The sequence below is a fragment of the Salvia miltiorrhiza genome, chromosome 3, assembly GCF_028751815.1.
Source record: "Salvia miltiorrhiza cultivar Shanhuang (shh) chromosome 3, IMPLAD_Smil_shh, whole genome shotgun sequence".
NCBI lineage: Eukaryota > Viridiplantae > Streptophyta > Magnoliopsida > Lamiales > Lamiaceae > Salvia > Salvia miltiorrhiza.
The window spans coordinates 1,755,911-1,900,089 of record NC_080389.1 but is presented as its reverse complement, the minus strand read 5'-3'; the positions used below and the strand labels follow the sequence as shown (position 1 = coordinate 1,900,089).

General features: G+C 37.2%; 9 protein-coding genes, 5 long non-coding RNA genes and 1 pseudogene across 19 annotated transcripts in view; 4 read left to right on the top strand and 11 right to left on the bottom strand.

The window, feature by feature from the left end:
* Nucleotides 1–134, bottom strand: part of LOC131015767 (disease resistance protein RPP13-like) — a 550-nt gene extending 416 nt beyond the window's left edge. The window contains exon 1 of the mRNA XM_057944193.1: nt 1–134. This exon is cut by the window's left edge and continues 232 nt beyond it. Coding sequence (XP_057800176.1) covers nt 1–134 — 134 coding nt within the window.
* A 12,981-nt stretch (nt 135–13,115) lies between these two features.
* Nucleotides 13,116–16,878, top strand: LOC131017017 (uncharacterized). 2 transcript variants are annotated; one of them, XR_009099326.1, is made up of 3 exons: nt 13,116–13,613; nt 15,944–16,007; nt 16,617–16,878. It is a non-coding gene; the product is annotated as an uncharacterized LOC131017017 (long non-coding RNA). The 2 variants fall into 2 exon arrangements; XR_009099327.1 differs by lacking the exon at nt 16,617–16,878 and adding an exon at nt 16,269–16,604.
* Nucleotides 16,879–19,677: 2,799 nt separating this feature from the next.
* On the top strand, nt 19,678–23,438 carry LOC131017026 (uncharacterized). 2 transcript variants are annotated; one of them, XR_009099338.1, is made up of 3 exons: nt 19,678–20,174; nt 22,504–22,567; nt 23,177–23,438. It is a non-coding gene; the product is annotated as an uncharacterized LOC131017026 (long non-coding RNA). The 2 variants fall into 2 exon arrangements; XR_009099339.1 differs by lacking the exon at nt 23,177–23,438 and adding an exon at nt 22,829–23,164.
* Nucleotides 23,439–27,833: 4,395 nt separating this feature from the next.
* Nucleotides 27,834–30,176, bottom strand: LOC131015766 (putative late blight resistance protein homolog R1A-10). Its single transcript, XM_057944191.1, has one exon. The coding sequence runs from the start codon at nt 30,174–30,176 to the stop codon at nt 27,834–27,836; it is 2,343 nt and encodes a 780-aa protein (XP_057800174.1).
* A 2,456-nt stretch (nt 30,177–32,632) lies between these two features.
* On the bottom strand, nt 32,633–35,191 carry LOC131015765 (putative late blight resistance protein homolog R1A-3). The gene is made up of 3 exons (XM_057944190.1): nt 34,756–35,191; nt 34,457–34,638; nt 32,633–33,097 (listed from the first exon to the last, which is right to left on the bottom strand). The coding sequence occupies exons 1-3, from the start codon at nt 35,189–35,191 to the stop codon at nt 32,633–32,635; spliced, it is 1,083 nt and encodes a 360-aa protein (XP_057800173.1).
* Nucleotides 35,192–59,497: 24,306 nt separating this feature from the next.
* Nucleotides 59,498–60,856, bottom strand: LOC131015763 (uncharacterized). Its single transcript, XM_057944189.1, has one exon. It carries the CDS (start codon nt 60,854–60,856, stop codon nt 59,498–59,500), a length of 1,359 nt encoding a protein of 452 aa, XP_057800172.1.
* A 4,431-nt stretch (nt 60,857–65,287) lies between these two features.
* On the bottom strand, nt 65,288–71,392 carry LOC131016855 (putative late blight resistance protein homolog R1B-14). Of its 3 annotated transcripts, none has more exons than XR_009099245.1 (5): nt 68,333–68,639; nt 67,812–67,905; nt 66,793–66,972; nt 65,935–66,046; nt 65,288–65,691 (listed from the first exon to the last, which is right to left on the bottom strand). XR_009099245.1 is itself a non-coding variant. In XM_057945636.1 (2 exons), exon 1 carries the CDS (start codon nt 71,349–71,351, stop codon nt 69,600–69,602), a length of 1,752 nt encoding a protein of 583 aa, XP_057801619.1. In that variant the 5' UTR covers nt 71,352–71,392; the 3' UTR covers nt 65,290–65,691; nt 69,525–69,599. The 3 variants fall into 3 exon arrangements, 1 of the variants encoding a protein (XP_057801619.1); XR_009099246.1 differs by having other exon boundaries at nt 66,793–66,960; XM_057945636.1 differs by lacking the exons at nt 65,935–66,046; nt 66,793–66,972; nt 67,812–67,905; nt 68,333–68,639 and adding an exon at nt 69,525–71,392 and having other exon boundaries at nt 65,290–65,691.
* Nucleotides 71,393–77,778: 6,386 nt separating this feature from the next.
* On the bottom strand, nt 77,779–79,611 carry LOC131017085 (uncharacterized). Its single transcript, XR_009099403.1, has 3 exons — nt 78,925–79,611; nt 78,348–78,477; nt 77,779–77,908 (listed from the first exon to the last, which is right to left on the bottom strand). It is a non-coding gene; the product is annotated as an uncharacterized LOC131017085 (long non-coding RNA).
* A 5,119-nt stretch (nt 79,612–84,730) lies between these two features.
* On the top strand, nt 84,731–87,052 carry LOC131016857 (laccase-15-like). The gene is made up of 6 exons (XM_057945637.1): nt 84,731–84,868; nt 84,958–85,109; nt 85,195–85,439; nt 85,523–85,651; nt 85,726–86,667; nt 86,756–87,052. The coding sequence occupies exons 1-6, from the start codon at nt 84,785–84,787 to the stop codon at nt 86,917–86,919; spliced, it is 1,716 nt and encodes a 571-aa protein (XP_057801620.1). The 5' UTR covers nt 84,731–84,784; the 3' UTR covers nt 86,920–87,052.
* A 4,521-nt stretch (nt 87,053–91,573) lies between these two features.
* Nucleotides 91,574–103,317, bottom strand: LOC131016829 (putative late blight resistance protein homolog R1B-23). The gene is made up of 3 exons (XM_057945590.1): nt 100,675–103,317; nt 99,726–99,834; nt 91,574–91,813 (listed from the first exon to the last, which is right to left on the bottom strand). The coding sequence occupies exon 1, from the start codon at nt 103,276–103,278 to the stop codon at nt 100,693–100,695; it is 2,586 nt and encodes an 861-aa protein (XP_057801573.1). The 5' UTR covers nt 103,279–103,317; the 3' UTR covers nt 91,574–91,813; nt 99,726–99,834; nt 100,675–100,692.
* LOC131016970 (uncharacterized) lies at nt 98,053–98,960 on the top strand. The gene is made up of 2 exons (XM_057945823.1): nt 98,053–98,132; nt 98,232–98,960. The coding sequence occupies exons 1-2, from the start codon at nt 98,103–98,105 to the stop codon at nt 98,664–98,666; spliced, it is 465 nt and encodes a 154-aa protein (XP_057801806.1). The 5' UTR covers nt 98,053–98,102; the 3' UTR covers nt 98,667–98,960.
* A 10,166-nt stretch (nt 103,318–113,483) lies between the features above and the next one.
* LOC131017113 (uncharacterized) lies at nt 113,484–115,103 on the bottom strand. Its single transcript, XR_009099431.1, has 3 exons — nt 114,214–115,103; nt 113,902–114,061; nt 113,484–113,823 (listed from the first exon to the last, which is right to left on the bottom strand). It is a non-coding gene; the product is annotated as an uncharacterized LOC131017113 (long non-coding RNA).
* A 6-nt stretch (nt 115,104–115,109) lies between these two features.
* Nucleotides 115,110–116,553, bottom strand: LOC131016890 (putative late blight resistance protein homolog R1A-4; annotated as a pseudogene).
* A 5,563-nt stretch (nt 116,554–122,116) lies between these two features.
* LOC131016845 (putative late blight resistance protein homolog R1A-10) lies at nt 122,117–126,333 on the bottom strand. 2 transcript variants are annotated; one of them, XM_057945616.1, is made up of 4 exons: nt 125,713–126,333; nt 123,387–125,619; nt 122,997–123,102; nt 122,117–122,345 (listed from the first exon to the last, which is right to left on the bottom strand). In XM_057945616.1, exons 1-2 carry the CDS (start codon nt 126,110–126,112, stop codon nt 123,806–123,808), a joined length of 2,214 nt encoding a protein of 737 aa, XP_057801599.1. In that variant the 5' UTR covers nt 126,113–126,333; the 3' UTR covers nt 122,117–122,345; nt 122,997–123,102; nt 123,387–123,805. The 2 variants fall into 2 exon arrangements, with proteins under 2 accessions (XP_057801599.1, XP_057801600.1); XM_057945617.1 differs by lacking the exon at nt 122,997–123,102.
* A 2,177-nt stretch (nt 126,334–128,510) lies between these two features.
* On the bottom strand, nt 128,511–129,434 carry LOC131017020 (uncharacterized). Its single transcript, XR_009099331.1, has 2 exons — nt 129,118–129,434; nt 128,511–128,735 (listed from the first exon to the last, which is right to left on the bottom strand). It is a non-coding gene; the product is annotated as an uncharacterized LOC131017020 (long non-coding RNA).
* Nucleotides 129,435–144,179: the final 14,745 nt, after the last annotated feature.

Sequence of the window (144,179 nt, the reverse complement as noted above, 5' to 3'; positions counted from 1 at the left end):
GAATAAACAGTTTTGGCAAGAGTGGTCTTACCTATCCCGCCCATTCCTGTGATCGGGATGCATTGGCGCTCGCGTTGGTCCGAAAAGAGCCTTTCCAAGATTCCATTCACGACACCCTCAGACCACACCACCATGCCACTACTATTTTTTCCCGTGGAAGAAAAAGCAGAGAAGAAGCTACGTGTCTTATCAGGAACGCTTCACACGAATTTGAAAGCTATCATTTCCATAATTCCGTCTTTTCTTTTCTATCTTCTCTGCCGAGAATAAAAGAACTGAAGTCCAGTTATCGACCTCAATCAGTTCAAGTGTTGGAATGTCTCCAATATTACTTGGAATCTCATGTAGACCACGACACTCACGAAGAAGCATTAGGCACTCGAGTCTTGGGAATTAGCATGAGCCTCAGCTCACGAAATTCTCCCTTAAATGTTTCCCAGAAACTGCCTTTGAAAGCATAGTTTCTTAGTTTAAGCACTTGAAGATTAGGTAATGAACCAATGATGGTCATATCACTCCAAGAAAGCCTCCAACCACTCAAGGTTAACTTTCTCAGTTGTAGAGGAAAGTTTAGACCGCCAAGTAACTTTCGGGTGTGTTTGCTTTTTATCCTTCCAAATGGAGGGATAACAAAAATTTATGCCTTTAAATGTTTGCTTTCTTATCCCACATTTTGCACAAACACCATTTTTCCTTCCTTATTTTCACTTCAAGGAGAGATAATATTATCACACCAAAATGGAGGGATAATATTCTTACCAATTTATCCCGTGGTCTAGATGCAAAACCTTCAACTCTCTTCAATCCCAGTTCATCAAGTTGTCTAGATGAAAAATCTCCATGCTTCTCCAATTTCAATTTCTCAAGTCGGCATAGTTGTTCAAGATTATTGAGGCAATGGCCTACATTTGCATCAAACATCTCCTTGGAGTAACATATTTCCAACTTTTTAATGTTTGGAATCATTTTCACCACTCTTTTGCTGCATATATACGAAGTTCATTGCTAGCGAAAGTTCCTGCAGGTTATAATCATGGTCTGGATGCAAAATGTCTTCTATGAGACATGGAACAAAATGTCTTCGCAGGATAGGAGTAGGTAAGACTGGTAAGTAATCCATAACAAGAAGAATTACCTTCTCTTTCGCAGCCTGCCTTATGCAAAATTCCCGCACAATATCATGAAGGCTACAACTCTTTATTTTCCCATCAAACTTCCTTGTGGTGATCAAAACTAGACTTCAATATACTTATTATTACAATATTACATATTATACTTAATTTTTATTTCAAAAAGTATAAATTAAAAAACTTTATATAACATAAATTTGATTTTTTTCAACCTATTATTAGCTAATAAAAGTGAAATTAACGGTAAGAACTAATTATTAGCAAAGAAATTTGAAATAATAGAAAACATATGCAAGAAAATATAAATGATTGAAAGTAGAACACCAAATATGGTACACTAGGATCTTAAATGCAGTAGTGGAACAGGTGATGTTCTCTCTACAAATTAAAAATTTTTCACTTGAGAAACAAAACGCAATCATTTATGCTTAATCAAATCAAACTATATGTAACTGAACATAATTGTCAAGAAATAGCATGCAATGAAATCACTCATGATCATGTCCTAACCAGGATTACACCACTTGGTTCCCGAACCTCCTGTCTTCCCCACTCGTGCTCAAGCATTTTAATCTTCGTCTTCTTCTTCTCTGGAGACCGTTGAATGCACTGCACGGGAGCTCCGATTCTTCTGGCAGCGGGGGACTTGACTCCTCTGAACTGGACTCGACTCCTCTGGAGTTGAACCCTCTGGTGCGTGACTTCTCTGACAGCACAACTTCTCTGGCCTCGTCCCCGCTGGAACCCGATCCCTCTGGCCTTGACTCCTCTGGCAGTTGAATCCGCTGGCACCAGGAGACTCGACTCCTCTGGCAGTGGGGACTCCTCTGCGCTGGACTCCTCAATTCCTCTGCTCTTTTTCACTTTTCTGCAACACACAAAGACAAGCAGCAAGTAAAAGAGAAACAAGGGAAAGTCAGAGGAAAGAAAAAGAGAAAAGTCAGAGAAGGGGAAAAGGTGTCCTTGGGACACAGGGGCTCAGATTTTCCCCTTTATATTCAACAACCCTTCCGGCAGCTGAATGATCAAGACCAGGGATGGACGATGGAGCAGCTTCTCAGATCTCAACAGAACCGCCAACAGCAGGAGCCAAGTTCAGAACTCCGACGGCTCAGATCTACTCAGGTAACCACCAATCAGGGCTCCGATGGTCAGGAAAGCCCGGTGATACCACCACCCACGCAGGGAATCCCGTATTATCAAGGAATCAACCACAAAGGAATAGCAGAGCCTTTCTATCCTCAATAATACGTTGTCCCAGTATGAGAGTGCATCAGGGATATAAGGGAAGTAACAGCAACGGTAAAGGTGGGGCGCCATTGAAGGCGGTGAAGGAACCAAGGTAAAAGGGCGGTGGAAGATGGGAAATTCGAGGAGTCTGAGAGAGATGAGAAAGGCGTGAGGGGTATATCCGGAATGGGGAGTGAGCTAGGGTTTGGGAATGGGCTGGATAAGTAGGTGGGCTCGGTTCTGGGCCCTGAAGTTGGCCCAGACCCAAAAAGAAAAGGAAGGAAGCAAGGGAATGAGAAATGGGCCAACCTCACATATCCACCTTTGGCACATTGATCATTCTGTCACCAGGAAAAGGTCGGCCATTGATTTGAAGTTATCATCATAGCCCCAATTTTTACTCTTATCTGCCACAAAGTCAAGACAAGAGAGGGTGAGAGAAATATCAAGAATATTTAACTCAGTCTCAAACCACAGAGACCAACCCAGGGAAATCACCAATTCTCAAACCAAAGAGGTCATCATTGAAGACTCAACAGACTCAGCAGGGCAAACACACAACACACAAGAAAAGAAAAAACACAGGACAAGACACAAGACAACAGAACAGAGCAGGACTCACAACAGACCAGACACACAGAGTAAAAGAAAACATGCAGAGCACGCAAACACAGGACAGAGCAGACTCAACTCATGCAACAAACAAGAAGACAACAAAAGGAAAGAAACAGAAACAAACAGCCACAAAGGCTGAACTTGTCACAAAAACACAGAGGAATCAACCAGGCCCAATGTTCAAAGTCCTTTTGCAAGATTCCAGCTTTGCAACTGGTAGGCACTTAGTGCCCATATCTGCAGGATTGAACTCAGAGGGAATTTTGTTCAGAATGACATCTCCTCTTTCTACAACATCTCTGATAAAATGATACTTGACCTCAATGTGTTTAGTTCTATCATGGAACACAGAATTTTTGCACAGTTGTATAGCAGACTGACTATCAGAGAAAAGCACAGGTTTATCATCAACAAAGTTAATATCAGAGAGCACTCCATTTAACCATATTGTTTCTTTCACAGCTTCAGTAGTAGCTATATATTCAGATTCAGTAGTAGATAAGGCCACAATGCCTTGTAACTGAGACTTCCAACTAATGCAAGCATCACACAAAGTAAACACATAAGAGGTAGAAGACTTCCTACTATCTCTGTCATTGGCATAATTGGAATCCACATAACCTACACACTTCACACCATTGTTAGACTTGGAGAAAAGCAGACCATGATTCATAGTAGATTTCAGATATCTAAATAGCCATTTCATAGCTTCCCAGTGAGGGAGACCAGGATTTGACATGTACCTGCTTAAACAAGAAACAACATATGCAATATCAGGCCTAGTGCTAATCATCAAGTACATAACAGAGCCTATAGCATTAGCATACGGGATATTTCTCATTTCTTCAAGATCAGTGCCAGAGGTGGGACATTGCTTCTTACTAAGCTCAAAATGGGATCCAAGAGGTACACTGACAGGATTGCAATTAAACATGTTGAACTTATGCAAGACTTGATTCACATACTCAGATTGATGCAACAAGAGGGTGCAGTTCTCCCTATCTCTTTCTATGCTCATGCCTAGGATTTTCTTGGCATCACCAAGGTCTTTCATGTCAAACATATCACAAAGGCATTTTTGAACATGCTGTATAGTTTTCAAACAGGGACCAAGAATAAGCATATCATCAACATACAAAAGCAAGAATACAGGAGACTTACCACCCAAGTGATACAAACAATGATCAAAACTGCTCCTAACAAAGTTCAAGCTTTTCATGCATTGATCAAATTTCAAGTTCCATTGCCTAGGTGACTGCTTTAGACCATATAAAGACTTTTTGAGGAGGCAAACGTGATCAGGAAAGTTTTTGTCCACAAAACCCTCGGTGTAACGCCCCGCATTTCCCTAGCTAAATTTAGAGTAAATTTTGAACTTATAAGTATGAGATGATTCACGCTGGAGAATAAAAAACGAGTTTATTTTAATTCCAACAAAAATGATTTACAAAAGCTTTTGTAAATTTAGTTATTAAATTTTTATGCATTGCATATTTATTTAATTTAGCATTCAAGCATTTTCACGAGCTTTTAATTAGCAAACCCTGAAGTATTATTACAGTCACGATATTTTATCCTGACGAGTTTTAATTGTCCAATCAACTAGTCGCCCTACCTATACTCCACCCTACATACTAGCCGCCCAACCTACATACTAGCCGCCCAGCCTAAAAAAAAAAAGGGCTGTCAAAATCCCCAACACACCTTACTGAAATCATCACACCATTTCAATTTGTCTTTCACCATTCAACAACTTCAAACTCCTTCCTCACACAAGGATTCAAGTGCAGAGCCACCAAACAAATCAAAGCAGCACACATTTCAGATCAAGCAACCAACCACTCCAGATTTCTTACGAAATTCCTAAAGGTGCCATTTTTATTTCAGCTGCCCAACAAAGAAAATACGCATACATACATACATCACTCATACTCATGTATCAATTGAATCAAAGTTTTCGAACAAATTCATCTGTACATGGGTTTCTGTTTTCAAAGAAAAGAAGAAAGATTTAATTTTGAAGCTTTGATTTTGTTTCCCTGCCTTCGATCTTGCTGTGTTGAGTCGAGTCAGGGGGGATAAGGGTTGACGGTGGTGCGACTGGTTGTTACCTTCGACGGCGACCCCGTCGTCTGTCGCCACTGTCACGGAGATAGAGAGAGAGTTGGGCCGGGGCTGGGTTTTGTCGAGGGCGGAACGGCGGCGGCAGTCTGCTCCATCAACTGCTGTCGGCCGGAGTGAGTAGAGAGTAGGGGGATGGGTGACTGGTCGGAGCTGGTTTAGCAGAGGGAGGCCAGAGCGCGGCGGCCCTGCCGCTGTCGCTCGGCCACGGACGGAGGGAGAGTGAGGGAGTCGCGGTCAGCGGCGGCCTTGCTGCTGCAGTCGCCGGGAGCGGACTGGAAGTGAGAACAGAGGGAGGCGGCGGCGGTACCTATCGTCGTTGCCAAGGAAGGAGGCCGGTCGACGGCTGCCTCGCCGGAGGGAGCTGCGGCGGCGGTAGTTGGCTGACTGATGGTTGAGAGAGAGAGCCGAGCAGTCGAGTCGAGTCGAGAGAGAGAAGTGACTGAGTATGATAGAGAGAGAGAGAGTGAGAAGGGAAGGGTGCTGCTGCGTGTGTGTGTGAGTGTGACCGAGAGAGAAAATAGGGAAGAAAGGGGGATGGGATGTTGGGCTTTAGGTTTGGGTTTGAGGGTGGGTTTGACTTGGGCCGATTTTAATTGAGTGTTGGGCCGAGTTTTTGTTTATTTTTGTTTCAGTTTGGGCCTTTACTTATTAAATCAATTGGGCCATTAATTTTCAATTGGGCTCAGTTTATTAAATAGAATGTTGGACCTTCAATTATTTAACATTGTAGGCTGCCTCCTATTAATTAAATTGGGCTTTCTTATTTTTAATTAATTGAACTATTATTAGTTTGATTAATTTATTTAAAGGATAATATTATATTATTATTATGTGCATATTTTAAGTAATTACTTATTATATGCTAAGCATGACATGAAATTGCATTATATTTTGCAATAAAAGTATTTATGATTTAATTGGTTTTAATTATAATTCCAATTATTAAAGAAAGACGAGTAAGAATATTGTTGGTGTTCTTAACTCAAGAGAAATGTTTTCAATTATTTATTCATTAAATTTTGAAAACCCGGCTAAGTGAATCATAGAATGTTAAGCACTTCACCATGACTTAAGATTAGAATCAAGGAGACCTATTAAGAATAGACTTCTTGTAGGCTTTATGGACCAAGGGGATTAGCGCTGCTTTCCCGAGACGAGTTGTGTGATTGAATCTTCAGGCTTTGCCTATCCAGGTGGGCTTACTTTCCAAATGTACAAAGTATGATTGAGTTATTAAGCTCTAAATGTTTCAATGAAATGCAAATTGTTTATTTAATGTAATGAAAACTGTTTATCCAATAAAATGTTTATGTGCACTCTGCTCTGTTTAAGGCTCGTACAGTTAATCAATTGAGGTTCTCTTATGACCTAATACGTTGTTTGAGAATTGTGTACACTTGTTAGTTGACTCGGTGGGTTGATCTCCATCGGGCTCTAACCAGAGGCGTTATAAGGGTGCTCGGCTGGATGTGTTCCGGAGCATGAGAAATATCAGGCCTGCCTGGGTAGCATCCCGAGGTCAAAGTAAACTTGTCTGGGTTACGCCCTCAGTTCAAGTAAGCGGGAGACAGAGATCCGTCGGTGGCAAAAGGTCCGGGATCACAGCGAGTAACAGAAAGGGAGTGTGACATGTGCGCACAAATGAAAGAAATTATTTTAACATGCTTAGAAGTCCTTTCAATTTAAAACCTTCTAAGTCATGTCACATATGATTGGATAAACTGTCCTTACGAAAATATGAAATGTTTATGAAAATGCATGCCCACTGAGTACATTAGTACTTAGCCCAAAAATACTTTCAAATGTTTTCAGGTTGGCTGGCTGGTGCTGACGGAACTGAGCTGAGGCTGGGGTTCAACTTCCTTTTAAGACTTCCGCTGTAGCAGTAGATAATATCTGGTCTTTTGTTTTCCCAACTTAAGATCTTCATGTTAAATTTCAAATGATATACCTGACCGAGCTTAGACTCTTCACTACTAAATTTATGCTAATGAATGTCGGTTGTCAGAAGCATGAAACAAAACTTGTGATCCAAAGGGGCATAACCCGACTTTCTATCATATTTCGGTCTTTAACAAGGATTTTCCCTTGTTTATTTTTATGAATTATTCACACCTCAATTATTTTTATTCATTCAAGAATTGGGGTGTGACACTCGGGCTGCTTCATGTAAATGTCATTTTCCAATTCACCATGCAAGAAGGCAGTGGTGACATCCATTTGTTTCAATTCCCAGTTGAAATGAGCATATAAAGCAAGCATAATTCGCACAGTAGTAAATTTCACAACAGGAGCAAATATTTCATTGTAGTCAATGCCTTCCTTTTGAGTGAAACCTTTAGCAACAAGTCTAGCCTTATATCTGACATTTTCCACCTCATTTTTAATCTTAAACAACCATTTGCACTCAACAATAGAACAGTCATCAGGTTTAGGGACCAGAATCCAAGTATTGTTGTTATGCAGAGAGTTCATTTCAGATTCCATAGCAGTCAACCATTTAGCAGATTCATCTGAGTTAACAGCTTCAGAATAAGAGCAAGGTTCAACATGATCCACATTGTTAAACACATTAAAGGCATACATAGACATGTTGTAATCATCAAACCTAGCAGGCTGCCTAACATGCCTTCTCTCTCTATCTCTTGTAAGTTGATAATCATTCAAATCATTATTCACAGGCACATCATTTAAAGCAGGCTCTTGCACATCATGTTCATTCACAATAGGTTCATGAATTTCTGGTTCTAGGGGAGGAGTAGGTTCAGGGTTTGGCTCGGGTTCCACCTCACAAGGAATCACAGGAGTATACATAAACTCATATCTAGAAGCATCATAAGCATTCAGGTTCTCCACCTCACTTGGAGCAGCAGAATGTGAGGAATTCAGCAAACAAGGAAAACTCAGCTCATTAAAAGAAACATCTCTGCTAATGCAAGTTTTGAACCCAGGTACAGACCTATCCCACAGTCTATATCCTTTAACCCCTTCAGGATACCCAAGAAAAATGCACTTCTTAGCTCTAGGCTCAAGTTTATCAGTATTCTGATGCACATAAGCAGCACAACCAAAGACTCTCAGGTTTTTCAAGCATACAGGTTTATTCCAGAAAACAGACTCAGGTAATTTACCAAGTAGAGGCACAGAAGGAGATCTGTTAATCAAGTAGACAGCAGTCATAAGGGCTTCACCCCAGAAATGCTTAGAGAGACCAGAAGCAACAAGGAGACTCCTAACTCTCTCAAGGAGGGTTCTATTCATTCTCTCAACAACTCCATTTTGCTGTGGAGTATATGGGATTGACTTATGCCTAATGATGCCTAACTCAGAACACCATCTATCCATGGATTGATTACAGAATTCAAGGCCATTATCAGTTCTAATGCATTTAATGCTTTTTCTAGTTTGGTTTTGAATCTGAACAGCCCACTTAGATAATTTATCAAACACATCAGATTTGTTTTTCATAAGAAACACCCAAGTTTTCCTAGAAAAATCATCTATCACAGATATGAAGTACATATTACCACCATGAGTGGGCACCTTTGCAGGGCCCCAGACATCAGCATGCAGATACTCAAGTATTTCAGTGATAACATGTTTTCTGGGATAGGGTACAGAAATGGGGAATGCAGACTTGTGATGCTTTCCTAGAATGCAAGGTTCACACAAAGTGATGTCAGAGATCTTGTCATCTTCAAAAGAACCAGCATTTTTCAAAATATTCATGCCTTTATTGCTTATATGACCTAGTCTAGCATGCCAAAGTGCAGACTTATCATCATGAACCACATTTGCAGCATGTAAGGGCACAGATTCAGCATGCACAGCATATAAATTCCCCTTCTTAAGTGCAGAAAAGTAATGTTCAGAATCCCTTTTAAACTGAAAACTCAAGTGATCAACAGATCCAGTTATCATGTTATCAGCAATTTGGGACACAGACAACAGACTGAACTTCAAATTTGGCACATATCTGACTTCAGTTAAAGTGAGGCATTTTCCATTTTCAAACTTTAAACATACATCACCCTTACCCATGATTTCACAATTCTGACCATCAGCCAATGCAACATGTCCTGACTTAACAGGTCGAAGATTATGAAACATATGCTCAAATGGAGTGACATGAAAAGTGCAGCCAGAATCAATGAGCCATTCACTGGAACTCATGTTTTTAGAAATAGCATTTGAGTAACTGATGAACTGGAAATCATAATCATGCATCATATAAACACAGTCATCCTCATACACATTATGAGCACTTTGATTAGGCTCTTCAGGGACAGGTTGCCTTTTCTGCCTAGGGAGTTTGCACCTATTGATAAAGTGACCAGGTTTTCCATAGTTCCAGCAGACCTTCCTAGGTTTTTGGTCAGAGTTTTGGTTCTGGTTTTGGCCACTATGCTCACCTTTCTGATGGTAAGGTCTCATGTCCTTAGGCTTATCAAAGTTCTGACCCCTATTGAAGTTCTGGGGTTGGTTCTTGTTCACATAGAGGATTTTACCATGCAGAGGCTTTGACTTTACCAATTTCAGTTCACTCTCTTTAGACTTAAGACCATTGGTGATCATTTCACAAGTGACTTTTGAACCACCATATTTCAGAGCAGACTTTACTTCAGAAAAAGACTCGGGTATGGAGTTTAAAAGAATTTGGGGAGCATATTTCTCAATGGAGTCATCTCCAGCAAGTTTTAAATCATGCAGCAGTTTGTTGAAAACATCCATGTTAGTATCAACATCCTTTGAAGAATCCATTTGAAAAGACATAAATTGATTTTGCAAAGACCAAGTTGACACTTCAGTAGGTGCAGCATATATAGCATTCAAGTCATCCCACAAATCTTTAGCACATTCATGATGAGACACCTTTCTAACCACAGAACTGCACAGGTTTAACAAAATAGTGGCCCTAGCACTATCATTCATTTCATGCAACCTAGCCTCAGTGACAGTCTCATCAATCTTAGTGGTTATTGCCCTTTTAACCTTTTCATTTACAAGAATGCATTCTATCTTGATTTTCCAGTCCTGAAAATCATCTCTGCCATTGAATGGCACTACATGCATGTTGTTCATGGTTATGCAGATGCAACAAGCAAGAAAACACAAAGAGCAAAGACACAGAGGAAGCACACGGCAAAGGGAGGTCAGAACTGACCTGGAGAAGATCCACCTAGAGTTAAAGAGCAGTGGAGAGCCCAGATCTCAGCACAGATTGATCTGTGGAGCAAGGTTTGCACTGGTCACCCTAGTGGTTCCAAGGGGACTAACTTAGTCCACAAAACTCTCAATCCAAGAGAGTTTTCAAGGCACACAGACCTTTTCAGAGAACTCAAAAAACAGAGTAAAAGTAACGCGAAAGCAAAACATAGGCAACCAAACTGGATAAATCCCTTTCTTCCTTGCTTTCCAGGTTACTCGCACGAGGAGACTCTTTTAAAGGAGAATCGAGACGAACTGGACCAACTACAAGGGAGATCTAACTTGGCTTGAAATGCCAAGGGATTATCGAGTTAAGATGTCAACAAGCGGAAGCAAACAAGACACTCAGAAACGCAAGATACCAAAAAGAGAAAACAAACGCAGCACCTTGACCAAACCTAAATCTAGGAGCTAAGGTTACAGCTGCTTTACCAGAGCCGGACTCTTCAGGAGGAAGAGCCGGACCTACCACAATCCTTGCTCGTCGGGAGCGAAATTGGCGCAGCCAAAGGGCGACGGGATGGGTAAGATGTGTTTGGAGGGTGCCCTGACCGTGGCTCTGATACCACTGTTGGGTATCTTCGCCTAGCCAGGATTACACCACTTGGTTCCCGAACCTCCTGTCTTCCCCACTCGTGCTCAAGCACTTTAATCTTCGTCTTCTTCTTCTCTGGAGACCGTTGAATGCACTGCACGGGAGCTCCGATTCTTCTGGCAGCGGGGGACTTGACTTCTCTGAACTGGACTCGACTCCTCTGGAGTTGAACCCTCTGGTGCGTGACTTCTCTGACAGCACAACTTCTCTGGCCTCGTCCCCGCTGGAACCCGATCCCTCTGGCCTTGACTCCTCTGGCAGTTGAATCCGCTGGCACCAGGAGACTCGACTCCTCTGGCAGTGGGGACTCCTCTGCGCTGGACTCCTCAATTCCTCTGCTCTTCTTCACTTTTCTGCAACACACAAAGACAAGCAGCAAGTAAAAGAGAAACAAGGGAAAGTCAGAGGAAAGAAAAAGAGAAAAGTTAGAGAAGGGGAAAAGGTGTCCTTGGGACACAGGGGCTCAGATTTTCCTCTTTATATTCAACAACCCTTCCGGCAGCTGAATGATCAAGACCAGGGATGGACGATGGAGCAGCTTCTCAGATCTCAACAGAACCGCCAACAGCAGGAGCCAAGTTCAGAACTCCGGCGGCTCAGATCTACTCAGGTAACCACCAATTAGGGCTCCGATGGTCAGGAAAGCCCGGTGATACCACCACCCACGCAGGGAATCCCGTATTATCAAGGAATCAACCACAAAGGAATAGCAGAGCCTTTCTATCCTCAATAATACGTTGTCCCAGTATGAGAGTGCATCAGGGATATAAGGGAAGTAACAGCAACGGTAAAGGTGGGGCGCCATTGAAGGCGGTGAAGGAACCAAGGTAAAAGGGCGGTGGAAGATGGGAAATTCGAGGAGTCTGAGAGAGATGAGAAATGCGTGAGGGGTATATCCGGAATGGGGAGTGAGCTAGGGTTTGGGAATGGGCTGGATAAGTAGGTGGGCTCGGTTCTGGGCCCTGAAGTTGGCCCAGACCCAAAAAGAAAAGGAAGGAAGCAAGGGAATGAGAAATGGGCCAACCTCACAAACGGTTTATATGTGCTAGAACTCCTTTAACATTTATTAGAACTCCTCTTGAATTAAAACTCTAAATATTCGAAGTTATCATGATGTTAAATTTCTAATCAACCATTAAACGAGACTTATGTATGCTAGAACTCCTCATCAATAATAATAATAAAATAATTATAACAAAATAAACCATATCTCACGTGGCATCGTATAATCACTCGATTCTAATTTTTCTTAATTCTCATTCATTCTTATTTTTTTCTATTTTTTTTTTATCAATTTTCATATCTATAGATTATTATGTATATAAAAATCATTATATTTCAATTTTCCTCAATTGTCATTTATTCTTATTTATTTATAAATCTGTAATCAATCTCTACATCTAAAAATTATTATATACACTTATTGATAAAAATCCTACACCATTAAATAATCATACAAACCTATAGATAAATTTTACAGCATGTTCGAATCTTTATGTTTGTTAAACATAAAATTAATTTATGAAATTCAAATCTAAAACATCACTATAAATTAGTATATAAGAATTCTATACGTATTTTATAATTTTAATTTTCAGATTTCTATTTTTATAAACTTCAAATGAATAAACGTATGATAGCAAAATTTAATAGATCTAAAAATTAGTATTAAATAATTATACAAACTTATAGATAAATCAAATACGATTAAATATTCATATAAACCTATAAATAAATCTTACATGATGAATTCAAAAAATGTGAACCTAAGATCTACGTTGTATGCATGGTTCGTTTAATCACCTGTTTTCAAGTACCAAAGCAAAGAGAACGAAAGTAGTTTTCTCTATGAGGTGGGCTTGGGTGAGGGCACCCGCATGGGATGCGGCCGGGTCGACCCGCGCTCCAACCCTGACCCGGATCCGCGCCCCTGACCCGCGCCCATTTGATCCGTCACCCCAAATGTCATACCCCGACTTTTAATCCCTGATTAAGGTCTTAATTATTAATAATTAGGGTTCGGCATCCATTAATAATAAAACTGGTTTGATTTATCTGATGTGATTTAATCATTATATATGTGTTTTAATGTGCTTAGTTAAAGAAATTTTTATAAATGCAGTGCATAAGTTTTAATCGGTGAGTTAAGTGTATTTATATGAGCAAGTTATTATGATTTTTATTTGAGGAATATTATAATTGAGTGAGTGCACTAATATTAGTGCTATATTTATTTTAATTTGGTCACATGAATAATTATGCTATGACATTTCATTAATTGTGACTAGTTTTCCATGATTTAATTTGTGTGGCTTAACACATGGTTTATTTTCCACCACACAATACTACACTCTCACTTGATTATTATAATCAATTAGACATGTGTGTTTTAATCAAGTGGCTTAGTGAATAAGCTTGAGCATTTACTTGTTGGCTAAGTTTGGAAGCAAGTGGAGGATTTTAAACAAAACACTTTCTCTTTCTTCTCACTTCCTCCCTAACTCACGGCCTCACCCTTTTCTCTCTCTAATCTTCCTTTCCTCCATTAATCCTCCATGATCGAAGAACACCAAGCTTTTTAGATCATCTCTACACCATAGATCTCCATCAAATTCAAGCTTTAAACATCTATAGCCTTGAATCAAGAGCATACTTGAAGGAGTTTCAAGATTTGAGCCAAAGGAGATTTTTGTTTATTTCCAAATCCTTGAGTAAGTGATGAATCCTCTTAGATCTAGGCTTATTTGTGTTATATATGTGTATTTTTTTGGATGATTGAAACAAGAAAACACCCCTCTCTTATTCTTTGTAATTTTCGAAAATTTGGGGTCTTTTACCTTCAATTTTTTTTATTTTCTTTTCTTAATTTGAGGTTATTTAAATACTATTGGGTTCCTAATTAGTCTTTTTCCTTGTGTAGAGAATAGATTTAAAAAGAGATATGAGAATTGAAATAGTTTAGTTTGAGTAAATTTGGGAAGTTTTGGATTTGAGGTTGATTGATGAATTGATGGATGATATATGCTATTGAGAGTGTTTATATGAGATTTGATGGATTGGATCGATGGTTGAAATTGATTAGTAATTTTTGATATGAGTTAGTTTGATGTAATTTGGGTAAAATTGATTCTATGGTTTAATTTACTAATTGATTGCTTATTTATGCTATTAAGTGTGCCAATTGGATTAATCTAAGGTTGGATTAATGATTTATGTATGTTTGTAGATTTTCAAAAAAGTTAGTTTGTTAAAAAATTGGGACTTTGTGATCTATGTGTTAATTGATTAAATTGGCTAAGTTTAATTGTTATTAAGCATGATAGAAATGATAATTAGGGATCAATTTGGTTAATTGTCAAGAATGCCTAAAATTGGTTAAGTTTAGTTTGCTAATAATTGGGAACTTTTGATTAATGAGATAAATACTTGAATTGATGATGTTTATATGTTAGTTAGACTACTAGCAAGGAGAAAGCATGATTAATTTGGTTAATGATATTGATTTGTGAGAATTTCTCGAGTTTAGTTTGCGTGCATACATGAGATCTTGTATATAAGATGAGTTATGAGTCGAGCATGTATATATATGGCTATTTGATGATAAATTGAGCTTGTATATGCGATATGAGACGAAAAGGACCAACTCCTAATGACTTATGTGTTGGCCGAATGTAAGGGGAAAAAGGGGAAGTCAATGTTTGAATTTTCTTGAGTTATATGATCATGTATTTATGTTATTGTGATTTATATGAGCTTAATTTGAATTTTTGAGAATTTTTCATCGAAGAAGTCCGGAATTTAGGTATATTTGCTTTATGCTCAAGTTTGGGAGTTAATTTGAGAACCTTTTTAAAGGCTACTGACCTACTGTTTTCGACGCGATTTTGATATCCAAAAGCCATGAACATTTTATGGTAAGTATATTTGAGAGTGTTGAGCACACTGGTAAAATTTCAAGCCATTCCAACTTCGTTTGATATTTCTTTAAAATATAAAACCTAAACTGCACTTTACTACCGAGAATTTCAGAGAACAGGGTAAAGAGTCATTATTTTAAGTAGCTTACTGTGTGATATAGCTTTCCAAATTTTTATGGTATTAACCTTATTGTGTTAGCTAGATATCCACCAAATTTAAGACCAATTTGACAACGTTTACTATTTTTCAAAAATCCAAGTTTTCGATTGCTCAAAACTGCCGAATATGGTAGATCGTGGTAAAAACGACATATATCCCAAACCACTTGGAGTTTTTGACTCTACTTTTTTTATATGAAACTAGACTCGAATATCTTTCTTTTGGTATGAGTCTCGAGTCCAGGAGATGTCGGAGTCAGAACAGGTTAATTTTTGAAGTTGAGTCAGTGTAAAAACAGAGCATGTTTTGATGGTGTTTGATTGTGATTCTTATGTGCCTTATATGTGATTGTGTTGCCTATGTGTTTGAATGAGATTAGACGAGCCTTATATGAGAGATAAATCGAGACTTAGTACCATGATTTTCTTGAAACCTATCCTTGAACTTAAGGATTTGAGATGAGTGGAGAGTTTATATAGAGTTGAGTAAGGAGATAGAATATGAGATAGAGCATGAGTTAAGGCTTTATGAGTATGGATTTTTAAAAGGATTAAAATGTTTTAAATCAATTCCATTTTAATGGAGTTTAAAATGCTTATTTAAGTCATTTATAAATGAATAATGGAATTTCGTATTTATTTACATGGAAATGAAATGTATAGAATGTTATAAGATGGTGAATGTTATAAGATGGTGCATGATTATTATCTCTTATGTGAACATGTGAATTTCTAAATGATATTAAGTTTAAGGATGTTGAATTCTTTTATTTTGTTTGTTATGTGGTTACGTGATATTATGTGGTTAGTCGATGTTATGTTGGTTTTTGATTGTTTTAATCGAAATGAATTATGGATGCTAGAGCCCTAAAACACTAAAAGATACCCTAGGCACGTAGAATTAGACTTTGTCTTGTGACATTTTTTTTTTTCTTCACGAACTTACCGACTCTTCATCAATAAAGGTCCGGGCGACAGGAAGTGAAGCCGAAGAAGAAGCGACTCCACGCTAGCTTAAGAACGTTTGAGGTGGGCATTATTTTATTATTACGTATATAGAGATCCCCTGCGTGAAGTAGGCCTCGTATGCGAATATATATGCATGATATGTTTTAACTGTTAATTTCAGTTTATTATTATGCCCAAATGATAAATGACTCTTATGAAATGAAAATGAAAATGTTTATGAAATGAAATGAAATGAAATGAAATGTTTATGAAATGATTGACTGCCAAAAATGTTTATGTTTTTATATGTATCCTATCTGTGTTGGTTCGCCAACTTTAAAGGAAATCCAATTGGGATCCTATGCTAGACAAAGGTCGCTAGCTAGGGTTAACGTGTACACTCATGGAGACCGCGAGTCGCTTGCGACCGGTCTTGGCGTCCGTGGTAAGGAGGCCTCCTTCCCGGCGCGTGACAGAAAGGAACAGATATGGATCATATGAAGGAAAATGGGTCGGCCGGCCAATCTTATGAAAATGAAAGAAATGTTTTAGTAAGCGCAGGACTTTCAAGAAAACCCCTGTGTGTTACTGTTATGGCAGTTCAATTTATATATGTATGCATGTTTGTTTTTCGGCTTATGCCACTGAGTATTTTTATACTCAGCCCTGCATGTATTTTTAAATGTGCAGGTTGAGCAGGCGATGGAATGGTTTGGTGTTGAGCGGGAATTCTTTTGAAGGATATGTAATGAAACCTTGAGTATGCATCTCCATATGCATAATTCACACGTTTTTCCGCTGCAAACACTCTGATATCGTTATCGTTCTGTTGAACTTAGTACTCTTTTGTTTTGAATGACTTTCTCTTGGGTCTAGTCGTATAATATGACCGTTTGTAAAATACCCAAGCAGTTGTATATATATATATTACTAGTTTGTTGATTAAATATTATCTCCTTGGAATTCGTGTCTAATTCCCTTATTTTCCGCTTCTTATATTACCCCAAGTCATAAACCCATTTAAACTGTCCTTGGGATAAGTGGGCTGTGACAGAATGGTATCAGAGCGGTTCGTTCGCTCTGGCCCTAGAAACCTTATTCTAAAGAGTCGAGTCTAGTTTGATTCTTTAGACTTACATGGGTTCATATGGCACCACTCAACACTCCATTGCATCGTGCTCAATCAAGGAAAGAAGGTAACTGCAGTTTCAACGTTTTAAAGATGTTAATGTTCTAAAATGCTTCATGAATATGTTTATGTGAAGAGCATGTTATGATGAAATGTTGAATGTTTTGCCTTTCATGGCATATTTTCGCAGTCTATGATGTTATGATCAGACGAATGATAGAAAAATTGACATATGTTTTCCCGGAGAACATAGATTGCTATAAGTTGCATGATCACAATTTCAAAAGAACATAGACTACTAGATTAGTAGGATATCTCTACAATCTAGATTCTTAAGGTGATAATGTAGAAGAATGAAAGAGAACTTAGAGCATTTCAGCTCCCTCAAGAAAACAATGATTCTTTTGAACTACAAAGAGGAATGAAAAGATATGTACGAGGTAAAGGAAAAACACAGAATGACGATACACGACGAATTCAGGGTAAACGTTGCATCAAAGGTTGAACCATAGTCTCTACGTTCAAATGTTCAAGTGCGATGGAATATCAAATCGACTTTTGCTACAGAATAGATTTTAAGAATAGTGTGTTTTGCCTGTGTACGTATGTCTGTGTGTATATGTCTTAAGAGAGGTTTGGGGTTTGAGATCAATAGGATAGGGAACCTTAAGATAAGTTTAGTTGTCATGATGAACTTATGCTTTGTTATGTATAGTATGTTCATGGCTCTTCAAGTTCGGGACGATGTTTCCCGTGTGACTGGGAGGTGATGATGTTGGACCTGGCCAGTCCACATGATCCAAATCTCAGTAGACGTCTTTTGGGTTGAAAACCCATGTGTTTCAACTTTCGGTTGAAAAGCCAGATGGGTTCATACTCGAGGTCATTTTGTTCGACCTAGTAGTTAATCATTTCATACCCTCTGGTCATTCTTTTGATTCTCTTGAACAATTTCTACAACACCTTGCTTGTTGATGTGATGATTTTGAGCCTTTCAACTTTCGAGTTGTTATAGTAGATTTCCTTGATCGATAAAACTAAGAAGTATTAGTATACTGACCTAGTATATTCCCCAAACTGTAGCTTTGTGTAGTTGACTAGTATGACCCTTATAGATTATTCTCGTTACCGTTGTACTACGCATCAGAAATTACCGATGATCGTCGTTGTCTTTGAAGCACAGGATGCCTCCCAGAAGAGCCCCAAGAAACAACATGGGCGCAGCAAATGAACCCCCACGAAGGGTTGAAGAACTTTTTCTTAAACAGAGCCCGCCAACATTCAACGGGATCGGCAATCCGACTGATGCCGAAATCTGGATTAGAGCGATGGAAAGGATTTTCGACTTTCTTCACTGTACTAATCAAGAGCGACTCTCTTGTGTTGCATTCCAACTAACTGGGTCGGCAGATTTTTGGTGGGAAACCAAGAAGAGGGCAATGACCCCTGAACAATTGGAAAACCTGACTTGGGAAGACTTCAAGACGGAGATCTACGATAAATACATCCCCAAGAGTTACAGAAAGAAGAAAGAGACAGAGTTTTTCAATCTGAAACAAAATAAGATGTCCGTGACGGAATACGATCGCGCTTTCTGCGACATGTCTCGCTATGCCCCTCATCTAATCGATACTGATGAAAAGATGGCCGAGAAGTTTCGTTCAGGCCTTAGGCACGAGATCAAGATGGCACTTGCTAGTCATGGTAATCTCACCCACTCTGAGGCACTTAGCAGAGCCCTGGATGTTGAAGCGGCCATGCCTGAAGACCGCCCAAACCAGACTCAAGCTCCGGGGAACAATGATCGTGGAAAGAGAAAGTGGGAAGGCAACAACAACAATAACAGAGATTATTACAACGACCAAGACAACAAGAGGCCATGGCAAGGGAACATGATGCCACAAGGGCAATGGCAAGAACGACCAGCTAACCCAGGACCAGCTGGAAACAATCGGGGCCAGCTCAGGGCACCTCTGTGCCCAAAATGCTCCAAGTCGCATCACGGCGTATGCTTGGCTGGCAGCAACACTTGTTTTAAGTGTGGTCAGAAGGGCCATTTTGCCAGAGACTGCCAAGAAAAACTACAAGGAAGAATGAGAGGGCCAAATCAGTCGGGCCAAGCACAACCACTTAGGGCTATCCAAGGCCAACAGCTACTCTACCCACCACCACAGCAGTATCGACCTGCGGCACGTCCACCGCATATCCCACAAGCAAGAGCTTATGCCCTGCACAAGAATAAGCAAGGAAACAACCAAGGGAATTTAGCAGGAAAGGCGACGTGGGAACCCGAGTCTAGCATGAATGAGTACCCAGAATTATTTCCTGAGGTACAAATTTCGGGACGAAATTTCTTTTAAGGGGGATAGTATGTCATACCCCGACTTTTAATCCCTGATTAAGGTCTTAATTATTAATAATTAGGGTTCGGCATCCATTAATAATAAAACTGGTTTGATTTATCTGATGTGATTTAATCATTATATATGTGTTTTAATGTGCTTAGTTAAAGAAATTTTTATAAATGCAGTGCATAAGTTTTAATCGGTGAGTTAAGTGTATTTATATGAGCAAGTTATTATGATTTTTATTTGAGGAATATTATAATTGAGTGAGTGCACTAATATTAGTGCTATATTTATTTTAATTTGGTCACATGAATAATTATGCTATGACATTTCATTAATTGTGACTAGTTTTCCATGATTTAATTTGTGTGGCTTAACACATGGTTTATTTTCCACCACACAATACTACACTCTCACTTGATTATTATAATCAATTAGACATGTGTGTTTTAATCAAGTGGCTTAGTGAATAAGCTTGAGCATTTACTTGTTGGCTAAGTTTGGAAGCAAGTGGAGGATTTTAAACAAAACACTTTCTCTTTCTTCTCACTTCCTCCCTAACTCACGGCCTCACCCTTTTCTCTCTCTAATCTTCCTTTCCTCCATTAATCCTCCATGATCGAAGAACACCAAGCTTTTTAGATCATCTCTACACCATAGATCTCCATCAAATTCAAGCTTTAAACATCTATAGCCTTGAATCAAGAGCATACTTGAAGGAGTTTCAAGATTTGAGCCAAAGGAGATTTTTGTTTATTTCCAAATCCTTGAGTAAGTGATGAATCCTCTTAGATCTAGGCTTATTTGTGTTATATATGTGTATTTTTTGGATGATTGAAACAAGAAAACACCCCTCTCTTATTCTTTGTAATTTTCGAAAATTTGGGGTCTTTTACCTTCAATTTTTTTTATTTTCTTTTCTTAATTTGAGGTTATTTAAATACTATTGGGTTCCTAATTAGTCTTTTTCCTTGTGTAGAGAATAGATTTAAAAAGAGATATGAGAATTGAAATAGTTTAGTTTGAGTAAATTTGGGAAGTTTTGGATTTGAGGTTGATTGATGAATTGATGGATGATATATGCTATTGAGAGTGTTTATATGAGATTTGATGGATTGGATCGATGGTTGAAATTGATTAGTAATTTTTGATATGAGTTAGTTTGATGTAATTTGGGTAAAATTGATTCTATGGTTTAATTTACTAATTGATTGCTTATTTATGCTATTAAGTGTGCCAATTGGATTAATCTAAGGTTGGATTAATGATTTATGTATGTTTGTAGATTTTCAAAAAAGTTAGTTTGTTAAAAAATTGGGACTTTGTGATCTATGTGTTAATTGATTAAATTGGCTAAGTTTAATTGTTATTAAGCATGATAGAAATGATAATTAGGGATCAATTTGGTTAATTGTCAAGAATGCCTAAAATTGGTTAAGTTTAGTTTGCTAATAATTGGGAACTTTTGATTAATGAGATAAATACTTGAATTGATGATGTTTATATGTTAGTTAGACTACTAGCAAGGAGAAAGCATGATTAATTTGGTTAATGATATTGATTTGTGAGAATTTCTCGAGTTTAGTTTGCGTGCATACATGAGATCTTGTATATAAGATGAGTTATGAGTCGAGCATGTATATATATGGCTATTTGATGATAAATTGAGCTTGTATATGCGATATGAGACGAAAAGGACCAACTCCTAATGACTTATGTGTTGGCCGAATGTAAGGGGAAAAAGGGGAAGTCAATGTTTGAATTTTCTTGAGTTATATGATCATGTATTTATGTTATTGTGATTTATATGAGCTTAATTTGAATTTTTGAGAATTTTTCATCGAAGAAGTCCGGAATTTAGGTATATTTGCTTTATGCTCAAGTTTGGGAGTTAATTTGAGAACCTTTTTAAAGGCTACTGACCTACTGTTTTCGACGCGATTTTGATATCCAAAAGCCATGAACATTTTATGGTAAGTATATTTGAGAGTGTTGAGCACACTGGTAAAATTTCAAGCCATTCCAACTTCGTTTGATATTTCTTTAAAATATAAAACCTAAACTGCACTTTACTACCGAGAATTTCAGAGAACAGGGTAAAGAGTCATTATTTTAAGTAGCTTACTGTGTGATATAGCTTTCCAAATTTTTATGGTATTAACCTTATTGTGTTAGCTAGATATCCACCAAATTTAAGACCAATTTGACAACGTTTACTATTTTTCAAAAATCCAAGTTTTCGATTGCTCAAAACTGCCGAATATGGTAGATCGTGGTAAAAACGACATATATCCCAAACCACTTGGAGTTTTTGACTCTACTTTTTTTATATGAAACTAGACTCGAATATCTTTCTTTTGGTATGAGTCTCGAGTCCAGGAGATGTCGGAGTCAGAACAGGTTAATTTTTGAAGTTGAGTCAGTGTAAAAACAGAGCATGTTTTGATGGTGTTTGATTGTGATTCTTATGTGCCTTATATGTGATTGTGTTGCCTATGTGTTTGAATGAGATTAGACGAGCCTTATATGAGAGATAAATCGAGACTTAGTACCATGATTTTCTTGAAACCTATCCTTGAACTTAAGGATTTGAGATGAGTGGAGAGTTTATATAGAGTTGAGTAAGGAGATAGAATATGAGATAGAGCATGAGTTAAGGCTTTATGAGTATGGATTTTTAAAAGGATTAAAATGTTTTAAATCAATTCCATTTTAATGGAGTTTAAAATGCTTATTTAAGTCATTTATAAATGAATAATGGAATTTCGTATTTATTTACATGGAAATGAAATGTATAGAATGTTATAAGATGGTGAATGTTATAAGATGGTGCATGATTATTATCTCTTATGTGAACATGTGAATTTCTAAATGATATTAAGTTTAAGGATGTTGAATTCTTTTATTTTGTTTGTTATGTGGTTACGTGATATTATGTGGTTAGTCGATGTTATGTTGGTTTTTGATTGTTTTAATCGAAATGAATTATGGATGCTAGAGCCCTAAAACACTAAAAGATACCCTAGGCACGTAGAATTAGACTTTGTCTTGTGACATTTTTTTTTTTCTTCACGAACTTACCGACTCTTCATCAATAAAGGTCCGGGCGACAGGAAGTGAAGCCGAAGAAGAAGCGACTCCACGCTAGCTTAAGAACGTTTGAGGTGGGCATTATTTTATTATTACGTATATAGAGATCCCCTGCGTGAAGTAGGCCTCGTATGCGAATATATATGCATGATATGTTTTAACTGTTAATTTCAGTTTATTATTATGCCCAAATGATAAATGACTCTTATGAAATGAAAATGAAAATGTTTATGAAATGAAATGAAATGAAATGAAATGTTTATGAAATGATTGACTGCCAAAAATGTTTATGTTTTTATATGTATCCTATCTGTGTTGGTTCGCCAACTTTAAAGGAAATCCAATTGGGATCCTATGCTAGACAAAGGTCGCTAGCTAGGGTTAACGTGTACACTCATGGAGACCGCGAGTCGCTTGCGACCGGTCTTGGCGTCCGTGGTAAGGAGGCCTCCTTCCCGGCGCGTGACAGAAAGGAACAGATATGGATCATATGAAGGAAAATGGGTCGGCCGGCCAATCTTATGAAAATGAAAGAAATGTTTTAGTAAGCGCAGGACTTTCAAGAAAACCCCTGTGTGTTACTGTTATGGCAGTTCAATTTATATATGTATGCATGTTTGTTTTTCGGCTTATGCCACTGAGTATTTTTATACTCAGCCCTGCATGTATTTTTAAATGTGCAGGTTGAGCAGGCGATGGAATGGTTTGGTGTTGAGCGGGAATTCTTTTGAAGGATATGTAATGAAACCTTGAGTATGCATCTCCATATGCATAATTCACACGTTTTTCCGCTGCAAACACTCTGATATCGTTATCGTTCTGTTGAACTTAGTACTCTTTTGTTTTGAATGACTTTCTCTTGGGTCTAGTCGTATAATATGACCGTTTGTAAAATACCCAAGCAGTTGTATATATATATATTACTAGTTTGTTGATTAAATATTATCTCCTTGGAATTCGTGTCTAATTCCCTTATTTTCCGCTTCTTATATTACCCCAAGTCATAAACCCATTTAAACTGTCCTTGGGATAAGTGGGCTGTGACACCAAATTATTACATTTGTTTATAGTAAATGTTACTTTTAATAAGCATAATATATACATTTATTCGCATAAATATATACTTTTGTAAATATAAGTATTTATCTTCATTTAATATAAAGTATTATATTTTTTAAACCCTAAATCCTATAAACTAAACCCTAAACCCTGTAAATTAAACCCTAAAACCTGAACACTAAACCCTAATAGGAGTATTTACTTTTAATAAGCATAATATATACATTTTGTCGCACAAATGTATACTTATGGTAATATAAATATTTACCTTCATTCAATATAAAGCATTATACATATCAATAATTACTTTTTCTTACAATAATAATTATTTGATTTGATCAAATAATAATATTATTATTTATGTATATTAAAAGTAATCATTGATATAATAAAAAAAATAATTGATATGGAGAAATGTAATGTTTCAAAAATATTATATTTATTGCAATTATTGTTGTACTAAAAAATAATTATTGTTATAATAAAAAATAATTATTATTATTATAAAAAAAGGTAATATTTTTAAACCTAAAAATAAGTATTAACCATCATTCAATATTTTTTAAACCTAAACATGGAATACTAAACCCTAAACACTGAATACTAAACTCTAGCCATTCAATAATAAACCCAAATGGAAATATTTACTCCCTAATGGAAATACTCACTTTTATTTATCCTAAGATATATACATTTCCATACTTAAATGTATACTTATGTGAATATAAGTATTACCCATCATTCAATATTTTTAAAACCTAAACACTGAATATTAAACCCTAAACACTGAATACTAAACCCTAACCCTTGAATACTAAACCCTAAATAATGAATACTAAACCCTAATGGAAATATTCACTTTTATTTATCCTAATATATACATTACTGTGTATAAATGTACACTTATGTGAACATAAGTATTACCTATCATTCAATATTTTGTAAACCCTAAACACTGAATACTAAACCCTAAATAGGGAATACTAAACCCTAAACACTGAATACTAAACCCTAACCATTCAATAATAAACCTGAATGACAATATTTACTTTTATTTTATCTAAGATATACATTTCCATGCTTAAATGTATACTTATGTGAAAATAAGTATTAACCATCATTCAATAATTTTTAAACCTAAACACTGAATACTAAACCCTAAATAGAGAATACTAAACCCTAAACACAAAATACAAAACCCTAGCTATTCAATAATAAACCCAAATGAAAATATTTACTCTCCCTAATGGAAATACTCACTTTTATTTATCCTAAGATATACATTTCCATACTTAAATGTATACTTATATGAATATAAGTATTACCCATCATTCAATATTTTAAAAACCTAAACATTGAATACTAAAACCTAAACACTGAATACTAAACCATAAACCTTGAATACTAAAACTTAACCCTTGAATATTAAACCCTAAATAATGAATACTAAACCCTAATGGAAATATATTCACTTTTATTTATCCTAATAAATGTAATAAGTTAAAAACATTACATTTCATTGTAACAATAATTACTTTTTATTACGACAATAATTACTTGATCAAATAGCTAAGAATAAAAGTTATAGAAAGTGAAAATAATATTACTTTTCTTCACATCAATACTTACTTTTGCTTATAAAAATAATTACTTTAACAAATAACTAAAAATAAAAGTTCTTATGAATAAAAATAAAAATTATTGTGAAGAAATTTTATCTTGTTAAAATATTACCTTTCATCATATCAATGGTTACTTTTTCTTAGGATAATTTTTACTTGACTAAATAACTAAAAATATAAGTTCTAATGAGTAAAAATAAGCACTACTTTTATTCATATCAATAATTATTTTTTCTTATTATAATAATTACTTAACCAAATAATTAAAAGTACAAGGTCTAATAAATAAAAGTAACAATTATCATAAACAAATGTAATAATTTTGAAACATTTGTTCACGATAATTGCTATTTTTACTCACGATAACTTATACTTTTAGTTATTTTTCTCAAGTAATTATTGTCGTTATAAAATGTAATTATTGTTATGAATAAATGTAATATTTTAAAAAGATTACATTTTTCACAAATATATATATATATATATATATATATATATATATATATATATATATATATATATATATATAAAAGCAAAAGAAAAATAATAAATAAAAAAATCAACGAAAAATAAAGAAAATACCGAAAGGATAAAAAAAATACATAAAATAATGCAATAGAAAAACAGTAAAAAAAAGAAGAAATCATTGAAAAGAAAAGAAAAAGAAAATATATAAAAAATGCAAAAAAAAAATATAAAAAAAGAAAACAGAAAAAGGAAAAAAAAAACGCTAGAAAAAGAAAATCCAAAAAATGTAAAAAAAAAAAAATCCCAAAAATGTAAAAAAAAAGGAGAAAGAAAAAAGGAAAAAAAAATAAGGGGTTAGAGGTTTCGAACTTGAAACCTACATGAAGTGAGGCATTATGAGCCACATGCCACTGCGCCACCATGTGATTATGTTTATTTATCTTGAAATATATATATATACCTTTAGTAGGCGCGGGTGGCCGCATAGTATGCGGTCACCCGCATGCAAGTTTTTGCGTTTCTCTATATTTCACGTCATATCATCAAACACAATGCAAAGCTCTATTTATAAGGTTACAACAAGGGTATTTAAGTCTTTTCCTCCATATTTCTTTTCTCCATTCTTCATTTTCCTCCAGGTCCCGCTTCTTCACAACCATTACTAGGAATACTCTATCCCTTTCTCTCTTTTTTTTTCAATTTCGTTTTGCTTTGATTTGGTAAATTTCTGTTGACTGTAATTTCTCGAGTAAACGTCGAAGCAATGTCTTCTCATGGGGTGCCTGAATCCATTATGACTATGAGTGATTTAGAGAAAATAGAGAGAAAAATAAAAGGGCCTATTGCATTTGCGGATCTCAGATTTCATTTACTCCTTTCGTCCACTAATTCAATGCCTACTTGCATTTTTGGTCCGTATCTCTGATTGTTTCTTTGTTTGGATAATGTTTGACATTCAATAGCAAGACAACAGCTTGGACGCGGATGGATAAAAGTTCTTGTTTAACAGAACTAGTGATGACGCGATGGTCGCCATGCTTTAGAATTCGATCTAAGGTTTGAAGCAGAGTATCAAAAGCTTCATAAGCCATATATCTCGATTGTGCAGAAACAATTTGTCAAAACCTGTGAGTTGTGAGTTGTGTGATCCAATCACCATTTCTTTGAATATCTTTTTCATTTCTCTGACCAGGTTTGCCAGCTTGAGTAATTCTAAAATTCACTCATCGTATAGAACTAACCAATTACTTTATAGAAAAAGCTATTCATCATCGGTCGAAACATACAGCCAATAATTCAATTAAATTGAATTATTTTATCGATCATATATTATCATTCAAATCAAACTCCTCTTTACAATTTTTCACAATCACAAGGGATGAGAAGTAAAATAGCAGCCTTGCCTTAGTGGGCTAAAGCCCAATAAAAACAATAAAAGAAAAAGCCCAAGTCTAATTAAGAATGAGAAAAGTGAGCCCAACCCTATCATTTCTCTCTCAATCTCTCTCTCTTCTTAATTTTGGAGACACAGCCTCCTTCTCGGGCGACACTAGTTAGTCGCTGCACATTATATAATGTGAAGTATTCTTGTAGTGTTTGTTAGCATTGTTTTATTTTATTCTGCTGCCTAAGATTAATTACCTTCCCACACTCTCTTAAGAAGTTGATATTCGAAATGAACGACGAATTGGATGACATATTGAGAACCATCTCTCTCTCTCTCTCTCTCTTTTGACAGATGATAATAGGTGAGAGGGAAGAGGATTAAAGAAAAATAAGCAAATACACAAAAACAAGAGAGATAATGGTGGTAAAACCTAGCTAGCTAATACGGTAATACATATACTTCGAAGTTGGGACCTGCCAAGCTCTGCACTAGTGCTTCGTTCTTAAGCAGAACCCAAACTTGAACATGAAATGGAAGATCTTCCCCTTGTAATTGTACTTGTTCCTCTACGATCTCCTTTGCGCACATCACAGCAGATTCTCCACAATCATTCATACTTATCTTTTGCAGCGTCGGTATGTCTCCAATTTGAGTCGGGATCTCCTTCAACTCTTGCATATCATAAAGATGAAGCTTCTCAAGGCGTGGAAAGATGGAGTTCGATTCCGCAGTCCAATGCTTCAAACTGGGACACCGATACAATTCCAAGTATTTGATGGAAGGGAATTGGCCTTCAACCATTTCTCACTTGCCTGTTCCAAAGCATCCCTCCCACAACTTGAACTTCTCGAGAAGGGGCATTGAACCTATCTTTTCCAATATTTTTTCCCATTCAAAGCCACCATTCATCACAAGAGTCAACTTCTTGAGGCTTTGGGGGAATGTGAGCGCATACGGAGCAGCTCTAAAATCATCCCAACAATCTACGTGGAGGAATTCCAATTTACACAGACGTTTGATATTGTTCAGACAATAATAATCATCTTGCTCGATTCCCTCTCTCCCAAAATACACTATCCCCAATTTTTTGATATTGGGAATTCTCTTAACCACCTCTTCACTGCACTTGAAATTTGCTATTCCCTCAAGCACCAGTAGATTCTCCATGACAACGACATCATCACTCGAAGGTTTTGGAAGATAAAAAGTTCCTTTAGTCATTTCAATATGCCTAAGTTGTGGCATTCTCCAAATCTCAGCAGGTGCAGTGAACTCCTTCCCAATACAAGAAACAATCAATATGTGCAGATTCCAGAAGCGAGTAAACGAGGTAAAGATCGAGGACATGCTACCAACTTCAACAGCAAGGTGGCGCAAGTTAACATACTGAGACACAAGGTAGCTTTCATCTCCTAAGTAACGAAACTTTCTGTATGCATGTAATGTTCTAAGCAACCCGGAATTCTTAATACGCGGGATGCTCCCATATTCACTGATAATGGAACGAGCACATGGCATAGAATGCAAGTCGTCAAGGACTTTCTTCTTTGGCGTGTTCCTGGGTATAACAACGCAGCGTTGGCTACGTATGCTTCGAGGACTAGATTGCCTTATCACATGATAGAACCCATCTTTCTTGCTCTGGTTCAAGCATAAATCCCTCAACAAATCATGAATTTTGACAAATTTTATGTTTCCTGTAGACCCCACTTCACCAACTAGAATGAGATTTCTATTAACCAAGTCATGTAAAAACTCTATGGCAATAGTTTCCAAACTTTTGCCATTCATGGGTTTTAAAAATCCTTCTGAAACCCATAACTTCACGAGTGTTGATACTCTAACCGAATCATCTTCCTCAAACACTCCCATATACAAAAAACATGGCTTTAAATAAAGTGGCAAATGATTGTAGCTCACTTTCAACAGTTTCAAGCAATGCTTATCATTCTCCAAATTCACTTCTGAAGCTAAGTTCTTCCTAATTGATTCCCAAACTCCTAGAGTGTGTTCCCTATTTTTCAAAATACCCGCCACTACAACAATTGATAAAGGAAGTCCTCTGCAATTCTCGACTATTTTCTTTCCAATTTTCTCTAACTCATGAGGGTAACTTCCAACCCCAAACACAGTTTTTGAGAAGAGTTCCCAGCTTCTATCCTCGTCTAAAAATTCCATTTGAAGGCTATAATTGTTGTTCAATTGGGAACTCAAGTGTAAAAGCCTAGTCGTCACTAATATCCGACTACAGTTCTCATTTTCGGGAAAGAAACGCTGTATCCTATCCCAAGCATCGATACTCCACATATCATCCATCACAATTAGAAACCTTCTACCTATCAAATGCTGGTAGAGCTCTAATCCTAGTTCATCTTCACTCTTTTCACTCAGTTGTTCCTTGCTTTTTTTAGTGGCTTGAGAAACAAGTTCACAAAGAATTTCCCTTGTGTTGTATTGTTGAGAAATAGTAGCCCAAGCACAAACATCAAAACGCTGCTCAATAATTTTCTTCGAATAAACAGTTTTGGCAAGAGTGGTCTTACCTATCCCGCCCATTCCTGTGATCGGGATGCGTTGGTCCGAAACGAGCCTTTCCAAGATTCCATTCACGACACCCTCAGACCACACCACCATGCCACTATTGTTCTTCTCAGTGGAAGAAGAAGCAGAGATGAAGCTACGCCGCGTATCATGGAGCACCACCTTCTCTGTATTCCTCTGCATCGCCAAACTCTTGATCTGATCCATTTCCTGTATCACATTTTGCACATCTTGAAACAAGTTCATCTCTTCATCATCATCATCATCATCATGATTTGATGAGACAGTTTTCGGATCATCTGGATCTGCTTCGTCGGAAACAGAAGAGTTATAAGCTTCTCTGGATCTGCTCAACTGAATCTTGGCCACGATATGAGATTCGATGGCGTCTTCAGCTGCATAAGCTGCATCTGCAATACGCATCTCCAATGGATCTGCTTCGTCGGAAACAGGGGAGTTATTAGCTTCGAGAAACTCCTGCAAAAACATGACATTTTCAGTGAGGGATTGAACTTGTTGTTTGTTGAGAGAAATCGGAGGGGAATGGTGGCGCTCGAGGTCGTCTATGATATGCATTAGAGAAACCAAGGCTGCGTAGGCCGCCATGATCGATATCAGTTGAAGGGAAACAGAGTATAATTATGAGAATTTTGGACAAGAATTTGATAGAATCTTAATTTAGGCGACGTCAACGACTAGTAAACCTTTGCGATTATATCTTATCTTAGCAGTTGGCAATAATGTGAAAGCTGAAGGTAGAAGAAAGCTAGCCACATAATGTTTCTGATAATAATTGAGGAGATATAACCATTGACTTACAGATTCTCCTTATTTTAATTAAACTTCTTATTGAGAAAATAGTTAGAATTATTTCATTGAATCTATAAATCAATTCTACTAAAATTATAAATTAATTCTACCGAAATCTATAAATTATTGACGATGCTTGTTTAGTGTAGAATTCAATACAATTACTTTGGAAGATGATTAATCCAATTTTGAAGTGAGAAATAATTATCCAATTTAATCGATAATTATTATTTTTCAGTTTTTTTTTATAAAAATAATAACGATTGAATATTCGATATTCGATCGTTCATTTTATTTTAATTTTTTTATATTTAACAATCGAAATACCAGTCATTAAATATTATTTTTATTTATTTTATTGACTAATTCACAGACGAATAATTTCAGTGGCTAACATAATTGAATTAATATTTTACTTTATGAAAAATAATGACATATTATTGATTGTTAATATAGTACTAGATTTGCCCTCATGCGATGCACGACAATAATTATTAAATTAAGTTAATAATAAATTATATACCACAATTATATAGGTTGAATTAAAATATATTTTAAACTTTCAAAAGTATATATTATAAGAAACCTACGCATGAAACATATAACCATATCAAAAAAATGAGTAGAAGTGTTGGAAATTTTAGAAAGAAATAACTAAAATATTTTTATTTAGTCGCTCTAATGTATGTATATATATGGAGAAGATCAATGAGTTGAGTAAAGAAAAATAAAATAAGAAATTAGTTCAAATAAATCGTTAACACACATTAGAAAAATGAATTATTCAAACGTAATTTAATAACAAACCTGAATCTTTCAATTATGATAACTATATTTATTTTTCCATATCGCATATCAAATTAAAATTATTATCGTGATCTTTAATTTGATAGATATATTAAACTTTGGTCATTAGTGAATTTGTGTATTTTTTGAAATAAAGAAAGAAAAAGAAGAAAAATATAATTAGGATAAAATGAAAAGCAAAAAAAAAAAAAACATAGTGACGTGAATTCCCGCTCCGCAAGGAATATGGTTACGATTTGGAGAATGTCATTCTTTTTAAAAATATTTACAAAATTACCATCTAAATCAATTTGAAATTGATTTCAAATTGGAAACTCTCTTTTTAACATAGTATAGATTTATTGCTACTTTTTTTTTTGGTAAAGAAAAAGAAATTAGATAAAAGAATGGTACCAGGGGTACCCAAAAGTGGTTACATCAATTTACTACTAATAATGGTCTTTCTTATTTTTATTTTTTGTTTCAATAGAACGATCGAATATTAGTTGGTTACTAATTTTAAGAAATAGTAGCATTTGTCCTCCGTGCAATGCACAAGAAACGTTTTTCTATTTCTATATTTATATAAAATTGATACTAACTCAATTATAATATTTATGAATATAATAAAAAAATAATTTAAACTGAATATATTTGATAAGAATATTAAAAAATTAAAAAATAATAAAGAAGAATTCACAACAATAAAAATTGATATCATGTAAAGACAAAAAAAAATAAGTGAATTTTGAAAATACCCACTTTCCTTTAGTAAAATTAAAAATTAGCCACTAAAATAAAAACTTAAAAAAATACCCACACTTACCATTTTACCCTTTACCCTTAAATTAAAAAAAAATCTTATATTACCTCCCTGCGGCCCTGCCCCCCCCCCCCCCCCCCCCCCTCACCCACCCCAAGCCAAAAAAAAATCAATTTTTTTTTACTCCCCATGCCATACCCACCCCCAGAACCCCCACCCACCCCACCAAAAAAAACAATTTATTTATTCCCCCCAAGCAAATATATATATATATATTTTTTTACTCACCCCTGCCCTGCCCTGCCCCACCTACCCCACTGCGACCCCCCTCCCCAACCACCCACCCTACTCCCCCACCCACCCCCCAAGCCAAATAAAAAATAAAAAAAAATTACTCCCCCTGCCCTGTCTACCCTCCTGACCCCCAATAAATGGGGACTAGACGTAAGTTTAGACCGCCAAGTATCATTAATAAAGAAGGTAAAATTTCAGCATTAGCGACACAACAAAGTCACCGGAAAATATAGGCTCAAGAAAGTTTCATCTTCCTTGTGTTGTTTCCATATCATTGAGATTTGCATGGAGCTTCATCAACTGAGACTAAATCATGATTCCTTCAACTCTCCCTTGTTAATTTGAACAGTCGAATATTAGATCAGCAATTCAAAACTCTACAAGTGATCAAAGAAAGAAAAGAGACAAGTCATCCAACAAATTCAAAACTCGGGAAGTGGCTAGCTTCAGTTATCCAATCAACCAAACCTGATCGGTCAATTAGCAAGAATCTCAGCTCACGAAAATTTCCCTCAATTGTCATCCAGTAAGTGCCTTTGCAAGCATAGTTTCTTAGTTTAAGCACTTGAAGATTAGGTAATGAACCAATGATGGTCATTTCATTCCAAGGAAGCTTCCCACCAATCAAGGTTAACCTTCTCAGTTGTAGAGGAAACTTTATACCTCCAGTTTCAACAAGTTGTCTCGATAAAAAACCTCCACTCATCTCCAATTTCAATTTCTCAAGTTGACAAAACAAATTAAGATTGTCGAGGCAATAGCCCGCATTCGCATCAAACTTCTCCTTGGAGTAACATATTCCCAGCTTTTTAATGTTTGGAATCATTTCCACCATTCTTTTACTGTACACCAAGTCTCTTGCCAGCGAAAGTGCCTGCAAGTTATCGAGGGGATTTTGTTCCCACTCAGAGCTCGGTAAGTAGGGCTGGGAATTTCGGGATCGGGTAATCGGGTACCCGATACCCGACCCGAAAAAATCGGGTATCGAGTACCCTATACTCGATTAATTCGGGATCGGGTACGGGATCGGGTATTTAGGGGTCGAAATAATCGGGTATCGGGTATACCCGATCGGGTATCGGGTATACCCGAAAATACCCGAATTTTATGTAGCTAAAATTAATTACTAATTAGCTTTGAGCCTTTGAGAATCCAGCCCACTTAGTCCAGGCCCAGCCCAGCGGCCCCAACCCTAATTTCAGTCCCACTCCAGCCGCCCCCCTCCCCCCACAGTCCCATGACTCCCATCCCACTCCCTCCTCCGACCCAGAGGCGCGCCGGCGCCCCTCGCCCGTCCACCGTCGCCCTCCCGCGCCTCCACTCGGCTGACGGCTCCCCCCTGTGCGGCTGTCCCTCCGCGCGCCTCCAAGCTCCGACTCTGACAGCGCAGAAACACTCCAGGCCTCCACCGGCCACCGCGCAGCCGCGCGCCTCCAAGCTCCGAGCTCCGACAGCACAGAAACACTCCAGGCCTCCACCGCCCACAGCGCGGCCGCGCGCCTCTGAGCTCCGACAGCACAGCAGTCGCATGCTGCTGCTTCTTCTTCTTCTTTTTTTTTTCTTTTTTTCACAGAATTCTTGGTTTTGAGCACAAACAATTGAATTTAGGGTAATTTAGGGTACCCGAATACCCGACCCGGGTACCCGAGTCTGGTATTAGGGTACCCGATTTCAATTTCGGGGTCGGGGTCAGGTATAGGGATTAGGGGATTTTCGGGTTCGGGTACCCGATTTTTTTGGGTAGGGTACCCGAACCCGACCCGATTCCCAGCCCTATCGGTAAGGGTTGAAATGAGAAGGCAATAAGATGTCTTAATTGTCGCAACCTCCAAATCTCCACAGGAAAACGAACCTCAGATCTATAAATAATTAAAATTTGAAGATTATGAAGCTTTGATATGGCTGAAGGAACTATATTATTGGGAATGTTGGAAGCAAGGTAAGTTAAATGAACCAGATCGAACACTTGACCTGGCTCCCAGTCCCAATAATCGCTTCTACGTAAAACGTGAAGGACCCTCAATGAACTAAACTTTTCTACATTGCCCACAGACCTACTCCATTTCTTGGGGATGCATATGATGGTGCGTATGTATGAGTTATGCACATAATCTTTGAGATGTAGTAGATCATAGGAAGTAGTACTTATGCTGTGATGATCTTTTATGAGACGTGGAACAAAATGCCTTCGTAGGATAGGAGTAGGTAAATAATCAATAACAGGAAGAATTACCTTCTCTTTTGCAGCTTGCCTTACGCAAAATTCCCGCACAATATCGTGAAGGCTGCAACTCTTTATTTTCCCATCAAACTTTCTGTTGGCGACCAAAACTAGACTTCTCTCGACAAGATCCTCAAAACAATCTTCTGCCTCCTCTTCTAAGCTTTTAGATCCATTTGAAAGTGTTACAAAACCTTCGGACATCCAAAGATTAACAAGCTCTGTAACACGAATCTCCTAATCTTCTGGAAAGCCGGCCATATATAAAAGACATGGCATCAAGTGATTGGGTAAATGAGTATAACTCGAACCAATTATTGATTCAAGCTGCTCGTCATTTGCAGCAATTTGCTCCCATGAGGATCGAGTATAAACCTTAGATAGAAGTTCTGCCACCACCACGATTGAAAGGGGGAGTCCTCCACAATTTTGAACAATTTTCTTCCCTATATCTTTTAGTTCAATAGGAAAGTATGTACCGGCAAACACCTTCTGCTCTAGCAAATTCCAACTATGATGTGCATCCAACACACTCATAGTATGAATGGAACTAGAAGAGTCGACATAAGCAGCCACATCATGCAGCCTTGTGGTTACTATGATCCAACTGCTATTACCTGAGTCAGGAAACAACATCCTTACATCATCCCAAGCTTTCTTACTCCACATGTCGTCCATTACAATAAGATACCTCCGATGATACAACCGTTGCTGAGGAAGCTCAAGCCCAGACTGTGGACGGCCCATTGGCAACAGGCCGGCCCACTCGTGAGATGAAAATACCAACCCGTTATCAAGACTTCGTTATGAAGTAGCTGAGGAATGTGTGGCATCTAGGGCCCCTTGGTCCCCACCTTTTCTATTAGGATTTTCAGTAGTTTGTTGCAGAATCAAGCCGTTTGGCAGTAGAATTAAATAGGGAACAAGATGTACATTGGAGCAGGCATTAATGAAATATATGTTCTCTTCCCTATCTCTCTTCTCTATCTGGAGTTAGACTCACTCAAAGTAGTCTTCGTTTATTCTCTTCTTATCATTGGTGCTTTCATTGCTACTCTCTCTCATGGCTGATTCTGATATTTTGGCTGCTCTCAAAGCCCTTGAAGGTCAGATCGCCGCCACCAACTCCACACTCACCACTTTTATGTCCGCTGTGGACTCACGATTTCTCGCCCTCAACACCAAGTCGTCATCTTCCTCATCTTCGGTTGGTCAACACCTACCGCCGCCACCATCGCCCGACCCTCATGGCCAACCTCTGTTTCGATCCATGAAAATGGAGGTTCCGACTTTTGATGGTTCAGATCCCACGGGATGGATTTTTCTCATCGAGGAGTTTTTTGCTTTCCACCAGACACCAGAAGCGCAGCGACTGCGCATCATCGCCTTCCATATGGAAGATCGCGCCGCCGCTTGGTTCTAATGGATGAAGTCCAACCAGCTGATTTCGACGTGGCCGGTGTTTCTCCACAGTGTGCGCCACCATTTTGGAGGATCTCTTTATGAAGACCCACAAGGCAGCTTGTCTAAGCTCACCCAGAAATCCACCGTTGCCGACTTTCAATCGGAGTTTGAGGATCTCATGAACAAAGTTACGGGCATCTCAAAACCCTTGCTAGTAAGTTTCTTTGTCACTGGTCTCAAGGCAGATATTCGGCGCGAGCTCTCTTTCTCCAAACCTTCCTCTCTTATAGAAGCTTTTGCCATGGCTCGCGCATATGAGGCTCAACTCGAGGAGTCCCGCGCTGAACAACGTTGGTTTGGTCGTGCACCAGTAAAGGCCACTCCCATCTCTTCTATTCCACCTATCAATCCATCATCCGCTCTGGTCTCCTCAACGGTTGCTGCATCGCCATCATCATCTTCCCAGATCTTACCTCCAAAGATTCAAACAGCACCTTTGCTACCGACTCCTACCCTTCCGGTTCGTCGTCTCTCGCAATAAGAGCTTCGCGAGAAACGTGAGCGAGGACTTTGTTATAATTGCGATCAGAAATGGTCAACTTCACACCGTTGCCGGAGTCGTTTCTATGGTCTGTTTGGGACAGACGATGACATCGATCCCACCAATTTCCCATCGGTCGACGAGGTCTCACCGGAAGAGATACCAGATCAGGCTATTTGTGGCGAAATATCTACCTTGAATACTCTCTCAGGTTTGGGACGCCCTCGGTCTCTACATCTTCTAGGCTCCATTCAGCGTCACTCCGTTCGTGTGCTTGTGGATAGCGGTAGCACCCATAATTTCTTGCAGCCTGCGGTTGCTCAGGCGCTTCAACTTCACACGCGCCCTATTTCCCCATTTCGCTTATTTGTGGGCAACGGGGACTTTATTGAGTGTGACCGTATCTGCCCCCACGTCACCATCGATATTCAGGGCCACCAAATCACCGTCGATCTTCACTTGCTAAAGATTGCCGGTCCGGCGATTGTTCTCGGTATCCAATGGCTGCAAACTCTAGGCCCGGTGACTCACAATTATGCCGCTAAGACGATGGACTTTCAAGTCGACGGCGTCAAGAAAACCTTGATTGGTGACTCGGCTGTGGATATCCAACCCATTTCTTTTTCCCAATTGCAGGTACTGGCCCAACGAAAGGATGTGGATTCTTATTGGGCTATTTTTATTCGGCCCATTCATTCTACTGAGGGACTCACAACCCAACATGAGTTTTTGGTTCCCGAGTCCACCCCAATGGTGTTACACTCCCTCTTATTGCAGTTCCAGCACTTGTTTTCTCCACCCACGGGCCTTCCACCGCACCGGAGTACCGATCACCGGATTCACCTGAAACAGAACACTGAGCCGGTAAACGTGAGGCCCTATCGATATCCCCAGTTTCAAAAACATGAAATGGAAAAACTCGTGGCCGACATGCTCGCACAAGGGACTATTAGGCCAAGCCACTCTCCGTTTTCTTCCCCGGTGCTGCTTGTGCGCAAGAAGGACGACACTTTCCGCTTTTGTGTAGATTATTGTGCACTCAATGCGGTCACTGTGCGGGATAACTTCCCGATACCCACGATCGACGAGCTATTGGATGATTTGGGCAATGCTCGTGTGTTTACTAAGCTGGATTTACATTCCGGTTACCACCAGATTCGCGTACACCACCGTGATATAGCTAAGACAGCATTTCGCACCACCGACGGTCACTTCGAGTTCTTGGTTATGCCTTTTGGGTTGTGTAATGCCCCGTCCACATTCCAAGCTACGATGAACCGACTCTTCGCTCCTTATTTACATAAGTTTGCGGTGGTCTTCTTCGACGACATATTGATATACAACGCCACAATGGAGGTTCACGTCGACCACCTTCATCAAGTTTTCACAACCTTGCACCAGCATCGATTTTTCTTAAAAGGATCGAAGTGCATCTTTGGGCAGGCCATAGTTGCTTATTTGGGTCACATCGTCTCTAATGGGGTGGTTTCTGCTGACCCGGAAAAGATTGAAGCGATGAAATCTTGGCCAACTCCGCGCTCGGTAAAGCAGCTACGCGGATTTCTTGGCCTCACGGGCTACTATAGGAGATTTGTGCGACATTATGCAGGTATTGCCTCTGCGCTCACTGATTTATTGAAAACTGATGCTTTTCACTGGAACCCAGAGGCGCAACAAGCTTTTGACAGATTAAAGGAAGCTCTGTCCACCGTTCCCGTCCTCCGGTTGCCGGACTTTAGTGCCGAGTTTGTCGTAGAGTCAGACGAGTCGGATGTTGGCATAGGCGCCGTCTTGATGCAGCAAGAGCAACCAATCGCTTACTTTAGTAAAAATCTCGGATCACGCCTCCAAGCTGCCTCTACGTACACAAAAGAACTCCACGCTATTGTTGAAGCCGTGCACAAATGGCGTCAATATTTGTTGGGATGTTTCTTCATCATCCGCACCGATCAGAAAAGTATTGGGGAGCTCCTTCAGCAAACTATCCAGACGCCAGAGCAGCAAAAATACGTGAGCAAATTACTAGGATTTCATTTCCGTATTGAGTACCGCCCGGGTTCTTCGAATTTGGCAGCCGATGCTTTATCCCGCTGTCATGACAAGCACACAGCTGATGCTCTCTTATCTGATGAGGCTAAGGTTTTCTTAACTAGAAGCACTCCAGTCATGGAGCTGATCGAACAACTTCGGCAAGAGAACCACACTTGCGCCGACCTCAGCGAGCTCCATCGGAAACTATGTGAGCATCAATTGGGGCCAGGTTTTGCGGTTGTCAATGGCATTCTTACTTATCAGCAGAGATATTATATAAGTAAAGCCTCGCCGCTAATTCCCTGACTTTTACAAGAGGCGCATGCTACGCCATTAGCTGGAGAGGACCTTAATGCAGCTTACTTCGACTTTCTATTGGCCAGGGATGCACGCTATGGTGAGGGATTATGTGGGCTCTTGTTTAGTTTGCCAACAGACCAAATATGTAACGCAGCCCCCAGCCGGACTCTTACAGCCTCTACCCATTCCTAATCATGTTTGGGATGAGGTGACTATGGACTTCATCACCGGATTACCCCCCAGCCGAGGTTTCACGGTGATCTTGGTAGTCGTGGATCGACTCACTAAATTTGCTCACTTCGGAACTCTCCCCACTTCGTTCACTGCGGTGTCCACTGCCTCGCTATTTATCGACATGGTGGTCCAGGTGCATGGATTTCCTATCACCATTATCTCTGACCGTGACCCGATCTTTATGAGTGCCTTCTGGCAGCACTTGTTTAAGCTGAGTGGCACTACGCTCCGCCATAGCACGGCATACCATCCCCAAACTGACGGACAAACGGAGGTTGTTAATCGTGCTGTGGAGCAGTACCTATGCGCTTTCACTCTTACTCGACCGTCGACTTGGGCATCCTTCCTTGGTTGGGCCGAGTTCTCACACAACACCTCCTATTGCAGTAGTTATTCGGATGACTCCCTTTCAAGCTTTGTTTGGTAGGCTTCCACAAATGATTCCTCGATATACAGCTGGTGGCACCAAAATTCAAGCTCTCGATGAGCTCTTGCAGGAAAGGGACGTATTGCTTCAACAATTAAAGGAAATTCTCCAGCAAACACAATCACGCATGAGGCACCAAGCAAATACCCACCGAGGCGACCTTGAGTTTCAAGAGGGTGATGGAGTGTTGGTCCGTTTGCAACCATACCGGCAAACCACTGTCCGAGGCCGTCATTCTCCAAAGATCGCTCAACGATACTATGGCCCTTTTTCTGTGCTGGAAAGGATCGGGCGCGTGGCATACCGTCTCGATCTTCCACCCGGGAGTCGCATACATCCCGTTTTTCATGTCTCTAAGCTCAGACCATGCATAGGGGAAGTTACTACTGTTGTATGTGCCTTGCTAGCAGACACCCATGGCTTCCGACCTGCCCCGACTCCTCTAGCAATCTGCGGTGAGCGCGACATCCTGACGTCGGCGGGAACTCAACAACAAGTGTTGATTCAGTGGGAAGGCGAACCTCCGGAGTGCTCTACCTGGGAGACGCGGGAGAGTTTTGAGTGCTCTTTCCCAAACTTCAACCTTGAGGACAAGGTTGTTGTCGAAGTAGGGAGGAATGATACAATCGTTGTTGAGGAAGCTCAAGCCCAAACTGTGGACGGCCCATTGGCAGCAGGCCGGCCCACTCGTGAGACGAAAATACCAACCCGTTATCAAGACTTCGTTATGAAGTAGCTGAGGAATGTGTGGCATCTAGGGCCCCTTGGTCCCCACCTTTTCTGTTAGGATTTTCAGTAGTTTGTTGCAGAATCAAGCCGTTTGGCAGTAGAATTAAATAGGGAACAAGATGTACATTGGAGCAGGCATTAATGAAATATCTGTTCTCTTCCCTATCTCTCTTCTCTATCTGGAGTTAGACTCACTCAAAGTAGTCTTCGTTTATTCACTTCTTATCATCCGACCTAGTAGGTATTTGTAAATTAAGGTTTCCATAGGGATGTCACTATCTCTTAGTGTTGAAATTTCTTTCATGGAAGCTAGAAGATTTAGAACAACACGTTCTACACTATGATCTTGTGATATTGTGACCCAGGCGCAGATATCAAAATTTTCCACAATAGATGCATGATTATAAACAATTTTAGCAAGTGTGGTCTTACCAATGCCTCATGTTCCAACAATTGGGAGGACCCGTAGTCTGGATGATCTCTCTAAAAGCCGATTCTTGATCACTTCCACATCTTCTTCAAAACCAACCAGACCATCATCTTTGCTGCTTGTGATTGCTGATCTTGATGATGAACTAACATCGGCAGAATCAGTCACACTGCCGACTGAGCCTTTACCCTTGATGCAATCCACCACATCTCCAACGGTTGACTCCAATCTCTCTGCTAGTTTCCTCAGCCTGTCGCAAGACTGACTCCATCTGAAAGGTTTTCTTCAGAGAAGGGATATTCAAGAATCTCATTTGTTGAAACTGCTGCATCTCTGATTGTTTCTTTGTTTGGATAATGTTTGAGATTCAACTGCAAGACGACAGCTTGGACGCGGATGGATAAAATTTCTTGTTTAACAGAATGAGTGATCACGCGATCATCGCCATGCTTTAGAATTCTATCTAAGGTTTGAAGCAGAGTATCAAAAGCTTCATAAACCATATGTCTCGATTGTGCAGAAACAATTTGTCAAACCTGTGAGTTGTGAGTTGTGAGTTGTAATATAAAGGTCCATAAAATTAAGGTCCTTACCCATGCCGTCTACAATGTGACGAATTTCTTGTGAACGGCTTTTTTCCATTTTATGGCCGGATTCTTAGGCTGCGGCTTTTTAAATTTTCAAGAAAAAACAAAAAGGAAAAAAAAAAATTCACCACTCTCTCTCATGAGGCCGGCAATCCTCAGCATGTAAAAATGATATATCTCTTTCAATGAATTAACCCATATTATTTTTATTCTTCTATTCAAACCAAGTCAACGTCAGACAACAGTTAAGAAGTAGAAGAAAATATAAGAAAATGTAGGAGTTAATTATCATCTAACAAAACCGCTGAAATACCAACTAGGAAATTCAATTTTCAAAAGAGAGGAAGATGCTTAGGCCAAGTGTCTGCATTTTCACCAATTTTTTTGGAAAAAGCTAAATCTGAAAATGATGACTTTATGACTCCATCCTTATATTTATAAAGAGAAGTTTCGAAATACAAACTATTCAAATTTACGTATATCTAATCCTCAAAAGGAGCGGACCGCTTCACACGAACTTGAAAACTATTAATGCCGAGCATCTTCCGGTACTGTTCCATCAATTTTGCCTTTCTCAAAAGATGCTCGGACGACTTATCGTCAACCTCAATGAGTTTAAGTGTTGGAAAGTCTCCAATATTACTTGGAATCTCGTGTAGACCACGGCACTCACGAAGCATTATGCACTCGAGTTTTGGAAAGTGGCTACTCCAACACAATACGAAGAGGGATTCCAATTTACACAGACGTTTGATATTGTTCAGACAATAATAATCATCTTGCTCGATTCCCCCTCTCCCAAAATACACTATCCCCAATTTTTTGATATTGGGAATTCTCTTAACCACCTCTTCAGTGCACTTGAAATTTGCTATTCCCTCAAGCACCAGTAGATTCTCCATGACGACGACATCATCACTCGAAGGTTCTGGAAGATAAAAGCATCTTTTCATTTCAATATGCCTAAGTTATGGCATTCTCCAAATCTCACCAAGTGGAGTGAACTTCTCCTCGTTACAAGAAACAATCAATCTGTGCAGATTCCAAAAGCGATTAAATGAGGTATAGATCGGCCTCATGCTATCAACTTCAATAGCAAGGTAGCGCAAGTTAACTTACATCTTCAAAAAGTTACGAAACTTGCATGCATGCAATGTTATAAGAAACCCAGAATTCTTAATACGCGGCATAGACTGCAAGTCGTCAAGGACTTTCTTCAATGGTGTGTTCCTGGGTATAACAACGCGGCGTTGGCTACTTATGCCTCAAGGACTAGATTGCCCTGTGACATGATAGAACCCATCTTTCTTGCTCTGGTTCAAGCATAAATCCCTCAACAAATCATGAATTTTGACAAATTTGATGTTTCCTGTAGACCCTTGTTCACCAACTAGAATGAGATTTCTATTAACCAAGTCCTTTAAGAACTCGATCTATGGCAAGGAGTAACATATTCCCAGCTTTTTCATGTTTGGAATCATTTCCACCATTCGTTTACTGCACAGGAAGTCGGTTGTCAGCGAAAGTTCCCCCGCACGTTCTCAAGGGGGCTGTATTCAGGGTCTGGGTAGGGTAAGGGTTGAAATGAGGCAATAAGATTTCTTAATTGTCGCAACATCCAAATCTCCATGGGCAAACGAACCTCGGATCTATAAATAATTAAAGTCTGAAGATATTGAAGCTTTGATATAGCTGAAGGAACAATACTATTGGGAATGTTGGAAGCAAGGTAAGTTAAATGAACGAGTCACGTTACTTTCTCAAATCATAATTCCTGCGAAATAAACGGGCCACAAGAATTTTATTTCTTATTTACTTTTGAGTTAAACTTGGGTGCGGGCGCCCGCATCCCATGCGGCCGGGTCGACCCGCGCCCCAACCCTGACCCGGATCCGCGCCCCTACCCGCGCCCATTAGATCTGTCGCCCCAAATTATTACATTTGCTTATAGTAAATGTTACTTTTAATAAGCATAACATATACATTTATTCGCACAAATATATACTTTTGTAAATATAAGTATTTATCTTCATTTAATATAAAGTATTATATTTTTTAAACCCTAAATCCTATAAACTAAACCCTAAACCTTGTAAACTAAATCCTAAAACCTGAACACTAAACCCTAATAGGAGTATTTACTTTTAATAAGCATAAGATATACATTTTGTCGCACAAATGTATACTTATGGAAATATAAATATTTACCTTCATTCAATATAAAGCATTATACATATCAATAATTACTTTTTCTTAAGATGATAATTATTTGATCAAATAATAATATTATTATTTATGTTTATTAAAAGTAATCATTGATATAATAAAAATGAACATTGTTATGAAGAAATGTAATGTTTCGAACCTAAACACTGAATGTATACTTTTATTTTATCTAAGATATACATTTTCATGCTTAAATGTATACTTATGTGAACATAAGAATATTAACCATCATTCAATATTTTTTAAACCTAAACACTGAATACTAAACCCTAAACCTTGAATACTAAACCCTAGTCATTTTCAATAATAAACCCTAGTCATTCAATAATAAATCTAAATGAAAATATTGACTTTTATTTTATCTAAGATATATATTTTCATGCTTAAATGTATACTTATGTGAATATAAGTATTAACCATCATTCAATATTTTGTAAACACTGAATACTAAACCCTAAACACTGAATACTAAATCCTAACCATTCAATAATAAACTCAAATGGCAATATTTACTTTTATTTTATCTAAGATATACATTTCAATGCATAAATGTATACTTATGTGAATATTAGTATTAACCATCATTGAATATTTTTTAAACCTAAATACGGAATACTAAACCCTAAAAGTACTATTACTTTTGCTTACACAAATAATTATTTGATCAAATAACTAAAAGTACAAATTTTCATAAATAAAAGTAACAATTATCGTGAACAAATGTAATTATTTAGAAACATTACATTTAGTTATTTTATCAAATAATTATTATTGTAAGAAAAAATAATTATTAATATGTATAAAAATAATTATTGATATGTATAATTATTTCAAATAATTATTATTATAAAAAAGTAAAAAAACATTGTAAAAAAACAGGAAAAAAAAAAGAATAAAATGAGCAAAAAATGGAAGAAAAAAACGCCAGCCAATATGCTTGTATATTCATAAAAAAATGCCTAAAATGTACGAAATGACAAAAAAAAAGTTTGTAATGTATTGAAATTAATTTGTAATATATGGAAACTATATAGTATATGAAAATGTTGTTCTTTATAATTACTATTATGCTCGTCTTTTAATAAAAAATGCTTTAAAAATACAGAATGTCCCAAATTTTTTTGTAATGTATTGAAACTAATTTGTTATATATTTAAATTATATAATCTATGAAAATGTTGTTCTTTATTATTACTATTATGCTCGTCTTTTAATAAAATAATATCTTAAATGTACGGAATGTTAAAAAAAAAATTCTCCGTGTAAGTTCAGCCCCTCCCAAATTAATTTCTGGCTCCGCCACTGACTAGAAGAGTCTTGTAATGAGCTGTCTAGCTCTTCTGCATGCACTTGATCAAATCTTTAACCATATCTTTTCTTGTAGTTGGATCAAGTATTTTCAAATTACTAATTATCAAGTCCAATATAATATAGAAAGCGAAAGTCATGCATGATTCACGTGAAATAATTAAATACTCACGTTAATTTAGAAATAAATGAGAGGAGATGTAAGCTAGAAAAGGAAATTAATTCATAGTACACACCACTCAAAAAAATGTCTTGTTATAGGAAGCTCAAGGTTTTCATCCTGTGCTACCTTGGTATTATTATGGCTCCAGTCCATGCTTTAGTACATCATAAGTTTGAAGTATGTTGGGCATGCAGTAATAATATTAATTAATTAATTGATTTTGTTTTTTATTTATAGAAAAGGTAGCTAATTGGAAGTGGAAGTTTGCAGGTGAGAAGATCTTCACACACAAGGCTATGCACCACCAAAAGCATGCTATCTTACTAGGTATTAAAATTCTCGACCAATATTGATTGTGTTGGAATTCTATTAATTAATGTTGCATGCTAGAGTGGTGGAATGATGATGTGCAACAAGTTTACGAGGATTTTCTAGCCCAAGGAGCCGGTGCCAAATTGCCTGATGCTTTCCTCATGAATGGTCAACCAGGCGACCTGTAAAATCCAAACAAATAGGAGTCAAATACTCCGTCCTTCCCGCCCAAGATGTTACATATTTCTTTTCGAGTCGTTCCAACGAAGATGATACATTTCTATATTTGGCAAAAATAAGGTATTTTAAACACTTAATTAACACTAATTAAGTATTCCTTTATTATCTTCTCTTTATTACTTTATCACTTTATTACATTCTCCCTCCTACTTTATCACTTTACGTGTTTGATATTGGCTAATACACTGTATTAGCTAATTTAATTAGTACAGATCAGTTTAGTGTTTGGTATTATTTAATAATAATGCGGATGACCCGGTTTAATCCCACGATCCAGTATTATTAATCCAGATTTCTTAGGATTAATAATACCACCTCCCCCTAGGATTAACTTAAACCAGGATATTCTGTATTTAGCAATGATAGCAAACACCAACTCAGTATTAATAATCTGTCATTATCCACGCTAATTATCCTGGTTACAAATTATCCTACATAATTCTTTACTGAAAACCAAATGAGCCTTTAAAACATTAATCTACAACTTCTTAAATCCCGTGTCGAGTAACAAATGTATCATCTTGACCGGGACAGAGGGAGTAAAAGTTTTACTAATTAATTTGGTTTGATGCAATTAATGCAGATACATTAAAGTTGAGTGTGGAGGCGGGCAAGACTTACCTGATCAGAATGGTTAACGCAATGATGAACTTCATTATGTACTTGAAAATCAAGGACCACAACGTGATGGTGGTGGGCGTGGACGGCGCCTACACGAAGCCGTTGAACACCGATCACATCGCGATCACCCCCATAACACAATTTACTATAGTGGGACTCATACTTCAGTCATCCACCACACATTTTTAAACACTATCCCACAATAAAAGTTTTAATGTAAGACCCAAACTCCATCCACCACATATTTTTAAACACTACTCCATAACTATTAGAAATAGAGAAATAGTTAGTTAGTCTGCTAGCTTTTGTTTATCTTTGTATTAGCTAGGAGTTAGCTATGCTGATGTGGCATAAAGCTGTTATAACCGTGTGTAACTTACTTGTCACGACCGGCCCTTAATTAAGGATAATTAAGCCGGGGAAACCGTGACTAAGGGGGGGGGGAATTAGAAGCGGGGTAGAAAGGGGAATAATTAAACAAGGAAGGATAGTATTTAATCATTGTTAACAAAAGGAATAATTATAATATAACAGAGGTTTAGTCATATTGACTCAAATAAACTAGTAAGTTCGGATAATTCCGACTTAGCCAAAACAACATAATACTTCTGAGTACGCAGCGGAATAAGGTTCTGATTACATGTATGAAGACATGTATCCCCAGAGTTCATTATTACATAAGGATAAGACAAAAGACTCCGCTCGTCACTTCATCACCACCACCAGCTGCTCAACCTGCACATTTAGAAATATATGCAGGGCTGAGTACACAAATACTCAGTGGGCACGTATGCCTAAGTATAAAAATACATGCTAAATAAATTGTAAATTGTCATGCCATCATAAACAGTACAGCAAGGGAGTTTTCGTTAAAAGAGCCCATACCTACTAAAGTCATTGTGATTCTTAAAGTTCGTCTGATCAGACTAAGTTCTCATAATCTATCATATCTGAAGCTGTGTGCCGGAGAGATGGCCACCTCTCACGGACACTTGACCGGCCAACCCGCTCGATGACTCACGGCCCTGGGTGTACACTAGCCCTGGCAGGATAGCTATCAACTGCTCAGGATCCGAATTCGATTACATAACTTGGCAAAGCCACATCAGATAGATATCATACTGAAATTGAAGCATTTTATGGCAAGACAATACTTGAAATAACTTTCAGTTCAAGGATTTTGCAATGAAATAATTGTTCAACTGTAATTTGAAACTCATTTGATATATATGGAAGTAATGCCCACCTGATAGAAACTTTCTGTGGTACAGTAGCTCCTTGATTGATTATTAATCTCGTGCTTGACCTTTATTACGAGAATATAAATAAGATACTGCTCGAGCAAAATCCTCAAATAATGAGAATACGAAATTAACGATGCATGATCCTCTTATGCATGAATTATTATTCTGAGATAATAATCAGGGAATTTCTAATGTTAATCCAAGCTATCGGATTTAAACAAAAGCTAAGTCTCGTCTCATGAAGCCGGATAATTAACTAAAATTAATCTGTTCTCTTCAGGGTGTTCTAATCCGCCAATTAAATAAACCCCGCTCCTCGTAGTCGATAGAAAGTAAATAAATATTTCGACTTACTCGCTTTTATCCTCGTAAAACTCAATCGGGCTTGATAAATAGGAGAAAGTACTGTTGTAGGTTTAAATAATTAAAAGGCTCGACATAAGGCCGCCTAATAATTAATATAAAAGGCTCAATTGAAATAATTCATTGGCTTAAGTAATTAAATAAATCTTGGCCCAATGAATAAATAATTGATTAGTTGGGCTCAAATAAATAAATCAATCAAGGCCCAGCTCAGGTAATACAACAGCCCAAATAAAATGCAGTTGGGCTTTAATTATGAATAAACTCGGCCCAAAGGAATTAAAGTGAAGCAGGCCAGAATAAAAATGATAAAGCCCAACTGAAATTAAAATATCAAAGGCCCATTCTTTCTCAAGGATCAGTCGACCTACTCTCTCTCTCTTCTCAACATCAGTCGAGCTTTCTCTTCTCTCTCAAAACAGTCGAGAATTCCCTCTCTCTCGCATCAGTCGGACCTCAACATCAGTCGAGAATTCCCATCCCGAAATCAGTCGCGACTTAACGCCCCTCTCTCCCGCTCTGTCCTCCGCTGAGGAGCCCGCCGCTGCGGCTCCGGAATCCGGCGACCTTCATCATCTCGCCCTTTACTCCGGGCCCAAAATCGTGCCCTAGATTTCTGGAAATCGTCGCTGCTACTGCACTCTCCGGAATCCGGCGAGCGGTCGTCGACTGGGAGCGGCGCCGTCCAATTCTCGTCCTCAAAATCCCCCTCCGTCGTCGAGCCCTAATTCCTCCTTCGTCCAAAATTCCACCGCCGCCGCGGTTCCCTAGCCGTCAATTAGCGAAGCCGGCGTCGTCTCGCCTCCTCCTCCGAGTCGTTCCGGTCCTGATTCAGATGTCAAAGTAGGCGGGGAGTCGAGCCCTGTTTCCTTTCCGCCTCTGCCGCCACTGCTTCGATCCGCCACCGCCGCGGAACCGGCGAGCGGCGCCGCTGCTGCTGTGCGATTTCTGGCGAGCAGGGGAGGGTCCGCTGCTATCTCCGGGGTCGGCGAGGTCCATCGCTGAGGTCGGGAGTCGTCTGCCTTTCACCACTCGACGCCGTCGACGCTGCTGTCCCCGCGAGTCGCCGCCCACTCGACGTCTCTCGGCCCGACCGATCAGGGCAGTAGCCCCGCCCCCTCTAAACGCTAAGTCAATCTATATCTCTACTGTAAAGTCTCGTTTTTTTCATAATGGTTATGCAATAAATAACACCAAGCACTGAACTTTCTACTGTGATTATGCCATGTGGTTTGAAGTTTGGGGTTCTCTCTTGTTTGTGTTCTAGAGTGCAGTGAAGTATGCATATAATGGTTCTCTTATCATCTGTGAAACTGAACAAGTTATGCGCCGCATTTTCTGTATTCCTAATGGAGCTGAACTTAAGTGTGTTGTTGGTTATGAGAATGTAATATGAATGTTGAATAACTGGGATCGAATTAGATACCTTGAGAATGAATGTTGGTTGGCTGCTGTTGTTTTGATATTGAAATCAATGGAAGGAACTGAAATAAATCATATCTGTTTCCTTTCAATAAATGCAGGTTGCAAATGGAAGAAGATGAGAATTTAAAGCCAATGTTTACCTTAAAGTTTCCTGGCAGGGAATGAATGAATGTCCCCTTTCAAACTTTTCGATTGTTGGAGTATTTCTGGGCTGGAAAAACTTGAATGTTGGCAGCAGAGTAGGGAATGCAGATTTCTGCTATTCTTGGAATCCTTAAGTGAAGAGTGTGAAGAAATTGTTGGCTGGTATTAGAGACTAAAGAGAAGGCAAAGGGTTGCTTGCACTTGATTGTGCTAAGTAGGTGGTAGGGTGTAGTGGCAGGGGAATTGGAACAGTTGGGCGGCTGCTGGAGCATGCTAAGGAGTAGGGGTAGGGTGTAGGGAGGAGGGGATAGGAGGGAAGGGGCTGCAGCTGCAGCTGTAACAGCACGCCTCTTATCCCCCATTTTTTCCTTCTTTGCTTTCTTTTTTCTCATTGATGGCAGATGGTGTAAAAAAAAAAAAAAAATTGTGGGTTAGGAACTTGTGAGATAATTGTAATAGATAGGTTGTAAAAATGGTGGTGGATATATGAAATAAAATCCTTGTGTTTTGGAAGTTCTAAATCTGAATATTGTAATGTGTGTGACGATGTATCTGCTCGATATTAATATCGATGGACTGTAAAATAATTCTAAATTAAATCAGTAGATTTAATTCGTTTGCTCATCTAATATCTAAATTAAATCCGAAGATTTAATCATCCTCACAAGCCGGAATAAATTCACGACTTAAGCAAGAATAATAATAATAACTAATAATATAAATAATACTTCTATTGCACTTAATAAGTAACATGACTTCGCTAAGTCAGTTATAATTCTTGAAATAGTAAAAATAATAACGATTGACTGGCTCAATAATCCATCTCGCGATTTCTCACGTGAAAAAAAAAATAATAACTCTGCTTCAAGTACTACATAACTCAAAGTCATAAGTCAAAATTAATCAAGATCAACACTGAAAGATGCAATAATTAATTATTGCATTACTGGTTTTAATAAATTAAAAGAGCGGGTTACTACATACTACCCCTCTTAACAAAAATTTCGTCCCGAAATTTGAATATCTCTGCTAAAACAGCTCGGGGTATTTCTCCTTCATCTTGTCTTCAAGCTCCCACGTGGCTTCCTCTTGTCCGTGGTGTCTCCATAAGACTTTCACTGATGTGATTGCCTTATTCCTGAGTTGTTGCACTTTTCGATCTAGAATGGCCTCTGGTCTCTCTTCATAGCTCAAGTCTGGGCTAAGGATCATCTCTTCTTAGTGGATCACATGCTTCGGATCGAAAACGTATTTTCTAAGTTGTGACACGTGGAAGACGTTGTGAACGTTTCCAAAACTTGGCGGTAACGCCAACTTATAGGCCACTGGACCTATCTTCTCTAGAATCTCATAAGGTCCTACGAATCGGGGTCTAAGTTTTCCCTTGACGCCAAACCTAGTTATCCCTTTGGTGGGAGATACCTTTAGGAAGACCTTGTCTCCTATTTCAAAATGTAACTCAGTTCGGCGTGCATCAACATAAGATTTCTGTCTATCCTGTGCCTCCTTTATTCGTCCCCTGATCTGGCGGACTATCTCAACCATCTCATTGACCATGTCCGGTCCTAAAACTTTTCTCTCACCCACTTCATCCCAGTAAAGTGGGGATCTGCATTTCCTTCCATACAACGCCTCGTAAGGTGCCATATCAATGGTCGCCTGATAACTATTATTGTAGGCAAACTCGATCAATGGCAGCACCGATTCCCGATTTTCGCCTCTGTCTAACACCACTGTTCTTAACATGTCTTCGAGGGTCTGAATTGTTCTTTCCGATTGCCCATCTGTCTGTGGATGGAAGGCGGTGCTGAAATTTAGCCTCGTGCCTAACTCCTTCTGTAAGCTCATCCAAAATCTAGAAGTAAATTTTGAGTCTCGGTCTGAAGTGATCGACACGGGCACGCCGTGTAAGCGCACAATCTCTCGAACATACAACTGAGCTAGCTTGTCTGACCCGTGTGTGATCGGTATTGGTATAAAATGAGCACACTTCGTGAGTCGATCCACTATTACCCAAATGGCAGTGTTTCCTTTCCTTGTCTTGAGCAAACTGGTCACAAAGTCCATTGCTATGTGCTCCCACTTCCATTCCGGGATTTCCAATGGTTGTAGCTTTCCATATGGCCTTTGGTGTAGGGCCTTCACTTGTTGGCAAGCTAGGCACCTCTCTACAAAGGATGCTATGTCTTTTTTCATGCCTTCCCACCAAAAATGCTTCTTTAGATCTTGATACATCTTAGTGCTCCCCGGGTGGGCAGTATAAGGGGTATCGTGAGCTTCGCTCATGATTTTATCTTTAAGTTCATCATCGTGGGGGATGCATATCCTTCCCTCAAAGAGGATAGCATTATCTGATGCTTCTTGATAATTCTGGACGCCTCTTTTCCTTACCGCTTCCCGTAACTTTTCCATCTTCTCGTCTTTTCTTTGTGCTTCTACGATCATCTTCCTCAAGTTAGGTACCGTTACCACAACGCTGGCTATCGTTCCTGGTGGTTTGACCACTTCTATGCTCATTCTACCAAATTCTCTTATGAGCTCCATCTCTCGAGTGATGAGAGATCCCAATTTAGATTGAGTCTTACGACTCAATGCATCAGCCACTACGTTGGCCTTGCCTGGGTGGTAGTTAATACCGCAGTCATAATCTTTCACTAGTTCGAGCCATCTCCTTTGCCTCATGTTAAGGTCCTTTTGCTCAAAAAAAGTATTTCAGGCTTTTGTGGTCCGTGAATATCTCGCACCTAACTCCATATAGGTGATGTCTCCAAATCTTTAGTGTGTGCACCACCGCGGCTAACTCCAAATCATGAGTCGGGTAGTTAAGTTCATGTGGTCTAAGCTGTCGCGACGCATACGCTATCACTCTTCCTTCTTGCATCAGCATGCAGCCAAGTCCATTTTTGGACGCGTCTGTATAGATCACGTATTCCTTATCGGCTGTTGGAACGGCTAACACTGGTGCCGTAGTTAACTTTTTCTTGAGTTCTTGGAAGCTCCTCTCGCACTCCTCTGTCCAAGAGAATTTTATTCCCTTCCTGAGTAGTTGCGTCATTGGCCTTGCAATTTTGGAAAATCCTTCTATGAACCTCCGATAGTAACCTGCCAATCCTAAGAAACTTCTTATCTCGTTAGGGTTAGTAGGCGATCTCCATTCGCGCACCGCTTGCACTTTCTCAGGGTCCACTTTAATCCCTTCTGATGACACAATATGTCCTAAAAACGTGACTTCGCTGAGCCAAAACTCGCACTTGCTGAATTTGGCATAAAGGCGCTCCCCCCTCAACGTTTCTAGGACGATTCTCAAATGTTCCTCATGGTCTTTCTTGTTCTTCGAGTAGACCAGGATGTCATCTATGAATACCAAGACAAATTTGTCTAAGTACGGATGGAACACTCGATTCATGAGGTCCAAGAATACGGCTGGCGCGTTGGTTAGCCCGAATGGCACAACTAAAAATTCGTAGTGGCCATACCTAGTTCGAAACGCCGTCTTAGGTACGTCTTCTGGTCGAATCTTCAGCTGGTGATAACCAAATCGCAAATCTATCTTTGAAAACACACTTGCTCCCTTGAGCTGGTCGAAGAGATCGTCTATCCTTGGCAAAGGATACTTGTTCTTAAGTGTTACTTTATTCAGTTCTCTGTAGTCTATGCACATTCGCAACGTGCCATCCTTCTTCTTTACGAACAGTACGGGAGCACCCCAAGGTGATACACTTGGCCTAATAAATCCAAGATCCAGAAGTTCTTGAAGTTGTATCTTGAGTTCCTCCAGCTCCTTAGGGGCCATCCGGTACGGTGCCTTTGAAATGGGGGCTGCCCCGGGCTCCAAATCAATGGTAAACTCAATTTGTCTGTCCGGTGGTGGCCCTGGCAGAATCTCTGGAAATACGTCTAAAAAGTCTCGTACAATTGCTACATCTTCTATGCTCTTCTCAGTTTTCGGTTCTCCGTGCAAGTATACGAGGTAAGCGGGGTATCCCTTCTTCATCATTTTCATTGCTCGTAGGGCGGAGATGATCATCTTTCTTCTTCCCATGCTGATTCCATGGAAGTGCGTCGGTTCCCTTCCTAGGGGTCGAAAAGATATTCGTCTTTCATTGCACAAGATGGTGGCGTAGTTCTCAGCTAGCCAATCCATTCCTAGGATTATATCCACATCTCCCATCGGTATAACATAAGAGTTGTTCACTACGATCTGGAGTGACCCTATGTTCAGTTCTAAGTTCAAGTACACATGATCTACTGTCGTCATTCCTCCTATTGGTGATGATATACTCAACTTCCGATCAGCTTTTTCAGTTCTTAGTCTTAAGGCATCAACGCATGCACTTGCAATGAAAGTATGCGATGCGCCCGTATCAAATAGAAGTACGACAGGGGTATTGAGTAGCATGCCCATACCTGCCAGGTTTCCCTGGTTGCTCTCAGGCTGCTTCTGCCCCATAGCATATGCTCTAGCTTGACGAGGCCCTTCATGTTGTTTCTGTTGTCGCTGTTGTTGCTGGCGAGCCTATTGCTGATACGGTCGTTGAGGTTGTGGCTGATACGGTAACTGTTGGTGCTGCTGTGGCTGCTGATACTGTGGCTGCTGCCCTGGGTGTGGTTGGGGCAGAGCTTGGATTGCTCGCAGATGCGGAGCCTGAATAGGTGGGTTCGGCCTTGGACCCGTCCCGTGTTGCTTATTCGGGCACCAGTTGGCATAGTGCCCTTTCTGGTTGCAGATATAGCAACTATCACTGCCAGCCTTACAGATTCCCACATGACTTTTATTACATTTGGGGCAAGGTGGAGTTCTTTGCTGGCTATTTCCCATCTGTTTTGATGCACTCTGACCCCCATAGCTCTGTGACGGGAAAGTCTGCCCCTGCCATGGCCTCTTCTCGGCTTGGCCCGAGTTACTATTGTCCCATTTTCTCTTTCCTTTGAAATTCTGATCATGATTCTGATTATGTGGAGGTGCTGGCATAGGTATAGATGCTGGTCTTTCTCCCGGCATTGCTGCCTCAATGTCCAATGCTCGGCTGAGCGACTCAGTATAAGACAATCCTCCATGGCTTGCCAACGCCATCCTGATTTCGTGCCTCAGACCGGCACAAAACTTCTCAGCCATTTTCTCATCCGTGCCAACCAGTCCTGGCGCATACCTAGACATATCGCAGAACATCCTGTCGTATTGGGTTACCGACATCTTCCCTTGTTTCAGATTGTAAAATTCGGCCTCCTTCTTCTTGCGATAGCTCTTGGGTATATACTTATCATATAAGCCCGCTTTGAATTGTTCCCAAGTCAGATTTTCCAATTACTCGGCTGTCATTGTTTTCATCCTTGCTTCCCACCAGAAATTAGCTGACCCAGTCAGTTGAAAGGACACGCAATTCAGGCGTTCTTGATCAGTGCAGCGCAGAAAGTTGAAAATGCGCTCTATAGCGCGTATCCAGGTTTCGGCCTCTGCCGGATCCCCTATTCCGTTAAAGGTAGGTGGGTTCTGTCGCAGGAATAATTCTTCGATTCTTCGTTCCGGCTGCACAGGTGGTGGAACAATTTCCGGTTCTGGCCCAGCTTCCGGACCTCTTTCCTCATTTCGGGGACCCCTTCCCCTTCCTCTCGGACGTCCTCGTCTCGGTGGCATTCTAATGAGTCAAAACACAAGTTGTCAGTGCATTAAAATGCAATAAGGACATACTATCATTTCTATAGTCGCTCCTTAACTCATCGAGTTCTGTTCCTGCTAAAACTTAAGCGAATATATAAATAAAACATAGCGGGATGACTTGTCACGAAAGACCAATAAGGTCACTATATATACATCATAAGAAAAATTGCCTCAATGAGGACTTCACATTGATATGAGAGCCTGGATCTAAAGATATATCTAAGTGCTACTCCTGACGTACTGGCCATCTGGCGGAACCATCACCAAAGTATTTAGTCACGGAACGTCCTACGGTTCGAGTGATTACAATTCGACTACCGCACCTCAACATCGTAAGATCTTAACACTATACTCGGGTATAAATCATGTAGTTGCTATCATGCTGTAAGCAGTACCGACTAGGGTTCGAAGGAGGTACTCTATTATGCCTCGATTAGCTAACTACATATATATCACACTCATCGTTATGAGAATGCTCAAGACACTTGTTTGATTAAGGCCATAGCTGATTCGGCGTTCCGCCTTGCGTGAACAGTCCGAATGAAGAACTATGCCCGTGCCATTAACTAGCATGACACACTTCTTTACTCCTCATTGTATCTTGGTTGCTAGCTTTTTGTGTCCCCTTGTATGGCGCTTGACTTCCACCTCTTGTGGCTCACTCTTCACCTTAACCAGTGGTGAAAAGTAATTGTGTTTCTGCTAGTTGCTTCTACTGTCCTTCTCACAATAGTGATCATGCATTCTTAACACATCTAAGTTCACTGAGTCATCTTCTCAATAAAAACATAAATATGATAATAAACACTTGCGCAATCGCGCAAAATATAAAGCTTTTGACTCATGAAACCTTTTGTTGTTCTTCTTCCTGGTTGAGCATGGCGATGTGATGAAGTGTTGAGCTTTGGTTGACTGACTCATATATACTCGTGATCATACTAGAAAAATGGGTTAACTCTAGGGTTCAGAGCAAATGAACTGCTTTGATACCACTCTGTCACGACCGGCCCTTAATTAAGGATAATTAAGCCGGGGAAACCGTGACTAAGGGGGGGGGGAATTAGAAGCGGGGTAGAAAGGGGAATAATTAAACAAGGAAGGATAGTATTTAATCATTGTTAACAAAAGGAATAATTATAATATAACAGAGGTTTAGTCATATTGACTCAAATAAACTAGTAAGTTCGGATAATTCCGACTTAGCCAAAACAACATAATACTTCTGAGTACGCAGCGGAATAAGGTTCTGATTACATGTATGAAGACATGTATCCCCAGAGTTCATTATTACATAAGGATAAGACAAAAGACTCCGCTCGTCACTTCATCACCACCACCAGCTGCTCAACCTGCACATTTAGAAATATATGCAGGGCTGAGTACACAAATACTCAGTGGGCACGTATGCCTAAGTATAAAAATACATGCTAAATAAATTGTAAATTGTCATGCCATCATAAACAGTACAGCAAGGGAGTTTTCGTTAAAAGAGCCCATGCCTACTAAACTCATTGTGATTCTTAAAGTTCGTCTGCTCAGACTAAGTTCTCATAATCTATCATATCTGAAGCTGTGTGCCGGAGAGGTGGCCACCTCTCACGGACACTTGACCGGCCAACCCGCTCGATGACTCATGGCCCTGGGTGTACACTAGCCCTGGCAGGATAGCTATCAACTGCTCAGGACCCGAATTCGATTACATAACTTGGCAAAGCCACATCAGATAGATATCATACTGAAATTGAAGCATTTTATGGCAAGACAATACTTGAAATAACTTTCAGTTCAAGGATTTTGCAATGAAATAATTGTTCAACTGTAATTTGAAACTCATTTAATATATATGGAAGTAATGCCCACCTGATAGAAACTTTCTGTGGTACAGTAGCTCCTTGATTGATTATTAATCTCGTGCTTGACCTTTATTACGAGAATATAAATAAGATACTGCTCGAGCAAAATCCTCAAATAATGAGAATACGAAATTAACGATGCATGATCCTCTTATGCATGAATTATTATTCTGAGATAATAATCAGGGAATTTCTAATGTTAATCCAAGCTATCGGATTTAAACAAAAGCTAAGTCTCGTCTCATGAAGCCGGATAATTAACTAAAATTAATCCGTTCTCTTCAGGGTGTTCTAATCCGCCAATTAAATAAACCCCGCTCCTCGTAGTCGATAGAAAGTAAATAAATATTTCGACTTACTCGCTTTTATCCTCGTAAAACTCAATCGGGCTTGATAAATAGGAGAAAGTACTGTTGTAGGTTTAAATAATTAAAAGGCTCGACATAAGGCCGCCTAATAATTAATATGAAAGGCTCAATTGAAATAATTCATTGGCTTAAGTAATTAAATAAATCTTGGCCCAATGAATAAATAATTGATTAGTTGGGCTCAAATAAATAAATCAATCAAGGCCCAACTCAGATAATACAACAGCCCAAATAAAATGCAGTTGGGCTTTAATTATGAATAAACTCGGCCCAAAGGAATTAAAGTGAAGCAGGCCCGAATAAAAATGATAAAGCCCAACTGAAATTAAAATATCAAAGGCCCATTCCTTCTCAAGCATCAGTCGGCCTACTCTCTCTCTCTTCTCAACATCAGTCGAGCTTTCTCTTCTCTCTCAAAACAGTCGAGAATTCCCTCTCTCTCGCATCAGTCGGACCTCAACATCAGTCGAGAATTCCCATCCCGAAATCAGTCGCGACTTAACGCCCCTCTCTCCCGCTCTGTCCTCCGCTGAGGAGCCCGCCGCTGCGGCTCCGGAATCCGGCAACCTTCATCATCTCGCCCTTTACTCCGGGCCCAAAATCGTGCCCTAGATTTCTGGAAATCGTCGCTGCTACTGCACTCTCCGGAATCCGGCGAGCGGTCGTCGACTGGGAGCGGCGCCGTCCAATTCTCGTCCTCAAAATCCCCCTCCGTCGTCGAGCCCTAATTCCTCCTTCGTCCAAAATTCCACCGCCGCCGCGGTTCCCTGGCCGTCAATTAGCGAAGCCGGCGTCGTCTCGCCTCCTCCTCCGAGTCGTTCCGGTCCCGATTCAGATGTCAAAGTAGGCGGGGAGTCGAGCCCTGTTTCCTTTCCGCCTCTGCCGCCACTGCTTCGATCCGCCACCGCCGCGGAACCGGCGAGCGGCGCCGCTGCTGCTGTGCGATTTCCGGCGAGCAGGGGAGGGTCCGCTGCTATCTCCGGGGTCGGCGAGGTCCATCGCTGAGGTCGGGAGTCGTCTGCCTTTCACCGCTCGACGCCGTCGACGCTGCTGTCCCCGCGAGTCGCCGCCCACTCGACGTCTCTCGGCCCGACCGATCAGGGCAGTAGCCCTGCCCCCTCTAAACGCTAAGTCAATCTATATCTCTACTGTAAAGTCTCGTTTTTTTCATAATGGTTATGCAATAAATAACACCAAGCACTGAACTTTCTACTGTGATTATGCCATGTGGTTTGAAGTTTGGGGTTCTCTCTTGTTTGTGTTCTAGAGTGCAGTGAAGTATGCATATAATGGTTCTCTTATCATCTGTGAAACTGAACAAGTTATGCGCCGCATTTTCTGTATTCCTAATGGAGCTGAACTTAAGTGTGTTGTTGGTTATGAGAATGTAATATGAATGTTGAATAACTGGGATCGAATTAGAGTGTAAAAAAAAAAAAAAATTGTGGGTTAGGAACTTGTGAGATAATTGTAATAGATAGGTTGTAAAAATGGTGGTGGATATATGAAATAAAATCCTTGTGTTTTGGAAGTTCTAAATCTGAATATTGTAATGTGTGTGACGATGTATCTGCTCGATATTAATATCGATGGACTGTAAAATAATTCTAAATTAAATCAGTAGATTTAATTCGTTTGCTCATCTAATATCTAAATTAAATCCGAAGATTTAATCATCCTCACAAGCCGGAATAAATTCACGACTTAAGCAAGAATAATAATAATAACTAATAATATAAATAATACTTCTATTGCACTTAATAAGTAACATGACTTCGCTGAGTCGGTTATAATTCTTGAAATAGTAAAAATAATAACGATTGACTGGCTCAATAATCCATCTCGTGATTTCTCACGTGAAAAAAAATAATAATAACTCTGCTTCAAGTACTACATAACTCAAAGTCATAAGTCAAAATTAATCAAGATCAACACTGAAAGATGCAATAATTAATTATTGCATTACTGGTTTTAATAAATTAAAAGAGCGGGTTACTACATTACTGATGTAACCAGCTCTATATTAAGGCTATCCACAGTCGTGACATTCATCCAACCCAACCCAACCCAACTTTTTAATAAAATATTTATTTCTCTCTCATCCACCTACACAACCCACAACCTAATATAAAATCTACTCCCAATGGTGACACCAACCCAACCTACATATTCTCACTTTTCACTTTATTTTTAATTATTTAATATCTAAAATACAATATAAATTAAAATAAATATTTATTTATTATATTTAACAAAATAAAATAAATATTTATTTTTATTTTTCAAAATTTGTAATCATATTATAACTAAACATTGTAATATATTAGACACTTAACTCAATCACAAATGAAGATTACAAGAATTAAACACACAACTGAAATTAAATAAATCAAAGTACAATACGTGAAACTTAAAAATACAACTAGAAAATGCAAATTACATATTTAATTGCCAGTGCCAAACTTTTCCCATATGTGCTCAATCAAATCATCTTGAAGAGTCCTATGAGCTTCTCTATTGCGAAGTTGATCTCTATTAGTCATATAAGCAGATAAGCTCGCAATACGTTCAGTAGAATAGCGAAAATGTTCGCCATCTTCTGTTTGTACTCTTGCAGGTGTATCCATAAAAAATTCTGTTTGATCATAATAATTTTGGTAGGTATCTCGTTCATCCTCTACTATCATATTATGCATGATGATACATGCCATCATAATTTTTCCCATCAAAACTTTGTCCCAAACAAGACATGGGCGTCGTATAAATGCAAATCGAGCTTGTAGAACTCCAAATGCTCGCTCAACATCTTTTCGGATAGACTCTTGGTGTTGAGCGAACAACTTGTGTTTGCGGATCTGTGGGGAAGTAATTGACTTGACAAATACAGCCCATGAAGGGTATATACCATCAGTCAAATAATATGCCATATCATAATGACGACCATTCACTACGTAATTAACCTTTGGTGCTCGACCTTCTAAGACATCATTAAAAACAGGAGATCGATGAAGTACATTAATATCATTGCACGGACCTGGTGTTCCAAAGAACGCATGCCATATCCACAAATCGTATGATGCAACGGCTTCCAAAATGATCGTTGGTTTTCCACTTCTCCCTGTATATTGTCCGGCCCATGCATTAGGACAATTTTTCCACTCCCAATGCATGCAATCAATACTGCCAATCATGCCCGAAAAACCACGATGTTCTCCGACATAGAGTAATCTTGTCAAATCTTGTTCATTAGGCCTTCTGAGGTACGTATCACCGAAGCAGGAAATAACACCTTCTACAAAATGTACTAAAGCTTCTCTTGTTGCAGATGAGCTCATTCGTAGATATTCATCGACAACATCAGATGATGTCCCATACGCCAATACCCTCATTGCTGCAGTACACTTTTGCAAGGCCGAAAGACCTAGTCTGCCAGTAGCATCACGTCTCTGTTGAAAAAACTCGTCATTAGCAGATGCAGCCTCCACTATTCGAAGGAATAGCGTTTGCTGCATGCGAAATCGACATCGGAAAACCTCTGGAGGATACGTCGGGCTGGTACCAAAATAGTCGTTGATTAAACGCTCTGCACCAAGCTCACGTTCCCTATCACAATATCTCCTCATGCCTGTTGGAATTTGATGTCCTACAAACAAATTAGTATTGGTTAGGATCATATTCTTGATGATGTTATCAAATTGACGATTTTGTTGGTAAACTCGTTCTTCCCATTCATCTAATTCATTGGAATGGGAATCATCAGAACTTGAGTTTGAATCAAGTGAAGAGTTATCATTGACAGACATTTTTTTAAGTGAAATAGGAAAACGATAGAGTAAAAGCCATATGTGAGCAAAGAGTTAGGATTTTCTATAATATTGAGATGTCTTAGATCTGGCATTTATAGAATGATATAAAACACGTCAATTGGAAATGACATGTGAATTGGACAAATGCATTGGAAATGACATGTGAATTGGACAAAAGCTATACACTTGCTATACAGTATTAGACAAATGCATGTGATTTAGCCTGAGAAAAATGACATATGCAGGCATTGGAAATACACTTGTTACAGTATTAGACAAATGCATGTGATTTAGCCTGAGAAAAATGACATATGCAGGCATTGGAAATAATGTTGTGTCAGTATTAGACAAATGCATGTGAATTGGACAAATGCTATGTCAGAATTCGATAAATGCTTTGGGAAGCTAAACGAATCCAATGCTATTCAACTTTAGATGATATACACTTCTTCATTAATTAAACATAAAACAAGTACATAACACAATTTGCCAAAATTAAATTCACACAAATAGAAAGCACATAAACTAAAAGCACACAAACAGAAAGTACATAGACTAAAATTACATAGAAATTGCATGATTAAAATACATTCACTATCCAAACACAATCTTAGTTAGTTGACGTTTCATCTCTTCGTCCTCCGGAGATAAGTGATCTTTCGCCAACAATTGAAGCAACATTTTTTCTTTCATCTTCATTGCGTTTCTTTGCAACTTTTCGCGCTCTAGTTCGATTCGAGTCTTTATTAACTCAGCTTCGGCATCTCTAGTGAGTCTCATTGCACGAATTTCTGCAGCAACAGCAGATTCATTAGTAGATTCAGATTGTGAGGCCTTACCTTTTCATTTCCTTTTTGCCTTATCTCTGCCAATTGGACGAGTTGCGGTTGATTGTTCAGATGTTGGAGTTTCTGGATTGGAGGGGACAGAAAACCCCCCATCTTCTGAAGTCTTTGATCTTTTTGAGTTGCCACCACTTTCATGGTTATCAACATCTTCACTTGCATGAGGAAAAATTGCTGTTGTATCATAAACATTCCACTTGGGATGTTTACTCATAACTTCATTAAATACAACCAAATCTTGAAACTTGCTCCCACCTGCTTCGTAAATGGAATGAGCTTCTTTCTCAACATCGTTGTCGCTCATTCCACTCCTTCTTCGAGCATTTGCCTCCCTGCAAGCAGCAACCCATTTGTTTGCATTTTCATTAAGACGTTTCCAGCGACCTTTCATTGATTCAATGTTTCGCTCGTTGAGCTCATTGGGATTTTTTGCTTGAGTTATGTGATAAAATTTATTCACACGTGCCCAAAGCGATTCCCCTTTTTGACTTTTTCCTCGAATGCTATCTTCGCTAGCATAGATCCAAGATGACATAAGGGCTACATCTTCTTTAACACACCAAGTTATATTTTTTGCCCCTTTCTGATTTTTGTTTGGGCGTTGAACACCCAAGAACAAATTGCGGGAGACATTTTCTGATGTAGAAATTCTTTGAGATGTGGGAATTTGACTTAGATTTGGAGAAAATTGGCTTTGATAAAATTGAGAATTTGCTTGGTCTTCAAAACTTGGAAAAAGATGAGGAGTTGGATAAGAAGTAAAATTTGCAGAATCTTGAGAGTTAGGATAATTTTGGGAATTTGGATAGAAATAATTGGGAAGATTTGGATCCATAACTCAAAATGAAATGAAATTGAGGAGAAGTGAGAAATTTAGTTTGTGTGTGAATGAACGAAAATTTGAGTTCTATTTATAGAGTTCAAATTAATAAGAATTTTGATATAATTTTAATAGTATTTTCTTTATTATAAATATATAAATTTAATTTTATTAAAATAAAGCTAAAAATAAATAAAATAAAGGGACACATGGCAGCATATTACTTAACATCAAAAAGGTGACCCGCGAGGCGGGCATCCGCCTAGGTCTAGCAATTCCATGCCTTTTCTCATTATTTTAAATAAAAGTTGATTTGTCGTGTAGCTGGTGACCTTTAAGAAAGGTCACCGTTGTTGGTAGCCTAAGAGCTTTAATCTGGAATGAAAACAGTTTTCCTCTCATAATCTCAACATTGTATCGAGCCTCTGAAATTTTTCTAGATCCAAACCCTAAGCTTCCGCAAAATTCTCTCAATTCATTCCAGATATGTCATCTTCTTCCACACAATCTAACTCCTCATTACCTCAAATGCATCCAATCAGCCTCAAATTGGATCGCACGAATTATAGCTTCTGGAAATTTCAAGTCCTTGCTACAGCACGCGCATACGGATTTGAAGAAATTCTACTTCAATCCAAAGCTCCACAACAATATCTGGAGTCCACATCTGCAGAAACAACTTCAAATCCTGAGTATATCACATGGCTGCGCCGCGATCAATTCATGTTCAGCTGGCTGCTCTCTTCCATCTCACCTCAAATGATGGGCTACATAGGTCGCTGCACAACGGCGGCTCAGATCTGGCATGCATTTGAAACCTTGTTTCATTCGCAATCAAAAGCTCGTGCTCTACAACTCCGCAATCAACTTCAACTGTTGAAGAAAGGAGCATCTACAATAGATGAGTATATCCTCAAATTCAGAGAGATATCTGATCATCTCTTCAATATCGGCCAACCAATTTCTGAATCCGATCTTATCTCCTATATCCTTCAAGGCTTAGGAGTTGAATTTGAAAGTATTAGTGTGCTACTTACTTCTAGAACTGATGATCTCACTCTACATGAAGTGCAATTTGCACTTCAAACTCATGAATTACGTCTGCAAAATCAAGCCTCTGTGCTAACTGCTACTGTAAATCAAGTGTTTCCTCCGCAGGCAAATGTTGTCTATCACCAACAATCTGGTGGCCGTGGTGGCAGATCCGGCAGAGGATCTAGCAATCGTGGAAGGGGAGGAGGCAGGTTCTCATCCACAAATAAACCAATTTGCCAGTTGTGTGGCAAACCAAATCATGTAGCATATAAATGCTACTAAAGATTTGATGTGAGTTTTGCTGGTCCAGATCAGAATCCACCTCAAAACACTCAACCGCAAGCTCATGTTACCTCCACTGATACCTCAATCAGTCACTATCTGCAGCAACCATCCTCTTCTCAGGTTTCCAAATCTAGTAACACTACTTCCTCTCCTTCAGCTTTCACCGTAGCTTCTGCTACCCAACAATCTACCTCAGATTGGTATCTAGACTCAGGAGCCTCTGTTCATGTAACTCCTGATCTAGAGAACATTCATCATCACATTCCTTATCATGGAAACGAATCAGTCACAGTAGGTAATGGTTCTAAACTTCCTATAACTCACATTGGTTCCACAAAGTTACCCTGCATACCTTCTTCCAAATCACTCATTTTGAACAATATCTTGTTTGTGCCTCATATTACTAAAAGTCTCTTGAGTATCTCTCAATTCACTTCAGACAATGATGTATATCTAGAATTTCACTCACACTGTTGTTTTGTGAAGGACAATACCACCAAGCAAACTCTTCTGGAAGGCAAACTTAGCAATGGCCTCTATCACCTGGATTTCACCAAGATTCCCAAGAAATCAGACCAGTGTCTTGTAACTCAAACCAACTATGATGTCAAGCTGTGGCATGCTAGGTTAGGTCATCCCTGTACTACTGTTCTACGCTCTACTTTCAAAGCTATGAACAAGAATGTAACTCTTTCAAATTCTAGTTTTTGTGAACCCTGTGCACTAGGGAAAATACATGCTGCAAGTTTTCCATCAGCTGTTCATTTCAATAAAATTTGTTTTCTTTTACCTTTTGACAAAGGATAGTTGTGGTTAAGTGGGGGTTGTATTAGAAATAGAGAAATAGTTAGTTAGTCTGCTAGCTTTCGTTTATCTTTGTATTAGCTAGGAGTTAGCTATGCTATTGTGGCATAAAGCTGTTATAACCGTGTGTAACTTACTGATGTAACGAGCTCTATATTAAGAGCTTTAATCTGGAATGAAAACAGTTTTCCTCTCATAATCTCAACAATAACAACACCTTTAATATGGGACCCAAATTCCACTCACAACACATTCATCTAGCTTTTCTTAAAATTCGCTCCCAGAAAAGTGAGGAACATTATATTGATAGTGGACGGAGCCATTCGTACCTTTAAAAGTGGTTCATTTAGAAAACTAACAAGAAAGTATAATTAAAATAAAAATGGTAGAATCCACTTTTAACGAGATAGATTAAAATACAAAAATAAGTCATTTTTAACCGAACAAAAGAAGTATAAATTTATTTTAAAATTCATTATAATTTAAAATACATTATAATTTTTTGGATTTGCAATTGCAGGATAAATTTTTAAAAATTCGGCATAAGTAGGACAAATTGAGTCCGAAAAAATAATTTATCCTGCAATTGCAAGCCAGAAAAATTTGTCCTACATTTGCAAAACGCCCAAAGTTACGGGTGAAATATACCAAGGGACAGCAACACAAGCAAACTAATGGGCAACGAAAATAAAACAAAATACTCAAATTGGCCGGAACTCAAAACTCACTCTATTCTTGACCTTCAAACCAAGTTTTCTAGACATAGGATTTATTTGAACTTAGATATGAATTTAATGCATAGGTGGTAATATGATCATTTACACACAAAAAAATACTACTTTTAGAAATATAACAAAAGAGTTTTGAGTATATAAAGATCATAATTGATTAATTCAAAGTGTAGAAGCATACCAGTGTTACAAAAAATATCGTCGATGCTTCCCTTGCGTGATTTGCCAATTAAGAGGTTGTCCAAGGAGAGAGCATTCCTTCCACACTCTGCCTCTTTAATAAATGCAGATTGCAGATACTTTGAAACCGCTCTATAATTTCAAATGTAATCACAAACCATAATGCAAGTGACAAAAAGTATATAATACACAAAGATTATTGGGAAAAGATAATTCTGGAAATCTATGAGCTATTATCAGATTAGGACTTTTGCATGACACAAATAGTTATCCGAAACTTTTTTCTGCTGAACAAACAACTAACTCGCTTTAAATCAAAATCAAAATCAGCTTAATCCACAACCTAAACTAAAACATAAAATTGTACCACATTACCTTGTACAAGAAGACCACCACCCGGTGTTCTCATTATGTCGTGTGTCTTCAGCATCGGGCATATAGTCATCATCCATGTCAGCCAAGTCATCCTCATCAACATTTAGAAACTCTGAAAAGTAGTACAAGGATTATAAGCTAAGCCTATATATGCAAGGCATAAAAAAGCACTACACTCAAATATGAGATGCTTAGATAATAGATGACTGTTTTGCGGACTTATTGTCTATATCGTGTTGTCTATGACCACCCTATATAGGCGACACACTTTTGCATACCATCGTCTATAGGTATAATAGATGACAGTTTTGCGACTTGTTGTCAATATCGTGTTGTCTATGACCTGGCTCAATTAAGAATGTATTTAATCAATGCCATGTATAATGTGTTCAACAAATAAGGGAAAACAAAAAAGATTTGGGATCCACAGAAATTCTGAAGGACTCGGAGACATGACAGCCGAAAACCACACCTAGAATAGGTCATTCATTCATACTACTAATCATTAAAAGTATTTTAGAAAGAATTACATTGTAAGCTTCCCCCTCAATAACATGTTAATCTCGGACAATGCCACACGAGTATGATGAGGTTGGTTGATTATCAAAGTCAGTTAAGGATTGCCTATATTTTTTAATGTATCTCTAACATCTAGATTTGGAATAATAATAGATTTTCTATAATTCACACTAATGATTATGGATTATGTAATGGTCCCAGGGTTAAAAGGTAGACTCACTTGGAAACCATATGGACAAGGTTTTTGTCAATTAACTAAAGAATTATAATAACATTTTCAGCCATCTTAACAAAATCCAAGTTAATGAGAAGAAACTTGTGGCAAAAGAGGGAACTTACATCTCGATCATGTAGGTAAAAACTGGAAATTTCTCCATCCATCATATGATCCAGCAATCATCTTCGAGTTCACTTTCTGTATATTGCTTTATATTTCTCAAGAGTTCTCAAACAAGGATGTCTTTCCGGAATCAAGATGATTGGGTCAAACTCTGTGTTGCTTTGCCACTGAACAATGGCCTATATATTTACATGAGTTTGTAGTTATCCTTTGGGGGCTTAATGTATTTACTATCAATAGTTAGGTGTTCAAACTATGATTTAATATGGGTGTCTAATATTGTGCGTGTGTTGATCTAGTGGTAACGTGATTAATGCTTGAGGATCATGTGTGATGAGTTCAGAAATAATTCTAATAATTGGAAATAGATAAAAAAACAGATAAAACAACAGGGATATATGTGGTTCGATCATAAATAATCCACGTCCACGGGGTTGTTCGAGTTTTACTATCATTCGTGTGGATTACATTGTACATTGTTCAAGAGTGAAAATGAGAGAGAGCTTTAATCTAACAATGTGGGTCCTATTTATAAGTGCTAAAATAAACCTAGCCCCTTGGACCTATCTAGCCCCTAAAGCGCAAGCAATCAGGCCCAAACTCCCGCTATCAGAGCTGGGAAATCGGGCTACCAGAGATGGCACGTGACATAGCTGGAATACGGAGTCGAGCTTTGCCCAGACGTATATCCCTGTGTCGTTTTATCTGTTTTTATCTATTTCCAATTATTAGAATTATTTCTGAACTCATCAATGTGATTTCTGTGTAGATTGTTTTATCAGATGTCAAAAAAATTGGCAGGTTGCTTGATATTAGATAGTTAATCTCCATTTTGGAAGAATCATTAGTCTTGCTTAAATATTTAATGGGAGGCTACACTTCCTTCAACTCTCTGCGTTCTTAGTTTGATCAGTCGAATATTTCTAGATTATCAACAGCAATATTTCAAAACTCTACAGCTGGAAAAAGCTAATCTGAATAATTTCTACAAAGAACAGTTTCTAAATAAATCTCTAACCTGAACTTGAAAGAGCAGCATACCAGGAACGCTTCACACGAACTAGAAATTAAGCTACGCTTTCCAGAATCCCGTTGTTTCGTTTGCATCTTTTCTGCCGAGAATAAAAGACGCATGGACTGCTCATCAACCTCAATCAATTTAAGTGTTTGAATGTAAATTGTTAATCATTCAATTTAAGTGGCTAGCTTCTCTAATTCGTTTATAGAGCTTTGACCCAGCTCTAACAGCAAGCATTCAACGAATTAATGTAAATTGTTAATCATTTCAATTCTTGAAATGTGAAGTAATTGATTTTATAACTAGAACACACGAACTTGAGTAACAAAGTATTCAATTCTTGGCATGTTTATAATTGCAATATTTGTAAAGAAACAACTAGTGTATATACGAAGTAATGTAATTGATTAATCCACAGCATATTGAGAAAGAAGTCATGAATTTGCTCAAATGAACATATCTATGGAGATAAGTTTCGAAATAAAGGCACCCAAATTATTCAAATTTTATAAATCTCTAACCTGAAAAGGAGCAGCTTATCAGGAACGCTTCACACGAACTTGTAAGCTATAATTTCCAGAATTCCATTGTTCTTCTTCTATCCATTTTGCTGATCTCAAAAGGCTACTAGAAGACTTATCATCAACCTCAATGAGTTTAAGTGTTGGAATGTCTCCAATATTACTTGGAATCTCCTTTAGACCATAACACCAATAAAGCATTAGGCACTCAAGTCTTGGGAAGTGGCTAGCTTTAGTTCTCCAAAAACCCAAATATGATCCGTCGATTAGCAGAAGTCACAGTTCACGAAATTGTCCCTTAGATGTTTCCCAGAAGAGCTACCAGAAGTGCTACCTATCCTGCTGACGAATTTTCTTGGAAATTCTTTTGAAGATATGCTCTTATCTTGAAGATTTTGTTTTCGTTTTTGAGTCCTTTTTGGAGAAGATCTTTGGGCATCTTTTGGTTTGTTTTACAAGTCTTTTGAAGAGGAGCCCTCATCATTAAAGGAAACTTTGATATCCCTCATATAAATATCGAAAGTTTCTTGGAGCTAGGGTTGTCCAAGGAGAGAGCATTCCTTCAACACTCTGCCTCTTTAATAAATGCAGATTGCAGATATTTTGAAACCGCTCTATAAGTTCAAATGTAATCAGAAACCATAATGTAAGTGACGAAAAGTATATAAGACATAGATTATTGGGAAAAGATCATTCTGGAAATTATTGAACTATTATCAGATTAGGACTTTTGCATGACACAAATAGTTATCCAAAACATTTTTCTGCTGAACAGACAACTAACTCGCTTTAAAGGTGCGTTATCTTTGGTTGTAAATTTATTATGGGAAAAAGAGAGATAAATAAAATTTCACCCTTTAAATCCTTCATTTCTTTTTCCTCATTTTCCACAAACTAGAATTTGACCCTTATTCATTCCTCATTTTCACTACAAAGGAGGGATAATATTATCCCTCCATTTTTGGTGTGATAATATTATCCCTCATTTGTAGTGAAAATGAGGAATGAGTGAGGGTCAAATTTTATTTTTTAAGAAATAAGGGAAAAGAAATGAATGATTTAAAGAGTAAAATTTTGTTTATCCTTCTTTTTCCCATGATAAATTTACAACTATAGAGAACGCACCCTAAATCAAAATAAAAATCAGCTCAATCATCAATCTAAACTAAAAGACAAAATTGCAGCACATTACCTTGTACGAGAAGACCAGCCGGTGTTCTCATTATGTCGTGTGTCTTCAGCATCGGGCATATAGCCATCATCCATGTCAAGAACGCTTCACACGAACTAGAAAGCTACGCTTTCCAGAATCCCGTTGTTTCTTTTGTATCATTTCTGCCCAGAATAAAAGACGCGTGGACCGCTCATCGATCTCAATCACTTTAAGTGTTTGAATGTCTCCAATATTACTTCGAATCTCCCTTAGAAAACGACACTGATGAAGCATTAGGCACTCGAGTTTCGGGAAGTGGCTAGCATCTGTTCTCCAATAAACCAAATCTGATCGGTCAATTAGAAGGAGTCTCAGCTCACGAAATTGTCCATTAGATGTTTCCCACCGTTGGCCTCTGCAAGCAAAGTTTCTTAGTTTAAGCACTTGAAGATTAGGTAATGAACCAACAATCGTCATATCACTCCAAGGAAGCTTCCAACCACTCAAGGTTAACCGTCTCAACTGTAGAGGAAAGCTTAGACCTCCAAGTCTCTTTTTAGCTCGTCTAAATGAAAACCATCCAAGTATCTTATGAACTATTCCTAATGAAAAACCTCCACCCATCCCCAATACCATTTCATCATGTAGTTGTCTAGATAAAAAACCTCCACGCATCTCCAACTTCAATTTCTCAAGTCGACATAGATACTTAAGATTTTTGAGGCGGTAGCCAGCATACGCATCAAACTTCCCCTTGGAGTAACATATTCCCAGCTTTTTAATGTTCGGAATCATTTCCACTATTCTTTTACTCCACACAAAGTCCATTGCCAGCGAAAGTACCTGCAAGTTCTCAAGGGGATTTTGTTCACCTTCAGGGTTTGGTAAGGGTTGAAATGAGAAAGCAATAAGATGTCTTAATTGTCGCAACCTCCAAATCTCCATGGGCAAACGAACCTCAGATCTATAAATAACTAAAGTCTGAAGATTCTGAAGCTTTGATATAGCTGAAGGAACAATACTATTGGGAATGTTGGAAGCAAGGTAAGTTAAATGAACCAGATCGAACACTTGGCCTGGCTCCCAATCCCAATGATCATTTCTACGTAAAACATGAAGGACCCTTAGCGAACTAAACTTCTCTACAAAGCCCACAGATCTATATCCTTTATTCGGAATACATATTATGATACGGATGTGCGAGCTATGCACGTAGTCTTTGAGATGTAGATCATACGAACTAGCACTTATGATGTGATGATCTTTTATGAGACGTGGAACAAAATGCTTTCGCAGGATAGGAGTAGGTAAGTAATCCATAACAGAAAGAATTACCTTCTCTTTTGCAGCCTGCCTTACGAGAAATTCCCTCACAATATCATGAAGGCTGCAACTCTTTATTTTCCCATCAGACTTCCTGTAGGTGACCAAAACTAAACTTCTTTCGACAAGATCCTCCATAAAGTCTTCTGCCTCCTCTTCCAAACTTTGAGATCCATTTGAAAGTGTTACAAAACCTTCGGATATCCAAAGGTGAATGAGTTCTGAGACACGAATCTCATAATCTTCTGGAAAGCCAGCCATATATAAAAGACATGGCTTCGAGTGATTGTGTAAATGGGTATAACTCAAACAAATTATTGTTTCAAGCTGCCCGCCGTTTGCAGCAATTTGCTTCCATGAGTCTCGATTATGAATCGGAATCTTAGATAGAAGTCCTGCCGCCACCACGAGTGAAAGGGGCAATCCACCACAATTTTTAGCAATTTTGAAGCCAATGTCTTCCAATTCAACAGGAATGTCTTTACATCTGAACACCTTCCGCTTTAGCAAATTCCAGCTTTGATGTGAATCCATCAAACTCATAGTATGAATGGAGCTAGGAGAGTCGACATAAGCAGCCACATCCTGCATACTATGATCCGACTGCCATTACTGGCATCAGGAAACAACATCTTTACATCATCCCAAGCTTTCTTACTCCACATGTCGTCCATTACAATAAGATACTTCCGATGTTTTAGGTAGTCACAAATTAAGGTTTCCATAGGGATGTCGCTCTTAGCATCTCTTAGTGCTGAAATTTCTTTTATGGAATCTAGAAGATTTAGAGCAATGCGTTCTACACTATGATCTTGTGATATTGTTACCCAAGCAAAAGTACTAAAATGACGCCTAATGAATGAATCATTATAAGCAATTTTAGCAAGTGTGGTCTTACCAATGCCTCCTGTTCCAACAATTGGGATAACCTGTAGTCCGGATGATCCCTTGCAAAGCCGATCCTTGATCACTTTCACATCTTCTTCAAAACCAACCACCTCGTCATCTTTGCTGCTTGTGATTGCTGATCTTGATGATGAACTAACATCAGGGGAATCAGTTACACTGCTGATTGGGTCGTTTCCCTTGATGTAATCCACCACATCTCCAACGGTTGACTCTAGTCTCTGTGCTACTTCCCTCAGCCGGTTTGCAAGTCTGACTGTCGGATCTATCGATTCACCATCTGAAAGGTTTTCTTCAGAAAAGAGATATTCAAAAATCTCATGTGTTGAATTTGCAGCCTCTCTGATTGTTTCTTTGTTTGGATAATGTTTGACATTCAATTTCAAGACAACTGCTTGGATGCGGATGGAAATAATTTCTTGTTTTACAGAAGGAGTGATGACGCGTTCATCGCCATGATTTAGTATTTGATCTAAGGTTTGTTGCAGGTTATCAAGAGCTTCATAAGCCATCTCGATTGTGCACAAACAATTTGTCAAACCTGTGAGTTGTGAGTCGTGTGATCTGTTCAAGGTTTAATTTGTCAATGCAAAACCGAGTGATCCAATCAGTATTTCTTTGAATATTTTTTTCATTTCTCTGACCAGGTTTACCAGCTTGAATATTAAAAATGATTGTCTAAAATAACTCAATTTTATCTAGTTTCCTATTCCAGCAAAGTCAGCGTCAAACAGTTCAGAAAAATTCTAGGAAACAAGAAGCAAGGTATATATAACTGAGTCAAGATGTTTTTTTTTTCTTTTCTTTTATTCTGTATTCCATTCAACTTTTACAAGAATAAGGAACTCATACAGGTAGAACCATCGAAAAGCAACCTTAATTGCCGCAAAAACTATGAGATTACAAGATATATAAATATATCTATACTAATAGAAAAAGAGCCTAAGGCATTTATGGGACAACTTGTGGATTGCCTATTTTACCCCTATTACATATTTTATATTATATATTCATAAAAAAATTATATATTTGGAATCCTTTCCACCCTAATCACGTATTTGAGTCAATGATCCTATTACATATTTTATATTATATATTCATAAAAAAATTATATATTTGGAATCCTTTCCACCCTAATCACGTATTTGAGTCAATGATGAATTGAATTGAATATAAAAGATTTGGATATATTTTGGATATATTTTCTTCAACATAAGCCAATTTATATTCAACTACTTCCTTATCACATGTATTCACGCCAGTAGCTTTTTTTTCTGGGTTTTCGGCTCTCCAAAACTCTGAAAATCTACGGATTCTAAGGAAACCCCTTATCATAGCAGCCTCATTCTCTGAAAATCTGACTTTCACTATTATCTTTCAATTCCTCAACAATCTTTTTAATCTTGAAGCGCAACATCGTATTATAACCTCCCTCGCTGCGTTTTGAAAGCTGTCCGCAGTCGTTTGTCGCCGTGTTCTGGTTCGTGCTTCACTTTTTTGCTTTTGTGTGCAACGTAAACTCTTTATTATGTATACAAATACTCTAATTTGACCGTGACGAGCCGTGACTTGCAGGAGGTATTCAGTGGCTTCTTCAAAACGTAGCAAAGATAACTTGACTTTTCTGAATCAGAAGCATCGGTGTTAAGGTGAGTTTGTATTCGTCATGATTTAAAATCTTGGATTCTAATGTCTTGGTAGCAAGAAACCAATGCAATTCGTATTCTTGAGCTGTGTTGACAATTTAGCATATTTTGGGGTGTGTCAAATATTTGGACTAGAATACTATCAGGTGGCAAAACTAAGACGTGCATATGACTTGAAGAGCATTGCATATTGCTGCAGCAATACAGATAAATATCTCAGCTTTGGACATTCCGGGATTTAAGGATGCTAATAAGTTTCCACTATGCTTATGTGATGTTTGACCTCACCACTTACTTCACTTCATTGGCTTTGAGATAATTTAGAGGGTGTTTGGATAAACTCCAAAGCCGATAGTTTCAAATAAGTCAGATCATCTTCTAACTGTAGATTATATATATCAATAAGAATACATTAATTAATTAGATACCATATTTTAAGGAGTAATCTAATAGAAATTTATTATAGGATTAATACTAATTTTATTAATTCGATTTATTATATGGTAGAAAAAAGTATCCAAACCAATTTTAGTCGATTCTTTAAATGTAGTCAATTTATAGTTAGTATTTTTGCAATTGGTCCATCCTCCGCTTGCCTGTGATTTGCAAGCATCCATATCAACACTGCGCGTCACCTTCCTCATCGAACTTCCTCGCCGCCTTTTGAAGTTTGTCCGCATTTGTTCGTCACCCTTGTATCAAGTTGTGCCTGCCCTCCATTCTCCGTTGCCGGCCGAATGTACCTTTATTTCGTTTTGTCTGTATCAGTATTACTGCATTTGATAGAATAGAACATAATGTATGCAAATAATTATATATTTTGAAAATTGCTTCAACTACTCTTTCTATAAAAAGAAAGTAAACTTGGGGCGATACGGTTCGTACTTTGCTTGTATCGTACTTATGCAGATGATGGAGTCACCATATTTGACATTTGTACATACAATTGATGATCTATTGTATATATAATCAATTAATCTGTAAATCAAACGTCCACGTACATATTATAGTTTTTCTAAATCACGTGGTCTTTTATCCCAAAGAATATTTAATTAGTTTTCGTTAATTATCAGAACCGCTCATCAATCAAATTGTGGAGACCGACACGGAAAAGACAACAAGAAAATATAAGATCCGGATATCCCCAAGGGGACACCAAGCGGTGCGACCTGCTGTCTGTGAACAGTGCGGTTTCGGGTTCAAATCCCACTACTCCCCCTCCCCAGCTCTCCCAAGTCAAAAAAATATAAGATCTGGATGTATTAGTCTATTTGCTTACCACATTTGCAGAAGAATTGTGACTTTGAAAAAGAATTAATAAAAAAATCTATTCATATTGTTATTGAGTTTATCTACATAAGAGTTTTAAGATCAATATAAAGTATTTGTGTTGTGAAAGGTAGGAGTTTGATTTTGGAATGATTGTCTATTTTTCATTTGGATATTTGCTCTTTCCATATTTGGTTGCCTTTAGTGATTTAATGTGAATCATATTTGTTGTTATAACTAAATAAATATTTATTTGCAGGATTTTGCAATTTATATACTAATTATGAATTATGAGCATGGATGTTACATTGCTCAAAACAAGCTCATCTTTAGATATTTTTTGTAGTATGAACGCACAAGCTTCTAAGTATTTATATTACGATAAACAAACATATATAAATTATCTATGTTATAATCACCACATATACACAACATGAGCACAAATCAAAATATTTTTTTAATTAATATATTTCTATTCATATACATTGCAGCTAATGAGGTATATAGACAAATAAGAAATCTACAAAAGCAAAAGAAACATAAACGAAATGAAAGTGATTTGAATTGTAAGTATTACATTCTTTTAAGATAAAAATATGTTTAATACATTATGATAAACGATCAATATTTTTTTTAATTATATTGTTTATCTATTCATGTTTATTGCTACATGAATTAAAAAAGGTGTCTGATTGTATAAAGCAATATATGTATGCGTGTGTTTTCTACTTGTATAGATGACTATGGGATCTTTACTTTTAGTTTTTTGATTTCTCTGGTTACTACCCTCTACTCAAATTCCATGGAGACTTGAAAAGAGTTGGCTATAGAAAAGGTGGCTCATGTATTGAGTTTGAGGTTTTGTTCTAAAAAAGAACTGTTGGAAAATCGTATCACTGTAACTATATAATTAATTCTTTCTAAGATTGAAATATCATCCCAAATAAACCTTTTTTCAGTTCATGCACCAATATCTTTAGTCGAAAGCAATTTTCCTATCAGACTTTGTTTTTCAAGTTTATATTGTAGAGATTCTTGTAAATATATTGTCTTGCCTTTTCACTTGTAGCACACATAAAAAAATATTTAGTTAGCATTATTTTTGAAACATGATCCCATAATTAAAGTTTTCCCAGATTTTGGGATGCATAATAGGATAATTCCATACGTAATGCTTATGGAATTCCTCTTTCACACTAGCGGATCCAGCGTATAACTTGGGGCTGCAGCTGCATCCCCCAATTTTATTTTTAGTAGTATTAAGATTAATATGTAAATTATTTTAAAATTAGTTTTTGCACCCCCAATTAAAAATATAATCTTAAAGAAAAATATAACCCAACCTAAAAACAAACCATAAACTTTAAAATTAGATAATATTTGGGTATGTTTATTTTTATCATTAAATATTTTTTATATTCATAATCATGTAATTATTCATCGCATCCCCAATTTGAAAATCCTGGTTCCGCCACTGCTTTTTCACTAGCTGAAAATGAAGCATATCCTTTTCAGTTTAGACGAAAGCAATTTCCTATCAGACTTCATTTTGCAATGGCAATAAACAAAGCTCAAGGACAAACTATACCAAATATTGGTGCATATTTACCATCTCCAGTATTTTTTCCCAGGGATAATTATATGGTGCTCTATCACGAGGAACTTCGATGTCTACTACTAAAGTGCTAATTAAGCCGAACACAACAGATACAAGACAAGAAATGTTGTCTACACTCAAGTTTTGATTGCAGGTAATTTTTTTATTTGAAATTTTATTTTATGTTTATTTATCATTGATAATAGTATATTTACATGTTTAATAGGACAACAAAATCATGAAGAATCAAAAGATGCAATTGATTCGCATTGTGTTGAAGACACTCGACATGCAATTGGAATTTCATAATTTTAATTGTCCTTGTTGTTTTTTGAGATAGCAATATGCATTTTTATTTTTTTTACAAATTCATAGATTTTAAAATTCATTTTTTTAATATGATTGTTTTTAAAAATTTGTCGATTTTAATATTTTTTTAATATGATTGTTGATTCATTATTCCATATTTGACAAAAAGTATAAAATATTTCATTTACAAGTTATGTTTATATATCCTAATTAATTCAATCAAGGTGGAAATCTCAATATTGTAGCAAATGAAATTTCATAATTTTAATTGTCTTTGTTGTTTTTGCAGATAGCAATATGCATTTTTAATTTTTTTAAAAATTGTCAATTTTAATATAAATTTTTTAATATGATATATTTGACAAAAAGTATAAAATATTTCATTTACAAGTTATGTTTATATATCCTAATTAATTCGATCAACGTGGAAATCTCAATATTGTAGCAAATGCAATCCAAAAGACGCAACCAATGGAAAGCATTAATGTTGGAGAAATTGAAGAAGAGCCAACTCAAGAGGAAGAAAAGAAACATTCACCCAAAAAAAGGAAAAAAAAAAGAAAAATAATAGCGTCTAGAAAGACAAAAATCTACGATGGAGTTGAAGTCTACAAAATCGCAAAAGAAAAAAGAAGAGTAGCCAAGAAAAAGTTTGATGGATACATTGAAATTACAAGTGACGGCGATTTGCCGCTGAACAACATTCTGAGATCCTTAATTGTCAAAATCAAACAAGAAAAGATTTAAAATTCGTATTGCTCCTTACTTAGATAATTTACGACATTTTTCATAGATCTGTTTGCATTTTTATTTAGACGTACCTATATTATGAATATTACTTTTTTACATTTAAATTTATTCATTAATAGTTTTATTGATTTCTTTTTAAAATTTTAATTATAGTCAAATGAATAAGACAATTTCATAAATACAATTAATTAAAAAAATATTCAAAACTATATAATAATATTTTTGTATTTATTTTCATAGTATAAAAATCGCATGTGTTAAACGTGCATCGCACGTTCTCACTGCTAGTACATATAAATATATATATGATACAAGATATAGTATGATTGGCTAAAACAATCTACGGAGTTGAACAGCTACATGCAACAACCTAATTAGCCAGCTAACCATCTCTGAAAGCATCATATGAAGAGAGAGAGAGAGAGAGAGAGAGAGAGAGAGAGAGAGAGAAAGCACAGTTACATGCAACAACCTAATTAGCCAGCTAACCATCTCTGAAACTTTCCAGCACGCACAGATGTGGTTTAGAACTCGGATTTCATCAGCCTTTTTCGTGGTCTTATGTTAATATCGCCAAATGGAATCCGCTCTTCCACACGGATGCAGTCTCTTGTTTTCAGGACCTGAAACACAAACAGAAGTTCGATAAAAAGAGGAGACAGAGGGCCAAGCAACTGCTATTACAATAGATCATCAACTGTAACAAAACTATTATTAAAAGCGAGTGCTAAAAAATTTGTGCTGTCAAAACATGATTGTTCGTCTCAACCTAACGCAATTACAGTCGCAGATGAAATATACCAAGGGACAGCAACACAAGCAAACAAATGGACAACAAAAATAAAACAAAATACTCAAACTGGCCGGAACTCAAAACTGACTATATTCTTGTCCTTAAAAACAAGTTTTCTAGACATAGGATTTATTTGAACTTAGATATGAATTTAATGTATAGGTGGTATGATCATTTACACACACAAAAATATTACTTTCAGAAATATAACAAAAGAGTTTTGAGAATATAAAGATCATAATAGATTAATTCGAAGTGTAGGAGAATACCAGTGTTTCAGAAAACATCCTCGATGCTCCCTTGCGTGATTTGCCAATTAAGAGGTTATCCAACGAGAGAGCATTCCTTCCGCACTCTGCCTCTTTAGTAAATGCCGATTGCAGATACTTGAAAACCGCTCTATATATAAGTTCAAATATAATCAGAAACGATGATGTAAGTGACGAAAAGTACATAATACACAAAGATTATTGGGAAAAGATGATTCTGGAAATTAATGAGCTATGTCATATGCTAATGCATGAATACTTGAGTAGTTGTTGGAATATTCTTTACATATATTTACATCAATTTGTAACTTTTTCTTTGAGGGCTCTTAATGTATTTACTATCAATAATGAGGCGATCAAACTATGAATTAGCATATGGAGGCCTAATAGTGTGCGTGTGTGATTAATGATTAAGGATCATGTGATTTATGTGTAGATCGTTTTATCAGTAGATGTCAAAATATTTGGCAGGTTGATTTATTTTATATAGTTAATCTTTAAAAAGAATACTTAATCCTGCTTAAATATACATCACCAATAATTTCTACAAATAACAGTTTCTAACTAAATCTCTAACCTGGATTTGAAAGAGCAGCATATATATCATGAACGCTTCACACGAACTAGAAAGGTACACTTTCCTGAATCCCATTGTTTCTTTTGTATCTTTTCTGCCGATAATAAAATATTACTTGGAATCTCAGGTAGACCAAGACACCCATGAAGCATTAGGCACTCGAGTCTCAGGAAGTGGCTAGCTTTTCTTATCCAAAAAACCAAATCGGATTGATCAGTTAGCAGAAGTCTGAGCTCACGAAATTCTCCATTAGATGTTACCCAGTCTATCCTTTTGAAATTTCTTAGTTTAAGCACTTGAAGATTAGGTAATGAACCAACGATTGACATATCACTCGAAGGAAGCTTCCAACCACTCAAGGTTAACCTTCTCAGTTGTAGAGGAAAGTTTATACCTCCAAGTATCTTATCAGCTTGTCTAAATGAAATCCATCCAAGTATCTTATCAACTAGTCTGAATGAAAAACCTCCACGCATCCCCAATGTCATTTCATCATATTGTTTTCTGGATAAAGAACCTTCAGGCATCTCCAACTTCAATTTCTCAAGTCGACATAGATACTTAAGATTGTTGAGGCGATAGCCAGCATCCGCATCAGACTTCTCCTTGGAGTAACATATTCCCAGCTTTTTAATGTTTGGAATCATTTCCACCATTCTTTTACTACACACAAAGTCTGTTGCCAGCGAAAGTGTCTTAATTGTCGCAACCTCCAAATCTGCATGGGCAAATTTACCTCAGATCTGTAAATAATTAAAGTCTGAAGATTCTGAAGCTTTTATATGGCTGAAGGAACAATACTATTGGGAATGTTGGAAGCAATGTAAGTTAAATGAATCAGATCGAACACTTGACCTGGCTCCCAATCCCAATAATTGCTTCTACGTAAAACATGAAGGACCTTGAGTGAACTAAACTTCTCTACGGAGCCCACGGATCTATACCCTTTCTTCAGAATGCATATTATGGTGTGGATGTCTGAACTATGCACATAGTCTTTGAGATGTAGATCATATGAATTAGCACATATGCTATGATGATCTTTTATGAGATGTGGAACAAAATGACTTCGCAGGATAGGAGTAGGTAAGTAATCCATAACCGAAAGAATTACCTTCTCTTTTGCAGCCTGCCTTACCAGAAATTCTCGCACAATATCATGAATGCTGCAACTCTTTATTTTCCCATTAGACTTCCTGTTGATGACCAGAACTAGACTTCTCTCGACAAGATCATCGAAACAATCTTCTGCCTCCTCTTCCAAGCTTTTTGATCCATTTGAAAGTGTTACAATACCCTCAGCTATCCAAAGGTGAATAAGTTCTGAGACACGAATCTCATAATCTTCTGGAAAGCCATCCATATATAAAAGACACGGCTTCGAGTGATAGGGTAAATGGGTATAACTCGAACCGATTATTGTTTCAAGCTTCCCATGAGTATTGAGTATGGATCTTAGATAGAAGTCCGGCCACCACAACAATTGAGAGGGGCAACCCTCCACAATTTTTAACAATTTTCTTTCCAATGACTTCCAATTCAATAGGAATGTCTTCTTTAACATTTTGAGGTTTTCTTTTGTGTGTACATTGTATATGCTTCAATGTAGCTTCCGATTGAATGCACTGTGTATATATGATGCGTAATGTCATAAAAATATTTAAGCAGTTTGTATATAAAATGTACTTGTGATTGCTGCAATTTTTATGAGTTAATGACTTGTAGAAATTCTCCTACAAGTCATAGTATAATATGGCTGCACTTGGAAACGATTTGACTAGCATCGTTATTAATCCCATAATTCACGGAGCAATTATAGAAACACCGCGTCCTACGCGGTGTGAAATTTTTAGTTAATTAATAAATATGAAAAATATATATGATAAATCATTATAAATGCATGAAATTTGAGGGATTTTGAAATAATGAAATTTGAGAATGCGACATTGTAGATTATCATAGTAGATCATTTTCCTAAAGATATGGGGGTTGATTCTAATGGAATCTTTTGATTTATTTATTCAACGTGGCAACAAATATTTATTTAAATATTCCTTTAGACATACGAGAAGTTCATTTTCCTAAAGATCCTAAAGATATGGGGGTTGATTCTAATGGAATTTTTTAATTTATTTATTCAACGTGGCAACAAATATTTATTTAAATATTCCTTTAGACATACGAGAAATTATTGGGGCTCTGTTGTTTCTCTGTAAACTGGTGCGCATTTACATGCTTATTGAAGGTTAGGTATACCCACTAACTACAATCTATCAGTTGAGCATTAGGTGTAGCCAGGGGCGGATCCAGGATTGGAGGTTAGGAGGCTGAATTTATTGATCTACGCCGTTTGAAGATATTTACACGGGGTTCGGGGGCGGGAGCCCCCGAAGCAAAATTTTTTGAGCATTCCTTACACTTCATTTTCATGCATTTTTTTAACAATCACTTAATATAATAGATAATTGTTTGCAATTCAATTAATTCAACATTAAGTAGATTGAAAGCATACAAAAACATACTTTTATGCATTCTTTTAAAAAAATATATTTCATTTTCTAAACAAATAAACTAACTTTCATTGTTAATAATTAGTAATTTTACTTTTAACTTTAGAATGAACTCAAATTCAACATTAAAAATTAAATAAGAAAAAAAATAGGATAAAAACAACATAAATATAACAAATCAATGTACAATGTCAAATAATTAATATGGATAGTTGGATATACTATAAATAATGTATCATATTTTTTCTTCTATATCTTATTTATATACACATATACATATATATACATATATAAAATAAAATATATATCTATATTAAAAAAAAAATCAAAAATTGGGAGGGGGTTTCAGCCCCCCCCCCCCTGAATCCGCCACTGGGTGTAGCTACTAATCTATGCTCTAACATATGAGAAGTTGGGGATGAGATCGTGTCCCACAATTTTATGTGTGTTATTATGTCTCGTCTTTATACTTAATATTTTAAAAATATTTTTTTATAAAAATAAAATTTATTATAATGCATGAATTATACTCCCTCCGTTCATGAAAGAACTTCTTATCTTTCCTTTTTGGGACGTCCACAAAAAAACTTCCTACTTATTTTTGGACCATACCCCACCACTTATAGGGCTAATTGCCTATAAATCCCTAACGTTTACACAGAATTGATTTTTGCACCCATTTTTATTTTTCTACTTTTAAATACCTAACCTTTTGTTTTTGTCTCAAATTTATCTGGCGACCGGTTTTTTCTTACGCCGGCGCCGGAAATGCCACTGTGGCAGCTAGAATCGACGAGTTGGCAGCCGAAATTCTCCACTTGGCTCATTTTTGACATGTGGCAAAAAAATCTGAAAAAAATTGAAATAAAAAATTCATGTGGAAAAAAAATTAAAAAAAATCCCCCCCCCCTAATTGTCCTTTCCCCCTTTCCAAACCCTAACTCTCCCTCCCCCCACCCAGCGTCGCCCTCTGCCGCCTCCACCACCGCCGGCGCCGCCACCCACCGCCACCACCACCAACGCTCCACCGCCTAGAGCAGTAGAGGAAGCCGATTGCCGCCGCCGTCCTCTGCCTCACCAAACTTCAGATCGAGAAGCTCTGCTCCAAAGCCGATCTCGATCTCGATAATTCCCCCACCCACCGCCGCTCTCTCCCTTTTCCCCACCCTCTGCTGCACCCCAGCCCAACCCCATCTCCCGACTCCCTTACCTGGAAGACAACCGAATATTCCACCTGGTCCCTGCGCGTCAACCCCGGCAGGCTGGTGAAAGGAAGGTTTTCCCCAGTGATCTACGGCGGAGGGCCGGCGGAAGGTCGTGCTGGTTTGACCTTCGGCGAGGTCATCTCTATCTCTCAACCACCGCGCCGTCGGTGGGGAATTCGATTTGGTTGTTCTGTTCGAATTTGACGGCGGCGGTTGGTTGTTGAGGATCTTGGTGGAGGTGAAGGAGGACGGGATTGTGGTGGTTATTGGATTGATTTGATGGTGGTGGAATTCTGCGAATGGTGGTGGTGGTGGTGACAGGGGGGAGGCGGCGGATTGGGGGAGGGGGCGGCGCCGGTGGTGTTGGCAGGGTGAGGCGGCGGCGGGTTGGGGGAGGAGGATAAGGGTTTGAGGAAGATGATAATGATTTGAATTTTTTTTTTTTGCCACATGTAAAAAATATGTTTAGGTGTCAATTCCGGCTGCCAGCTCGTCGATTCCGGCTGCCAGAGTGGCATTTCCGGCGCCAGCGTAAGAAAAAACCGATCGCCGGATAAATTTGAGACAAAAACAAAAGATTAGGTATTTAAAAGTAGAAAAATAAAAATAGGTGCAAAAACCAATTCCGTGTAAATGTTAGGGATTTACAGGCAATTAGCCCCCACTTATAATTACTTACTTTTCATTTTTTCACAACTCTCAATATTAATTATAACATATTTTCACCACTCTCAATACACTCAACAATTTTTTCTCTACTCTCAATACACTCAATAACCTTTTTTCTTAAAACCCGTGCCACTCCATCCTAGGAAGTTCTTTCATGGACGGAGGGAGTATTTAATTTTTATTTCAAAAAATTATTTTTTTAAAAAAGTATATATCATGACTTTGAATTTATCAACCTATTATTTGCTAATAAAAGTGAAATTAAATGATAAAAAATAATTATATACCGTGTGACATTGTGAATGAGACGTGTTTTAATAAAATGTGAATGAAATTAGTAAATGAGTAAGATTTTAGTTTAAATGTGAGTAGAATCATGTGAAACATTTATAAATAGAAGCGACAATTTTTTCGTGGATGGAGAGAGGAGGGAGTAACTTTTATAATTACAACTAGAAGCAGGGGCGTAGCCGGGGGGCTGAAGCCCCCTCCCAAATTTTGAGTTTTTTTTTTATAATATATATAGATATATGTTTATATTATAAAAAAAATTTGTTTTACAAAAGTTGATTAGCTTGTTATATTCTTTCATCTATAATTAATTTAAGGATAATTGTGTTATTTAAAACTATATAATCTATAAAAATATTATACATTATTATCACTATTATGCTCATCTTTTAATAGAAAATGCCTAAAATGGATGGAATGCCCAAAAAAAAATTGTTTGCTATTATTACTATGCTTGTCTTTTATTATTATTGATTCTAGCTTGTAATTTATTGAAAATATATAATTTATGAAAATATTGTTCGTTATTATTGGTATTATGCTTGTATATTCATAAAAAAATGCCTAAACTGTACGAAATGACAAAAAAAAAAGTTTGTAATGCATTGAAATTAATTTGTAATATATGGAAACTATATAGTATATAAAAATGTTGTTCTTTATAATTACTATTATGCTCGTCTTTTAATAAAAAATGCTTTAAAAATACAGAATGTCCCAAAAAATTTTGTAATGTATTGAAACTAATTTGTTATATATTTAAATTATATAATCTATGAAAATGTTGTTCTTTATTATTACTATTATGCTCGTCTTTTAATAAAATAATGCCTTAAATGTACGGAATGTTCAAAAAAAAAATTCTCGGGAGCTAACGCCCCCGAACCCGTGTAAGTTCAGCCCCCTCCCAAATTAATTTCTGGCTCCACCACTTACTAGAAGAGTCTTGTAATGAGCTGTCTAGCTCTTCTGCATGCACTTATGAAATCTTTAACCATATCTTTTCCTGTAGTTGGATCAAGTATTTTCAAATTACTAATTATCAAGTCCAATATTATAATATAGAAGCGAAAGTCATGCATGATTCACGTGAAATAATTAAATACTCACGTTAATTTAGAAATAAATGAGAGGAGATGTAAGCTAGAAAAGGAAATTAATTCATAGTACACACCACTCAAAAAAATGTCTTGTTATAGGAAGCTCAAGGTTTTCATCCTGTGTATTATTATGGCTCCAGTCGATGCTTTAGTTCATCATAAGTTTGAAGTATGTTGGGCATGCAGTAATAATATTAATTAATTGATTTTGTTTTTTATTTATAGAAAAGGTAGCTAATTGGAAGTGTAAGTTTGCAGGTGAGAAGAACTTCACACACAAGGCTATGCACCACCAAAAGCATGCTAACCGTAAACGGGCAGTTCCCAGGGCCAACTATATATGCTAGAAGGGGGGAATTGGTGGTAATCGATGTTATTAATCGCGCCGACGCAAATATAAGTATCCATTGGTACGTAAAATTAAAGCATATATCTGAAAGTGATATACTATTATTAATTAATTTAGTAGTAATGTACGTAGCATTGTGATTTCAGGCATGGAGTAAAAATGCCGAGATATCCATGGACAGATGGCGCGAGCCATGTGACGCAGTGTCCTATTAGTCCCGGCAAGAGGTTTAGACAACGGATGTTGCTCTCCAACGAAGAAGGCACTTTATTTTGGCACGCCCACAGCGATTGGTCTCGAGCTACTGTGTATGGCGCCATCATCATTCTACCGCCTAAGACACACACTTATCCTTTCCCTAAGCCTCATGCTGAAGTGCCCATCTTACTAGGTATATATAGTAGCTCGAATTAAAATTCTTAATTGTGAGTTTGTATAATTAAATTCGGAATAATTAATAAATGTTGCATGCAGGAGAGTGGTGGAATGCTGATGTGCAACAAGTTTACGAGGATGCAATAGCGCAAGGAATCGATGCCAATTTTTCTGATGCTTTCCTCATGAATGGTCAACCTGGCGACATGTACCCCTGCTCAAAACAAGGTAGGCTCTCCAGATAAAATCCAAACAATTTAATAAGAGTTATATAGATATACTTAGTAATTTGTTTGATGCAGATACATTCAAGTTGAGTGTGGAGCCGGGCAAGACTTACCTGATCAGAATGATCAACGCAATGTTGAGCTACATTATGTACTTGAAAATCAAGGACCACAACGTGACGGTGGTGGGCATGGACGGCGCCTACACGAAGCCGCTGGACACCGATCACATTGCGATTGCCCCCGGCCAGACCATAGATTTCCTTCTGGAAGCCAACCAGCCGCCCAGCCGTTATTACATGGCCACCAAAGTATACGCCAGCCCCTGGTGGCATACTTACGTCCCCACCACCGGAATCCTCGAGTACGTTGGTAACTACACGGCCCCCTCATCACTGGAGTTTCCATATTACCCTAAATTCGGTGGCTATGGCTGGGCCGAGTCCATCCATTTCAGCAGCAAGCTCAGAAGCCTCGCCAACGACAAGCACCCCATCAAAGTTCCTATGAACATCACCCACAACCTCTTCTTCACTCTCACCATCAATATGTGGCCCTGTGAGACAAATTCTTGCGCGAGGAACAACAGGGTGCTGGCCAGCATGAACAACATCTCCATGCTGTCCCCGCAAACCCTAAATATTCTTGAGGCCTATTACAAAGGGATCGGAGGAGTTTTCACGACCGATTTCCCGGCGAAGCCAGCAAGAATATTCAACTTCACGCAAGGTCATAAGTCATTGTATGAGGGGCGCACCGAATTCGGAACGGCTGTGTATATGTTGGACTATAACTCGGAAGTGGAGATCGTGTTTCAAGGCACCAACTTTGGCGAGGGAAGCGATCATCCCATGCATTTACATGGATACAGCTTCTACGTTGTCGGAGCTGGATACGGGGACTTCGACCCAAACAGGGATCCGCAAAACTTTAATCTCATCGACCCGCTCTTGATGAACACTGTTACCGTTCCAAGAAATGGATGGAGCGCTATCAGATTTAAGGCTAACAATCCAGGTTTTTTTTATTTTCTCTTTCCTTTCCATCTCCTAGCCTTTGTAGAGTTAAGTAATTGAAAGTTGCAATTAATATCGTTTGCATGCAGGAGTGTGGTACATGCACTGCCATTTCGATCGTCATCAGACTTGGGGAATGAAGATGGTGTTCATCGTTAAGGATGGGGAAGCCCCCAATGAGAAGATGTTGCCTCCGCCCCCTGATATGCCCCGCTGTCAACCGCCCCCTCAGAAATTATTATTTAGGATTTAATTATTGTTACTATACATGAATGTCCCTTAAGTTTATGGACTGTCTCCTACTATCTCTACCTATTTGTGCATGTACCTTTATGTATTCCTCTTCATGTATCCATCACCTATAAATTAATACCTTGGTATGTAGATGGATCATCATTATATAAATATATAATCCAAATATGACGACGACTCCAAAACGGTTCCCCACAATGAGTTTACACGTGAATTTGATGTGTTGAAAATCGAGATTATTATTTGTTAATTGTTGGATTGTTTTGGCTGGTATTTCGAAATTATTGAGGCCATTGATAAAATTAAAGACAAGTCCTCTTCACTACAAGACGCTCTTGTATTTTAATTTTCTGACTTTAAAAATTTTGTTGAATTTTGGTTATCTTTTGAATGTAACGTTTGTGGTCCTAAAAATCTTCCAAATCGCTCACGTCCAATGAAATAAAGTTACGACCGAAGCAAAATCTGCTTTGAAAAATTTCAAGTCTTATTTGTTTAGAATAAATTTGCTTACTGTTTTTTTTTTTCCTTATCCAAATTGTACATTGTTTTTCATTTTTAATTCTTGCTGCCGAGGCGGCATTTGAAAGCATTGTTGGTCTATTGATTTATTTTTTTCTTCTTTAAGACGAGTGTTTCAATTTCATTTTATGTTTTTTTTGAAACGGAAATTAATTTATTAATAAGCCAAATCCTCTGTTACAATTTCCTTGAGCCAAACAGAAAAGTCACCGGTCCGACAAATTGGCAGTAAAAGGTTTCTAACAAATTATTGTGCTAGTATATGAACAACTCTATTAGCTGATTGATACATGTGAAATACATAAAGGGAAAATTCTCTCTCACAACTTGAAGAATCACACACACATCATCAAGGAGGAACTTACTACTCCCTATGTTCCACTAAAAGTGGCATGTATTTCATAAATAAAAAAATTTAACTCTTAAAAAAGTGTAGGCACTATCATTTTTTACCAATTTACATATTCTTTAATTCTCGCTTTGAAAAATTTTAAGCCACTTATAATGGGACGAAATGAGTATTATCTTCCGTGTTGACCATCACCCTCGCTGCGCCACTAACATGGAATCGGTGTAAATCTCAATGGGTTCCAATTGATGATGCTAGTGTTTAGTGTGATTTCATAAAAGACAACCATAATCTCAGCCACCATCACGTTAGAGAAAGGTTGTGTTCTTCTTGACGCTGCCACCCGAATCCAGCCCTCATGGTCACTGAAAACTCTCATCTCTCTTGTTTTGAGATTTTTCGGTCCGATATTTCTACTATGCAGCCGTCGATATGATATTTTTAAATGTGTATGATTAATTATAGTGTGCATCAAGTGGCTATGAATCATTTACTAACACTGGTCCCCATCGAGATGGTGTGACTCCGTACAGTTCAAATAAACAATCTATATTTAGAGGCATTCACGTTTAAACTTTAGACCTTCAAAACATATACCGACATCAGATTTTCGTTTGAGGACCCATTCAAGGTGAAAAATAGGGTTACACATAAAATATCAATTTAAGAATGCAATAAATAATTATCCGGTACCTTTGCTCGGCGGTTTACATGCATGCTAGAATCACCTATATATGGAGATGATGTTAATAGAGTGGGATAAAAATGTTATTTTTGAAAGATGAATATGCTCCTTGAGGATGAGGAAGACAGTAGAGCGGAGAAAATGAAAAATCTTAACTATTACTCCCTCCATCCCATTAGTAGTGTCCCATTTCTTTTGGGCACGGAGATTAAGGAGTGTGTAGAAAGTAGATAAAGTGGGTTAGTGAAAATTATTTAAATATTAGGTATAGAGAGAGAGAATATTGCCATAAAGGGAATGAGACACTACTAATGGGACAACCCAAAAAGGAAAGTGGGACACTACTAATGGGACGGAGGGAGTATATATCAAGTTGAGCTATTTTACATTGTGTTTGACATTCAAGCTTTAGAATCAAATCAACATTTTAATGAAGTCAAAACATAATTAATTTTATGTATGTCGTGTTTGGATCCTAGAGTTTTATTTTTTGAAATGATATAAAAAAGTTACTTCGTCTTGCAAGAAAACATGATATTTTCTCATTGGTGTATTTGTTAGTTAAGTTGTCATTGACTTTATCAGTTGTCACAGATACAGTTGAAAGAAGTTTTTCAGCTATATGATCATCGATCAAAAGTGTTATTCACAATCGTATGAGAGACAATCTTTTGAATGATTGTTTAGCACCTTACATCGAAAATGATGTACTTTATAAATGTTACGATGCAGAGGTTTCAAAATATAAAAAATAAGAGAGTATTTTGTTTTAATTTTTATGTAATTTAAATAATATTATACGAGTAATTATTTTAATAATTACTCCTTCCGTCAAGCGGTGCGTATTTCTTTTTGAGCCGTCCCAACGAAAGTGGTGCATTTTCCTTTTTGGTAATAATTTTACACTACAAACAATGTGGCACCACACGCCTTTACACATTTTTACACTACAATCTTATTTTCCTTAAATTCCGTGCCGAAAAGAAGCACACCGCTTTCGTTGGGACGGAGCTAGTATTATTTATTTTTAATTTAATTTTTAATTTTTATTGAAAAAAATTGGATCTCCCTAAATTAAAAGTATAACTCCACTGTTGGAAATAAATAACTATATGATAGGATTTAATTTGGAGGATATAAGAAAATGTTGAATTTGTGTGTAGTGGCCCTAGTGGAGAGATAAATAGCTAAACTTTTATATGTTAAGAAGTGTTTTGTCACGACCGGACTTACCTAAAGATAGCTAATTTGGGAAATCGTGACTAGGAAAGAGAATTAAGGAGCGGGGTTAGAAAGGGGGGCGTGTTTGACTTGTTTATTACTCGATAATAGACATGGGTAACTAGCATTAATTACTGAAATGAAAATAAAGACATTAATGAATCGACGCATATAATTAAAAAGGATACTCGATGAACCTAATCCAAATATGTATACTCGAAGTCCAATATCACTTGAAACTCGCATGCAGGTTATTTTGAGTTCAGTTTCTAAACTCAAATGGTGTATACAACAAGTGGAATATCTAAATCCAAGTGGTTGTTCTGAAAATGATATTGTAAGTAGTAGTTATCTATACATTTTTTATAATTACTATTTGTCTTACTCATTATAATATTTTTATTATGCAGTTCACTCATGCAAAAGAATTAATGGTGCTAGACACAAAATATAAGAAAGGCTTCAAGTTCGAGCATGTGTGGTCTATTATGAAAGATTTTCAAAAGTTTGACTGTCCTTCACAAAACTCTCGACAACAAAGGTCTGCATCTCAGTCAGAAACACTACCACAATCTCCTATTTCACCTGATGGGTTGTCTAATTTTTCTATCAATTTAAGTGATGGTAGTGGCAGTGGTTCTGGGTCGTCACACCGTCCAGATGGTGTGAAAAAGACCAAAAAAAAAAAAAGAAAAAAAAAGGTGAAGATATGTCTAATTTTTTGAAAGTAATTGAACAAGGAAATAAAAGAATTGGAGATTTAATGGAAAACTCATATCAACCACAAAAGAGCAAAATTTGCAACTACAAATGCAGAAGATTGAAGCAAAAAACAAAGCTATTGAAGCAAAAAAGCAAGCTATTGCATTCCAAATGTGGGAATCGGATAATAAAATTCTAATGATGGACACTGACAATATTTCTGATCCGATTCGACGAGATTACTTCAAAAGTGAACAAACAAAAATCATTTTTAAAAGACAACAACATTCAAGTTCATATGATTCTTTCAATACGTTTGGAGGAAATTTTCAAGATTTTGGAGGATCTGGAAGCGACGTTGGAGGATCTGGAAGTGATCTTGGACCTTACTAGAGTTTATTGTATTATTAGTTTAATTTTCTTGTATTTTTATGTTGTAATTTTGTGCTATTGTGTTTTTGTATTGTAATTTATGTTATTGCAATTTATGTTAATGTGTTTTTATATTATATTTCATGTTGTTGTATTTTCAGATTTTATTTAATATATATTAAATATTATATATATTTATGCTAATTTAAAAATATAAATAATATTAAGACTCATAAATTAAATTTTACAAATTAAATCAATCAAAAATAAACATTTTTTAAACATAAAACAAAGAATAAATATGATAAAACAATAGAAAAGAAAATGAAAAAAAAAGTAGCGGAATGAACAGTGCCCACTACATGAAGCGGGGCACTGTTCAATAACTTCAAATTAACGTAGAGGTAGCGGAACTGTTAGAGGAAGAGTCTACTCCAAAATAGCGGCCACCGCCAATTCAGCGGGCCCTTTGGAGTTGCTCTAACTACGCGGCTTTTCTTTCGTTGGTAAATTCAAATGAAGAAAACTGCAAAATTATAAAAAAAGAAAACTTTTCGTATTCTCAAAAAAGTGAAATTTCTATTATTATTTTACTTAGAATAATGATAATTTAATAAAGAAATGTGATTTTACCTAGTAGACATAACTTTAAAAATAATATTTCCCACAATTATAAATTTAAATATACATTTATATTTAAATATATCTCAGTCGACCAAAAATATATATTATTTGCCAAGCATAAAAATTGTGTTGCCAAAACTCCCTACCGATATCATGAAAACTCGTAAATTGAATGACAAATACTCTTAAAATTATTTTTTTTAAATAATGAAAATTATTCAATAGAATGTGCCGATATTAATTTTATCTAATAGACATAAATTTAAAAATAACATTTCTCATAATTATAAATTTAAATACATATTTAAATTTAAATATATCTCTGTCGTAGACAAATATATAATTTGTCGGCATAAAAATTATGTTGCCAAACTCCTTGCTGATGTCATGAAAACTCGTAAATTGAATGATAGTTGCATCCTGAGCAGATAAAAATTGAAAATTGAAATTACTTCAATGATTACATAAACAGAAGATAATAAAGTTAACTTTTAATCTATATCTATACCTATTATAAAAGAGCCTTGTTTTACAAAATTTGATTTGCCTAATATGTCCCTATTTCTTAATCTATTTTAAGGACAATAGTGTAATATCATATTATTATTATTATTATTCTAATCTTTTTTATTTAGTTGATTATTGTCATAATAATCTATACTAATAGAAAAAGAGCCTAAGCATTTTATGGGACAACTTGTGGATTGCCTATTTTACCCCTATCATATATTTTATATTATAATATTTATAAAATAAATTTAATACTAGCTTATTGCATTAGTTATCGGATACATCAAATAGATTAGCTGCATTAGTTATCGGTAAAAATCAAATAGATTAGCATAGCTGCATTAGTTATCGGATACATCAAATAGATTAGCATTACTTTAGAATTCTAATTGCATTAGGATTCTCTCTCTAAAGCTTTAATAGCTTATTGCATTAGTTATCGGATACATCAAATAGATTAGCATTAGTTTAGAATTCTAATAATTCTGGCGAAACTACGTATTGATCAATCAGAGCGCACCTGCTCACGTCGACGCCGTTCGCACCTCCTACCGGCCAACGAATCGCTGCCGTTCCCATCCGCTGTCTCGCCCTCTCGCCGCCAACCATGCTTCAAGTTTGTGATTTTGGTTTATAATCTAATTCTGGCGAAACTACATATTGATCAATCAGCGCGCACCTGCTCACGTCGACGCCGTTCGCACCTCCGGCCGGCTAACGAATCGCTGCCGTTCCCATATGCTGTCAACCGTCTAGGGCTCTATATGTCGCTCTCCAGTCAGGTAGGTAAGCCCTCAAACTACAAACTGTTATTTCTTTATATGAGACATGAGCACGTTGATTTCTTTAAGTGCATTCCACAAATATAACAAATGCTTCAATATTATTTAATTTGCTTAACCCCTTCGAGCTCCTAAGAGACTTCCTATCATCATGTTTGGTGGTTTATTCATACTGCATACCTTCTCCGAGGTTGCCTCTCTCTCTCTACATCTTGCATTCTTGGTAGTATTTAGCCTGATTTATGAAGTTTCTTTGAAATTTGAAAAGCATCTCCTAGAATAGTTAAAGAATGAAGCCTATTAACAGAGCTTCATGTTGCTCAGCAAGAACCACATAATGGATTTTCTTCAGTTGACAAAAGGGATAAGAACGATTTCACAATGGCAGCTGAATGATTTCTGTCCCAGCATCTAATCTTCCTTTGTATCAGTTATGTAGAGGGGAAGAAAGAATTGGATCCATAAAATGTAGTAGTGAATAAATTCTTGAGAATCTAACAAATCATGAGAAAGCATGTTTCTGTGTTTGCAGTGATAAAAAGATGCGAGAGCTTATGCATACAATGCAAAACCATCTGAGATGTCCTTTGTCTAAGCATGCAAAGAAGGCATTACAGCTTCCTGCTTTAGCACCTTCATGTGGTTTAATTCACAAAATTCATTAAAATAAATGTTAAAGAAAAAAAGAAGGTAGATTTACTTTTCGAGCATAAGTGCCATGCATCTGTGAATCTATATTATTAACATAACATCTGTGAATCTCCATTATTAACATATTCTAGAATAAATTAATACATCAAACATATTACTTGATAAAATATAATGATATAGTAATTGTTTTGCTGCCATATCAATATAATTATAGTTATACTTATAATTATTATTAACATTCCTTTTTGTTGTTATTTATTTATTATTATTTATTATTGTCGTGTTACAAAATAAATATTTATTTACAGGATACACTAATTATGAGCATGGAAGTTACATTGCGCAAAACAATCTCATTTTCAGGTATTTTCTATAGCATGAGCGCACAAGATTCTAAGTATTTATATCAAGGGATAGGGTTAGGTTTATTGAAAAGCTCAAATGTGTTGAGAAGTTGAAAAGCAATCTAATAGAAGAACATGTCAATTAGTTTTTATGAACATGAGTTTGATCTGGGGTTCGATTCTTGGCGGTGACGTATTTTTTAACAAATTAAATAGGTTCGTATGTTCGTCAGTTATATTTGTTATGTTCAAAGAATTTATTGATCTAGGGTCTAATTGCCATGTTCATCAAAATGTACTAACATGTTCATCTATTAGATTGCTTCTCAACTTCTCAACACATTTGAGCTTCTCAATTGAACCATATATAGGGAGTGGTTCAATTGAGAAGCTCAAATGTGTTGAGAAGTTGAGAAGCAATCTAATAGATCAATAAATTCTTTGAATATACCAAATATAAATGACGAACATACGAATCTATTTAATTTGTTAAAAAAAATTCACCGCCAAGGATCGAACCCCAGATCAAACTCGTGTTCATAAAAACTAATTGACATGTTTATCTATTAAATTGCTTCTCAACTTCTCAACACATTTGAGCTTCTCAATAAAACCTAACCCTATATATAGGGTATATATATATATATTATATTAATTGTCTATGTTATAATCACCACATATCACACAACATGAACACAAATCAAAATATTTTTTTAATTAATATATTTATATTTATATAATGCAGCTAATGAAGTATATAGACAAAGAAAAAATCTACAAAGGCAAAAGAAACGTAAACGAAATGCAAGTGATTTGAATTGTAAGTATTACATTCTTTTAAGATTAAAATATGTTTAATACATTATGATAACTATTAATGTTTTTTTAATTATATTGTTTATCTATTTAGGTTCATTGCTACATGAATTGAAAAATGTGCCTGATTGCATTCATTGTGGTGCAAGAAAATTTGAATATGAATCTCCTACTTTTTGTTGTGATAATGGAAAAGTAAAACTTGCATTTTCTGAAGTTTCTCCGGAGTTGGATGAATTGTTTACAGCTCAGTCAGAAGAAACTATTAATTTAAGAAGGAATATTCGTGCTTATAATAGTATATTCTCATTTACTTCGTTCGGTATAAAATTGGACAAAGAATTGGCATCTGCAAGACAAGGAGTTTATTCTTTTCGAGCACAAGGCATGGTTTATCATGATCTTCCGGGATTGATCCCACAATATACGTCTCCAATATTTTTTCAGCTATACTTTCATGACACACAAAATGAGGTTGAGAATAGAATTAACGTAATGCAAAATCAAGTTTTGTCAGAAGCAGTTGTACAGATGCTCATGAAAATTTTAGAGATCAATCCGTATGCCAAATTCTTTCGAAGATTGAAAGATTATCCATCAATTTCATCCTCATTCCGGCGACAGATAGAATAAAGCATTATTATGGATGTTATGATCCATTGCAATATCCACTTCTTTTTCCAATGGGCGAAACAGGTTGGCATCAAAACATTAGAAAGATTGATCCAGCATCTTTGGTTCGTAACACAAATTCGGTTTCTACTTCTACTTCATTAGCAAGAACCATAACTGCAGGCGATATTATCTCCAATGAAGAATAAGGTATCTCTATTAACTTTTTATAAATTGATTGATGATTAAATTAGTTAATTATCATATTTAAAATTTTTATAATGTTTATAATTGATTTTACTAATTTGAATTGTAGTATTAAACTTTTGGACTAATGTATTAATTTTATTCTTCTAAAGTTATAACATTCTTTTCATTCCCACCCATTAAGTGTAGTATACTAATCATGTAAACAATAATATAAATTGATTTTCAGAATTTTACAATTACAAATTGCAAATATTTATGCTCCACCTTAGCTTAAGGCTATTTACTTTTCTCATTATGCATATGTCTTAATGAAATCCCTACTCAATCATAATCTATAAATCCTACCTATGAATAAGCTGAATCGATAAAGTGTTGATTTGTATTTAAAGTGTTTAGAGGCACAAAATTCTGAAAATTGATAATGGTTGACAAAGAGGTAAGTCACAAATTTAGTTCAACTTATAAACTTGGTTCTATTTTACTATGATACATATTATTTACACATATAACATATTAAATACATATATATTAATTTTTACAATTTATATATTTATCACACAATTTGTAGGGTGTCCAAATTGGACTGACAATGTTCAATAATGAAATAAGCAAATTTAGAAAAAAAAGTTTGAATCCAACAAAACATATTTAATCTCTAATAGAGAGGTTAGAAACGTTAATACTATGTATGCAAGCATCCATAGAGAAAAAGAGCTCATACTCAACAGATACTCTGATATAAAGGAAGCATTCGACGAGATCGAGTATAAAATACCATATAATTTTGTGGAGTTCAACGATGTGGAACAAAAGCTTGACAAGGAAGAAGAGTTTGGTAAGTGAAATTAGTTTAAAATATTCCTTCAAATAAAACATACATTAAAGTCTAAATATATAATTATATGAATAAAACAAAAAAAATTGTCACAGATATTTCTGGAATTTTAGTACAAGTACAAAAAATTCAACAGATTCCTATCAAATGAGTGATAAAGGCTGTGTGAAACATAACTCTCATGAACAAAAAGTAAGTTCTTTATTTATTATTCGCATCCATCTTTCAATTTCCAATGCATATATATATATATATAGGGAGAGATTCAAGAAAGAACCATAAATAAAAAAAGAATGGAGAACTATTTTCAGCCATTCGATTATCAAGATCTACGGTAGATGTATCATCTTGTTGGATGAATGCAGATCCTGGGTTCGAATCCTGAAGGGAGCAATTTTTTTTATTTTTTTGAGTGCATTAATTTTAACAACGAATGCATTAATTTTTACAGTGAATGCATTAAATTTGATGGTTCTCACGTTCTCACAAATAATGTAGTTCTCTCTAGAACCACACCATATATATATATATATATATATATATATATATATATATAGCCATATGTTATTTTTATTTAATGTTTCATATACTATAATTCGTTCATAACTTTAGAAAAATAACTATAATTGAATTTACTCAATATTTCTCGCAGATCTGAAATTGTAGAAATATCTTTATGGGAAGATATGGCGAAAAATGAAGGAGATGACCTTGAACAAATAATTGCACAGAAGCCAACTGTTGCGATTTCCTATGTCGTAGCAAAAAGAAATTTTGGTAACAAACATATTATATATATTTTCTTAAAATAATACTTACTTCTTTTTACTTGTAAAATACTACATACTTCCCTTCAAAACAAAAATAAATACTACATACTTAATAATATATTATATATATATATATATATATATATATATATATAGGGGAAGGCTAAAATAAGAACGCTTCTTAAAATATAAATTAGGAACCATTTTTAGCCCTTAGATCATCAAGATCTACGGTTGATTCATCATCTTATTGGATAAATTCATGGTCCTGAGTTCGAGTCCTAAAGGTAGCAAAAAATTATTTTCGCAATTCATACTTTTATACAATTTATTCATGCGTGTTATACATAAAATTCATGCATTTTTGCTGGTTCGTAATTCTTAAAATAAGGGTGGTTTATTGAATAACCGCCCCCTATATATATATATATATATATATATATATATATATATATATATATATATATATATATTAGGTGGTATACTCTTGCAAAATACGATGAGATCCGTCTTGCAAATTACACCAACATGCAAAGAGATTCAGCCGATGCAATCATACGTATCAAAAAATAAATAAATTATATATTTAAAAAAAAGTTCTAACATATCATTTAATATTATATACAGGTGTTCTGATGTTGATGATGATGCATTAGCAATTGCTAAATTAGCAATGGCACAAAAAATAAAACAAATAAAGGAAGTCACTCTTAAAGATCTCAGAGACAATCAACATTTGTTATTGGAGGTACGATATAAAAAAAATTAATGATGCATTTTAAAAGTACATAATCGACTATTTCTATAATATATTATTTTTTGTCATATATTAGGGTGTTTCGTTTTGCTTTACGGGAATTATTGACAAAGTTGAAAATAAAGCAACAATATGGTATGATTCTTGTAAAAATTGCAACACATCTTTCTCCAAATTTGATGAGAGTGCAATATGCAAAAAATGCAATGAAAAAGTTCTTGAGACGTCGCCTAGGTAATTATCAACTTTAAACCCACTACCAATTAAAATTAGTTAATGACACAATAACAAACATATAATATTTTTTATCATTTCATATATTTCTAGATACAGAATCACAATAAATGTTATACAAGGCGACTGCAATGCTCGTGTTACACTGTTCGATCAAGCGGCAAAGGTATGTGTAGGATGCTCTGTGGATGAATATCGATCTTTCTTCAATCAAAGAGGTAAATTAAGATTTCTTACTTAAACACTTACTATAATTTAAATAATTCATATTACAAAATTCGACATTACATAATTATAACAATTAAACATTTCCACAGGGTGAAACATCCTCCACATACTATAGAGGATTAAGCACACAAGCGTACACAGAAATATGCTTCATGATGATGCTCAAGTCTATAAAATTCGATCAACGGGGAAATCTCAATATTGTAGCAAATGCAATCCAAAAGACGCAACCGATGGAAAGTATCAATGTTGGAGATATTGAAGAAGAGCCCACTCAAGAGGAAGAAAAGAAACATTCACCCGAGAAATCAAAAAAGATAAACCCGTCTAGAAAGAAAAAAACTACGATGGAGTTGCAACCCACAGAGCCGCCAAAGAAAAAAAGAAGAGTAGCCAAGAAAAAGTTTTATGACTACATTGAGATTACAAGTGACGACGATCTGCCGTTGAACAACATTCGGTTGAAAACCAAAAATAAGAAGAAGACATCCCCAATCATCAAAATCAAACAAGAGAAGATCTAAAATTCGTCTTGCTCCGTATTTAGATAAGTTAGGATGTTTATCGTAGAATTTTTTCCATTTTTATTTAGAGGTATATTATGAATATTACTTTATTGCATTTAAATTTATTCATTAATAGTTGCATTGATTCCTTTTTTAAATAACAATTATAGTCAAATGAATTTATACAAATATTCAAAACTATATAAAAATATCTATGAATTTTATTTACATAGTAAAAATCAAATTAATAAAAAAAATACAAATATTCAAAATTATATAATAATATCTATCAATTATATTTACATAGTACAAAAACACACGTGTTTAACGTGCATCGCACGTTCTTACTGCTAGTAAACATAAAAGAATTCAACTCCAATCACAATTCTAAACAAGTTCGATTTTATCTATATTTATCACATATAAATCTATTATTTAAATTTTTTTAAACAAATTTACTATATAAATTCAATAAATTTATAAAGAAAAACTCAACGAAGTATGTTATTAAGTCCTACTAAAATCTAAATCTATATACACAAAAAGATTCGAAAAATGCATAAACACATTGAGGAAATATTTTTTAGTTAGATAAATAATTGGATCCATTCAACTGTTGAGTAACGAGTTGAACGCCGGGATTGTCGCTATTCGGAAGGAAATAGGGACTAGACTGATCTTCATAAGGAGGTGGTTGATTTGTTGGATTTTTGGAGGTAGTGGGAGTGTGAGGTGCCATTGAAGAAAAGAGAGAATTTCAGCGGAAGTTTATAGCTCTGGATACCATATTAGAAAAAAAGAGAGTAAAGACATTTTTGATTACTTGAATAGAAAACTTCCATGCAGAAGAGAAAAGAGTTACATTTATAAGCAAAGAGAAAATGCTCAAAGCGTGAGCATACTAACGGCGTGAAGGCCAGCTCAGCGCAGCTCTAATAACCTACAACTAGAGTGATAACGACGTCATGTATGTAGACTGCATGTGTTTATTTATGATTCCTAATAACTAGCAAATTCAAAATCAAAATCAGCCTAATCCTTCAACCTGAACTAAAACATAAAACTGCAGAACATTACCTTGTACGAGAAGACCACCCGGTGTTCTCATTATGTCGTGTGTCTTCACCATCGGGCATATATTCATCATCCATGTTAGCCAAGTCATCCTCATCAACATTTAGAAACTCTGAAAAGTAGTACAATATATAGTTTGATTGGGTAAAGCAATCTACTAAGTTGAACAGTTACATGCAACAACCACCTAATTATCCATCTAACCATCTCTGAAAGCATCACATGGAAAGAATGAATCTAGTTTCCACAAATAAATCAGAGAGAAAAATAGAGGAGAGAGAGAAAACATGAGAAATGTTTATATAGTACTCCCTCCGTCCTCTATAAATATACATAGTTGACCACGACACAAGTTTTAATGAAAAGTTGTTTGAAGTATTGATAGTGGAGTAAAGGTCCCACATTGATGGTATTGTTAAGTAGATAGTGGGTAAATAATGTAAAGTACAAGGGCAAAATTGTAAAAATTGTGTGGGATAGTGTCCAAAAAATGGAGTATGCATAAATTTGGGAGATGTACCCAAAAGAAAATGTATGCATAAATATGGGGGAAAGAGGAAGTATTATTTTTTGGAGTCGCTCCACATTATTACCACAACCACTGCCCATGCACACACATTACAGAATGACTAACTTAATTAAGCATGTAGTGTGTTTTGCAGGCTTTGACAAGGTTCAAAGTGTTGGGCTGTTCTACACGAATCTCCTGCTCTCTTCTCTATTTCATGATGATGATCTAAATTGCTAACTTTTCTTCTCAATTTGGTTGTAAATTTAACATGAAAAAAGATAATAATATTATGCCTTCATTTTTATTGACTTGTGAAAGAGTGATATTCTCGTTTTAGAAAATGAATAAAAAACAGGAGAGATTTAAATTGCTCATTTTCTCATCAGTACTCAGTTTCAAAACAAAGGCACACAGATTATTCAAATTTTTCAACTCTCTAACCTGAAAATGGGCAGCTTATCAGGAACACTTAAAACGAACTTGAAAGCTATCATTTCCAGAACTCCGCTGTTTCTCCACTATATGTACTGCCGATAAATAAAGACTTGTAGTCCAGTTATCGAGCTCAATCAGTTTAAGTGTTGGAATGTCTCCAATATAACTTGGAAGGTGACTTAGATCACGACACCGACGAAACATTAGGCACTCGAGTCTTGGGAAGTGGCTAGCTTCAGTTCTCCAAAAATGCAAATCTGATCGGTCAATTAGCAAGACTCTCAGCTCACGAAAATTTCCCTCAATTGTCATCCAGTAACTGCCTTTGCAAGCATAGTTTCGTAGTTTAAGCACTTGAAGATTAGGTAATGAACCAATAGTTGTCATCATATCACTCCAAGAAAGCCTCCAACCACTCAAGGTTAACCTTCTCAACTGTGAAGGAAAGTTTATACCTCCAAATGAAAATCCTTCAAATTTATCCAGATTTTTAAATGAAATACCTCCACGCTTCACCAATTCCAGTTCTCTTAATGAAAGATCTCCATGCATCTCCAATTTCAATTTCTCAAGCCCACATAGATATTTAAGATTGTTGAGGCGATAGCGCGCGTCCGAATCAAACTTCGCCTTGGAGTAACTTATTCCCAGTTTTTTAATGTTTGGAATCATTTTCACCATTCTTCTACTCCACACAAGGTTCGTCACCAGCAAAAGTGTTTGTAAGTTTTGAAGAGGATATTTTTTTCCTTCAGGTAAGGGTAAAGGGAGAAATGAGAAGGCAATAAGATGTTTTAATTGTCGCAACCTCCAAATCTCAATGGGCAAATCAACCTCGGATCTATAAATAATTAAAGTTTGAAGATTCTGAAGCTTTGATATGGCTGAGGAAAAAATAACGTTGGAAGCAATATAAGTTAAATGAACCAGATTGAACACTTGACCTGGCTCCCAAACCCAATAATCGTTTCCGCGTAAAACATGAAGGACCCTCAGCGAACTAAACTTCTCTACAGCGCCCATAGATCTATACCCTTTCTTCGGAATGCATATTATGGTACGGATGTGTGAGCTATGCACATAGTCTTTGAGATGTAGATCATACGAACTAGCACTTATGCTATGATGATCTTTTATGAGACGTGGAACAAAATGCTTTCGCAGGATAGGAGTAGGTAAGTAATCCATAACAGAAAGAATTACCTTCTCTTTCGCAGCCTCCCTTACGAGAAATTCCCGCACGAGATCATGAAGCCTGCAACTCTTTGTTTTCCCATCAGACTTCCTCCTGCTGGTGACCAAAACTAAACTTCTTTCGACAAGATCATCGAAACAATCTTCTGCCTCCTCTTCCAAGCTTTTAGATCCATTTGAGCATGTTACAAAACCTTCAGATATCCAAAGATTAACAAGTTCAAAAACACGAATCTCCTGATCTTCTGGGAAGCCAGCCATATATAAAAGACATGGCTTCGAGTTATTGGGTAAATGAGTATAACTTGAACAAATTATTGTTTCAACTTGCCCATCATTTGCAGCAATTTGCTCCCATGAGGATATAGTATGAACCTTAGATAGAAGTCCTGCCACCACCACGATTGAAAGGGGGAGTCCTCCACAATTTTGAACAATTTTCTTCCCGATTTCTTCCAGTTCAATAGGAAAGTATGTACCGGCAAACACCTTATGCTTTAGCAAATTCCAACTATGATATGCATCTAACGGACTCATAGTATAAATGGAGCTAGAAGAGCCGACATAAGCAGCCACATCTTGCAGCCTTGTGGTCACTATGATCCGACTCCCATTACCAACGTCAGGAAACAACATCTTTACATCATCCCAGGCTTTCTTGCTCCATATGTCGTCCATTACAATAAGATACTTCCGACCCATTAGGTACTCGCAAATTAAGGTTTCCATAGGAATGTCGCTCTCAGCATCTCTTACTGTTGAAATTCCTTTCATGGAAGCTAGAAGATTTAGAACAATGCGTTCTACACTATGATCTTGTGATATTGTGACCCAACCACAAATATCAAAATGTTTAATAGCGGATACATCATCATAAACAATTTTAACAAGTGTAGTCTTACCAATACCTCCAGTTCCAACAATTGGGAGGACATGTAGTTTTGATGATCCTCGTAAAAGCCGACGCTTGATCACTTTCACATCTTGTTCAAATCCAACCACGTCATCATCTTTGCTGCTTGTGATTGCTGATCTTGATGATGAGCGAACATCGGGAGAATCAGTTACGCTGCCGGCTGAGCCCTTACCCTTGATGCAATCCACCACATCTCCAACGGTTGACTCCAGCCGCGCTGCTAATTCCCTCAAAATTGCAAGTCTGGCTGCCTGCTTTATTGGTCCAATATATGAAACATTTTCTTCAGAGAAGAGATGTTCAATAATCTCATGTGTCGAACTTGCTGCCTCTCTGATTCTTTGTTTGTTTGGATAATGTTTGAGATTCCATTGCAACACAATAGAATGGTCGCGGATGGATATAATTTCTTGTTTTATAGAATGAGTGAGGATATCATAACGGTGTTCTAGGATTTGATCTAAGATTTGTTGCAGGTCATCAAGAGCTTCATAAGCCATCTCGATTCTACACAAAGAAGAAGAGTTCTCAAAATTATTGTTTGTTGCCTGTGAGTTGTGATAATGTTCATTATTCTTTATTATTTCAAAGTTAAACGGAGTCATCCAATCACTATCTTTCTGTCAACACGAAACCGCGCCATCCAATCACAACACTAGCTCAGGGGTAGCTTAACTTCTTTGACCAGGTTTTAAATAATTAAATATATCCCCGCTACCTGCTTCATAAATTTCATACCAACCCTTTGTTATTATCTTTCTTAAGTAACTAACTCTAAATTCGGATCCTCTGTATCCAACCTCTGTCCCACTATCTGTCCCAAGCCCAATACTACACCGTTTTAGATATAGGTTATTTCAATTTTCTTTTGTTAATAAGTACTAGAACATGACTTGTATGCAGGAATTGAATGAGAATAGAATGGTGATTCATGTGTTCATTCTCAATCCTATGGCTGATACTGTTTTTGTAATGAAAATCGTCATTCCCGATGAAATACCTATTCCCATGCACATGGGATTAGCCATTCCTCCCCTCCCCCCATGGTATTATGTATTCCCACGGATATGAGATTGCTATATAATAAAAGTTTATTTGTTTAATAATAATAATAATAATAATAATAATAATAATAGTAAAAATAATAAAATAATTTTAATAATAATAAATAAATAATATTAATAGTAAAATAATAAATGATAATAATAGTATAATAATAATAATAATAATAATAATAATAAAAATGTAACTACTAATAATTAATAATTATAAAATAATAAAATAATAATAATAATAATTTAATATTTTTATTATTATTGTGTTAATTTTACTTCATTCCTATCCATTAGGAATCTTGTATTTCATTCCATTTCATTCCCATTATCATTCCATTCCAAAATCCATTTCATTCCCTTCTAATTGAAATACATAGATCTCCCTTTAAAAAAGAAAAAAGAAATACGCAGATCTCGGCTAATCTATATACCTCTTATAAAAGAGTCTTGTTTTACAAAATTTGATTTGCCTAATTTGCCCCTATTTTTAAATTTATTTTGATTTGCCTAATTTGCCCCTATTTTTTAATTTATTTTAAGGAGAATACTGTAATATCATATTATTATTATTCTAATCTTTTTTATTTAGTTGATTATTATTATAATCATGAACATAAAAGAATTCAACTCCCATCACAATTCTTAACAAGTTCGATTTTATCTATTTATCACATATAAATCAATTATTTAAATTCAAGACTTATTAAGTTATTGAATACAAATTTTGTTATATAAATTCAATAAATATAGGGATAATTTGGTTTAAATCCATAATCTTTGCCCAAATTTTGGAATTTCCCATGAACTATGAAAGTTTGGTATAAATACATGAACTATTTAGTTGTTTGGAATTTCCCATAAACCAAGTTTTGATATTCAAAAAAATGACCCCATTCTTAAAATTATTATACAAATACCCCACTTTGTTCTTCAAATGGCTAAAAAACCTTGTTTTGATTCTTTAATTTTGTTTACACCTACGCTCGCCAAAAATGGTATCAGAGCGGGTTTTTATAGAGGAATTATATTATATTTAATTTATTTTATGATTAACCTGTGTGGGAGGAGACTCCATAAAAATTTATATGGATCCGGACGAGTGTCCGAGATGTCTTGTATACAGGATTTCTCTCCAATCTTTGGAGAGAGACAACAGTCGCCTATTAGGAGAATTAAGATGGTATTGGCGATCCATCATGATCAACATTACTGAGGATGAGGAGACTGTTCGTGAGATTATTACGAACATCCAGGGATATCTTGATGCCCTATTGAGGAATGCCGAGGCCAGATCGGCAAACCGACGAGCCAGAGACAACCTCCATCAACAATATCATACTTGATGGAACCAAAGGACAAGGCGGGAGTAGCTTTTCCAAGCTATCACAAGATCGAGCCAAGCTCTTCCGACAACGTCAACTTGCGGGAGATTCAGAAAACGGTGGAATATTATGGCGTCAAGTTGTATGAACTACCGATGGAAATGAGCAAAATATCACTCAAACAGGAGGAAATTCTAAACCTCTTGTGTGATATCAAGAAAAAGGTGGAGGACATCGAACGGCGAAAACCATGTTCCGGAAGAATTCGGAATAAATGGTCCAAAGATCCGACATATCCACTACCACTCAATGCAGCACCCAAGGAGTTGCAGCCGGAGGATATAATTCGATTCGTGAATGGGAAACAACATGAATAACCTTGATCGAATCGGATTAGAAGATCTACAAGAGTTAGCAGAATCCTTTGCTAATCTCAACATGGTTGATCTAAAGATGAACCAAGGAGGAGAGGTGCCCAAAGCCGAGCATCAACAAACAGGGTCGTCAAAGAAAGGTGGGGCTCAGGAAGATTCGAGCCAATATCAACGAACTAGACGACGCAGGCCTCAGATGCGGGATACTCCTGTAGGAAAGGCCACACTTGAACCAATCCATCCATACGGATTGATTCTCAACCTCGATGAAGCCAGTTTCAAGGATTGGGAAGGACTCATCGACGAATGGTCTTCAGCAATGAAGATCGTTATTGCCACAATAGACTATGACAAAGAGGAGTTTGTCAAAATTTTTGAGGCAAGTTTTGCAGGCATGGCAAAACAATTCTGGGATAATGCGGCAACCGAGGGGAAGAATGAGCTGTTTACCAAAACATCAGTTTCAGAAATCCTTGAGGGGGCTACCCAGCAGATTAAAGTCCATTTTCTTGGAATAGGTTTTTTCGAAGGCTCAGCCGAGGAAAAGCGCAAAAAATATCGACAGGCACTTTACAATCTAAGATTGGTGGTGCTAGAGCCAAAAGCTCTCAATAAATTTTTGCGCCTATATACCCTATATGCCCATATGGGGGTGATTGATGATCAAACCGCTATGGACCTATTCTTCACAAAGTTTCCGAGTCCATGGAGAGAAATGCTCATCAACGACTACGTGTCACCAGGAGATTATCCACTTGATAGTGTGTCAAGGAGGATGTCATACGTTCATAGGAAGCTGTTCGAATGGTGCCAGAAGGCAACGGACCAAAGAAATCTCAAGAAATTGAGAAGACTCAACAAAAGATCTCCATTGATGTGCGACAACATCGATCTTCCAACAGAGATTGGAGCCGAGTTGCTGTATCAACGGAGGAGCAGAAAGAAACATAAGTACCAACCCTATGAAAAAAGATCAAAGAAAAGTTCTTGGAAGCCAAGAACCATGTGGACCAGACAGAAGGCACGCTCCTACAAATCAAGACAACGAAGCGGACCATCAAGGAGCCGGTTTTCATCTCAAAAGCGAATCCCGGCAAGAAAAACTTTCAGGCGAACCCAAGACAAAACAAATGAAAGTTTTAAAGATTGCAACTGTTGGACGTGTATTTCAACCAATTGCCCAGACAACGAAGAAAGAAAGATAAGAAGATTCGAATCCACATCGGATATCGAAGACGCTATCTATCACCAATAATTGATACCCGTGTATCAGTTCGAAGATATATCCTCTGACGAGAGTATATACGAACAAGAAGAAGTCTTTAGCTCTGAAGATTCAGATTCGGATTGGACCAATGGATCAACCGGGGTCGAGTCAGACTAAAGAAGAGAACGAGGTTTTCCACACTCAGACGGAGGATCAAAATGGATTTACTAGCCATTTTCTGATTCCACAAGAAGAGGTGGTGAAAAAGCTCGTGAAAAAACTCAAGAAGGAAACAGAAGAGGTACAAACATACCAAGGGTTTTCTAGTGGAAGAATGAATCAAGTTTTACATAGCTTGAGTCCATTCAAAAGGAGGCATCATGTTTATTTCGGCGTTACCAGTCGAGAATTGGCGCTTCCAATTGAGATAACAAGCAATCAGGTGGAGATCCAACTTGTTCCAGCCGAAGACATCCGGCGGGATCTCAAAAGAATGAAGCTAGAAGTCGCCAGTACGATGAAATGGATTCATATCGGAGCAATTCAGTTGGTAATCAAATCTGCTCTATCACCTGGGACAGATCAACCGATTGATGTCGCACTCTGCGACAAGAGGATTAGAGATGCCAAAGATTTAGTTCTTGGAGCTTTCTCAGGCAATCTCTATGCCAAGAAGATTATAACCGAACTTTATCCACAAATCGCTTATAATCTACAAGATTCATCCTTCAGCCGAGCCCTGACACTTTATCAGGATTACAAGAGGAAGGATCTAATGACGGGAGGAAATAGGCCATACTCGCTAACTTATCAAGTATCGTATGCCCTATCGAATTCTCACCACACAGAATTATTTTTGGGAAAAGAATTTATTGAAGTTTTAGAAATATTCAAAGAAGTTGCCAAGGCGGTCAATCCGAACCGAGTTGAAATTCCCCAGATCAGGGAAATTGATATCGAAATTGAAGACAAGCAGGTGCTGAGCCATGATCAGAGTCTCAGATTGGGAGCACCAAGACTATCATTCCAGGGAAATAGGCTAACTTCAGGGCCTATAACGAGAAGCTTCTCTCTTTCTTATGAGAGAAGGGCAATTCAGGAAACACTAGTTCCAGACATGAGGGTCAAGCTTAAATGTCCCGAAGAATGGAGAAGGGTTTCCACAAGAATCGATACAACCGAAAGGAAAAATCAATTTCCTTGCAACACGTTGTATCATTTGGCGAATCCAGAAAGTAACCGATATATTGGAACACTGGTGGTCGGAAGCTTTGAAATCCAAGTTAAAGGCCAAGCCGGACAAGAAGCTGATGTCCTGATCTTAGGACGAAATTTTCTTGACAACTACCAACCATGGTCATGGAAATTAGGAGGAATGGAAATCACAATCGGAAACAAAAAAGTGATGATCCAATGACAAGTCCATTCTCTATATACATCTCTGTAGGGATGTTATACGAGAAATTCAAAGCAGAATATTTTGCTACTTATGTGGATTCAGGAGCAGGAATCTGTACGGCAAAACGAGGAGTCTTTCCAGCAGAAGTTGAAGAAGAACTGCCTCGAATTGCAGGAAGGGATTTCTCCAAAAAGATTTTGCTCCTATCAAAGGGAGTAAAACAGACGGAAATATTGATCGGCAGTGCAGGACAGACGCCTTGGTATAAGGTCAAAACTCCACCGATATATTTCCATGATACCGGAGCAAATATTTTGTTTGGAAACAATTTTCTGCAGACCTTCAAGAGATATACGCAGGATAATGAAGTCAGGAGGCTGGTGTTCACAACCAATTGTGACCACAAAATCATTGTGCAAAGGCTCGAAGGAGCTTTTAATCGCTCAATGCCAGTCAAATTCCGCAGCAAGCGTGGTGATGATGGCAGACTCCGAAGACCACAAATGAAGGATCAACGGAGATTCAGAGACATTCTGCTCAAATGCAGAACCAAGGGATTCCCAGATCTCTCCGAGGAAGAAACACGGATCCTCAAAGTTTCCTTGATATCACACAAAGATATTAGGGAAGACGAACAGGTGTCCATAGCCGACGTCAAAAGGAGAATCCAAAAGTGTTATCACGAGGATCCTTTGGCATGGTGGGACAAGAATCAACTCAAAGCCACCTTGAAAGTTAAAACTGGAAATGAGCATGAGTTCGTGAGGTTCAGACCTATCCTGATGAACACTCAGGATCAACAGGATATGAGGAGTATAATCAAGGAACACCTTGATTTAAAGCTGATCGAACCAGGGAATTCACCTTACAGTAGTCCTGGATTTCTGGTGAGAAATCATGGGGAGATCAAGCGAGGAAAACCAAGATTGGTCATTAATTATAAAGGAATTAATGATATCCTTGAGTTTGACGGATACTTCATCCCGAGCAGAGAACACCTTATCAACTGCATCAGAAGTGCAAAGGTATTCTCAAAGTTTGATTGCAAATCAGGATTTTACCAGATTCGCATGGAGGAAGAGAGTAAGAAGTTCACAACCTTCTCAACTCCACAATGACATTATGTCTGGAATGTCATGCCAATGGGGCTAGCCAACGCGCCTCAGATATTCCAAAGGAAGATGGATAATCTATTCAAAGATTATTCTTCGTTTATGTTTGTTTATATTGATGATATCCTTATTGCATCAAAAAACATTCATGAACATGTCAGACATCTGGAGATCTTTGCGGATGTTTGTCAACAAGAAGGACTAGTGCTGTCTGAAAAGAATGCAGTCATAGCCACCCAGAAGATGGAGTTTCTGGGGATTGAGATCGATGAATCTGGAATAATTCTATAAGATTATATTGTGGAAAAGGTCCAGAATTTCCCAGAAGGTCTCAAAGAAAAGAAGCAGCTCCAAAGCTTTCTCGGAGTTGTCAATTTTGCAGGGATGTTTATCAAAAACCTTGCAGAACAAAGAAAAGTCTTTAGTCCACTACTAAAGAAAGATGTTCCATTCATATGGAAGGAAGAGCATCGGGAGGGTATGAAGAAGTTGAAGGAGATTTGCAAAAATCTCCCAAAACTTTCAATACCACAAGACGAGAATGACCTGGTCCTCAACACTGACGCGAGTGATTCTTGGTGGGCGGCCGTTGTTCGCTAATATTTTCACCACGCCGCAAGTATACGGGTAGTTGTAATATATGAAAGCAAGGTCGTATTCCACAAGGATTGGTGAATTTAAACTTCTAAATATTATTAATAAGTTATTTTCAATCTATTTAGACAAACCAAAGATGAAGAGATATTGAGAACTAAAACAAAGCTAAATAAAGCAAGTAAATAAAATAACGACAAGATAAACTTAGTTAATAAATTGGGGAATGACTCGAATGAAAGTTATCCTAGGGACTAAATTTCGATGGATTGTAATGAACTTCAATCTAAAGCAATATTAATCTTGATATGGCCTACTTATCTAGGGCGATCTCCCCACTAGTTTTAGCCCCCTCCCGGACGACTAAAACAGTAGATTACGGGTCATAATTGCCGTCCCCGGTCAATTTCTAACCTATAACTCCCAAGAGCACAAAAGATCAACAAGCCCTCACCCAACTCTCAACCTCCCGGTTTATTGAGATGATATGTATCAAACTCCTAATCTATTGTAATTATCCTCTCCCGATTCAAATCACAAATTAGAAATGCACAAAAGGTGGCCAACCAATCATACAAGAGATAAATCTAGGACTTGAAAAGATAACAATAAGCACAATCAAGATATATATAGAACAAAGAAATCAATCCATTACAAATCCATCTAATCTAATCCCTAAGATAAGAGATTTTAGCCAAGCATATTCATAATAAAAGCAAATCTCAAGTCATAAGAAAACATAAATAAAGATATAGAGAGATAGAGATTCATAGACAAATCCTATAATCTTGATCTTCAATCATGTAGTCTTGATGAGCTCCTTTCCAAGTCTTCCCCTTCTTTCTTTGATTTTGGTGTTGTTCTTGTGTGTGGAAGAGAGAAAAAATGGTAGAGAATAGAGGCTAGGGTTTGGAAATGGAGTGTTGGGGAAGATGAAGTGGGTGTGTGTGGTGAATGAATTAGAAAAGAAGGGAAAAATGGAGTTTTGGGGCTAAAATCGCGTCTGGGGCCCACTTGGGGGAAGCCCCGCCCTTTTCCCGCGGTCACGGCCCGCGTCCGCGGCCTTCAAACGTGGGGGATGCTCAGGGGACCCGCGGTCCCGCCCCGCGGCCGCGGGTGGTGACCGCGGGTGTCTCCTGAGTCGGGGGCAGCTGACCCGCGGTCCCACCCCGCGGCCGCGGGTGGTGACCGCGGGCTACTGGGCGTTATGCGCAGTCCGCTCGTTTTGCTCCGTTCTCCCTCGTCCGGACTCGGATTTGATCGCCGTTTGCGCTCACGGATTCCTCTCGAGACGTACTTCAATATAATATCTTCAAAATCCTCCAATTAATCCTTGATTTTTCCTGAAATTACTCCAAAACTACACCAAGACATCAAATCTTCATAAAACTCAACATTATGGTACAAACACGCATTGGCAAGCAAAATATGAAGGGAAATGACAACAAATCATGTGGAATTGAGGTACGAAAACCATGTTTGTCAGCCGTGCTCACAAAAATCACCCCTTATGGAGAAGAACCTTGCAGATATTGTAGCGGTCTCTTTTCCGACAGTGAAACTGTGCGATGGCACATCAACGAGAAAGAATTCTATGCAGTCAGAAAGGCGTTTAAAAAATGGCCGCTGTTCTTACTAGCAAAGAAATTTACTTTGAAAGTCGATAACACTAATGTTAAGGCTTTCTTAACCAAGAAAATAGAATCTAAACCTGAAAAGGATAGATTACTTAGATGGCAAGCTGAGTGCCAATATTATGATTTTAATATTGTCATTCTGAAATCTGATGAAAATATTCTTGCAGATTTCTTAACAAGGGATGGAGCCAACTGAGGTTGACGCCATCATGGAAAACCAGAGGCAGCTCCTGGACGATCTGGAGATGCTACAACAAGAATGGCAAGAGTGCTTACTCCATGCCAAACAAGCGGGAAGGATACAAACGGATGATGAATCCAAAGTAACCAACCGAATACGAGAATGTCTCAAAAAGATGTTAAGTCTTAATGAGGCAACCCACAAGCCGCTCCTACGCGGGATCATGGCTCCCATGATCGAAGCAGGAATTACCGTACAGGCCGAATTACCTGTAGCAGGGGATTCAAATACCCCTAGCACGAGTCCTAAGGCTAAGGTGTCAAAACCAGATCCTCAAGGAAAAGTTGTTGATAAGGCTTCACAGCCCGAACCAACATGTCAACCCTCCACCTCTGGGGAAAAGAGGGAGAGATCAGTCTTAGGCCATTGACGGGCAAATCTAAGATTGATACTAACATTATTGAAATTTATCCTGTTTGGCAGATGTATCAGTCCAGGTGGGAGAAACTGAACACTAGAAAGGGACTTAATCCGAGCTATTGTCGGGTTGATGTCAGAGGAAAATATCCTCGTGTATGGATGACCACCGGAGCCAATCCTCAGGAGGTCAAGGAATGGTATGAATTTGGGGCACTAGCCTCAGTTTATACTATATCGCCAGCATTCAGCGAGATCAGGGGTCTACCAAAGTAGATCCAAGAAACGATCTATGATGCTTGGTCAAACAATCCGTCTCTAAACAGGGGAGACGTCCTGGAGTTATACTTTCTCAGTGCAGCTCCAGAACCAGCAGGCAAAGGGAATCATGAAGCTTTCCATTTCATTAAGCTTCGAAGACCTGATACGGAGGCCTTAAACCGAGTTAAGGCACCTGATCATGAAGTTTCCATTGTCACGACATTTACGGAGGATCAAATCTCCACAAGACGTGCATGGGGACTATAGGTCTGTCTCACAGAGATGGACAAAGTGAAGTACCAATTCAAGCTCTCTCATAACGCAGGACTTGGATCTTTCTTGTTAAATTCAATGACAGGAAAAACTACAAAGAAAAGAGGCAGACACTCTGGCGAAATAAGATAGCGGGAAGCAAAGAAACCCGTCACAAGTTCTGCAACATGGCTCATTTAGGCCATTGGGTAGACCATATCTGCGCGAAGTGTCTCACGCAGAAAGAACCGGAGTTCGGCAAAGGCTTCTTTCCAAAGCCTAACAAAAAGAAGTTCCGGTCTGACGAGTATGAGGAGCACAAGACTCCACATGGACGAGCACCGCGGGTACCAAAAAAGTAAGGGGCCCAACAAAGAAAATGGAGTCATGTGACTCAGGACAGAAGGACCACCCACTAAAAGAGAAACGACGAAAGTGGGTGGGCAATAATGCAGGCCAACTACCCACTAACCAAAATGGGTAATTCTACAGAAGCTCCACTCATCAAAAGAAGACAAAGGATGGTGGAAAAGTTGCAGGCTGGCCCCTCACAGCATTATCAGCTGAATAATGGAGTATGGGACCAGAAAAGCACCACTCACCGAAAGCAAAAGACAAGACCGAGTGGAGAAAAAAGTAGCTGGACCTCACCAACCATTATCACAAAAAGATAAAGGAAGTTTGGGATATCCCAAGACCTTTGATTTTTTCTATCATTTAAGGTAGTTTTACTCGATTTATATCCCATTTCAAAGGTGGGATTGGAGTAACCCTACTCTCTAGGATGAAATCATCACTACAAGAAAATCGCTAATAGATGACAGACGAAAAGCATCATCTATTAGAAAATCGTCTGTCATTAATGAAGGTGTAGTCTATTTGTAGGTGTTGATGGACGACGGCTTTTTGCATCTGATCAATCATGCAAAGTAAACGCTCCCTCTCCACAATATGTCTAGAAAGAATTCGAAATTGCTTACCTCTTCTCTGCTTCTACGCAATCTGAAGTCCCAAATGCATCTTCCCAACCTCGACCTCTCATGGAAGAAGTATCGTTTTTGCTTAGGGCCGTGAACGTGTATCTCAGTCCTTTCCTCTCCATCTCCACCACCATCTCCGGGTACTCTTCCAACATCCTCTCCGTTACACGGAAGCTAGGCGCGATCGGAGTTTCTCCTCCTTCCGGTGGAGGTACTTCACATAAGAGAATTACCTTCTTTAGGAATTCTTTTATCTAATTAAAATAAAAACCAGCGTGAAACCCTAAACAAAAAAAAAGATCCATTAATTGAACTCGTGCAATGAAACTCACCAAGACCATCTCATGGTGGTAGTATATATATGAACTCCGACAGGGGACCTTCGTTGGCCGTCCAGACCCTCTTGTAGACATGCGTGCGCGGGGCGGGCCCCACGTTCCGTACGTCCTCCCACCCGAAGCCCTCGACTATGTCGTTGAACTCGTGGGCATTCTTTATACAATAGGAAACGAAGATAGAGTTAGAAATATAAAGTGGAAACATGAGATACTTGTAAATTAAAATGAAATCTGAGTCAAAGAATTCAGAGATCAGTCATCAAACTTGAGAGGGAAACCACCCAACAAACTCAATAAATCTCTAACCTCTCAAAAATCGAGGGAAAGCAGATTTCTGATAGGCTAACAGTTAATACAACGAACTTCAAAAGAATCATCTCCATAATTTTGTTGCTCTTCTTGTATTACTTTGACAGAGTCCGCTAGGGATTTCTCACATCTCTTGACCTCAACCAACTTCAGTGTCGGAATTTCTCCCATACTATCTGGAATTTCACTCAGACGTCGGCAATAATGAATCAGTAGGTGCTCGAGCAACGGAAAGTGGCTGCCGTCAGTGTTCCATTGCCTGAGATTTGAATCATCAATGAGTAGAAATCGCAGCTTTGGGAAATCATGATCACTAACTGTCCACTCTTGCTCCTTAAAATCGAATTTTCTCAGTTTGAGCACTTCAAGATTCGGCAACGGGCAGACAATCTTGAGGTGATGGCCGTTGCGACCCCAACCGATCAAGGCTAACTTCTTCAGCGAGCTAGGAAGAACAAGATTAGGGACACCAGTATATTCATACGAACTTTCAAGTACCAAGTTCAAGTTTTCAAGTCGACGCAGATGCATCAGATCGTGTAAAAGTAAGGCTTCGAAATCCCAAGAACAAATGAGGGACAGTTTCTTAAGATTGGGTATCATGTTGACGATACTTAAAGAACATTTGAGATTGCGCAGTGTCCCAAGTGTTTGCAGATTTTCTAGAGCTAAAGTGGCAACATTGAGCTCATCTAACTCACACCAATAACCAAGAGTAATGAGATGTCTTAACTGCGGCATATTCCAAATTTCACGCGGCAAATCAAAAGTATTTTTCACGATTAAGGTTTGAAGACACTGAAGGTTTGATATTGCTCTAGGAATATGACCCACGTAGCAGAAAGCAAGGTACCTCAAATGATATAGCTCGAAAAATTGATCAGGTATAAAACTCCCAAAAGAGACGAGTTCATACTTGAAATACAATATAGTACGGATGGTTGAGCTAAAAACGTTGGCGAAAGATTCAGTTTCATCAGATTGAGAGATACGTATCCTGCGCTCATCTTTCATGCTTGTCAGCAGCTTCCTTCCCTTCACGTGGACAAGAAACTTTTCTTCCTGTGATTTCTTTATGCACAAATCTCATACCAGATCATGAAGCCTGCAATTTTTTGTTTTGCCATTAGACTTATTATTGGAAACAATAATAAGACTTCTCCTGATAAGATCCTCTAGATACTCTTCTGCAATTTCTTCAAAGCTTTTTGATGCAACTGGCCGTTTCACAAAGCCTTCAGCTATCCATAACCTTATCAGGTTCTTGACTTTGATCTCGTGATCTTCTGGAAATCCTCCCATGTATAAGAAACACGGCCTCAAATGATGAGGCAAATGGTTGTAACTCAGAGATAAAATCTTTTCTACCTGTCCATCTGTTGTGGCAAGAATATACGATTTTACATTTTTGGCAACTTCCTTCCACAATGTTCGAGTCATACTCACCGTAGATAGGATTCCTGCAACCACCACCACTGCAAGGGGCAAGCCTCCACAACTTCTTGCAATCTCCCTTCCGATGGTCTCCAATTCAGGAGGAACGGAATCTTGGCGTCCGAACACCTTTTCTCGTAGTAGATTTCAGCTCTGGTCTGAATCCATCAAATGCAACTCATGGGAAGGCATAGAGGAGTTGGCATAAGCAGCAACATCTGCGAGCCTTGTGGTTAACAAAATTCGACTCCCATTGTTGTTGTCGGGAAATAACTTCCTTATATCATCCAATACCTTGGCGCTCCAAATATCATCCATTACAATCAGAAACCTCCTACCTACTAGGATTTGGTACACTTTTACTGCCATGGATATATTACCCCTTTCTCTGTCGAATTCTTTCAAGGAATCTAGGAGGTTTGATAGAATTCTCTGTTCACTATAATCTTGTGATATTGTGACCCAAACACGAATTTGAAAATGCTCCATGGAAAATGGATGATCATAAGCATTTCTAGCAAGAGTGGTCTTGCCAATACCTCCCATACCAGTTATTGGGAGGATCTGGAGTTCTCGCGAATCTCCACAAAGACTACTCATTATTTCCATCAAATCAACGTTCAAGCCAACCATATTGGTTTTTCCAGCTTCTGCACCTTGTGATGAGGATGAACTAGCCCCAACATAACCATCAAGTTGTGCATCTTTGATAATGATGCTATTTTTGATCTGCACCACCTCTCGGGCGATTGAATCCATTTGATCTCTTACTCTGCGCAACTGGAATATAAACTTGATTCTTCTTAGTTCTGCAACCCAGTGGGTATATCGAATATTGTAGTGGATTTTTTCCGTCATATACAATTCAATAACATCTTCTGCCTCCATTGCTACATTACTCATTCTTGCTTCGAAACTCTTGGCTTTCTTCGGAAAATCCTCAAGAAAAGCTCGGAGTGAAAGGATATATTTATCTAGAGATATAATATGTTTTTTTCAGGAGGAGAAATGGAAAATTGATGATATATTTATCTAGAGATATAATATGTTTTTTTCAGGAGGAGAAATGGAAAATTGATTGTGATTGAGGAATTGATCAATGGTGCGCTCAAGGGAAACAAGAGTAGAATAAGCCATCCTTACACACACTCTCAGCTACAAGGTTGTGTTAATCAATGGTAGAATAACAAAGAGAAGGGAAAGAAACTATGCTCTAACCACAAGATTTTGCAGATGAAATGAAGATAAAATGATGGAACAACTGCAGAGAGAGAATGAGAAGAGAAGAAATAAATTATGCTCTTGCTACAAGATTTTGCAGATCATATGAAGGAACAATAACAATTGCAGAGAGACAAGATATCGAAGAGAGAAACTGGTAATGATTCAATTCTATCTAACAATGTAGTATTATTGAAAAGATACAATTATGACATCCCAACAACCATATTATTTTAAGATTATTCTACCGACTGTCAACAATTTTACACCATCAAAAAATTTGTACATATTATTTATATAGATACCACAATAGATCTATCAATGAACAAGTCAGTTCTTGAAAGGTGAAAGGTCAATAGATTCCATGAAATTAATAAAATCATTAGTCCACATGAGCTAGCTAAGATTAAGGATTAAAAAAACTATAAATTTTAATAATAGAAAATTAACTTGTATAGCTGAGCCTTTAACGGATGACTTAATTGTAGTAATTAATTTTGACATTGACTTCTTAGTTAATTACTGGATTCGAGAAACATAGCTGTTGAGGTCAGTTTAAATAATCTGTATAGCTGTCAATTAACAACTTGTACATTTTAACCCAAAAAAAAAAAAAAACAAATATTAAGAAATCGTAGATGCGAAAATCCTTAGGCATAGTTGCACCTAATAATTGAAGTTTAGAATAACATTCTCTCCATTCACAAAAATTATATTGTTTCCTCTTTTGAAAACTGTACTTTATATTTGAAACCTCATTCACACTTAATATTTACAAAATTTCACTTATTTAACGTATCAAATTTGATGTGTCGTTTTCTCCACATTATACATATCTAGAAACTATTTATTAAAATTCATGCCCCAAACCACATTATAATTTTCATTGACAGATACGTTTTCTTTTTTTTTTTTTGGTTATAATACGTTTTAGGTACACTTTGTTTTATTTTGTTAACCACAGCCCAACATCTTCTCAAAAAAAAAAAAAACCAAAGCCCAACATGTGTAACTCACAAGCCCAATATGAAAGCGAGGTGGCAGCCCACAAGCTAATCATTTACATTTGGGTTGGGCCAATTTTATATTTTGTTTGAAATTACAAAATTTATGTTTTCATACTGAAATTAATAATTTTAGTATAAAAACACTTTAGTCTCTAACTAGTTATTACTGTTATAAGAAAATATTATTGAATGTTATCTTATTTTGAATAAAATAACATATTTTAAATAATAGCTAACACTTTAGTTATAAAAGTCAATTCATGAAACTATCTACTCTCTTTTAACAAATATAAAAAAATATCCACTGCATAAAAAATTTAGAATTTAATCAATTTTTGTGCATCTTTGACGATGAATTAAGTATTCACGAGGCGCATAAGAAATTGGATAAGATTTTACAAAGTTTGATGATTCACAACCCATTTCCTGGGTATTGAAGTGTGAGGGTATTTGTGTGCATGCGTGTGTAGGTCTAGTGGTAGGAGGTCCACGACTTTGAGGTTTTGGGTTCGAGTTCTCTGTCGCGCAATCTTTAAATTTCTTTATTTATTTATGTAATTTATCAAAAAAAAAGTGTGAGAGGTATTTTAAACTGTAAGTCATGTGTTTCTACATATTATTGTTATTATGTAGACAGTAATATAAAAAGAGTCTAAGGCAGTCTAAGGCACAACTTGTGGATTGCATATTTTACCCATGTTATATATTTATTATTATAGTTATAAAATATAATTTGTGGATTGCATATTTTACCCTTGTTATATATTTATTATTATATTTATAAAATATAAATCTATTTTGATATACATTTATTTGTCACCCAAATCTATAGAGAATACTTTATATCTATAGCTATTGATAAGGCTTATAAATAAATATATCCATCCAAAAAATTATCTAATAAAAGTAATGAATTAATAGATTTTTTTAAATAATAGATTATCAATTAAAATAACATTAATTATACGTACAACGTACGTTCTTTATGCTAGTTTTTCAAAAAAGCCTCGCATGATCTTTAAATTTATTTATTTATTTATTTATGTAATTTATTTAAACTGTAAGTGCATGTGTTTCTACATATTATTGTTATTATGTAGACATTTTTCAAAACAGCCTCTCTACATCCTGAGTGATAATGTGATGAGCTTCGTTGTTTCCTTTCTGTGATGACATTTTCCAAATTAGCTCAGATTATCTTGTTGATTTTTGTCAGACTGCTCGAAGGAGAAGAGACTCTCGCTTCACTCGATGTAGTAACTCTAGTGTTTGACACATACTCTGGTTCGATAGTGCTAAGTTCTAACTCCTTTTACTCGAGTTGTTGTGATAAAATGGTCATAATTCACTATTTTGTGTAATCATAAGTAAGTGATCATTTTTGTGAAATCAGTGTTGATAGTGATGGTTTATTTGCATGTAGCAACCAACACTTTTCTTGGTGGGAGGGAAGGCCTTCTACCATGAAGTAAAGCTAAGTTATCGAGGAACAGAACGTCACCCTTTTACCACTTGAATTGGATGCTCTCTTCTTCGATGATCTCTTGGCATCGTTTCACCGCCTCGTCCGGTATTTCACTTGCATCGGCCATGGTGGCGGAGCTGAGCTCGTTACCGTGCATTCCAACGACGGTGTTGAACCACATCCTCCTTCCTTTTCTTCCCTCGAACACCCTTGTCAAAGGTCTAGGACCCAGTATCGTCTTCACCCCACCTTCTGCCAGCTATTCCATCTCCATTCCTAATGCCTTACCCCTGCACACGACATTTACTTTGGAGGATTAGCCTTCATAGATAAAAATAGTACTCCCTCCGTGCCACCTCCATAGTCCACTTCATTTTTTCACACATATTAAGAAAATGCAATAAATAGTGTTTGGAAAATTCAAATAGTACTTGGAAAATACAAAATGTATGTAATTATTCAATTTTGCCCTTATTTATTATGTTTGACTATATTTAAATAAGGTTACTATGGTAAAAAACTATAACACTTGCTATGGGACGGAGGGAGAGAGTATAATAGTAATAAATAAAGCAGCTGGGTTGCTGATTATTTTGGCTTTTTCAATAGGATAATTATTCTACTAAGTAGTTCTAGACATCGCTTTGAATTTTATATTTTTTGAAATCTTCTGCAAATTATTATAGTCATAGACATTTCTTCAATAACATAAATACTCCATCCCTCCATGAATATAGGTTTTAAGGGAGAGCTGTACGATTTGAAAAAGATTTAATTGTTTATTTAGTAAGTAGATAAAGAGTCTTATAATTAAAAAAAGAAAAGAAAAAAAAGAACAAAAAAGATTTAACGATAGAAAGGGGCTCACAGATTAAAAAATGGTGGGTTCATGAATGACAAAAAAAGGATTATTAAGAAAATGTAGTAGACTATTATTCTAATATTAAATTGTATATTTAATATACTTTATTTATAATATAAAAAAGAATTTTTAAAATAATTTTATTATTTTAAAATAAAACATAATTAAATAATTTTATTTAATCTATTACGTTATAGAGTTTGCTAATTTATTTGAGAATTATTTTAAAGAGGTTTTTACATAGTTATAGAATCAAAAAGATGAAATTGCTAATTAATATTTAAATATAATAAATATCAGATTTATATTAAAGAGGTTTTACTATAATTATAGAATTAAATGGAGCAAATTTCTAATTAATATTTTAAATATAATAAATCAACATATACGATTCTGATCTATTGGGTCAATATAAATGGGCCAGCTCAAAGAAAGGCCTATTGGGCCAGCTCAATAGAAGATCTTCCTTATTCAGTTTTGAACAAATTGAGATAGCATGAGTTTATAACTTTAAGCCGCTGCATGGGCTGGGCCCAACTTTTTCTCTAGCATGGGTGATGTTAAACAAAGCCCATTTTGGCTAATTATGCCCATGGATTATGCCAGAGAGAGGGCCCAAGGCTGTGAGTGCACTGAGACTGTTCGAGATATTGCCGCAAAGTTAAAGGAAGAAGTATGTTTGGGAAGGTAGATCAATTAATCGACTTCCTACTCAAGGTGAGCAAAAAATCCGAAACCGAATAATCGAATTGATCGAAATCGAAATTTTAAAATATAGTTTGGTTATTTCGGTTTTTCGGTTCGGTTTTTTTTCCATAAAATTTCGGTTTTTCGGTTCGGTTTGGATTTTTTAAAACCGAACAAAACCGAAAAACCGAAATATATTTATAATATATATATTTTATATATATAATATTTTAATTATAATTTTATAAAATCTAACTTCTAATATATTTTTTTTAATTTTATAGCTTTTTCGGAATTTTCTGTTTTTTTTTTCTAAATCGGTTTTTTCGGTTCGGTTCGATTTGAAGTATAAAAATTTCGATTAATTCGGTTCGGTTCGATTTTTTTTAAAACCGAACAAAATATGATTTGGTTTGGTTTTTGGTTTTAACAAAAACCATACCATATAACCGAATGCACACCACTTCCTACGCAGGTTAGAGCTTCGTATATCCTATGAACCTAAAGCCTGAAAGATTTCTGCTTCATATTTCCTGACTTTATGACTTAAAACAGTTGTCGCCACCTATTTGCTAGGTTTGGTTCAAGTTAGTGTTTGGGCTTCATATGTTGGCAGAATAAATAACGAGTATTGATGAGATTGATCATCTTATGCTTGTTTAGTTATCTTAATTTGGTTTGCCTGTCTCAATCTTCAAAAGTTGGAACAAAAAATAGTTAAATGATAGATTTGGCTGTGCGTGATAGTTAGGATATCATTATTTTGGGATTTGCATGAATATGAAGGATAAACAAAATTTCACCCTTTAAATTCTTCATTTCTTTTCCCACATTTCCTACTTGACCCTTACCCATTCCTCATTTACACTACAAAGGATGGATAATATTATCCCTCCAAAAATGGTGTGATAATATTATCCCTCATTTATAGTGTAAATGAGGAATGAGTAATGTTCAAGTAGGAAATGTGGGAAAAGAAATGAAGGATTTAAAGGGTGAAATTTTGTTTATCCTTTATTTTTTCATGATAAATTTACAACCAAAGATAACGCAGCCTTATAGTATGAGTGACCTAGTTGATTGAATGGTGATCAGAGTGAAGGGTTTGAGATAAATGAAGAACAATGAACAGAAAAGATGATTAATTATGATTCTCTATTTCCTCATGTTATGATATGAATTCCTAATGAAGTGTTATACCAATTGAGTTGTACTTTACTGTCATTCTCCTAAAAAAATTGTTACTTTGATTTGGGCTATAAATTATTTTCTTGAGCTTCTTACACCATGGAAGCAATGAAACTAGAGAATAACATAAAGTGGCTCTATCCACGACATAAAAACAGAGCAAAAATATAATTTTCACTAATCAAAGCATACAGAAAAATAGCTCTGGTCGAAGACACTTCTTTCCATATTCCATCCTCTCAGCTCTTTGTATGAGAATCATTGGCTGCGCACACACACACACACACACACACTTGATAAACAATACGGATAAGAAACTCAAAGCTACAACTACTCAAAGTCCGCTATATGCCCCAGTAATTTTATTTCTCTTCAATTTATACTCTGTAATTAGGATTTTTACTATGTAACTCACTATAATCTCTTCAATTAATTAACTCAATTATCCAAATACTTTAACAATTTATAAGCTCTTAAAATATTACTCCCTCCGTCCCATTATTAATGAAGTTTTCATTTTTGGGTTGTCCCATTATTCATGGACAGTTTCTAATTTTGGTAATGATTTTACACTACAAACAATGTGGCCCCACACACCTTTACACACTTTTACACTACAATCTTATTCTCTTAAATACTGGTGCCCAAAAGAAATAGGTCATAAATAGCGAGATGGAGGGAGTACATCTTATAAACTCTTAAAGCATCTCTCTAAAATAAGCTTAGAAACATACCCCCTAGTTTGACGCTTCCCCTCTAACTAATAGGTCGGGGGTTTGAGCCACTAATGAGGAAAACGAGGAATCATTATTGATTCTCTCTCTTTTTTTTTCTAATACCCTCTTAATTTGGTACATAATACCTATGCCTGTTATTTATATATAAAAGAATTTAGTTAGAAGGAATTTGGAGTTACCTCATTAGAAGAGTATCATGATTAACGAGTCATAAAACGAACTTGAAGCCAAAACTGCCATTGTGAGAATCTGAGGCCTAGTTCATCACATTTGATTGCATATTTCCTGATGAACGAAAACATTAATCTTTACATGAGACGTTTAAGGCATTCTTGATAAAATAATTCAACTTAATCAAGTGTTTGGTTTGCATGATTCGACCCATCATGCATCCAATTGAATGATTATTTATCATCTCAAAGTTAGATGTATATATTATTTAATCACATTTAGTCCTATCAATCTTATCAATTTTATCTATCACATCCACCAAACCAAACACCCTCTGTACAATCTAAATATTTTAACAAAGAACTGAAAATTTTAGAAATTTTGAGATGTGCGAGTACCTGATCTGCAACAAAATTAATCTTTTGTATCGACAGAAGGATGGAAAGAGCACATCATCGATGAGCCATGCAACGAACTTGAAGGGCATCATTTCCCCACTCTTGTTGTTTCTCTAGAATCCTCTGGGCCGACTCCACAAGTGACGTTCGCGCTTCCCCCTTCACCTCAATCAGCTCGAGTGTTGGAATTTCCCCGATATCTTCTGGTATTTCATTGAGCTTCGAACACTCGTGGAGCACGAGGCTTTTGAGCATTGGGAAGTGGCTACTTTCAGTTATCCAATCCTGGAGATGCGACATTTCTATTACCAAAATTTCTAGTTTAGGAAACTCTCCATCGCTTGTTTCCCATGTGCTGCCTTTGCAAGCCCAATAAGTCAGTTTAAGCACTCGAAGATTTGGCAACGAGCCTACAATAGTCATCTCCTCCCAAGGATCGGAAGAGCCACACGGCTTAATGTCAACTTTCTCAGAGACTTAGGAAAAGTGAAGTCATCCTTCTGGTGAAGCACAATTCTAAGAGATGAACGTAACTTCAAATCTTCAAGTTGACGCAGATGCACCAAATTGTTGAGGAAAATTTTGGCATCAGAGCAATCAATTTCCAATTTCTTTAGGTTTGGGATCATTCTCAATATCCTTTCACTACACATGGTATGTGACACTATAGAGAGTGTTTGGAGGTTTTCTAGACTAGCAGCTGTTATTCCTTCTGGATTTGGTAACATGCCATAGAAGACAAGATGTCTCAATCTTGGCATCCTCCAAATCTCCTGTGGCAAACAGGTTAAATAAAATCTAAAGCTCCTCCAATCATTCTTTGCGCGAAGGCTTAAAGTTTCAAGATTACGAAGCTTTGAAATGGCTGTAGGTATCCTTCCAGGATAGTAGACAGCAAGGTATGCTAGATAAAATAGGTCAAATAGTTGATCTGGTAGTGAATGCACATAAACATTTCCTGCATCCAATACCCTTAGCAATCTAAAACCTTCCAACTTGTTTGCTACAGAGATGCCATGGAAGCACAAAATCGTATGGATGGTTAAGCCATAAAGTTCTGAGAGGTATGGTAAACCCGAAGGAGCAACACTTACACGACGCTGATTTTTCCTGCCCTTTACTGGAAGCCCGCTGCTGAAGTTCACAAGAAACTTCTCTTCATTCGCTTTTCTTATGCACAAATCTCGCATCAGATCATGGAGGCTGCAACTTTTGATCCTGCCGTCACACTTTCTCTTGGTAACCAAAACAAGGTTTCTCTTGACAAGATCCTCCAAAAACTCTTCCGCCACTTCTTCTAAGGCTTCAGATCTGTTCAGAGTCTTCAGACGTCTCAAGAATCCCTCAGCTACCCATAATTTGGTGAGTTTTGAGACACGGACCTCACAATCCTCAGGAAACATTCCCATGTACAAGAAACACGGCCTCAGATAATGAGGCAAGTGAGTGTAACTCAAAGACAATATATTTTCAAATTGTCCTCCTATAGTAACTGAATTTACATTTCGTGCAATTTCGCTCCATGAAGCTACATTGGTGCTAACCGCTGATAGGAGCCCTGCAACCACCACGATTGCGAGTGGCAGCCCTTTGCAGCTTCTCGCGATCTCCTTTCCAATGTTCTCCAACTCCGGAGGGCAATCTTGATGTGCAAACACCTTCTGCTGAAGTAGATTCCAACTCTGAGCCTCATCCATGAACCGCATCTTGTGGGGACAGCTCAAACGACAGGCATAAGCAGCCACATCAGTTTCTCTTGTCGTTAACATGACTCGGCTTCCATTACCATCGTCGGGAAGTATAATTCTTACATCATCCCAAGCGTCTGTGCTCCAAATATCATCCATTACAAGGAGATATCTCCTGCCTTTCAAGATCTTGTGCACTTTCGCCCCTGGCAATTCTTTTTCCTCCTTGGATCTATCTTTGCTCTCCTCGGATCTTTCTTTATCAAACTCTTCCATGGAAGCTAGGAGGGCTGATACAACTACATCTGCATTGTAGTCCTGTGATACTGTGACCCAAACACGAATATCGAACCGCTGCACTTTTAGTGGGTCGTCGTAAACACACTTTGCAAGAGTAGTTTTTCCTATACCTCCCATTCCAACGATTGGGATAACTTCTAAATTTGGCGATTCTCCACAGAGTCGAGATTTTATTGTTAGCAAATCTTCATGTAAACCAACCATATAGCTAATCTTGATGATCGGAGCAGATCTGGATGGTGAACCTGTTGCAGAAGAAAGGTCGGAGTTCGAGTCACCAAACGACAAATGAGGAACTATTGAAAAAAATAAAAAATAAAAAATAAAATAAATAAAACCTGCTGCTGCGGAAGAAGAAGCACCAAGTTGTACTGCAACTGCACTGTTATTCTTGATGATCATCACCTCCCTTGTGATTGAATTTGTTTCTTTTCTTATCTTTCTTATTTGCCATTTTAGCTTTGATTTGACACCTAAAACATTCCACCAATGTGATCGAGCTTCCATCAATATGAAAGACTCAATAATATGTTCTGCTTCATATGCTAAATCTCTAATTCGCCCATCCAAGATGTTGGCTTTTTCGGGAAAATCTTCAAGAAACTCTTGCAAGAAAATAAATGGTTCATAGATAGATCGAATTTGTTGTTTTTTATTACGAGAAATGGAATATCTATCTTGATCCAAGATTATTTCTCCAGTGGTTCGGGAGAGGGAAAGAAGAGCAGCATAAGCCATCTTTGGTGATCACAGTTAAGTTTTTGCTACTAGATTTTTGCAGATAAAGATAAACTAAGCTGGAAGAATGGCTGAAAGAGAGCAGGGCTAGTTTAGAAGACTGAGAGATAAATTATTCATTATTGACCAACCATATGTTTTCCTTTTACAATAAAGCCAATGGATTGTCTACTTTATTTTTGAAAGTGGAGGACGAAATGACAAAGTCGCCCTTGGAAAGGCATTTCTGCGGGCCCTCAATCATTTATGTCTATCAATTCATTTCCTCATCTGAAATAAGCTCCGTCCCAAACGAAATATCCTATTTCTTTTCGGCACAGAGATTAAGAAATGTGTATAAAGTAGATAAAGTGGGTCTGTGAAAATTATTTAAATATTAAGTATAGAGAGAGAGAGAGTGTATTGTCAAAAAAGGAAACAACACATTTCGTTTGGGACAGCCCAAAAAGGAAAACAGGACATTTCATTTGGGACGGATGGAGTACTATATAACATGAACTATTTTTATTTAATTCATATTCTATTAATGTATATTATCAAGGGGAAAATCTTATTATAGCCAAAATGCATAAATTTATAAGCTTTATAGTCTTACCTTCGAATACACTAGTTATATAACCATTTTTTTTGTTTAAAAGACAATTATACCCACAATTGACTTAGGTTAATTTTGGCAATGTGTTTAATTTGATTTTGTTTTTACTCGACGGTGTCACTACTCGATGGGGACCGTCACTACTCAATCGAGTACACCATCGAATAGTGAGTAATTGGCAATATGTTTAATTTGATTTTGTGTTTACTCGATGGTGTCACTACTTGATGGGGACTGTCACTACTCAATCGAGTACATTATCGAGTAGTGACTAGATTGTGTTTTTCATGTTTATTTCTTCTTCTTTTTTGGTTTGTTGGTGCTAAATCTTTGTATTTTGATATTGCAGGCAGCCAGACACCTTATAGGTGGAAGAGACCGTCGTTAATTTATGTAACCCATGCTATTAATCTATACGTACGAGGTACCGTATTTCGGCAAATTCGTTTTGCAAATGTTCAAAGGTCGAACGATAGGACGTCTTAGTGATCACGAGAGATACGCAAGCGTCAACAATGCTCTCCATCACCTATTATCCCTACAGATTGAGGGAGGGAATATTCCTCACCATGCATGGCTCGATGTCGGTGGTCGTATCATCTGTTTTACAGCAGCGGATTATGCACTTATCACCGGACTTCACTTTGGATTTAGTAAGTTCGATCCTCCCACTGAGCACCAAATTTTGGCTACTAGTATCTTCACAGCTATTTTGGTCATCATCCCACAAAACTCAGCCAACTTAGGTTGAAATTCAAAGCAAAACAACTCGGAACGAATCCAGCCACATCATCCTCATCAATTTCTCTTGTCGTTAACATGACTCGTCTTCCATTACCATCATCGGGAAGTATATTTCTTACATCACCCCAAGCCTCTGTACACCAAACATCATCCATTACAATGAAACACCTCCTGTTTTTGAAGTTTTTGAACACTTTCTCCTATCACTCTTACTCGAGTCTCAAATACTTATTACTTCAGATATTAGAAAATCAAATTGATGAATGAGTTGATTTGTCAAAGCAATAATCTTTCTATGCCTACATCTAACTCAAGTAAAAAAGTGCACAGTTGCATAATATGATGAAGACAGTTGAAAGAAAAAAAAAATACAGAGCAAAAAAGAGTGCAAAGCTTGTAAAAACTAAAAACTTAATTTGGTGCAAACGTAAAGCCCAAACCTAAGTGGGCTCAGCCCCGCACTTACAAAGAATAGCTTTTGGAGCAAATAAAAAGCCCAAACCCAATTGGGCTCGTAAGCAATTACTGTAGGCCAAAGAAGCCCATAGTCAATTCATTGAAATAGTCAAGAGGGAAAGTGAATAGACTCTATGCTTATTATTGAGAATTTAAGATCTTCTATTGCAAATTTGTGTGGCATTATTTGTAAATGCAACCTCTATTTTCTTTGATGAATCCCAAATAACCTTTTAATTGGGTTAATAGTTGTTTTTTTTAAAAGAGGCCCGATAATGTTGATGTTGGGCCAGTAATTTTATTTGGTAACCAAAGCCCAGTATCTATATATATGAATTCCGTTTTTAACTGAGCCCAACATCTGTTATTTGGGTTGTTATTTGGATCAATAGGTGATAATAATAATAATAGGAATCCCAAACCAAGCATATCTAATCCTTGAAGCAACACGTTTCATACGTGACTAGCCACTCCCTCAACCGACTCAAAACAGTATAAGAAACGAGGAGTTGAGCGTGAACCAAATTTTTCCCCATTCTGCAAATTCTAAAACAAAAACACCAAGCACACACATCATCCCCACAGTGTCCACAACCATTCACGTCAGAGAAGGTAGTTTTCTTTACTTCAGTACAATTATCTCTTTGCTAAAACAGCATGAACAATAATTACATATCTCTAATTCTAATCTCACAAATACAGTTCTAAGCTCACGAATACAGTTGTTTCTCAATTAGCAACAAAAAGGAAACAGACTATAACTCATAAAAATTGAATCTTGAGCAGTAGACGACTGTCACTCTGAGTAATCCCTTGAAACCTCGGTTCCTGAAATAGAACAAGTAGAGATTCATTAGTTTGTGATGACCGCCGGCGTTGCCCGCGCTATGGCGGCCGCGGTGGCTACTGACAGTAGAGGAAGAGGGAGGTTGAGCGAGAGTTAGGGATGGAGATTGAGTGAGAGATAGTGAGATAGAGTGTGAGATAGAGACAGACAGCAGGAAGAAGGGAGAAAGGCAGAACGAGCTAGAGGGAGAGAGGAGCGGGGCAGGCGGCGGCGAGCACCGGCGCTGCAAGCGCCGTCGTGTCTTGCGGCGGCCGCCGCGCCCTGGACAGAGAGAGAGAGAGCGAGAGATCGAGAGAGGGCAGAGAGAGAGGGAGTTCGAGGGAGAGAGCAGAGACAGAAGTAGAGAGAGAGACAGGGACTTACCTGAGTCAGAAGAGGCGGCGGCGTGACAGAGACGACGGCGGGGCGGCAGGCTTCGCCGGAGAGACGAATTCCAGAGGGGATGAAGAGAGGTAGAAACCCTAGGATTTTGATTTTATAATTTGGGGATTGAGACATAGGGAAAAGAGAAATGGAAAGAAAGGAAAGGGGGAGAGGAGAGGCCGACCTCGCCGCGCCGGAGGCGACGAAGGCCAGCGACGGTCGCCGGAGACAGGGAGAGAGAAAGAGAGACGACAGAGCTGAGTGAGAGGGAGAAGTCACGCAGAGAGAGAAGTTAATTTGATTCCTTTTATTAAAAGGAAGAGTATAAGGCTTTTAATTTATTTAATCTGAAAAAAGTGAATTGGGCTAATAATTATTGGATCAATTAATCTCTGTTGGGCTTTGGATTAATTCTGTAAATGACCCAGGTTTGTTTTAATTGGACCTTTGATTTATTCACGCGGGCTGCATCATTATCATATAAGCCCAATAGTTAAGATTAGCTATTCATTAATAATTAGAAGTGGTTAATTAAAGTTTTTAAACACATAGTATTTATTTATTAATTAGTACGATTAGAGTGATGATTACTGCATTTGAATCTATATTGGCATTTGTTGATAAGCTTGCCAAATAGCAGTTAGTCTTTAGTTCATAAATTCCAAATAGGAATATCACCTTAAGACCCCACACGTACTCTTTAAGTTAAATTCATATTATTTTCTCGTTATTTACTTGGTTAGTTAATCTATATTGAATGTCATATACAAAAGAAGGTGAATCCATAGTTCCGAATCACCTGAATCATCAGACCACGATCAGGTGGGCTTTCTTATATAAAAATCAAAGTTTATGGGGGTGTATTCGTTGTGGAATTTAATGGATTTCTATGGATTTTAAAAGTCTGGGTGTATTCGTTCAAGACTTTTAAAAGTATGCAGAAATCTGGGTGTATTCGTTCATGACTTTTAAAAGTCCATATAAATTTGGCTGTATTCGTTTCAGACTTTTTAAAATCCATACAAATCTAGGTGTATTCGTTATTCCATTGACTTAAAATCCGAAATGACTTTCATGGATTTCATACAAAAAATACACACGACGAAATCTGGCCAAGAACCACGAGAATTGAAATCCATGAAGTTTTAAGCGAGCGCTGAGTTCCAGCGCCCGCGGGCAAGAAGCTGAGAAAGTCCAGCGCTCGCTGGGTTTGAGCGGGCGCTGGGTTTCCATTATGTCGACTAGAATCACTCTGCCACTCCTACTTCTCTCACTCCTCCTCTTCTCCCTTCTTTCCACCCCGATTCTCGCCTCTCCTACCGCCGCCGACGACGACGAAGACCTCAGCTTCCTCGAGGAACCGGAATCTGGCGACGCCGTGCCCGTCGACCACCCCCACTCTGATGCCGAATTCTCTAAGGCAGAAGATGAGGACTTCGAGAACTACGACGACTTCGATGTTCCTTCCGACTTCGCTCACGGCGAAGATGGGGATGATGAGGTCGCCGCTCTCTGATTGAAGTCATCACTCTTGGTATTCATATTGAATCGAGTCGAGTGAAGGGGAAGAAAATGTTCAAGAAGACAGTGGATGCCAAATCGCAGCAGCGCCTCTCGGGGGCTGACCGCAAGAAACTCAAACGCACTGTTAGAGACCGATTTCCGGCTGTCTCCGATGCGGATATCGATCTTTTGCTTCCGCCCAAGGTCTTTGCTTTCCCACTTTTCATTCCCTCTTCTTGTAACTGCTGTTTTCTTTTAAGTGCATTTGCCCTTCTTTGCCACAGTTTTGGTGGGCTGCAACTTCTTATCTTCTGTATTTAACTTTTTGCTGTATGATTATGTCTGACGTAGAGTGCTTCTCTGGATAAGTCTGGGGAATACCAAATGCCAAACGATTTCTTAGAGCTCACTTCCGCTGTTGATAATAGTTTTACACCATATATACGTATGAAAGTTCATATATTTGAGCCGTATATTAGAGTCTCTCGTTCAATGAAGATGGTCTTTTTATTTTTTATCTGCATTTTAATTAGTTGGGAGTATTCTCTATGCTGAAGATCATATTGAGAAAGTTCAGTAGAAGGAGAATCCCATTAGTCAAGGAACAGCCTTTTTAGTTTCTTTCTTCTGATATCCTTGTTTACGACTGCCTAGTGTTTTACTTGATCAATTATTTTCTTAGGTAGAGATTGCAGTGGCAAAGTATCCCAATCGAGTTCTTGTATATGGCCTAGAAGGTGACTGTCCCTTGTTTTTTGATGCTGATGGACGTGGCTCAGAAATATTCCCTATAGGTAATGGGAAGTTAGTGCCATATATGGATTGTGTTGTATAAGCTTGTGGGTGGGTGCTTGTTGGCTCCATTTGCCTATATACGTTCAACTTTTGGCCTGATTAAAGTGCTTAATATTTCTTATCTAATAATATGTCATGGAATTTCTATACCCAGGTAGGCAGTACCACCATGAATAGCACAGAGGCATTAAAGGCTGGCTTGCGTGGGAAGGCATTAAAAATATGTCATTACTACCGTGACACGCTTTGGTAATAGCACCTGGGAATTGCATTCGATCAGTACAAGTTTCCTTTAAAAATAAATATATCGAGTGGGTTGCCTTTGCCTCTATAACAGTTCCTCTGTAATCTTTCATTTGTATGGCTTTATGTTGCCACGCGCTGGAACACAGCGGTCGCTGGGTTTCCAGCGCTCGCTGGGTTTCCAGCGGTGCTGGGACTCAGCGAGCGTTGGTTTCATGGAATTCAATTCCAAAGTTATCCCGTAAAGTCTTCGAAAATCAGTGAAAATCGGGGTGAAATCCAACCACAAATTCTTTGAAAGTCGTCTGGAATCTATGTGAATTCCATGGAATTTAAATTCCATGGACTTGTTTAAGTCTGTGGAAATCCATAACGAATACACCCCCCTTAGATTATGTTGCAGTTGAATAAAATCTTGCGAACTATTATAATTGCCTATCAATTTTAAGATTTATGTATAATTGTCACAGCCCGCCCTAACTAAGGATAGTTAAGCCGAGTGATCTACGACTAGGGATGGGGTTAAAGAAGAAGGGGAAGAAAAGGGGCGTCATTTATAGCCGTAAAACTTACTCATCTTAATAAAACTCGTCATTTTTATTCATGAATACTCAATTGAAAATAGTCTATGAAAGACAGCATAAAACTTAATTAATATCATTAATCAAGTTATACATCATATGAAACCATTCTCTTAAGACTCAAAGTATGACATAACATACTATAACATCAACAACATCTTGCAGCGGAAAGTAGCTAGACATATGTATGAAGACATATTCTAGACAGGTTAACTATTTATTAACAACCCTGGAGACTCCGCTCATTGCAGCACCATCATCACATCAGCTCAACCTGCACATTTAGAAAACATATGCAGGGCTGAGTACAAAAGCACTCAGTGGGCACGTATGCCTAGGTATAAAAATACATGCTTCAAAACTGTAAATTGTCATGCCATCATAAACAGTACAGCAAGGGAGTTTTTCGCTAAAAAGGCCCAAGCTTACTAAGTTCATTTGTGATTCTTAAAGTTCGTCTGCAGACTAAGTTCTCTTGTAATCTATCATATCTGGAACTGTGTGCCGGAGAGGTGGCCACCTCTCACGGTCACTTGACCGGCCAACCCGCTAGATGACTCACGGTCACTGGTGTACACTAGTCCTGGCAGGATAGCTATCAACTGCTCAGGACCCGAATTCGATTGCATCATTGGCAAAGCCAAAGCAGATAGATATCATACTAAAATTGAAACATTTTATGGCAAGACAATACTTGAAATAACTTTAACTCAAAGATTTTGTCATGAAATAACTTGCTTGAATGTAACATTTAAACTCATTTGATATATATGAAACTGAAATTAACAGTTAGATCATCTCATGCATTCATTCGTATAAGAGGCCTACGATACGTAGGGGATCTCTATATACGTATAGTAAAAGTAATGCCCACCTGATTGCAGTGTATTGCTACTTAAGACAATGATTCTCTTTCCTTAGCGCGATAGGTTACTCAGACGCTTTTGTTTATTTGAACCTTTGATAACACGAAAACATGTGTTCGAGTGAATAATAGAAAAGATAACAACAAATGCAGTGAATCACTATTCACTCATTTTTCTAACTACCCATATTTCCTTAAACGACTATATCTAACTCATATACAATCGTTCTTCCTTTATCAAAATATTTCATGTACCTTTGAGGATGTAGGAAATTCCATTTTATATTATTCATTTATTTATCTATTATAAATAAAGAATAATTCTATAAACATAAAACGTTTTCCTTTTCCCCATTTAATAATGCCAATCACCAATATATATATATATACACATCAATAGCTCATTTATAATCTAAAAGTGATATTTTATCAACAATAAAACTTTAAAATCCTTAATAGGAATTATTTTGAATCATTTCCATCTCAACAAAACTGTATAGATTCAACTTCAACTAATAAACTGCTTTTACTCCGAACTCGTATGGAGTCGAATTTTATATCAATAGAAACCTCTTTGAGTCTAGTTTAATTGAAAAAAAAAGTATGTTGAAAAACTCCAAGTAGTTTAAGAGATATAGCGATTTTCCCATCGCCTACCAGATTCGGCAGTTTCTGCCAACTGAAAGTCCAGATTTTTGAAAAAATAGCAAACGTTACCTGAATGAGCTCACATTTTATATGTAGATAGATAACACATATATCTTCATACAATAAAAATTTGAGAGCTAAATATCAACATATGGTTACTGAAATAATTACCCTAATCATCTGCCTCACGACAGTTTCAGCAGATACTGGCAGTAGACTTCTCAAATTTTAAAAGGGTAGTAAACGAAGTTCAAATAACATGAAACTTTGAACAAATATTCACCACACTCCCATCTATACCCCAGAAATTTCCCATAATATAATAGAAACGGGAATGCATCGAAATAAGGGCGTCAACTTACCCTTGTCCAAGTGAGCACTAATGGAAGTTGTTCGTCGGGGGTTTTCCGGTCGTCGTTCCGCGATGGTGTTTAGCCGCGAAGGTCTACGACTTAGTTTTCCTCGTGCGAGGTAGATCAGGCTACACAACGGTGGTTTCTCGATCCTTTTTCGTCGTAAGGATAGTGAGAAACGAAGGCCGTAAGTTGGCCGGTGGCTAAGTCGGAAATTCGACGTTGGCCGCCGAAGGATATTGCGGCCTTTGGTCAGGAAAATATAGAGAAGGCTTCGGCCTTTCGATTGTTGGGTTTGGTAGCCTGAAGATGGAGGAACGAGTACACGTTCTCGGTTCAGAGCCTAGTGGCCGGTCGGCGAAGAAACAGCCCGGCGAAGGGAGCTCACTTGAGCTCTTTCTAACAGAAAGGAGTATTTTCTGCTTTGGTGTGTTTTTAAACTGCTGCGAATCCTAGCAATTTATAGGCAAAACTGGAATAGTGTTACTGTAGCACAGGTTGAAAAATCATGCGCATTAGTCAAAGGCAGCCAAAACTTTTCTGCAAAGCACCAATTTTTTTTGACAAATTGTTAGCACCAACTTTTTGACTAACAAGGGAATAGTGTAGGAATTGATGTGTTGGATGAAAAATCGAGACATACGTGTAGTGCCGTGATCTAGTTTCTCCTAGTTCCTGTAATAATTCTCCAATTCTCGTTTAATAAATACTCGTCGTATTTATATAAATTAAATCCTCAATCTTGAGATTTAATACGTGAAAGTCGAAATTAATTCGCGACTTAGTACTAAACATATAAAGCGTGAAATAATAAAATTATTATTAACATAAACTCGAGTTATAATTCTAGCAATTCGATTTAAATAACACGATTTATGAAATCGGTTATAAATCTAAAATTTCTAATACTATTGATTAAATCAATCAACTGGTAATGCAAGGTCTCAAACGTGTAGCTAAACCAATAATTTAATTATTGGTTTGATTCATGATTGAATATTAAATCGCAGCTCTGTATCTCTTATACAGACTTTTGCTGAAATAATATTATCTGAATAAAATAGTCACAATAAATAATTAAAAGAATTTTATAACTAATGCACATGTTTAATCTAATATATATTTAAAAGAGCGGGGCATTACATACTACCCCCCTTAAAATAAATTTCGTCCCGAAATTTGCATACCTGGTATTCTAGCTTGTGATACTAGTCATTCGTTTCATTCATCTCTTTTGTAGCTTTTTCCATCCTGTGATGGTTCCACTACATGACGAGAACAATATTATTGCCTCGTAACACTTGAACCTTGCAATCTAGTCACTAAACTGATTTCTCTTAAGCCCTGAGCTTGGACTATCTCATCTTTCTTAATCACATACTTTCTTAACTGCGAGACGTAATATTCAGTGTATACATCCACAATCCTCCACTAACCATTAGTGCACTATTCCTGACTTTCGTGAATCCTTTCGTTTTTCTTATTCTTGAGGCGAGACACATTTTCTCACCAATATCCATTTTCATTTCGTGCTTTCATAATCCTTTCTTGCAATTCACACTTAACTATTGATGCAACTACACAGCTTGATATTGTCTCCGGATGGTGAACAATTACTAAACCGAATAAGGCAATCACCAATCAGTACTTTATATTTAGTGGTGAAACATCTTATCTCAATTTCCAATTGATAGTACCATCATAATTCTTCACTAATTCGAATCGTCTCTGTTGTCTTACATTGAAATCTCTTTGCTCGAAAAAGCACTTCAAATTCTTGTCAGCTATAAGGACCTCACACTTAACTCCGTAGAGATAGTATCTCCAAATTTCCAACACGTGCACAACCACAACGAGTTCTAAGTCATAAGTCAAGTAATTCAACTTTGGGGCTAATGAGACATAGTGCTCAAGTTCTCTGAAGTTTAAAACAAATACTTGCTTCCATTGAACATTCCTATTGATGGAGCTTTTGATACTATAGCCGAAACAATCACCCTTCTAGTGTGAGGTTGTTGGCTCTGAGGTTGGGTTAGATCTTAAGTCCTATTCTAAAGTTCTTTTTCTATTCTCGAATTTTCTGTTGTTTTCTTCATTCCATTTTCTTTCCTTCACCACATTTGGAGCACGTCCTGACATTTTGTTGAAAATCCTATCATACTAGTTATCTGCCCTGGTTCTCCACTTGGGATTCCAGAAGTTGCTTTGTTTCTACCGACTATCGGTCAAAAGATAGGTTGATGCTTAGTGTATCTTTCTAACTGTGAGAATATCACCTTCTAGTACTTCGAGAATTGACAGCAAACTAAGTCATTCTAGTCATTACTGTGCTTATCGTGGTAAAATAAGATCTTATTGTGACAACTACATAGTGTGAGTCTATACATTGGGATGACGCCCTACTCAAGGTCAAAATCCTAATTGACGATCACCGAGATCTTAGTTATATGGGCTGACCAGACCCAACACAATGAATCACTCAGTCAAGTGGGAGCTTCGCCCCCAATCATGTCAACTTCTTATCTCTTATAAAGCTCTAAGTCAACTTCTAACTTAAAGCACTTACTAATAAGTGTTTCATCATAAGTTATTGATACCATGAAAGTCCATTCTATGTTGTTCTAGCCAAGCTATCATGACTAACATCATAATCATAAGCAACATAAGTTCTTATGTGAAAAACTTAATCTCACCGCTATTGAAATAGCTCAAGTGAATCCTTAGTCTTAAAGCATTGCCTCTATGTTGTAACATCTCTATGTTAAACATTTCTATTTTACCAGTCTTTACTTAAATCGATCAAGCGGTGCTATCACGATTAACATTCTCAAAGCATTCTTGGGTGGTACTCAAACGGTTTGTAAGAGGACCCATTATTCTAATCGTATAGGCAGCTAGCCTAAAACGACAACATAAAGCTTTTTCATTCATTCATACATACATACTTCTGTTTCTTTTGAAACCTTAACATATATGGACATTTAATGTCCCTTTCATGAAAACTTTGCTTATGCCGGAAAGATTCAAGGAATCTAACTCGACCATACATACATACATACATTGATTCGTTAAGGGCTCGGGTTGTCCCAAACACGAAATACATTCATTGAGTCGTTATGGGTTCGGGTAGTCCCAAACACGACAAAAAGCATTCACATAGCATCGTAAACATAAGGCGCACATTTTCTTGAAAAACTTTCATAACATCTGAAATACATATATGTATATTTTTGAAACTATTATCGTACCTTTGTTGCGGCAGTGTGACGGCGAGCTGAGGGTTACTGACATTCTTAGAAGTCTAGAGATACTATTCTAGACTCGACATCAAAACTTATGATTATCAGAGACATGAAAGGAAACTTATGCTCTATCTCATATTCTATCTCCTTACTCAACTCTATATAAACTCTCCACTCATCTCAAATCCTTAAGTTCAAGGATAGGTTTCAAGAAAATCATGGTTCCAAGTCTCGATTTGTCTCTCATATAAGGCTCGTCTAATCTCATTCAAACACATAGACAACACAATCACCTAAGGCCCATAAGAAAAACACAATCAAACATTATCAAAATATGCTTTGTTTTTACATTGACTCAACTTCAAAATCTAACCTGTTCTGACTCCGACACCTCCTGGACTCGAGACTCATACCAAAAGAAAGATCTTCGAGTCTAGTTTCATATAAAAAGGTAGAGTCAAAAACTCCAAGTATTGTAGGAGATATGACTGTTTTACTACAGTCTACCATATTCGGTAGTTTTGAGCAATCAAAAACTTGGATTTTTGAAAAATCGTAAACGTTGTCAAACTGGGCTCAACTTTGGTGGATATCTAGCTAACACTATAAGGTTAATACCATAAAAATTTTGAAATCTAGATCACACAGGAAGCTACTGTAATGAATGACTCTTTCTTCTGTTCTCTGAAATTCTCGGTAGTAATGTGCAGTTTAGGTTTTGTATTTTATAAAAATAGTAAACGAAGTCCAAATGACATGAAATTTTACCGGTGTGCTTAAGACTCATGTAGGGATTTGCTATAAAATTTTCAAAGCTATTAGACATCAAAAAACCATCGATCACAGTAGGTCAGTAGGCCTACGAAATTCACCAAAATCTCATCTCAAACTCTTAAATGCTCAACCCAACATCCTTCAATGAAAACCAATCAAAGCTCATTTTAAACACATATAGCACTTGAAAACATTCAAGCACATTATAATACTCATCATACTCAATCTTGACTCTCTTCTTACATCATAACCTCAAATCTTAAGTAAAACATTTCAACGAACGCATCATTAAAATTCTCTTCTCATTTTCGTGCTCAAAATTACTCAAATACTCAAACATGATCTCATTCATCATATAAATCATTATACACATATAGATTCCCTTTTATCATGTAAACTAAACTCTAATGAAACTTCATGTATTATCATAAAACTCTTAATAAAACATGGCAAACTTTCACATAATGGTCATAAAGCAATTAGACCTCATTTTATCAATCATCGACTTCTCAAAATATGAAAACTCAAAAACTCATACAAACTAAACTAAGTCAGAAATTTCTTAGCCAACAAAAGACTTACTCAAACATAATTATACACTAATATCATGCTCAAATACATATATCTTAAGTCAAAATCACTTAAATAACACATAGGCAAAAAGTCCTGATTTTTATTAAAGTAAACTCTTTGAAATTTAATAAACACACATGATACCTTAATCCATTCATAGATCTATCAATCTTAGCCAATTAATCACACATATAACCCATCAATTTACAAATTAGAGCATAGATACACATATCCCTAATTTTATTAAACTAACTCATATCAAAATCATCAATTGACATCATATACTCAATTTACTCCCTCCTTAGAATAATGTCTACGTTCCACATAGGCATTAAGTGCAAGGTTCTTGTTTTCATCTTTAGTGGTCCTAACTCAAATTCTAATTTAGAAATCATGTGAGAAACTGTAGTAGCTCTTCCTACAGGAGTGATTACTCTCAACTTGGGACTAGCTCGTTTTGGTTCGAGTTTGAAGGTAACATGCTTCAAACACTTAAAGAATGCAAGGCTCCTGTATTAAACAGGATTCTAACTGGTGCATCCAATATCTTGCCCATACTACCTTAAAGTCCTGCCTTAAACCAGCACTTAAAACTCAAACATCTCTTCATCAGTATCCATCTTCTGATGAGCGAACGTGATAGCTCACAGAGTTCTCAATTATACTCTACAATCGATTTCTTTCCTTGAATCAAACTTCGATAATAAGTCTCTCGCTGCTTACTGTACTCCTCGGTACATATTTCTCAAGAGTAGCCTTGAATTGTTCTCAGGTGTAGTTTACCAGTTGCTCGGGTGTTAAAGTCCTCTGACGTGCCTCTCACTAGTCTTATACATCAAGAGAATCTACTAGGATAACTCAAAAGTTGTAAGAGTTCAACCCTAGAATGACATCAAAACAAATTGTTTCAAGAGACTCAAATGAATGACCAGAGGGTAGAATGAAGTAACTACCAGGTCGAACAAAAATGACCTAGAGTAAGAACCCATCTGGCTTTTCAACCGAAAGTTGAAACACATGGGTTTATAAACCCAAAACACGTCTACTGAGATTTGGATCATGCGGACTGGCCAGGTCCAACATAATCACTCCCCAGTCACACGGGATATACTATCCCGAACTTGGAAATTCTGTGTCTTCTAAACCCTCATAATACTATACATAACAAAACTTAAGTTGATACCAGCAAGCTAAAAGCTTAAACTCAGGGTCCTATGTTCTAGACTCTTGTTTCGAAAGTTCAATATTTTTCGACTCTCCTCTCATGTTGCGGTGGTGGTGGCGGAGTATTATCCCGCCTATCCTTCACATCACACTCTTGATGATATCTTTGAGGCATTTTTGAAATCAAAAGGAAAACTCAACTCGACCAACGCTCTAAGCATCCTCGAAACTCAAGTTCAATTTACTAACTCAACTTTAAGGAAACCTTCACGGTCACCTTAACATTCATCTGTAAGGCAATAAGCACTCACGAAATGCTAACAAAAAGACCACTCTGGTCAACCTAATATATCCATCAGTAGAATGCCTCTTTTTAGAGGACTTACATAAAGGGGTTATATAAACCCTACAAAAACCATAGTATTTATCGTAATGTCCCTTCTAAACCGACACCATTAATGGTGCTATGTCTCGGTTTGGACTTCCTACGGTAATTGTTACCAGTTAACTCATCTAGTTGCTACTTTAGCACACTAGGAACATCCATCTATTTAACATCAGTAGGGTACTATATTCGCATGCTTATCTATCAGCATGTCAAAAGCTCAAGTATCAATATCTCCTAAGTAAGTTATATACATCGCAATATAATTGAAACTAATCAAAAATAAGGGTGTACTGCTCATACTCTCAAGATCATCCTTAGCTCTAGCCTACATCGGCTTCTCTTCTCATTCTCATCAACTCTAGCCCTCCTCGGCTACTTCTCATCCTTTCAACCCTAACCTTCCTTGGCTCTAGCAACAGAAATAAACAAAACATAACTTAGCAAAACTCCTACTAAGTAGTACTGTTATCTTAAAACTCAAGCTCAAAACATCTAAATTCTCATCTCGTCCCATCTTTACTCAGTAGGGAATCTCTCTAAACAATGATATTAGATCCCTTAATCTAAATCATCGTGACTCAGTAAGACAACTCAACAATTTTCTCTCAAAGCCATCTCCAAAGACTATGGCTCATGATACCTCCTCAAGTACCATTAAGGTTGCGTGAGCAAAACTCGCGTCACAAAACAACTCAACATATCGTACAATATCTCATTGCAGCATGCTAATAACTCATCATTAATCATGCTATTATACTCAAGCTCATAACTCAAACCAACAAGTACTTAAAGCAATTGCTAATTCTCTCAAGCTTTAGCTCTAAGTTCTCATTTCATCCTTCTACTTAGTAAAAAAAATCTCTCTTAACAATGACATTAGATTCCTTCATCTAAATCATCGTGACTTATCACAACTGCTCAAACAATTCTCATCACAAAACATCTCAAATACATCACATCATAACTTATAATTATGCATCCTCAATCATATAACATCATATGATATAAACGCTCTCATGATTCATCATGTAACGTCAACATATGCTCTTACAACATAATAACTCATTATTAATCATGTTGTCATCCTCAAACTCCAACTATGCACCTTCAAAGTGTAACATCATAACTCATCATATAACCTCAACATCATGCTCTTCAAAATTTAATGTCAAATAAACTTTGAAATTTTACATACCTCGTTGAGTCTGGTGTGATGGTGCGCTGAGCTCACGGTTGTTAATAACTATTAGTCTAGTGACTCATTCTAGACTAAACTCAAGACTTATAATTCAGAGCTTTCCTTCGCTCTGATACCACTTTGTCACAGCCCGCCCTAACTAAGGATAGTTAAGCCGAGTGATCTACGACTAGGGATGGGGTTAAAGAAGAAGGGGAAGAAAAGGGGCGTCATTTATAGCCGTAAAACTTACTCATCTTAATAAAACTCGTCATTTTTATTCATGAATACTCAATTGAAAATAGTCTATGAAAGACAGCATAAAACTTAATTAATATCATTAATCAAGTTATACATCATATGAAACCATTCTCTTAAGACTCAAAGTATGACATAACATACTATAACATCAACAACATCTTGCAGCGGAAAGTAGCTAGACATATGTATGAAGACATATTCTAGACAGGTTAACTATTTATTAACAACCCTGGAGACTCCGCTCATTGCAGCACCATCATCACATCAGCTCAACCTGCACATTTAGAAAACATATGCAGGGCTGAGTACAAAAGCACTCAGTGGGCACGTATGCCTAGGTATAAAAATACATGCTTCAAAACTGTAAATTGTCATGCCATCATAAACAGTACAGCAAGGGAGTTTTTCGCTAAAAAGGCCCAAGCTTACTAAGTTCATTTGTGATTCTTAAAGTTCGTCTGCAGACTAAGTTCTCTTGTAATCTATCATATCTGGAACTGTGTGCCGGAGAGGTGGCCACCTCTCACGGTCACTTGACCGGCCAACCCGCTAGATGACTCACGGTCACTGGTGTACACTAGTCCTGGCAGGATAGCTATCAACTGCTCAGGACCCGAATTCGATTGCATCATTGGCAAAGCCAAAGCAGATAGATATCATACTAAAATTGAAACATTTTATGGCAAGACAATACTTGAAATAACTTTAACTCAAAGATTTTGTCATGAAATAACTTGCTTGAATGTAACATTTAAACTCATTTGATATATATGAAACTGAAATTAACAGTTAGATCATCTCATGCATTCATTCGTATAAGAGGCCTACGATACGTAGGGGATCTCTATATACGTATAGTAAAAGTAATGCCCACCTGATTGCAGTGTATTGCTACTTAAGACAATGATTCTCTTTCCTTAGCGCGATAGGTTACTCAGACGCTTTTGTTTATTTGAACCTTTGATAACACGAAAACATGTGTTCGAGTGAATAATAGAAAAGATAACAACAAATGCAGTGAATCACTATTCACTCATTTTTCTAACTACCCATATTTCCTTAAACGACTATATCTAACTCATATACAATCGTTCTTCCTTTATCAAAATATTTCATGTACCTTTGAGGATGTAGGAAATTCCATTTTATATTATTCATTTATTTATCTATTATAAATAAAGAATAATTCTATAAACATAAAACGTTTTCCTTTTCCCCATTTAATAATGCCAATCACCAATATATATATATATACACATCAATAGCTCATTTATAATCTAAAAGTGATATTTTATCAACAATAAAACTTTAAAATCCTTAATAGGAATTATTTTGAATCATTTCCATCTCAACAAAACTGTATAGATTCAACTTCAACTAATAAACTGCTTTTACTCCGAACTCGTATGGAGTCGAATTTTATATCAATAGAAACCTCTTTGAGTCTAGTTTAATTGAAAAAAAAAGTATGTTGAAAAACTCCAAGTAGTTTAAGAGATATAGCGATTTTCCCATCGCCTACCAGATTCGGCAGTTTCTGCCAACTGAAAGTCCAGATTTTTGAAAAAATAGCAAACGTTACCTGAATGAGCTCACATTTTATATGTAGATAGATAACACATATATCTTCATACAATAAAAATTTGAGAGCTAAATATCAACATATGGTTACTGAAATAATTACCCTAATCATCTGCCTCACGACAGTTTCAGCAGATACTGGCAGTAGACTTCTCAAATTTTAAAAGGGTAGTAAACGAAGTTCAAATAACATGAAACTTTGAACAAATATTCACCACACTCCCATCTATACCCCAGAAATTTCCCATAATATAATAGAAACGGGAATGCATCGAAATAAGGGCGTCAACTTACCCTTGTCCAAGTGAGCACTAATGGAAGTTGTTCGTCGGGGGTTTTCCGGTCGTCGTTCCGCGATGGTGTTTAGCCGCGAAGGTCTACGACTTAGTTTTCCTCGTGCGAGGTAGATCAGGCTACACAACGGTGGTTTCTCGATCCTTTTTCGTCGTAAGGATAGTGAGAAACGAAGGCCGTAAGTTGGCCGGTGGCTAAGTCGGAAATTCGACGTTGGCCGCCGAAGGATATTGCGGCCTTTGGTCAGGAAAATATAGAGAAGGCTTCGGCCTTTCGATTGTTGGGTTTGGTAGCCTGAAGATGGAGGAACGAGTACACGTTCTCGGTTCAGAGCCTAGTGGCCGGTCGGCGAAGAAACAGCCCGGCGAAGGGAGCTCACTTGAGCTCTTTCTAACAGAAAGGAGTATTTTCTGCTTTGGTGTGTTTTTAAACTGCTGCGAATCCTAGCAATTTATAGGCAAAACTGGAATAGTGTTACTGTAGCACAGGTTGAAAAATCATGCGCATTAGTCAAAGGCAGCCAAAACTTTTCTGCAAAGCACCAATTTTTTTTGACAAATTGTTAGCACCAACTTTTTGACTAACAAGGGAATAGTGTAGGAATTGATGTGTTGGATGAA

Coding starts and splice junctions, on each gene's coding strand:
- LOC131016829 (XM_057945590.1), bottom strand. CDS start 103,278: ATGGCTTATGAAGCTCTTGATGACCTGCAACAAATCTTAGATCAAATC.
- LOC131016855 (XM_057945636.1), bottom strand. CDS start 71,351: ATGAGTTTGATGGATTCACATCAAAGCTGGAATTTGCTAAAGCGGAAG.
- LOC131015763 (XM_057944189.1), bottom strand. CDS start 60,856: ATGTCTGTCAATGATAACTCTTCACTTGATTCAAACTCAAGTTCTGAT.
- LOC131015765 (XM_057944190.1), bottom strand. CDS start 35,191: ATGGGCCGTCCACAGTCTGGGCTTGAGCTTCCTCAGCAACGGTTGTAT. Junction 34,639..34,755: donor GCAGCTTGAATCAATAATTG/GTTCGAGTTATA, acceptor GGATGTCCGAAG/GTTTTGTAACACTTTCAAAT. Junction 33,098..34,456: donor GGCAAGCTGCAAAAGAGAAG/GTAATTCTTCCT, acceptor GATAACTTGCAG/GCACTTTCGCTGGCAAGAGA.
- LOC131015766 (XM_057944191.1), bottom strand. CDS start 30,176: ATGGCGGCCTACGCAGCCTTGGTTTCTCTAATGCATATCATAGACGAC.
- LOC131016845 (XM_057945616.1), bottom strand. CDS start 126,112: ATGGCTTATGCTGCTCTTCTTTCCCTCTCCCGAACCACTGGAGAAATA. Junction 125,620..125,712: donor TTCTTCTTCCGCAGCAGCAG/GTTTTATTTATT, acceptor CTTCTGCAACAG/GTTCACCATCCAGATCTGCT.
- LOC131016970 (XM_057945823.1), top strand. CDS start 98,103: ATGAATATCGATCTTTCTTCAATCAAAGAG. Junction 98,133..98,231: donor ATCTTTCTTCAATCAAAGAG/GTAAATTAAGAT, acceptor ACATTTCCACAG/GGTGAAACATCCTCCACATA.
- LOC131016857 (XM_057945637.1), top strand. CDS start 84,785: ATGTCTTGTTATAGGAAGCTCAAGGTTTTCATCCTGTGTATTATTATG. Junction 85,110..85,194: donor GCAAATATAAGTATCCATTG/GTACGTAAAATT, acceptor TTGTGATTTCAG/GCATGGAGTAAAAATGCCGA. Junction 85,652..85,725: donor GTACCCCTGCTCAAAACAAG/GTAGGCTCTCCA, acceptor TGTTTGATGCAG/ATACATTCAAGTTGAGTGTG.